This window comes from Sander lucioperca, chromosome 17 (genome assembly GCF_008315115.2).
Source record: "Sander lucioperca isolate FBNREF2018 chromosome 17, SLUC_FBN_1.2, whole genome shotgun sequence".
Classification (NCBI taxonomy): Eukaryota; Metazoa; Chordata; class Actinopteri; order Perciformes; family Percidae; genus Sander; species Sander lucioperca.
Genome location: NC_050189.1, coordinates 25,402,949 through 25,516,643, shown reverse-complemented (window position 1 = coordinate 25,516,643; position 113,695 = coordinate 25,402,949). Strand labels below are relative to the sequence as shown.

Here is a 113,695-nt window from a genome sequence, read left to right as displayed (position 1 = left end):
TTCTCTCTTAATGAGGCCTCTGGTGGCTTCCTCGTGGTCAAAGCAATAATTTACGTTTCAGTTGAATATTTATTTATAGTAGTCTGTGACCATGGCGCTAGAGATATAAAGTACGTCATATTGAGAGACAATCAGATTGTCACTTGATATGTGGGACAAAACTTCAAAGTAAGTGACATTCACTTAAAATCTTAAAAAGTAACAAACTGGATTTGGCTTTCAAAACGAGGCTAAACTATTGTATAGCTGTTAAGGTACCTTTTGGAACTGTCATTGTAAATAAACTGTTTTGTATAATTCAACGTTCAAACATTTCCACATGGTGACTAATGATGCGGGGGGGTCTGGGGGTCCTCCCGCCAGAAAATTTTGAGCATTAAACAGTTCATTTCCTGCATTCTGGTGAATTTGTATGCACCTATTTCTACCTTTTTCTGAATCAATTTATGCTGGAAATATCTTTATGTAAAGGGAAACATAGATTATAATCCAAATATAAAAACATAATGGAATATATTGCAATAAGACTCTCAGGCATTCTGTATTGCTTTCAACTATTTATTTTCCTGTAGATTGGCTTTTCTAATTATATCTGAGTCACCACGTATGTAGCCTAGGCATCATTTACTCCTCCCTCCTCTTTTGCATTTGAATTATTATTATTACATTAATTATTAATTAATTAATGTATCATTGAGGTGACAATTATTCACCTCAATGATACATTAATTCATTTTAATTTATTAATAAACCCCTGGACTGTAATATGGTTAAGTTTGAGCAAGATTTCTGCTCATGTTCAAAACTTTGTGCACATTCAAAATATATCTGTGTTCTCTGAGATTTGGAGTCGTCGTGATATTTTGAGAAAAATAAAGTTATAATAGTCACTATATTTCAGAAAGTAATCTACCTGCACCATAGTCTGCTGTGCGTTACGTGATTGCTCAGCTGATACGGTAGATCTCAGACCGAATGACAGACACAGAGCCCCGTTTGGGTCTCTGGTCTCTGAATGAGCGAACGTTTAGGGAAGTGTCTGTACGCTGCTCTATGCTTTTTTTTCATTGGTTGTTGCGTTAAATCTTACCCAGATACAATAGTGCTATTTTCTGATTGGCTATTGTGTAGGCGCTTTCTTTTTTTTGATTGGCTGATAAGTGGCAGGCTCAACAAAGAACTCCAGCGGAGACGCGCTTGATTCCTGCCGGTTCCATAGTGAGAGCGGCGCGCCAGAGAAATTTGGGGCGCTGCGGCATGTTAAATATATTATAAATAGTTTTTCCGCGTGAGAAATACAATGTGTGGCGGGAGTGCGTGACAAAAGACCGAAATGAGTGACTGTCACGCTCAATGCGTGACACTTGAGAGCCCTGCATGAGTCGGATTTTCATTGTTTTCATTAGCTTTAGCCAGGTTAGCCATTGCTACCAATACCAGTTGATAACAGCGCATTACGCAGTTTTTTTGTGCATACTGTCGGTACACGATCCGTTCTGCCTGCACGATCCGTTCTGCACATGCGCAAAATGTTCGCGCATGCGCGGTTGTACGAGGATTTACGACACTGCACGATCTGTTCCACGCTTCCGGTCGACAGCCAAGCTAACGTTAGTTTAGCTAACAGCTAATTCGGCTAACTGCTAGCTGAGACAGCATGTAATAACTTTAAAAGACCCTCAAAATAAAACTTGAAAATAAACGTTGACATATATAACAGCTGTTACGTCAGTTCTACTTTACTTGTGCTCATTTAAAATACAATCACTCAATACTTGTCTTTACTGTTATTACTGTGAAGTCTTAATTTAGCTGTAGCCTGCTTTTCCCATTACGTTTGAGTTAACGTTATTTTAGACTGAATTTAGCTGTCAGCTAGCGGTTAGCCGAATTAGCTGTTAGCTAAACTAACGTTAGCTTCCCGGTGGAGGCTAGCCATAGGCTAGCGTGGAACAGATCGTGCAGGTCGTATGGATACGTAAAACAGTATTATCTTGCGCATGTGCAGAACGGATCGTGCAGGCAGAACGGATTGTGTACCGACACATACAAATAGCGTAACATCTGTCCAGAAGATGGACAGCACTGTGTGTACGACCACAAATGCACGGAGCAGCCATGTTGGATTTTTAGCTCGGGGCACTCTGTGGTTGTCAGAGTTCCGAGCTTGGAAATCCGAGGTCAGGGGGCGTGTTTCTGACTTCGACCTCGGAAAATCCGACTTTCGGGTACAAATGGAACGCACTATAAGCCCTCTCAAACGAGTTGAATGTATTTTCAACCTTGAAAAAAAGGTCTGCAACTAACAGTAAAATGCAGGCTATGTAATAATAAAAATTATTCATCACAATTTCTTATAGCCTTAGTGACATCTTTAAATTGACAATCCAGAATCCATAGTGCTCAATTCAGGTTGCAACTAATGATAAATTATCAACTAATTTGGAGATTATTTTCTTCATCAATCAATTATTTATTTGATCTAAAGGCAACAGTCCAAAGTCTAAAGTTCAGTAGTGCACTTTCACATAAAACAACACGTTTAACTATTGACAAACTGGAACTAGAGGTTGTCTGGCTTGAAAAATAACTCAAACAACAGAAATCTGAAAAATGTTGATTGCCAATGCCAATTAACTGATTTATCTATTTTTAAATTGAGTTCAGAGAAAAGCAATACCATTTGAGAAGATAGAGAATTTTGGCCCTTAAAATTATAAATGACTTAAACAAATCAACAACTTTGATAATTGAAGTTATTCGCTGTCAAAGTGACGTCGAAATGAATGGCAGTCAATGGAATGCTAACGGGGGGTGATTAGCATCAAAATGGCGCCATAGGAGGTTCGGGTTGTGAGGAGACACTTACCCCCTTGGTAAACACAGACGTTTGATGACATTGGGAAGTTGCATGGAATTATGGCAGTTTTTATTGCTAAACACTATCGTCGATTAGAATGCATCTGTTCACGGACGAGTTTACCCATTCAAGTTTAGGCTATTCACGTTACGTTTAGTAACGTTTATTCATTTCATGGTAATAAAATAGCTGCAGTTTCCCCAACATAATTACGTTTTTCTTGATTCAATCTGTATTGGTAGCTAGCTGACCAGTCAGCTAGTGAGCCAACAAGCTAACATTAGCGGCTAACGTTAGCAGGTTTTAGCTAAAACCACACTATCACACCCACCTTTTGTCGGGTTAATTTAGCTAGCTAACTGTAAAGACAGCTAAACGCGAAGGGGGGAGAAATTCGGCAGGGAGGAGATTTTCGGTACAAACACCGGTAACTAACATTATGGATGGCCGATGTGACTAGGATGCCTGGGTCTGCTATTCTCTGTTTCCCGACACTTCATTAAACTGCCGTTAGCGTCGTAAGCACCTGGCACCGGCTGGGGCTAACGGTAACTAGCTATTGCTACCTGTCCCGGCTGTGTTGTCAGCTATCATCCCGACTGAAGTCTCTTTGTGCCAGGGGAGTGAGGCAGGCAGAGCGGGGTGTGCTAGCTGGCTAAATTAGCATTAGATTAATCGTCTATCTAGCTATACAGCTAACGTTAACGTTACTAGTGAACTTATTCGTGGGTTAGCGCAGTGCTGCTTTTATCCATGGTCAAAACAATCATACTACTAATAACTTTGTTGAACGATGTTGTAACCCTATGTTATCCACCAAGCATTAGCTAGCATTAACGTTAGCTACTTGTCAACCAGCACATACATTGTAGTAACATTAAGATGGATTAATATTGATATTTATCAATAAATAAGGTTTCTGCTGCATTACTGTATTACTGTGTTGCAAAGTGGCATGTAATTAATCACAAAATGATGCCTTTGGGCAGAAAAAGCAGTGTTACCAGTATTTTTTTCTGTGACATTGTATGATTTACAATTACTCTCGAACGTAGCATCTGGGTGCCTGTGTTTTGACGGAAGTTACGAGTAACTAGATGGTGAAAGGTTATATGACGTGTCTGAAAATAAAATAACAGATTTCTCTGGGTTTGCCATTTGGTGGAAACATTTGGGATAGTGTAACTACACAACTCAAAAAAATATATAACATAGGTATGGTCGTTTTTAGACATTTTAATGCAAAAAAGTTACATATTGTACCTTTAAACATTTAACCAATTAGTAACTGATTCACCATATCAGTGTGACTTGAAATATTTGCAGAGGCTTTTTTTTTTTTTTTTTTTTTAAATGGAGCACTGCTACCTTTTATAGCACATCACCTTGCCTTTTAATAACATTGCTGTCTGCAGGTGACAGAAATGGAGACAATAATTAACATCCATGACTCATGTTATATCAAAGCTAAAGCTAGTGTGAGCTTCAGATTATTGAGCTACATTAAAAGTCAACAGCTGCTCAGATAAATAGCTACAGTGTTTTGTGTCAAACATTTGGACATTTGGCCACTGCCAGATAAAACCATGACTTCTATGTAGCTTTTGCCTCCTTCAACTGACACTGTGTCTCGACAAAATGGGTCAAGGACCTGCTTTGATGGAATCTCAACATCACAAGAGAAGCAAACGTTTTCATTTCCCTGGGTCCTGAGGTCACAGACCAAATTTTTCATTTGGATCCCAGACTGAAACTGTTTAATAACTCCTTCCTCTAATCCATACATGAGTGCCAGAGTTCAAATCCCCTTTGTGGCTTTCTCTTTGCTCATCCCTTTGTCCGCTTTGCCACTGTCCAAATGAACAGTAAATACCCACTGGGGAGAGCCGGGAAGTCTTGGCAACTTGGCGTGTCAAACACCTACTGAAGAAGCTATGTGGAATACTGGCGGAGCCGTGTGGCAGCAGCTGGCCGAGGAGCCAACTTTTTATAACCCGTGCATGAGTCTCTTACATGGGCCACAGGGGTCTGCTGCTCTGTTGAGGTGCAACTTTCCCCTCTAATCCCTTTGCTGCTGTTTGATAATCCCTTCACTGCTAGCTTTGCTGCTTTCTTTGCTGTAATCTTCCTGCCTGAATAAAGAGAGAATAGACGAGGAGGTGGGGCTACATAGTGTCCCAGACAGACAGGATGGACGGCTCTGTCATTCTCTAAGCTTCCCATCAATCAGCACAACCAGGATCTGATCCATCCAGACACAGGCTCTGCCAATTCACTGCTTTTTTTCTGGACTCTCCACAAAAAAAGATTGAGATATCAAACTGAATTATTCTAATCGCTGAAAATAAGCCAGAGATGTGAAATGGATGCTAAATAATGCTGAGCAAATCCAATACTCAGATGTTTTAAAAGCACAGATAAATGCTGAAAATAATGGTGTAAAAGCAAGAATAAATTGAAATGCTACAATGTCAAAAACACCCAGTGAATCAGCAGCACGACATCAGACACACATCACTTTCAAATGAGGGATTTTGAGCACTCGCTCAGCAGGTGCAGTCCACTGCCGTCTCCATTCCTTTTCCATTACTCCCTGTTCAAAGATTGCTTGCGGGGACAATTTTCCACTTGTCTAAGAATCTGGGGCCAGGGGCTTGCAGGGCAGCAAATCCTCCCACCCTGCATGTCCACACAGAAACGTCCCTGACGGCACATCTCATGTAATGCCGGAATTTGGCTCTGCTCAGTTTCTTGATGTGATGATCTCATAACTCGCAGGGGCGTATGCCTCAGAACGTTTGGGATGTTGGCATGCTTAAATGACAAGAAGTGAGAAAGAGGAAACTATCTGCCTGTACTTCCCTTTCCCAGGCTCAACGTCATCATTAAACACTTTTGGCAGCACGGCAGCGCATCACAAAGCCAATGGGCAACCTTACGAGTGATGAGTTAACAATTCACACATCAATTAACCAGACAGATCAATGCTGTGTGCTGACTATACTGACAAATTAAATTTCATTCAATCTGATGAATGCATCAAATGATGGCCAAGAGCTAGTTAGGACATGGATCATTTCCGATCGCCCCTCCAGAGTCAATTTCAAGCCCTTTTGATGCTACAGCTACCGACAATCTGTGTTGATGCAAGCGTGTGTATGTGTATGTCAGTGTGTGAGAGGAAGACTGGAAAGGAAGAGATAGAGTGTTTATATCTCATGTGTGTATGTGATGAGACATCTCATTAAGTACTGAAACTGCTCCACAGAACTGGTTAAGCCCCGGGTGTCAGAAAGGGCAAAAAAAACACACACGTACACACACTGATGCACTTTCTACTTTAACACACAGAGGCTTTAAAGTGTGTGCTCCTTTGTGCTCGAGTGCAAGTGTGTGCATGTGCGTGTGTGCCTGCAGTGTTGGGGAGTAACTAGTTACATGCAACAGCGTTATGTAATTTAATTACAAAATAAAGTTAACTGTAATCAGTTACTGTTACTTGGAAAAAATGTGTACTTAAATTACAGTTATCAATGAAAATGTTCATGATTACATTGGGGGTTACGTCTGAATATTTTCTGTAAAAAGCTAGGCTATATGTTGAATAATATTAATTTTGTTGCTTTGCATGTTTTTCCTGTGCATTCCATCCATGTGCCATTTCCAGCCACAGCCGTTTAGTAAAGTTTGATGCTATTCTGATGCTTTCGATTGGTTCTCCTGTTTGAATTTGCAGCACCACTCGTCTGCCAGTGAAACTGCCTCTCAAGCTGTATGAGAGTTGCCACTATGGCTACGGCTAAAAATGCGTTCCAGTGCTGGAAATATAAAAAAAAATGTCATACAAAAATCGAACATAACTATTAGAGTGCGGATCGGGCCGCATTTTTCTGTCCGAGCCCGGCCCGCATCCAACAGAGCAGTAACCGAACCCGGCCCGAGCCCGACAGGCATTAAGATATTTATGTCCAAGCCCGACCCAAGCCCGACAGTTAAAATCTCGATTTTTTCTCAACTGTAGGAAGGCATTCGGAAATGTCAACAGATGAGTGCATCAGCACATACAGGGAAACAAGGGCACGTTAACACAGGCACGCACCTACATAATAAGCTTTTTTAAATGTAATATGTAATATATATAATGTTCAATGCCTTATCGCGCTGATGTGACAGAGCACGACCCGAACCCAAACATCATTTCTAAATATCTGTCCTCTAATAACTATGCATATGAGTAGATGCAAAGCTAATTAAGACTATCAGCGCCACAAAACTCTCTCTGTAATTTCTCAGTATGGCTATGTTTACAAAATGGTGTAGTCCCGCGACAGTCGTGCGCAGAAGCTCGAGTAAATGCGTTTTACGTCACCGCTGAGAAAGAGCAACAGCAACGGTCAGCTTGGAGACGAAGAGGACATAAAAACTACAAGATAATTAGTCCATCATGTTTTTTAATCCACCGTTTCCTCCTTGGCTACTAGCAACTGGGGGGAGGGGTGGGGGTGGTAGACGACTACTGGAATGTTGCGTCATGTTGACAGTCTTGTTGTCATGACTTAGAATTCCTCATGGGGGCCACAGAAACTATGCACTATAGCTTTTAATAAAGTAGGGAAGACATGCCTAACTTCTGTGTGATACATCAGGATTCTGATATGTAATGAAGACGTATTTTAGCACCATATTTTGCTTAGTGCTTATCCAGTAGTTTATAAGAAGTTAGCTATGCTAGCTAGCTAGCTAAAGACCTCTTTTGCACTGCCAAGCCACACTTCCACTTCTGAACCCGTTTACAAAATGTACAGCTAACGTTAATATTGGTATGTGAGATGATAGCACACACACGCACGCACGCACACGATGATATTTTTTGTTTTATTACAATTATAAACCTGTGACCACAGAATGATCTCAAATTGAAAAGAGCTGCTAAAGTCTGACTTTATGGTGGTTATTTTTGAAAAGTAAATGATTATAATCTTAATTCATGTGATAAAGGATTTTAAAAGGTGTTTGACAGAAGTCAGGGTTGAGTACTGCTGTAAGGTTAACACTGACTGATTTAAACATTTGTAATTGGTTAACAGTTGAAGACATTCAATAGAAATTTAGAAAAGTATTTAAAAAGTAATTAAGGGTAACTTGTAATTGGTAACCTCTTACATTTCCAAAGTAACCTTTCCCAACACTGCGTGTCTGAAAGTGTGACCTCTCTTTGCCACTGTGGGCTTATAGCGTTCCAGCTGGAATCAAAGCACTGCAGCAAATATAAGAGGGAAGCTGAAGAGCAGAAACAGAGACACACACACAGTCAGACAGGGACGATTCAATGCGACAGAGGCAGAGCGAGCTAACAGAGGGGAGAGGAGAGCGGCTCAGACTGCGGCACACAGCCGAGACAGGAATTAAGGAATTAGAAAGCGAAGAGAGAGGATCACTCATTTTTTTATTCATGTGCGTCAGAGACACAGTGCCGATCATCAGATGTGTGTTTGTGCATATGCATTCTCTACCTTGGTGTCAGAATATTCCACCCGCTTGTTACCGTGGCAACAAGCGGGTTCAGGACAAAAAGCACGTTGTTCCAAAAGAACAAGCAGTCCGAGCAGACTCTTTATAACTCTCAGCTTCTCTCTTACGCACAAACACGTCAATGCACCTTCTGTCCGGCAAGTGACAGGGGAAAATAGGAATATGTCCAGGGTTGAAACTTGCATATGTGAGCACATAGTCGAGCACAGACATTAAAAGGACAGCAGCTTTGAGTTACATCTGGTAATTCAGGCTGAGCATGTGAGAAGTCACACTTGTGCTGGCAGCCTGAGAGCTCCACCTGTGGCAAGTATCAGCTTACAATCGCAGCACTACAAGATCAGACTTAAAGGCCTGGGAGCTATACCTGAAAACACTATTCCACTGTCATCACTAAACTGGAATTTTTAACAGCCAAAAGATGGTGCTTTTTGAATTTATGGTGCCTCGGGGTAGCTCAGGCAGGCATGGAGAACATTTCATACTCAAATGTTAAATATACCAGTTCATAAATTTGGTGCTCATTCTGTCATAAACAACAGTGAGTTCTACATCCTCACTGCGACTCCACTGCATGCTTTAACCAATTTAGCTCCCTCTACCTATCCAGCTCTGTCCTGTGCAAGCATTTAGCTATATGTGAATTCATCTTTATCTTAAATTACATATTCATTCATTGTTTAGCTGCAATTAAATCACTGCTTTATGCGTTTGCAATTATCTGACGATACAAACAAAACTATGAGAACTCAATTGTGAATTCAGCTATAGTGATAGTAAATATGGAGAGCAGGTGGTGACAGAACAGAGGTGTAAACTGCTGACATTAAGATTTCGTAACCAGTCTTAGCCTGTCACAATTCGTAAGATGGTAGCTGTAATTAGAGACGAAACATTTAAGTTATCAACAAACAAACAAAGAATTAATTGTGAAAATGTTTACCACTTAATTCCTTTTCTGTTATATATTTTCAAGCAAAAATGTTGTGTTTTCATATGAATTGTATGAGTACTGAATATATTTGGACTGTTGGTTGTATAAAACAAAAATGTTCAGTTAGTAATCAGTTACAGTGCCTCCCTTCCACCTGGTCCTGCATCTGAGGACTAACACCCAATATTTGTTGGTAGTGATGCCAAAACAGAGAGGAGGTTGAGACGGTAGTAATAATGACAAACCTATTGTATTGTATTTTGAATGTGACCTTTGAAAACATGGTTATGTTCAGAGCACTCTCTTAAAAGCATAATGTGAAGGAAAAATAAAACTAAACTGTCACTATAAAATAATACATCTGTGGTTTACTGTCCTCCCATTGACAGCATGACATGTCCACATCAGAACATTTTTCTTCTTTTCTATGTTATTCTTTTTATATGCAGAACAACAATGAGGAGCTTTAGTACGAGTTATGAATGCTGCAACTAGAAAACTAGAAAAAAACTAAAGTTAGACCGGAAAAAATCTTGAGCTATCACTGTACTATTCATCCACAGCTGGATTCAAGAGGTTCACAGTTCTCCGAGAGATGTCAGAAGTCATCCTGGCAAATCAACAACTTAAGTAGAAGCAGGTGAGGCTCAAGTGGATCCAGAAATAGCTGTAAATAACAACACCTCATCACAAAATAAGTCCAAGAAGGCATCACAGATTGATGATATACAACACTTCACTGAAAGAACTCACTGGGAAAATGTTTCAGAAAAGCAATAATGGAAAGTAATTGTTGGTCATTATTGCTATTAAATACAATTTCTTGGCTCCAGCCATACTGCTCCCTTATAAAAGGACTGGGGATGAAACAATTCACTATTACTCTATTCAGACAACCTTAATTTTAATTGGGAGTTTCATCTAAACGGCAGCCTGGCCCATTATTGTCTGACCGAAACACATTTCCTTTTATGGGACATTACAGTAAATATTAAACCATCTGCTCTTCACATGTGGTTTTATGATTGCATTCTGCTCTGTGGAGCGGGGTATTTTAATTGAGTTTACACTGACCTCATGTTAATGGTATTGTTGACATAGCATAAACATTGCTGCATACTGTACCTATGGTTAGGTATGTAAAGTATGGTTGGTTTCGAAGACTGGGTGATATGATCTAAAATCATAGTCATGATGAATTTTCACATATCTTGATGCCAATAAAGGGGTACATCAGTACATTACATTTCCTTTCTCCTGCTGGCTTACGTTTTATATGTTTGTCTAGGTTAATTACAGTTACATTTTCTGGACTGGATTTTGGGGCTGATGGTTGGTTCAACTAACAAATCACATAATGGTGCATTGGTTATTGTAGACAGTCTCAGTTTATGTGATATTTATATGTATTTATTTTCTTCAAAACTGTGATGTGAGTAAATTTAGGTCAGAAGACATTCATAATATCTTGGGTTTATTGTCCAATCCCAATAGGTGCATGACCTTTTAACCCTTAATGACAGTATGGTTCTTCTCAATGTGTCGGCTAAATGATAGTAATGTAATAAGAATTACTACTTTGAAGCAATATCCAAGGCAAACAGGCAAAATATTATTAAATTTGAAGTTTTGCATTATATGAGAAGTCTGATTTGTGACTTAATGTCCCAGTTCCTTTGTATTTCATTGGATTATAGTCAAATCTAACAGAAGAGATTCGAACAGTTCTGATTGTCTAACCTGATCAGGGAGAAATGAAGTCTTTCAGGTACAGTGACTCACACAATGCAAATGACTGTAGTATCTTTTATCAGTTACTGGTGTCTGCTATGATTATTCAGAATATCAACATTATATCTCAAGCTTCTGTATGCACAGTATCAATATTTGAAGATGAACACACTATATGCATGTGACATGCATAATGTAGGGACACATGCAGGGAACTGTGATATATAGCCTATATCAAACAATACCAATCAATGAAGCATATTGATTCACCCCCCTATTCTGCATAAAATTGTTATTGTTTCCCTCATAGTGGTGCAGTGGTAAAGAATAGGGCTGCCACCTCTTAGTCGACTAATCGGTCGTTTTCGTCTTAGTCGACTAAGATTTCTTTAGTTGATGAGTCATTTTTTATGCTTATTCATGCTTAATTACTCATTTCCAAGAAACTTATGAGCACATTTCTGGTAAACACAAGATTTAAAGTGGTGCTTTTGCAGGAGTAATTGTGGAGAAAGTCAGTTTTACAGATGGTTAATTAACTACATTTATATTGTGCTTTTCTAGTCTTAACCACCTCTCAAAGAGCACAGCTCTGTCGATTACATCAACTAATCGATTAATCGACAAAATCATATAAGTGTTAGTCGACTAAGAATTTCTTTAGTCGAGGACAGCCCTAGTAAAGAATACTGTGACCGCTTGTGAGTCATTTCTCCCCGACACAGGCTCCTAGTAGCAGCTACAACATGCTAATGCCTACACTGCAGGGACTGTACAGAGACACTAAAAATACATAAAATTACATTAACAGAAGAAGTCTGACACATACACACATGCTCCTATTGTGTAAGTGTTGAACAAAATCCACAAATGATCTCCTTTTGAAAAGCTTTAGGTGTGATAAAATACCTGTTCAACCTCAAATTATAAAACATTTCAAGATGTAACACCTTGTTATTAATCCAGATCTGTACAAATTCCGCCAGCCATGGTATTCAATCCAAACTCCACATCTCAATAAAAATATAATAAAATAACACACATACAGCCATTTGAGCTGCACACTTATCGAGAGCTTTCAGATGATTGGATCGATTGGAGGTCTATCGATTGGATTTCTAAATTATCTTTTTGACTGGGAAATTATACATTTACCAATGATATAAAAGGATTCAGTGTGGCGATAATGTATTAGATGCAACCCACTGATTAGGTAGAGAGGAACACCTTTGGAAAGACTGAATAAGAAATCTATCTCTTAGAAGCACCGGGCTTTACAGAGAGTTAGAGAACCAAGTGAATTAATGTTTCTAGCCTCAACTACAGGTTGTTCCAAACACAGTTCATTGACTCAAATGGGTCTCCTTTGGTATGCAGTCATGACTGTGAATCAGACAGAAGGGCTCTGCCCAAAGACTTCAGGGAACTGTCTGGCTTGAAGGTGGTTAAGGTGTTAGAAATGTACCTAGGGGCCAAACTCTAGTACCCTCAGAATAACAGTGAGGCCAAATGTGACACCAGATACACATGTCAGGTTGCATACTTAACAAGGACATAGCTTTTGAGTAAGACAGGGGCATACAAATGGTTTAAATTTTTAAACCGTTGTAATCTTTAGACAGCATGACTGCACAACCTTTTAAACCTGAGAGTCAAGACTTCTAGTGTTGGAACACATAGAATGCTCCAGGCCACAGTGTGAACAACTTATTTAGACAGTTTGGCTACAGCCTCAATGTCAAAGATTAAACCAAGACATTTACCAGGCAGTGTTGGTATATTTAACCCATTTCATTTTTTGTTTTATTTGACACTTAAGGAAACAATGGTTTAGATGTAGGGTTTTGTTTAGTTTTTTTTTTTTTTTTTTTAAAAAAAAGGTGCACAGCATTAATGCCAAGACTTTTGAGCCAATTCCTCTGTATTTTGTTAAGGAACATGCAGTGTAGACTGCTTCGAGGTAGGAGAACCAAGTTGAGTAATGAAATAATTGAAAGAAGAAAGGAAAGAAACCTCAATACAAACCTGTATCTCCAAATCTTTCTACCTGACAGATTCTCCCTCCTGTTTAAAAATAGATGGCCATGGTGGTCAAGTATTTTGTGTGAAACTGAAAAGAAGAAGCCTTTTGCCTTTACCTTGGCATAATTTAGACCCGCTTTCATAGGCTAGTCTCTGGTGAAATGTGGAGAGCCAGATCCGATTATTTTTTTTGCCAGCTGAATGTGGAAAAGCCATCGGGTCAGGGTCAATATTAAAAATCTGATTTTCGATCATTGCTTTCCTGCATAAGCTCAAGATAACTCGAGGGGACTGAATGCCAACAAATGCCAATCCCTTGTGCTTGCACTTACTCCACATTCCACACACACATGCCTGCACACACATTACCTGAAACAGCACATATAGACATGAATGGTTGCAGGCTAGTATCAACTCTGGTAAATTAAACACCCAAGTTAAGATAGCCTCATGACCCAGCTAATAAAGGTGTAGGGTGCAGGCCATTAAGGTATATGTTAGGGATGGGTATTGTATGTTTTTTGTTTCCGAAACCAGTGCTAAAGGGATACTTTTAAATGGTGCCGGTGCCTGAACTGAAAAAAAAGAAGTGCACAAAATGACAGTTTAGAATTATAGACATTAAAGAATGGCTTGTTTGTTGCTCAGGTCATATGGTCAAATATAAATTATTTATTTAAAATGTAATAATAACTTATTTCACCAGTTAACTGCTGTTAAACAACAACAAAAAAGAACCAATAGATGGCAAAAGGGTACTTCACAACAACAGCTTGCCATGCATGCCTCCATCATGAGCTTACGATTTTCAATTAAACACACTATTAAGTCCCGTCAATGTTGTTTCTCCTACACCTCAGACTCCAGCAGTGGACATAGTGTCTAGTTAAGTGGTGGACCTAGGCTACTCTGTGTCTTTAGCTGCAGACTGTTGCACGTCCACGTGTTGGAATCCTTTTCAGTGAAATACAGCCACACGCTAGATCATTCAGCTTTCAGCATTGTAACCTTGTTTAAGCCAGCTAATAGCTAACAAAAACGTTACCTGCTGCCGAGTGTTATGTCAACTAGCCTCACATGCAGTGATGCTTCTGTTGCCGGTCCATTTCGGAGCACCAGACGACAGGGCAGGCATTTAAGTGGCATCGAAATGAGGACCGGAATCTGTGTTAACATACGGTCCGGTAGATACCGGTCGTCTAGGAACCGGTGCGAATATGGCACCAGGTTTTGGTACCCAACCCTAAGGTATGTGTGTGTGTATGTGTGTGTGCGTGCATGCATGTCTGTTCATGTAACGGTCTGGTGTTACTCCCACGAGATAAAAGATAATTTCTTACAAAAACTCAAATGAGTAGCTGACTGCTTCAAAACTGTTTGTATTGTATGCAAAAAAAAATATATTAATGTATAAAATGGCTTTGTGTAATATAAAAGGATCACTTGTGTTAAACCACTGATACTTAACATTCTACTCAAATGTAGCGGTGAGCTATACGCAGCTTTAAGCCACATTTAGCCCATTGTTTTGTATTTCTGGCTGGCATATAGACCATATGGTTGAGCCCTCACCAACTCTGTAGCTAAAATCATTAACAGACATTTTCAGTACGAAAATGTCATAACAACTGAACAGAATTTGTTTCCTTTGCAGTCTTTGTTGCCACCCATGCTGTCAGAAATTGCTTAACGCTTCTAAAAGCACATTATTTACAAGGTAACAGTTACTTCTGTTGACATTTGTTATACAATAGCACTGTAAACTCATGCATAGTTTATAACTACCCTTGAAATGACAAACGGAAACATTTTCTGATCTATAACAACCACACACTATTTCCTCCTTTGCTCCCGAAGAGCCACATTTTGTACAGCGACTAGAGGGCTTTGCCACATGAACATAAATATATTGTTTTGGGGCATTTGCTGAAACAACCGATACTGTCAGTGTCCTTGACAGGACAGCCTCAAAAGGTAAATGACTGTGACTTATAGGTTTTTGATGATTGACGCAGAAACAGTCCTCTTCTGATCGAATGACTATTCGTCACTGTGCCGGATAAAAACGGTAAAAAGCCTCAATCTGCTGCTGTGCCACAAACAATATAACTACTTTATTTATTTTTAAAAAGCCCAAGAAAGTTGAAGTGAAAGAACAAATACTTTTATTTGTCCACTTACTTTCACTGTACATCTTAATCTATGTGTGTTCAATGTTTTTGTGCCAATGTCCCACTGTGCCTGACCTTTTCCTACACTCCTACTCAGAAAAATCTCTGAGTGCACACATTGATGACACATTGAGCAAATATAAGTATAATGTCTCTGGATTTTTGGCTCAAAAGACCATGTGCATATGCACGGTAGTGCTGAAAAAAGTCATGGTACTTTAAAAATACTGCCTACATTTGTTCAACACGACAACAATATCAGAGCACGCCAAAATCATCTGTGTGTCTGAAAATACCCTCAGACCAGGGGCGGAGCGACGAGGTGGCTTCTAGGACTCCAGCCCCGAATGTTTTCTCAAAAGTCCCAAATCATTTTTAGGGTTTTAAAATACCTTAAACTTTGTGTCCTTTCCCCTCAGTCTCTCTGACTGGAGCGTCAAATCAGTGGAGCAAACTTTCTATTACTGGGGAAATATCCCTATTCATTCTGTGAATTCTACTCTGTGAATACAACAAAAATAGATTATGTAGCCTAACTAAAAAATAGTAACATCAGACAATGATTGCCTCTTTCCAAGTGGCAGGAGTGAAAAGCAGTCATTCTCAACATTCGTTGTGTGTTGGTTTCAGAATGATGAAGACAGTTGGCGAACAATTACAAATCAGAATGTAGGCTCTACACCTCAGACCTCAGAGGGTTAAAAGAACTCTTAAGCTGTCTAATTTTCACTCGTGGGAGGATTGACAGGTATTGTTTATTGGAAATGATCGACCAATCAAAACATTAAGTCAACATGGCTCTCTGGGTTCATGGACTCCTCTTGAACCAAAGACTCATCTTAAGAGCTCATGAAAGAAAGAGAATCCATTTGTTTAATGCACCGACTGTCAAAACAAGACAATTGCAGTGCAGGAGGCCACCAAACTGAGTCATAAAAAACCAAAGAAAAGAATTCAAAAGCATAGAGCTTAGAGTGGCACTCGAGCCAACTAGCTTAGTCTAACACTTAAGGGAAATAACTGCTCTGAACGGGAGTCAACAGAAAGAAATGCCACCACAGGAAAAAGAAAATAATGACTGATTAACTGCGGAAGAAAAGAAAAAAAATACAGAAACCTCCACCCACGAACAAACACCCTCCCGTTGGGTCTGGGGGTTGTCCCAGAAGGGTGAAGGACCAGCAGGTAGAAACCTCCATCAGCTAGCTTCTTCCCCTGGGTCTGGGAGCAGCTGAGGGAGGTCAACCCCTGCACCAAAGATGTTTTTGTAATATTTTTAGTAATGCTTGTAATCATTTTAGAGGATTGCTTTTAAATGTTGTTGCTATTGAATCAAGAATGCCTGTAGCAAACAGCATCTATATTGAAGCAGTGTTGCATTTCCATGTTCATATTTTGTTGCAAGTGTACCTCAGGCGCTGAGACTTAGCCCAAACCAAACATACCCTGCTAATGTCTAACAAATTATTAAAGTGTTCTTTCTGTCTCACAAGCACTCAGTATTTTCTCTTTCTCTCTGGAATTGAGTATAAATTAAGTTATCATCGCTGCTACAAACAGAGACCTCTTAATGCCAGGGTCCATAATCTTTCTGACTTTCAATACATAGTTGTACTCAATATGTTAACAAAAATAGATCCCCGAACAAGAACAATTTATTTAAATGAAAATAGGCTTGATCTTTGTTATTAGTTATCTCTACATCACTACTGAAATCAAACATTGGTTTTTTATGGTCTTTTATGGTCTTTTTTTAAATCTGCTGTTCATGTGTGTGTATTGGATAACGCTCTCAACTCCTTTTGCCAGACAACAAAAGACAGATAGGCGTGAGAGCCAGTAGTTTCATACTGTTTTTATGAAACTACTGGCAGAAGAGAGCTGGGGCTGGATGAGGGAAATGTGAGAGGGAGAGAAAGAGACTACAATGTGAGGAAAACAGAGTGAGGGGTGAAGCATGTGATGGATGAGTGGTGGGAAGAGGAGAGGTGATGAGGCTGTGTGTGTGTGTGTGTGTGTGTGTGTGTGTGTGTGTGTGTGTGTGTGTGTGTGTGTGAAGTAACCGGCTCCCCCGGTGGTGAGGCTGTCCTGTATATGTTCTCACCTTTCTCACACTAATACGCAACATTATGTTACTATTTTACCTTAAAACCACAGCTTCAAAATCATTGTTATGCTACACTGACTTACAATAGGGAGAATCGTGCCTCTCCAATGACAGAGGCAGCATTGCACGCCCCAAACACCTGTTCTCGCACTGTGACTTTTCCGCAGAGCTTTTCTGCACTACCACTGATTTCAGTGAAACTGGATCATATTTTATGGAGAAAATGTTTTTTAGTTTTCCCTCTGATGTCCTCTGGCTGTTCTGCCTCTAATCTCAGTGATTTAAGGATTTTAAGTTTAAGTTTCCTGGTGGACAGAAATCTTTACATGATGCTAAAGTAGGGTGACCAGGCGTCCCGGTTTGACCGGGACAGTCCCGATTTTGAATTGCATGTCCAGAGTCCGGACAAAAGCCTGTCGGGACGCTAAAATGTCCCGGTTTACACCAACCACTATGATATTGTCCCGGTTGTCAGCGATTACATAGCTGACGTGGTCTTATTATAGCCCGATCATTAACTAAACACATGTAGAAAGACTAATAAAGCGTCTGATTTTAACAATGTGTGTGTGTCAGTCAATCGTAGCGGTCTGCGTCTGCATAATCTGTGCCGCCAGCGTTACAATGTATATTTGTAAACATTGTTGCAATGCCTCTTCTTATCTGTCTTGTTGTAACCAGTCCCTCCAGGATTCCACAGCCTTTTTTTGAGATTGTTGCAGCCCAAAATGCCTGATTTTGCAGAAGCTTTTGAAAAAAATTGAGATAAAAGTTGCGATGTCTTTTGTATGTTTGTGGACTGACGAGAGGTACCGCATGACCATTCCCACCTTAAAGGCGCTACTCCTCACACGGGCCAATTTTGCTGACACCTGTGCACAATTTCCCAGTAGGCTTTCAACCAACAAATTGATTCTTGAGCAAATTCACTCCTCTAACAACTATACAGAATGAATGTTTCCAATAGGGAAGCTATCTGCTCTATCAAATGAGATTACATTTGTGTGTGTGTGTGTGTGTGTGTGTGTGTTTGTGTGTGTGTTGTTGGTTAGAATAACACTGGTAACACTTTACGGTAAAACATGAATTATCATGAATTCATGCATGAATTAATTGATGTATGTATTAGTATGCATTATGTAATTGATGATTTATGTATTACTGCATCCCTTAATATCCCTGAATCATCAGGAATTGACATGCATTGTCTGTCATTTGTGACCTCATACATGAACAACACAACTAAAAGCATTAGGTAAGGTGGGTACATTATTATGAATTAAGCATGACCATGATTATTTTTCTGTAAAAAAAATGTGGTCATCACTGCAAATTCTGATTTGAACACAACTTGTGCTTAATGATGTAGCCACCTTACCTAATGCTTTAGTTGATGTGTTGTTCATGCATGAGGTCATGAATGAGAGGCTATGAACTCATGTCAATTCCTGATGATTCATAAGATATAAAGGAATGAAGTAATGCACAAATCATGAATTCATAATTCATGTACCTTTACCGTAAAGTGTTACCATAACTTTAGTTCAAGCCTGTGGCAGCAGTTGCAAATAATTCGTTTAGTGCCATGCAATGAAAAATACCTTTTCACAAAGTTTTTCACAAGTTCAGTGGATGGATTTTCCAAAAGAATGCTTTAATTCTGAAAAATAAAGTTGATCTTTGAATTGATGTCTTTTAATATTATTTCTTAGATATGTAGGCTACATACCAAGAACATTCATGAATATAAACTGATATACCCCATTATGTTGGCCTCTGTGTGCTGTTGGCAAAATTGTGTCTAATCTGTCTGTGTCTATGTCTGACCTGGGCTGGCACATGTTCACATTAAAAAGCGTGTGCGTGCACAAGCACTACTATCGCAAACCAGTGCAGAAGGCATCAATAAATTGTTGGGGAGGGTCATCCCTCTTTTCCATATCATTTTGGAGGGTCATCCAAAATGTATTGCTGGTGAAGGGAGGGTCAGGTCTATTTTGATTAAAAGATCCCAAAATCCTCCGGTGGCCCCTGAAATAAATAATGAACAGTACCTAAAGCTAATGGCTAACTGTAGCTACCGTCAGCTAGTTAGCTCAGTGCCGTACATCAGGGGAGTGTTGATATTTACACCGCTAGCACAGGAGTTTTGGACCGCTGGGAGGAGGAAGTTTTTAGGTTTGGGGCAGGGGGGAAATGCTGGCGGGTAGCAGCGCGCGTGCCAGAACACCCAGGCAAGTGGGCAATGGAAGCAGGTTTTACGGACATCATGGCAAAGGTGAAGAGACTTTAGAGGACACAGAGGAAGATAAGAAGAGAAAAGGAGAGAGTGACCGAGCAAGTAAAATAAATAAAATAAATACCTTTTAATGACCAGCTGTTCTTTTGTAACTAGCAAGGCCACTGCTAGCACATTGCACCCACGCCTCCACCTACCAGCCCTGTCTCAAACACAAACACTTTCTCTCTCCACTGTCCTGAAATGCTTTAGCCAGATGCTAATTCCCATATAACACAACCACCAAGGGCCTCAAAAGCACTATGTGGAAAGAAATAGATGTGTGTTTGTTTGAGAGAGAAAGCATTCCAAAGAATAATTTAAGGATATGGGTTGTTACAGAATAATGATAATAATAATACAATTATTCATGAATATCATAAAGCTGGTAGCTCTGTGCTTTATACCCGAGACATAATTCTGCAATGGCAATATTTAATTTAATTTTCACTTTAACTCATGGCTAACATGGATTTTTTCACACCTGCCATATAATATTAATAACAGCAGACATAAAGCAGTGCAGCCGTATGTCAACTCCTCAGCAGAAAACCTTAATTTGACTAAAAACTACAAATAAGAAGGCACTGTACTGTAGAATTAGCTGTTTTCCAATATTTAACGCTCTAGCTCATTACTTTCTTGTCAGAAGTGGTTGGCAGAAGTGATTGGTCAGGCCGATTAAGCTTATCTAACACATATCTCATATTTTAATCTACTAACCCAAAAACATACACTCTGCCTTGTGTTACATTGCTTTGGAAATACTTTTCTTCATTTTTACTGGATTTACTCCAAAACTGGGACTAATCTTACTCTGCCACTTTTCTCTGGTCTGTACCCAAACTTTGAAAACTTCTTCTCTGAGATCAGCTCCAGCCACTGTTAAGGTTTGCCTGCCAGAAGTGCCACACGAGAGGGGTTATCCCGGCTTCCCAGTGCCAGGGAATATCAGCAGAGCGCAGATAAGTACTATCGATGTTGAATTACACCCAGCTGGAAGACAAACATAACACGAGTCCCTTTTCAACCACAGAGCAAGGAGGAGAAGAGCAGAGAGGATGTGAGATAAATCTCCTGAAATCCAGGCTGGAACCATGCAACAGCCATATTATATGTATCTCAATGAAGGCAATCCACTGATGCAGAATACATCCAGTTGGAACTGAAGCAGGCATGAAGCCCTGGTCAGCCACTTGGGGGGAAGTGATAGTAAAGCTACTATTAAAGCCTCAGTCTGGGATTTTTTCTTGACATGGGTACTTAAATGTTTTAAGCCCATGACCCAGATTCTTCAACCAGCAACCTGGAAAGTCTCCTGGCCTGCAGTGGGTCTCAGATTCATTGAACCATACAGCTATTGGCCAGTTAGTTTTTTAGTGTTAATAATCACGGTTTAAAAACCACAAGATGTGGTGTAAATAGATTCATTTTGTTTGCAGATCTGTCTTTGTCAGTATTGATTACAATTTATTTCAGGAAGGAAAGTGCCTTATCTCGACAGTCCTAAATGCCATGCTTTAGCTCAAGGTTGTACTATGGATCGGGTAACTGATTATACCATAGAAATATTTATTTATGCCTGTCACCGTTTTTGAAAAGAAAAAAAAAAAAAAAAAAAAAAAAAAAAAAGAGTACCTTTCATCACATGTTATCCTTTGTATCAGGGCCTGTTTGAACAGCTTGTCCTGATGTGCAGGTCTAGTGCAGCCAGGTGCATTGAAAACTGGTGGATGCATAAAAACAAATCATCCCCATGACAACGTAAGGATGAAAATACATAGAGTAGGAATGAAAAGAGCATTTTATGGAACCTGAGTAGTAGTCCAGTAGTAGTTATGTAATCCAGCATCTAATCATTTTCTCAAATCCCTGTTGGTCTTGTTGACCTGCAAAAACACTCCAGTCATTTGCAGTTGTTGTTTAACGTTTGAATGTTTCTCTTCCTTTACAAATTATCTTTAGATGAATACAGACACTGGCTTGCAGAGAGCAGAGTAACCAGAAAGCCGTAAGGAATCAATGCTGTCTCAAGTGATATGTTTGTGTGTTTTCTCTATTGCTCTTTGTTTATAAAAAAAAGAGCGAGGAGATAAGAGATTTCTTAATGTCAAACTTCGGGAATCCTGACATTTTGCCAAACAGGAAAAGGATCTAAAATATAATCTGCTATTGGACCCCAACACTATAGAATTCATAGGGACCACCTGACGTCACAGTGCTTTGTCGCTGCCATTATTGTGTCAGGTCACATAGCAACCCATAAGACTGATACGTGATACACACGAGAAGAGTGGCGAAACACACTAGTACAATATGCCTGTCATATGTTGTGCATTTGGCTGTAGTAACAGTCATATAAGAAACCCCGGACAACATTTTTTATTCCATCCCAAAGGAGAAAGTTTGTCTGCCAACTTTAAGCAACAGAGACAATTTCTGGTTCATGTTTAGTCAGCAAGCCAACTCAAGCTAACGTTAGCTTCGTAGAGCTCGTAGTATTGCATATTGTATCTAAACTGAATAAATACCACCCATATAAACACAAAACTGCTTTGCTAGCTCAATAGTGTTGTAACTCTGCGAACTTCAAGCAACAGAGAAGATTTCCTGTCCCTGTCCTGATTTATTTTCACAAAGGTTTCAAAAATAGTTTTGATTCAACTCTGTACTTTTAACCAGCTGTTAGCCCTTTAACTAGCAACTCGCTAAGGACTAGCATGATCAATCTAGACTTAACCACCACCAAAATAACAGGGTTGATGTCCTGTTATCACAAATATATATCTTTTTTTTTTTTTTGCCATATCTTGCCGTTGTTCACCCATCCTGCAACAGCGTATTGACATGCATCTGTACTCTTGAAAGCCTTCAGGCTTTCTCCGGTGTATGGTGATGATTATGTAACGTTAACAAGGTAAATGGCGGGAAAGGTAACTTGGGGCAGACGCTTCATAGATTTTAAGGGAGAAAATAGAGTTGGAGATAATAAATATGGATCACAACTAATATCCAATGTCTTTCTGTCTCATTTAGATCTGTATCTAAAAACGTACGTATCTGTAGCCTAGCTCTATGTAGCTCTTTTACTGTGTCAGACACAAATATGGCGGCGGGCATATTGGAAGTGAATAGAGGTGTTAAGCACATGTATGAAAGAATCTTAGCACTGAATGTTTAAACTGACCTCCCCTCACTGGCGGCTGAGAGCACAGTTGTCAGCTCAGTCATAGTACGCATTACTTCCTCATTAAAAACGTAATAAAAACTGAAAGAATCATGATGTGATGACTCAGTCGCAAATGTGTGGCCACTGAGCTGTTAACCTAATAAACAGTGCCATTATAGGCCTAGTTAGATTTGTACTAAACCTAACTAAATGCCTCTAAAATGCAGGCATGGACTCTAAAAGTCTGTGGTACTCTCCCATCTTGCAAAAGACACGCGTCAAACTATTTAAAGACCCCTTGTGCCCTGTGTTGATGCATGTGGATTTGTTATATTTCTCCATTCATTTATTCAGGTTGTTACCTTAATTTGTCACCTGTCTGTATGTTGCACATTTAGTATAGCCTCACCCTCCTGTTGGACCTGGCATTTTTCAATCTGAGCCTTAAGGGGAGTCACTCTAACCTTTCAAAAATAAGATGCAGGGGGGGGATTTAAGGCTGCCTTAGCTCCACTGACAGCCTGCTTGTTACAGTTGTCAGCCAGCTGAGGTAGTTTGACACCTGTAATCTCGGTAGGTACGGTTTTTAGCCAATTTCCGTTGGCTGGGCTCATACTGCCCAGCCAAGCATAAGGGGAAAAGTGACAACTGACTTGACCATTGAGTTGTATAAAAGTGGTATCATCAACTTAATACACACCCTGAAGGAGTTTCACCTTATCGAGAAAAACACACCTGACATCAAGACAACATAACTTGCATCAGTTATTAGTGATTTTACTTTTTTTGTTTTGTTAGTTTGTATAAGCTAAATCATGAGTTAAAAAACTTGTCACGTGGGGCGGCCTCTAGCTCACCCAGTAAGAGCGTTCGCACAGGGTTAAGGTTAGGGGGTTAGGGTTAGTTAAAATTAAAAGATTGACGGCTCAAAATTACAGGAAACTAATGTGACTTTACCATAGACAGTATATAATGGACCAACAGATCCCGTTGCTCTGGACGGAGACCAGTGAAGGACGTTAGAAGCACTTTTCCGGTGAGCGCTGAGCATTACTGCGCAGCCTCCAACTGAGAGAGACGACATAAATGTGACGTGAGCAACGTGTCTGAAAGTTGTAAGTCTTCTGGTAGCTGTGCCAAGAGAAATCTCAATCATTCCCAATCTTGCAGAGACGGAGAGCGTAGGTATATGTAAGGAGATAACATGGACACAGGCTAATTATTGATCACTAAAATGCTAGTTAACATTAGTAATTAAACTTAAACAGCTAATGTAAGTCGAAACTGCCTGCGAGCTTCTCCTGTACTATACGGTAATTCCTCTACTGTGCGACAGAAAGTCGCGTGGTTATGACACAATCGTTATTTTTATAAAAACGTCTGCTACAGAGCCATAACGTGAGGTACAATGGAGCCTTTTATATGTTGTTGTGTTTCTTTAGAAATAAACAATGGACAAATAAAGTCTTTAAACGCTTCAGATGTAAAGTTATTCGCTTTCAAAGTGACGTCAAAATGAATGGCAGTCAATGGGATGCTAACGGCAGGTGAGTGCTTGTTAGCATCAAAATGGCGACATAGGAGCTACGCGTTGTGAGGAGAAGCTTACCCCCTTGGACTTTACTCAGTTGTCTTTGATTAACCAACTACATTTTCATATATTGCATCCTCTGTATTCAGGACATTCTCAAAGACAAACAACCCTTGTGTGTCACGCCTGCTGTGTGAGAGCTGCTTTAGCTTGTGGTTAGGTACCAGACTGTGCCTTTAGTTTAGACTCAGCAGTGCATGCAGTGTGTATCGTTTGTTGAGGCCCTAGCCAGGCAGTGAAGTGCACTTAATGCTATTAAGTTGAACCCAGTAGTGCGTGTCATGCAGTATGTTGAATGTCTAACATACTGGAGGAGGAGCTCCCAGTTTAATATGGCCAGGCAATTATAGAGCAAGTTGATATTCATGCTTGAGATGGAGCATCACTCTTTCGTCTGTGTTTTCATTTCTGTGTGTGTGTGTGTGTGTGTGTGTGTGTGTGTATCCAATGATCTATTCTCTTCCTCTGCAAGTAACCATGGCTGTGTGTCTTTGTATGCGTGCCTAAACATATAGGTTGTTCCTGCCATTTTAGCTCTGTGTGTTTGTGTGTGTGTGTGTGTGTGTGTGTGTGTGTGTGTGTGTGTGTGTGTGTGTGTGCACGCTCATATGTGCATGCGGCATTAATAAGCTCTGTAATGAAAGGGGACAGTTTTCTGTTGCCGTGGTAATGAAGCAGTGGAGCGTTGCCATGCACGACGACAGAGATGGAACATAACTGTATTAGGGCATCGTCTTGGAAACACAAACATCAGACAGGGATGTGTTTGGATCGAGGCAGACAGAGACGGATGGATGGACAGATAGATGGACAGACAGGGAAAAAAGACAGAAGTACATGATGCAAAAGACAGATACAAGAGACAAGTGGACAGACGCAGTGCAGAACACCTTTGTATGTCAAAATAGAGGTCTGTGAATGTGTTTGAGAGACAAAGAGAAAGGCTGATGGATGGTCTTGTCTATACAGCTAGAGGTGTACAAGGAGGAGGAGGAGGAGAGAGCGAGATAGCGAGATCTGTGTGTTGCGAGGGGGACACGGATGGGGTGATGTGATCGATTTGACTGGGCCAATGTCCCCCGAAGAGAGAGAGATTCAGATAGATGGCTAGAAACAGAGATGCAGCAGAGGAAGGGTCGTCTTGACAGATAGATAGATCAAGAGAGTGGAATGTAGAGAGGCGACAGCCGACAGACGGATAGAGTGAGACGACAAGGGGCGATTGGAGAGAGCCAGATTAATACAGAGGTGGATGGCGAAATAATTTCAGTGAGGAGAGGTCGGGCTGGGTCGATGAAGAAAGATGTACCCAGAGCTTCTCGGTTCAACGTTTAGGCTTTTGTGAAGAAAAAGACACAGATGATTTTCTGACCTTGAAGCAGTGTGGTTTGGATGTAGTTATGAGCGAGTCTCTCCAATAAGCCAGAAACAATTTAGAGAGTCTGCTCTCGAGCATGTGATGCTGTGCAGAGCCATCCACTGGCAGTGAAAGACGGAGGGTCACATTTCATGGTTCAGATGTTTCTGCACTACAAGAAGAGGAGAGATCATTTGGGTGTAAACACTCAAACGAAAAAAGGACAGAGAAGAGTAGCTTCAGTAACATCTTTCTTTCTGACATGCACCATAACATAATGCTTATTTGTTGTTGGCTTCCAGTCCTTCTAATTTCTGTCAGTATGTTTTTTATTCATGCAGGTCTCATATTTCTCTGCTTGAGTATTGGTCATTTGTCTTCACCTGGGGCCTGTTTCACAAAACTAAAATAAGGGATTAAGCCGGGATTTATCAGTTATCCTGGATGATTTAAGCCTTGACTCGGTTTCACGAAAGTGGAGGCACATAAATCACCATGGAGATTTATTCTGTGCAGCTAGCCTGCTCCCGACCAGGCTAACAGCCAGGATTTATTTAATCCTGGAACCTTTTCTGATCACCCAGCAGTGGTTTTACCCTATTGTTATCAGCCTCCATTAAAACACAACAGGTGCATATTGCTGTTCATTTAAGTACTGTTATTATTTAAAGTTTTAAATTATAATTATTCATGTGACAGTCATTGTTACTGTTATATTGCTGTATGAAGACTGCTGTTCATATTGTTGTTAGAAGTATGATTAATATATTATGGCAGTTGTTGAGATAATTAGAAAAGGCTGATACAATTTCAAATGTGTTTTAAATGAAGTCTGTTACTAAGGGCAATACATACAACGCTGTACATTTCTATAGTTGACCAATGCACCTCGAATTATTTTAGTTGATTAATTTTTTTTTTAATTCTTTAACAATAAGGATCATGTTTGTTCCTCTTCCATGCGCATTGTATTTGGCATTCTTAGCACACAAATTGTATTGTCCAGTAAACTGGGACTATAATTTGGGAGGATTGTACAATTTGAAGAACATATCCTAATTGTACAATCCTCCCAAATTATAGTCTTAGTTCACTGGACCAGTAACTATCTAGTGATGTAGGCTACTGTACATTCATGTAACAACAGGGAGAGGACACCCCAATGGTTTTTGACCTTATGTTTTGCTGGGGGGGGATAACTGATGAATATACTCTGTTCCATTCATGTTTACAGTGTGCATGGAATGTATCATTTAATTATCTTTAGTTAGATTTTAGAGTCCAATTTCTTCAGTGTCTTTATTTTCTAAATCCATATATACAAGGGTGCAAGGAATATAATATGTAGAGAAGGAAACTCGTCCTCTATAAAAAATAAAAAAAACGCGAGAAAAAGCGTGGCAGATAATAGCGGACCGACTGAATCATATATCTAAAAATATACATTAATGAACTACTGCTCTTAACTGAAACCATTCAATGAGTCACTTGTCATTTGCAAAAACGAACAGTTGTACACTTTGCATTAAAAGCGAGCAGTGGAAGTTAATATGACTTAGGAAATGTATATTTTAGCCCATTAAAGAGAGAGGGCGAAACAGAGTGAAAGAGATATTTACGCATCATACTCTAGCGTTGTAGAAAATTGATCTTCATGGTAAATTTCCTGAGTAACATTATCTTCTGCTTACTTGCTATTATTACATTATTATTACTTTTATTATGACGTTTTCAATTCAGAGCAGTGGTCAGTTAATGTATATATTTAGGCTGCTTACACATTCAGGCGGTCCGTGATCGTCTGCTACGCTTTCTCTCGCTGTTTCATTACAGCGGCCGTGTTTCTTTTCTTTTTATACAAATAATGTGTTTCACGTCATCATACTTCCACAAGAAGCTGCTGCTCACTCTGTATAAAGTATGTACAATGCGTATTCTCCATTTTAGCATCAGTAAATCTGTGATCGACCTCGTGGTCTTTTGAGGAAAGCCGTGGACGCGCATCTATCTGAATTACTTCAGCCTGGCTCGACCTAGTCGCTCCTCCTCAGCCTGGCTTGGCCTTCGTGAAACGCAGCAAGCCAGGATGCACAGATGAGACTAAGTCAAGCCTCGCTTTATCAGTTATCCTGGATTTATATATTCTGCTTTTGTGAAACAGGCCCCTGGTCTTTTTTTTATTTATTTATTTATTTATTTTTTAAGATTTTGGGGGCATTTCAGCCTTTAATGGAAAGAACAGCTAGATATGAAAGGGGAGAGAGAGGGGGATGACTTGCAAGAAAATCGTCACAGGTCGGACTCGAACCCTGGATCTTCTGCGTCGAGGCATACACCTCTATATATGTGCGCCTGCTCTACCTTCTGAGCTAACCCGGCCACTCACCTCGTCTACTAACTATCACTTACATCCTATTAACCTATAACAAAGTTTCCATGTATAGAATTTTTCATCAACAAGACATTGCCATGTTTATTCTAAGAAATGTATAATGAGGTGCTGAAATAATTACTTAATTCATGGATTTAGTCGACAGAAACGTAACAATTCCGAAAATCCGTTAACTGTTCAAGTCATTTATTGAGAAAAAATACTCACGGTTTTCAGCTTTTGAATTGCTCACATTTGCTGCTTTACTCTGTTTCATATTATTGTAAATTAAATGTCAGAACTGGACAAAAGAAGCAATTACAAAATGTCATCTTGGCCCTTGGGAACTTGTGATGGGCATTTGTCACTAACCTGACATTTTATGGACTAAATTAATCAATTAATCCAAGAAAGAGATTGACAGATTGATCAATAATGAAAATAATTATTAGTTGCAGCCCTAACTGCTACCAATACAAACATTAGAAGAAGAAATGACCTGTCATTACCCAAACTGTGACTTATTTGACATATTCAAATAAGTTACTAGTTACTTCAGCTCAGTCTGTTTCCTGGTACTGTCCCAGCATCTATTCGCCAGACAAGGTACAACGTCTACTAAGTACTAAGTTCTTCTGCTTTAACAGCCAAGGTGATGAGACGCAATTCTCATTGTTACAGACAAAAATGGGATTTATGAGAAATTAGGTTTTATTTATAAAAGGCCCTTGCTGCTGCGCCTGTTGGTGATTAAATCCACACTACATACATACTGCACATCTCCTAAGACAGTTAGCCTAAATACAAGTATACCTGTAGCTACTCTATGAAATATTCAACATTCATCTTGCTGTGCAGCACAAGCTAACATGGCACGGATCACACAGAATTCAAGGGGGCCTTCCTTCTGAGGAATAAAGTCTTGAGATGAATTTTCAAAAATGTGCACGAATAACTACTCAATATGTTTGAGCTACCGGGTCAAATCAAAGTGAACTAGAAGGCCTCTTTTCACCCTACCATGAAAAGTGTGTGTTTTAAACTCTGGTCGATTTATGAGGACTATGATCTCTGCAGGGTAAATCCAGACAGCTAGCTAGACTATCTGTCCAATCTGAGTTTTCTGTTGCACGACTAAAACAACTTTTGAACGTACACATGTTCCACCAAAACAAGTTCCTTCCCGAGGCTATTTTGCAGCGGCACTGTGGAACACCCAAGACGATTGTGATTGGTTTAAAAAAAAAAAAAAATGGCAATAAACAAGAGCACGTTTTTCTCCCATCCCGGAATGCTGTTTGGACTAGCCAGACTCTCCTCCGCAGCGCTGTGGAGGAAGGTCTGGCAAAGCGAGACTATATAAGCCTCATCTAGCACTTGGAACTGCCTCACACACACACAAAGGAAGATTATTTCTATACGCACTTATCAGGTGTCAGATTTCAAAGCAAAAAATAACATAAGATGAATCTACAGTAAAATTCAGTTACAAAAAAATCACTATAAGTTCACACTTTACCGACTCTACTACAACTGGATGCCTGATTCAACCACTCAGCAAGCCAACTGCTTCACAAGAATGAAAAAATAGAGACAAAAATTACAGTGAGTCATTTACTTGAAGCAGACAAACCGACTGGTGGTCTGTTTGCGTTTCCTGCAACACTTTGCTATTAGCTCAGTCACTCACACGCTGGTTGGAAATCAGAAAAGAAAATAACAGAATATTGTGCAAAGTCACACATCCGCCAGCTTGGTCATAGTCAAGTTTACTTACTTACTTGCTCTGAATTGTCGCGCTGATGGAGTGTCTACTCCTACTAGACTGGTGATCACTTGCTAACAAGGCCAAATCTAAACACAATCTGAAAGCAGGTGCTGCCTGCCTGGAAGGCTCAGCTCAAGCTCCAAGTCCTAAATCCTTTCATCAAGCTAGCTGTCAGGTTGACCTGACTGTAGTCTATGGGTTGACCACAGTACCTTTCTGGGTTTTTAGCCCTTTTTTAGAGACGTAGTTGCATTAAAGTACTGCAAACTAACTTATACAGTATATTAGGGTAGGCATTTAGTTATCATTTTTGCCTATTTTTCAAAGGTTTTGTACCTACTGTATTGTAGTTCATGTTGTTACAAAATAAAATAAACCTAAGCATAGAATTATTTAATGCATCGTCTGTGTTTGATTGACATTAATTTCTTCTTCTAGTGTTCTTAAGGACAACAAACGTGTGATTAAACTATGATTAATTACATTTATTACATATTTCATTACAATTATTTAACCATCTATTAAAAATAAAACTGGTTAATTGATGTCACTTGTAAAATATATTGATTGGAAATCTATAGCTTAACAAGCTTATGCAAATCTTGTTTAGGATTGTTACTAGTCTGACTAATGGCAGACATACATGTTATCACTGCATCATCATTTACAAATGTCCCAGTTAATCATACAACTTCACAAATAGATCTGCTAGCCATCCAAACAGTAGCTGAAACCAAGGTTATAATCGTTAATGAAAACGAACGAAATAACGAAAACTAGGTGGGAAAAAACATTGTCGTTAACTGAAATAAAAATAAAAATGAGGTATTACAAAAAAACGATAACTAAACTAAAACTGTAATGTCTGTTTGCAAAACTAACTAAAATAAAATTAAATTATCGAGTAAATGTCCTTAGTTTTTGTCTTTGTCGATCTTTCATAGAGCAAATAACGTATCTCTCCGACCATGACATTTCCCGTAGACATGTATAGTTTCCGACTGGGAATCCAGAAATACCGACATTCCACGTCAAATTGAACACAACATGTCCGTGGCTCATACACATTTTGCACTTATACTGCAGAGTCTTGTGTAGACTGTTTACATATTTATGACCATATGTAGGCTACATTTTATTTACTGGTGTTATTGTTGAATACATTGTGAATACATATTTCTAAAATTGTATGATGTTTTTGTTGAGTTATTATTACACAATACTTTTTCTGACCTTTTTGAATCCCCCGACAAATAACCCATATTACAAAAAAAGACTAAAACTAATAAAAACTAAAACTAAGCATTTTCAAAAAATAAAAACTAAACTAGCAAACCCGCTATAAAAACTAATTAAAACTAAACTGAATTTGAAAACAAAAAGTCAAAACGAAATAAAAAAATGAAATGAAAAATGCAAAACTATAATAACCTTGGCTGAAACACACACACACACACACACACACACACACACACACACACACACACACGACAGCAGCATATTCACACAGGAGAGAACAGGTGGTTGTAATTGTCTGAACCATGAACCCATTTCCCACACTATCCTGGCACACCTGGCAATACAATATATTAGCATTTGCAAACTCTGTTTCATGAACTGACATAAACATCTGCAAGAATTTGCTCTCTCAAATCTGCAATAACTGATTTATTCGGCCACCTGTGTGGTCATTTGATACATGGTTAGTGTAAAATATCAGTTATAGTCCCTTTAAAAGAACATGCTTTAAAAAAAGTCCATCTCCAGCCTCCAGTCCATAATATCCCCTCATTTAGCACCCGACACTCCATTACACCACTATCAATAACACTTATTCCTTATTTCACACCCTTTCAACAATTTAGGAGATCAACTTTAAAAAGTTAGTATTGAAACATGTAAGAGAGCATGAGTGAGGGTTTGTTTTAGAATAATAAGCTTGATTATTGCTTCCGTCTCCTTTACGTTTACCGAGCAAAACCTGATAATTTCTGGAAAGTGTTGGAACTATTTATTCTTCACACCTAATCTAGACCTCACTGCCTCTACAAACCAATAGGATTTAGAAGAGAGTGGAGAGAATGATACGGAAGCGTATTACATTCACCATAGAAAACAAAATGTAGACACCTTATCTCATAATATTGAGAAAATACCTCATAATTTTGAGAAGAGATATAATTATGAGTTCCACAGATCTCGTAATTATGAGTTTGTATCTCGTAATTCTGAGAAAAGATCTCGTAATGAAATGAATGCATTTTCACAACAACAGAAAAGAGCTCTTGTGTGAAGCTTTCAGGCTAGCTGATGCCATGGAGGCAAATAGGCCTACGTCTCACCTGTTTAGTTTAATCCATTTTTATTTTGGTTTGGGTTTGAGACATTGGGAGATGCTAATGTCTTTAAGTACTATAGTACTTAAAGACAGGATTGTTATCAGTTTGTCGACAAATTTAATGTTACCTCTCGGTGGCACAGTTGATCACTGAGCCGTGGCCTACTGACAACTAGATATGCCACCTTCCAGGTGTTTAAAATTATCTCAAAATTACGAGATCAGGATCTCGTAATTACGAGATCTTTGCTCAAAATTATGAGTTATTTTCTCAATATTACGAGATAAGGTGCCTACATTTTTTTTTCTATGGTGAATGTAATACGCTTCCGTAGAATGATATGTGCCAATAGACATCTTTTATTTAGTCAATGTCTATGTTTAAAAATCCCAAATGATCACACTCATTTAGTGCTCCCCCAGCATTGAATTCTTGCCAGAGTGGATCCAGACAATCAGGACACTAACATTCTCCAATAAAAAAATAAATCTGAGCTTACCAAAAACTAAGACATTTTCAACTTTACAAGGTACTGACGACCACTTGAGTGCACCATTTCTGTACTTCACTTCCATAGCATCACTGTTTGTTATTTCCATACCTGTGGAAAGGCACAAAGTGATTTTGGCTACACCAGTGGCCATGTGAACACACCTTTAGAGTCATGATAGCTGTAGCGGCGTGTCTACACAAAAAAGTATTTCAGCTGCGTTATTCTGTCGTCCATCTAACACATGCCTGACGGAACAGATACGCTGCTTTTTTATTTCAATCCAGCGGTCTACACAGACTATGTAACAGCACGCATTTTAAAACGCAACCAAAGGCCTACTTTTACACTTCAAGAGTATTTCACTCCATTTTACATGCGTGCATGCACTGCAAAAACACAGGTGACCTACATTTCAATACTGTGCCTGAACGCATCGAAGCTGCTGCTCTGCTAACATGCTGCTCACACTACGCCTCCTGTGTAGACACGGTGTAACAGAAAGGTGAAGTCATTTCCTCCTTTTCATTGTTACACCATGTTGCACCATCACGACTGAATATTGCTGCAAGGTCAATTATTCATTAAGGGCTCGTTATGTGCTGGACCTCAATTCCACAAAGTAAGCTTATTCTCAAATGTATCAGCAACAAGGATTAATAAGAGTAAAAAAGCTCAGCATTCATGTCTGTAGCTGCATGCTGCAAACTGGAGCACAGAAGCATACTGTGGGCCAATCCCAATGCACCCCTTGTACCTACCACTAAGCGCAACCCCTCCGTTTTGTACATTCACGTGAAGGGGTAGAAGTGCCCTAAATCTTGTTGGGATAGAGGGGTAGGGCCAAGTGGATGTGCTATATGCCCCTCAAAACAGAGGTTTTTCAGGCACACTCAAAAGCAAGTGTTATTAGAAATCCTTGCGAATCATCGGCAGGATGCCGGCTAATGCTGCACGACCAAATGAAGAAAACCACACGTGTAAGTATTTTCTTCATTAATAAAGATTTAAAATTTATTATAACCATCATATCATGTCATTTCACTGTATTATAGACGTTTTTGTAGATGTAAGAACCACTGGCCGGGTCAGACAGGCGGCTGTCAGTCATGTCATACACAGAGATTTTGAGCCAGGCTAAAAGCTGTTTATATGTCACTTTATCAAGTTTTTTTTAATATTTATTCAGGCAAGATAGTAACCATTACCAATAAGTGGTCCGTTTATCCAAATAAATCCTGTTTGGAAATTTGTTGTGACGTTTTCGGAGATGAGATCCACCAGCCAGACCGGCCGTCACAGGTGATACTGCTGCTGAGATTCTGACAGCAAACTTGTTGCGTCGGTTTACGTAAATGCCATCAACAACTACTGATGGCGTATCAGGTACTGGAAGGGTTGTCATATTTCATAGAGGAAGATTCCAACCACAACCCCTCTGTTCCGAGGGGCAAAACAAAAGCGTGGGGCACTCGAAAAACAAGGGCTAGGGGTAAAAATAAGAAATGGGATTGCGCTTTGTGTGATAAATGGGCTGATCGAACAATCCTCTTTTCTGTGCATTTTATTATGTTGCAACTTATGCAGATACTAATTCATTATTTGTGTTATTTTGTGTAATAGTATGTTTAAAAAAAACATTTCATTATTGTGTGTATGATACAAAAGCAGTTTAATCTCAGCTGTATCAGCAGTGCAGCTCATCAAAAGGAAAGAAACAGCTGCACTATCAACACTGGCCTTTGAAGCACCATGGTGTAACCTGAATGGGTGACTGTTGGATGTACCATTAAAAAAACATGCATGTTGCATTCCAGTGCTGCTGTCTCCAGTTGAATCCGTGACAGGAAACATTAAAATTACAGCAGTGTAAGAGGAATTATTTCCATTTGACAAGTTTTTTTCTAGATCACTTAAGGTCACTTTCTAGGTCACTTAAGACAGTAATATAGTTAATTACGGTCATTTCCACTTGGTTAGTGCTCACAGAGCTCATGCAAACACACATTGTAAATGCCTAACGTAAAATAGAAAGCGTGTACGCATACTCCAAAATCACATATAAAGCTCACATTTATACACAGTTACTTGTAGTTTTGAATTTATGCTCACATATAATGAAATGTGCATTTAAAGCCACAAATAATTATAGTGAAGATATAAATGCTGCATGGTCCCATTTGGAGGAGGTGCACACACACACCAGGGGGGTTGATCGGTATCATCGGGGGGACAAATGCTATCATTGTTTTTTGGCAAGGTATACACCCCTAGTACTAGAAAAATCACGATAGCAGTGCAGGGGTGGTAGCGAAATCACTTTTTTTCAGCTCATGAAGTAACTAACCCCCTAAGATAAATTCTGTTTTTGAAATCTGGTGTATATCTGGTTTAGGCTCATGGTAGGGATATTGTCAATATTCTATAATATGGTGCTTGGTATCATTGGAAAGGGGACATTTTAGGCTTTCATTTAAGCCCAGTACTGAATCTGTCTGACAAACACAGAGGTCACATGACTTCTTTAAACCAGAAATAACACACATTTTCTCACAATTTCCGCCTAAACTGTATGCTTTCTTTTATCCCTGGGGCATGAAGGAACACCAGGGACACAAAACTCAGCCACTTCAATACTCAAGGCACTCTGATGATTCAGAAAATGTACAATATACCCATACTATTTATTTGTGAGAGCCTTAAATTAGACTTGTGCAGCCAGCACATGTCTTCAAAATGGAATGGACAAATAGAATACCCTATTAGTCCAGGGCCAAATGGCCTATTTATTCATGTACAGTTGTAATAAAAAGTGTTTCAATAGTGTTGTCAACATAACACTTGTAAGTGGTTTAACAAAATGTTTCTATCATGTATTTTGATATTCACCCACTTTCAGTTAGAATGTCAGAAAGTAGCTCATGCACGGTTTTGTCAGTTTTGTGAAAAGCTCGTTGGTTCAGTTGACTGGTCATAACAACACTACCAACTATGACATCTTCAACCAACTTCCAATGAGTTCCAGGGGTATTAAATATAAGTACAAAATACCTTTTGTCTTGTGCTTGTGAATTGATGGGGAATAGACAGAGGGAGATTATACCTATAGCTGTACCTGTAACAGTAGTTAATGTAAGCTTGGTGTTTTTGTAGGCTAGCCATCTAGCAGGCTAGATAGCTTAAACAATATAACAGTAACAGTAACTGCTACAGTGCAGGCTAGCTAGCTTATCAGTTGGACATGTTCCAACATTTCCGAGAGGATGTAAGTGACATCAGGTTAAGCTTTTGTTATGATGGGTTGGGTTTAAATAATGTCAAGTAACAAACCTTTTCTTTCTTTTTTTCAACACAATTGTTCATTAACCTATAATGTTTACATCACTACCCTTGTGATTTTCTTTTTAGTTACTGTGATGGTGGGTTCTATTTCGTATAGGCTTCGCCCTCTAAGAGCTGTCGCTATTGGGTTTATCCCTTTGCACATGCGCAGTCGTGAAGATTTCTTTCCCGCCCTTGCGTCCAGCACGGGATTTCAACTACGTCCGCAGAAACTGTATATAAACAGAGCGGACCCGTTGTTCATCTCCCACTTTTTCTTCAAGCTTTGCAGTATGAAGACCTCAAGAACCTCCATCTCCAGCAGCGTCCGCCTCTGCCCTGGCTGCCGGACCGGCTACATCCTGCCGCCGGATCTCCACCCCCGCTGTGAGACCTGCCTCGGTGCCGTTCACGCCGGCAAGGCACTCACCGTCAACTGAACCGCTTGCAAGGTCATCGGACAGGGGGACGGCAGTTGGGCAGACCGGCGAGACACCGTCGACACCCTGGATCTGCTGGAAGAGGACTTCTTCAACGGGCACGAGTCCAATGACTCGTCTCCCCCGGATGACGGTTCTCTCACCGGTTTTCCCTCCTCCTGGGAGAACTGGACCACGAGATAGGGATCGATGCCCTCCCACCGCGGCTCTCCCCATCTCCGGCCAGGGGCACTGCCTCAGCGGTCTTCCCCTCTGCCACAGGCGGCTCCACCTTCCACCACCAGGGCTCTCTTCCTGGACCTGCCGGACATCATAAAGAAGGCAGCGGACCAGAGAGGCATAGCGCTCCCGGTTGAGCTTCCAGCCCCCTCTCGCGGCCTCTTGAGTGGAGATGTCAACACCCAGGAGTCGCCGTCCAAACAGGCTCCACTCTGGCCACGCTTTACGGAGCTTCGGCCGTTCGTGGAGGAACCCAGCCCGGGAAACTGAAAGCGCCGTTCTCTTGCTACGCCCAGTTCACCCGGGTTCAAGGCGACACAGAGGCGGGCTTTCCTTCGGTCCCCCCCCTTGAACAGAGCCTGGCGTCCATCCTGCTTCCAAGGGCTACGTTTTTCGGCCACCGGAAGCCAACTCCCCCGTCCCCCCACGTCACTGACCGGTCGCACCAGTGTGCGGCCCAGGGCCTTGCGGCGCAGAACAACATCACTCTCTGCCGTCTCCGCCACAGCTACCACTCCGGGAGCTCTTCCCCCCGGAGCTAGCCACAGAGATTGGAAAAGCGATGACCGCTATCCTCACCCTCGCCACTGCGTCCACGGTGGCGTTATCGAGGATTCAGGTGTGGCAGACTGTGGCCCAGCGAAACATCTGGCACCACATGTCACAGCTACGCGAGCTTCTGTATGGCCCCATAGCTCCCGATGGACTATTTGGACCCCGCCCACAGACGGCCACATCCCACCCTCACCAGGCAGCCGAAGAGGCAGAGCGGCTGCGAAGGCTCGGCACCTGGAAGGCGGCTCCTCTGCAGCAGCGCCACCACCACGACAACCGCCAAAGAGGGAACGCTCCACAGCCTCTGCTGCAGCTGCGTCCTCCTCCCAGGCTTCGTCCTCCACTCCTCCGCCCGCCTCCCACCCTCCGCAGCGGCAGCCGGCAGGCTGACCGGCAGGCTTCACGGGGACGGAGGACCATGAAAGCGGCACCCACCCTCCTATACGCTTTTCCCCCGGTCCCTCTGATCCCTCGCCTCCTGGAACGCATCCAGGAAGAGAATCTGTCAGTCATTTTAGTGGCACCGGAGCGCATCCTGGTTCCCGACTCTGGTTCAGATGTTGGCGGGCCCTCCCTGGCAACTACCATGGCGCGAGGATGCTCTGTCACAGCTAAACAGCGCGATATTTCACCCCCCGGTGATAACCCAGCGGCTGTGGGGTTGGCTGCTGAGCGGGAATGCTTGCAGAGATTAGGCTTGCCCCCTGCCTTGGTGCGCACTATCCAGAACGCCAGAGCCCCCTCTACTACTGGGTGTTATGCAGGGCATTGGTCTGCTTTCCAGCGCTGGTGCACGGAGAAGGGTGCGGACCCCATATCATGTCCCCTGCCTCTCGTGTTAACTTATCTCCAAACATTGGTGGATAATGATTTAGCTCCGTCTACAGTCAAAGCCTACGCGGCAGCTATCTCGTCCTGCCACAAAGGCTATGGAGCGAGGACGGGTTTTTGCGCACCCTCTGGTGAAGCGATTTCTGAAAAGGGGTCAGGCGTCGGAAACCCGCCATGTGAAAGACATGACCAGTGACCTGAACCAAGAAAAGATGACCAATCTGCTGCAAAGTCCACTCTCAGCTGAGCTGATAACCCTGTAGACAGACTTTCTAGAACACCTCCATCACAACAATGTTTTTCTCCATTCTGGATGTCATACATTGACATGGTAGAGGATGTAGTACTTGGCCTTCTGCGTGCGTCTCGTGAGGGGGGACTGGGAGTTGCACCTCAACGTTATAAGAACCATGATCCCATGGTGCTTTGCATACGATAAGATGAATTATGCTAGGTACATTTCTTATGCATTTCTGTCCATCCATCCATCCATCCATCTTCGTCCGCTTATCCGGTATCGGGTCGTGGGGGGAGCAGCTCCAGCAGGGGACCCCAAACTTCCCTTTCCCGAGCCACATTAACCAGCTCCGACTGGGGGATCCCGAGGCGTTCCCAGGCCAGGTTGGAGATATAATCCCTCCACCTAGTCCTGGGTCTTCCCCGAGGCCTCCTCCCAGCTGGACGTGCCTGGAACACCTCCCTAGGGAGGCGCCCAGGGGGCATCCTTACCAGATGCCCGAACCACCTCAACTGGCTCCTTTTGACGCGAAGGAGCAGCGGCTCTACTCCGAGCTCCTCACGAATGACTGTGCTTCTCACCATATCTCTAAAGGCCCTGACACACCAACCAGACGGGCCAACCGTCGGCAGAAAAGCCAGTCGGTCTGATCAGTCGGGTCCCCGAGGTCCAAAAAGTGCCTCAGAACACACTGAGGCAACGCCGACTTGAGCGTACGCTCTGCGCGTGCGCGAAACGTAATACGTCTCCATAGCAGCAGGCGGCGCTGCTCTGTATTGTTTCCATTAACAGTCTGATTATTTACCAGAAAATGAAAACTGGCAGCTGATTGGACGAACGCGTCACATGGTTCTTTTTTTCTCCGGAAATTCCAAGGGGATAAGCTTCTCCTCAGACCGCGAACCTCCTATGGCGCCATTTTAATGCTACAAAGCCATCACCCCCCGTTAGCATCCCGTTGACTGCCATTCATTTTGACGTCACTTTGACAGCGAATAACTTTACATCTGAAGAGTTTAAAGACTCTATTTGTCCATTGTTTATTTCTAAAGAAACACGACAATGTATAAAAGGCTCCATTACCTTGTACCTCACGTTATGGCTCCGTAGCAGACGTTTTTGTAAAAATAGGCTAACGATTGTGTCATAACCACGCGACGTACTGTCGCATAGTAGAGGAATTACCGTATAGTACAGGAGAAGCGCGCAGGCAGTTTCGTCTCACATTAGCTGTTTAAGTGTAATTACTAATGTCAACTATCATTTTAGTGATCAATAATTAGCCTGTGCCTATATTATCTCCTTACATATACCTACGCTCTCCGTCTCTGCAAGATTGGGAATGATTGAGATTTCTCTTGGCACAGCTACCAGAAGACTTACAACTTTCAGACACGTTGCTCACGGCACATTTACGTCGTCTCTCTCAGTTGGAGGCTGCGCAGTAACGCTCAGCGCTCACCGGAAAAGTGCTGCTAACAGCCTTCACTGGTCTCCATCCAGAGCAACGGGATCTGTTGGTCCATTCTTATATACAGTCTATGGGAAATTCACAGCCAGACTGTCATGGCGGCTTGTTCAGAATACGATCTCATATTGTACTAAAATAGTTCACCGAAACGTGGTTCTGAAAACATTTTAAGCGAGAAATAGGCCGTGCAGTTTCTGAATCTGGCTTTCAGATTGACAAAGGTCAGTTTAAAAGATTTTCGTCAGATTTTGAGAGGCTCATCCGCTACCCATTTCCGGGTGAGTCCTGACTGCCCTGTCTCTGACTGAACATGTCAGGTCGGCCCAAATGAAGGGCGACGGCTCTTCGGACGGCCGACGGCACGGGACACACCGAACAGACTCGAGTCACCGACCTCGCCAGACTGTCCGACGGCCGATTATCGGGCTGTTGTGTCTCCTCTATAAGGGAGACGCCAGCCACCCTCCTGAGGAAACCCATTTCGGAAGAAAAGGACCCACAAGTGCCAAGCCCTGTTGGCAGAGGATGGAAGATGGAGACAGAGGAGGAAGGTGAACAGTTGGTGCTGCACTGGATGGAAGGCCAGCCAGCACCTGAAGCTGTCCTGGATCTACTCGCCTGCAACTGCACAAAAAAGTGTTCACTCCCACGATGTACGTATGTGTCTTGCAAATGGCCTCAGGTGCACAGACATGTGTAAACTGACAGAGTGTGAAAACTAGGCGACCTATGTAGAAAGTTCAGATGAAGACGAGGATATCGTCGGATGGATATCAACATACAAACCTGTCTTTGATTAAATATATTCACTTTACAACCTGTTGCTTTATTGACTTTTACAACTAATAAGGCTCCATCCATTTGTCCATTCTATTCGCTCTATTCTATTTTGAAGACGTGTGCTGGCTGCACAAGTCTAATTTAAGGCTCTCACAAATAAATAGTATGGGTATATTGTACATTTTCTGAATCATCAGAGTGCCTTGAGTATTGAAGTTGCTGAGTTTTGTGTCCCTGGTGTTCCTTCATGCCCCAGGGATAAAAGAAAGCATACAGTTTAGGCGGAAATTGTGAGAAAATGTGTGTTATTTCTGGTTTAAAGAAGTCATGTGACCTCTGTGTTTGTCAGACAGATTCAGTACTGGGCTTAAATGAAAGCCTAAAATGTCCCCTTTCCAACGATACCAAGCACCATATTATAGAATATTGACAATATCCCTACCATGAGCCTAAACCAGATATACACCAGATTTCAAAAACGGAATTTATCTTAGGGGGTTAGTAACTTCATGAGCTGAAAAAAAGTGATTTCGCTACCACCCCTGCACTGCTATCGTGATTTTTCTAGTACTAGGGGTGTATACCTTGCCAAAAAACAATGATAGCATTTGTCCCCCCGATGATACCGATCAACTCCCCTGGCTCATGGACTAAGACCTACGGTGAGTTGTTCAAAACCTTTCTTTTTAGTAAACTCTGTGTACACAAACAATGTTGTCAATGCTTTCGTTAAAGTGTAGAGCCCCTGGTGATACTTGGAGCAAAGTTTCATGTTGTGTCGAGCCTTCTTAGTGTTTTAAAAATAGTTATTTTGAGGCTAGCATAAAAGTGCCCCTAGCACTCCCATTCAAAAGGCCATTTGACCGAAAAACAAAAATACGGTAAATCTTAAAAGTGGCGATTCCGTCCTAAATATGCTTTTAAACGAAAGTTTGACTCGGGTACATTCACAAAAAGACCCTAGGTTGCATTTTGGCGAGAGTTACGCTTTAAATTGCCTCCTCGAGTCCTTCACTTGCCTCCCTTCCTTATTCTTAGTCCCTCCCACTGAGGAGGCCCGACAGAGACGGGAGGATATTACGGGAGGAGAGAGGCAACGAGCAAATGTGTTTTAGAGGGATGAGACGTCCTATCCTCTGAAGCGTCACATGAATTTGTCAGCTGTGTGGGTGGAAGGCTGCTCTCGTGTGTCCTCACCTATAGCTCCTCGATGATCCCTCCTCGATTCTCGGGGCAGGAATAAGAGCTTTGAGACGGCCTTCACTGAGAACGACAGAACAACTTCCGCTTCAGCCGAGGACCGAGGAGTCGAGGAGCTATCAAATAACGTATCTGTAGGTCTATATTGTGTTGAGAATGATGTTATGATGAATCTTTCTTTACTATTTTTAATCTTGGGGAAGAAGGGAGCAGTGAGGGTAGAAGAAGAATAAAATAATGATTGCAGCAGTGAGAAAAACTAATATTAGCAGAAGAAGCTGAGGTTGGAGGAGAGTGGCCCATGGATGATGAAATTTAAAAGAAAAAAAACATCTCCAAACACTCAGAGGGAGAGGCGGAAGACGTTACAAACAGTAAAACTGTACAGTATTTCACTATCAAAATCTCTTCAGTTAAACATATCGATTATAGTAATCTGATTACATTAATAGTGACTACTGTCTATCCCACTTGCTGTTCTATCCCTCAAATTGTTTAAAGGGCCCATTTTAAATTTCCATTTCCTCACACTCTGAAGGCAGGGTAGTTTAGCTTTCTAAAATGGAAATATTTATGTATTAGTTTACTTTAGCTGTTAAAAATGAGTAGCCATTTTAAGTAATTCATGTAAACACTCCTTGTGTGTGTGATGTTCTTGTACATCCTAAATTGTACAAACAATACAGGATGCTACATTTCCCTGGTTCACTTCAGATTTTGGATTAACGTATAAAGATCCTGCATGATGTCCACGCTGTCTTCCATAGAGTATGTGCATCTCTCTCCGCAGGGCATGGCAAGGTGTTTACAATTGCAAATAGGCTACGTTAACACCGCAAGTCTTAATGCTTAATTCGGATTTTTTGCTCAGATCCAATTTTTTGTTTGGCTGTTCACATTACCTTTTTAAAATGTGGCCTATGTCAGATTCCAGTGTGAACTGTTGGGTTGTTGTGGTTTCAAACTGACCCGCATGCGCAAAAGAACAATAACAATGACATCAGACGCAGCACACTGCTGCACTAAAGTTAGGGAGGTTATGGAGGAAGTAAGCATTTTTGCTTTTATTTCAAAATGTTTGTGTCATGGCAGCCGTAACATTAATGAGCATGTGCTGAGGAGGAGAAGAATGAAGAGAAAGAGAGCCAAATTGGCTATTTTGGCCTTTTGCGGGGTTATGGCTGCAAATTCACTACAGAGGTCTGTGTGACCGGACGACCAATTTGCACGTCAGGACCGCTACGGGCCTCCACCAGAGTTTCCTCTGGCTTCGCCCTGCCCAGGCATAGTTCACCATCTTTCAGGTCCTATCGCACGCACTCACACTCCACCTCTCCGACAGTGCGGGCGAGACGGGCTGGTGGTGTGCCCGAGGGTATTGGTCCGTGTTTCAAGACGGGTCGGGTGGGTTGCTGACATCGGCGCAGACCCCTGATGCCTTTTACGTGAGCCGATCCCCGCCCTGGCGATGCAACGCGGTTTGGGCGCACTGAGGACAGTCCGCCCTGGTTGACAGCTGCACCAGGACCCGTCCCTCCCCACGGGGAGAGAGGGCGCAGCGAGGGTTATTGATGCAAAAGTCGCATCAAATCCGCCTTGGTTGTTCACACTGCGTTCGCATTGAAAGAAAAAAACAAAAATCAGACCTGGGTCTGATTCAGGACCACATATGGAAGTGGCCTGAATCTGATTTGAAAAAAATCTGATCTGGGCTAGATTTGAGTGTTCACACTACTTCTGAAGATGTCTGACCTGGTCACTTGACCCCCCAAAATTTGGGCCACTTTTGCCTGCAGTCTGAACGTAGCCATAGATTGCGTGGGAGGGTTGGCTTTGCTTTGAAACTGCATCAAACTTGAGGACAGGAAACGAGATAGGGCGACATAAGAGGTAGGTGAGGAGCAAGAATGAGAGAAGACAAAAAAATGGGAGTGCCCTGCTAGATCAGGCCAGGGCATGTATGTAGTTTATACACAGATTCAGGGGTCCATATCTGGCTCTGGAATAGCTTTGGCTCTAATATACAAACAAAATGTCAACAGCAAATCTCTGTCTGAGAGACGAGGTTTACACACAGTGCATTTGGGTCCTCTCTGGCTATGGTGCAGTCCTCTGAATAGCTAAGGTGACACATGGTCTCTCTCGCTCTCATACACTCTGCTTTCTGTTTGTCATCCTGTCCCCTCTCTTGTGATCCATCTTTGTCTCCCTGTGCACCTCTCTGCCTTTTTTTAATCATTTCCATTTGTCTTTTTTTCCTGCTCAAAGACATGCTGCTCCAACATGTGTTGCTTTACAAAAGAACACAACAAGCACCTTGAGTTGTAATAGTGTCCAACTGAAAAAGACATTGTCAGTTGTGTACAAGGTAAGTGTTCAAGAGATGCTCCATTTCCACTTATCAAATGAGGTGGAGACATTTGACAATAAGCAACAAAGCAATATCCGTTTCCAAGACTATATTTGCCTGTACTACTTTTCCGATTCAAGGATTAATACGCAAGTCTTATGCAATGTAGGGTTTACATACATTTCAGATCAAGCAAAAACGAAAACATAAAATCCATGTGAATATGCATCGGAACAGCATCTAATTGGCCACATTAGCAAATGTAAATATGATTCATTTGCAACTGCATCTAAGACAGATTTCCATTACTCTGGCTCCAAAACACTGCCAATATTGTTTTGTCCTGACGTACGCTCGGCATGGCTGAGAATGATGCAATTGTGTTGAGCAGGGAAGACAGAATTTATAATCATTCATCTGCTCTGAGAAGTAACTTCTACACAGACATTGGACTCCAAGGATGCATTGATGCTGTTTGGTATTGTGCTCTGTTGCTGTGTTTGTACTGTTTGTTCTCTGAGGATCAAGCAGACAAAGATTGATATTCATCCTCTGCTACAGAGGGTTTCTAAACCTTCCAAAAACAGAGATTTGAGTCAGATTGGATCAAATACTCTCCCATGACTTAATATTTGTTAGCTTCCTTTACCATCAGCCACCTGAATATATAATCAAATCCGTTAATACTGCAGGCATAGCTGTTGGACTGTAACGCTGCCGGACTGAAAGCAACACCTTGATGAAGAATAAGCTGCTTTTAGCAATTATAGCCTTTTTAATGTGACAATTTGCTTTCTTTTCTCTGGTAACACGCAAGAGTGAGTATAAAGTTTGTGATGCTTATCGTTTCTCCAATTTTACTAGCAATCTTGTTATTGTTTACTTTGGTTGCTCACCATCTTTTATTATGATTTCATAGCTGCATGAATTAAACCGAGAACAGACCTAATGTGTTTCAATCAAATCTTGAAAGATTAAGAAAATGGAAATCCACATACAAAGAGCACTAGGCTCTAAAAATCAACATGATTACTTGTTGCTGACTCATTTTAAGCTGTGCTTGAATACAGCCAACAGCTGCACATTTCTGATAGATCATAATCACCATACAAGAAATAGGGCTGAGTAATGAAGATGTGGTGTCTTCGCTCTAATTAAATGTCTATAGCTGAATTTAAAGCTCACACTCGCTTTGTGCCATGTTGCTTTTGAAAGGAATATATTATAATAAATTAGGTATAATTTCTATATAATATATATATATATAAATTTGGTGTACCGACCGACGGTCTGCACCATCGATTGGTGAGGCCAGTGCATCCTTTTCTACTTGATGAGTCTCTCTTATTTGCTATGCTTGAATCAGGGACGTCAGGATTGAAAGACAGGGGGGGCTTAGCCCCCAGCTTTGCAAGACTTGCACTTTCCAAATCTTTGCACTAGCATCTTTTGTTACTGTATTAGAACTACACTTATGTCAACAACCAGTCAAGAAACCAAGATGTTAACAAGTCAAAAGTGACAGACATATTCTCTTCTTCCATTTCTCCTCTGTTGAAGAAAAGTTACTTTAATGTTAGCTTTTAGACCCATCCAAGCTGCATGGGGGGGAATTTACTTAGGCCAGACTGTTCTCCTGCTGAGTTCTTCTGTAGGCTATGACTAAAATGCTAGCCACCTGCTCTTGTAAATGTGTGATATTTACATTAGTACAGTATTACCAATTCGAATTCCTTTGCAGGTCAAAATAAGAATAATAATTTAATGTAATTACACTACTTAATGTTACTGCACTGTAGATTGGTTCAATCAGAGTGTCATGTCAACATCGAAAATATAATGTCAAGCACAAATCAGTAAAACAGACAGAGGTCAGTGTACCATGACAAATAGAAGTACAGTAGAAAGCATAAAAGAATAAATAGCCATTGTTTCATACTTTATCATGTAAGCTGTTGATAAGGATCCTATTTAAAGTAGCTACTGTCTGAATGTAATAACCTGATGGCAGAAGAAATGAAAGATTTGGAGTAACAATTACTATATGTATGTATGTATGTATGTACGTATGTATGTATGTATTATTGCTTTCATTTATTTTCCTGTCATCACCTTCCTAAAATAATGTCTTTTTTTTGACAAAAATGATTTTCTTGCCTAAATCATCTCCTCATGGTGCTGGCCACCTCTGGTAAAAGTCCCCACATTCATGCTACATGATTCTACACCTTTAGTATAATGGCCTAAGTCAAGAGACAATGTGACTTAGGCAATTTTACAAGCTTTTCAAAATGGCAGCCGCTTCAAGAAGAACAAAAATCTACCACTCATTGTTATTAGTATGTCAATAGTCATCTATTGTCATAACATTTTTGAGTGAAATTATTAATATATATTCAGTATTTGGTTCAGTTTTTTGTGTTTTCTGAAAAACCTAAAAAAAAATGACATAGGCCATTATTTTAGGAAGGTGACGATGTGTATATCTGTGGGTATATGCTCGTGTATAGCATAGCGTACATTTAAGTAACATCTACATACTTAGTCAATTTATTACAGCAAATGAATGCAGAAAGTTAAGTTGGTCAGAATATAGCATATGTATCCTTTTCTTTAGCTCAAGTAAACATAGCTAAAGTTAAGCATGTAACAAGTCATTAACAACTTACTCACTCACTGTGTGTGCAGTAACAAGTTCAGACCAACAATTCTGCAACGTTCTGAAAGCTTCCAGTTCACACCAATTAGACGAGACCAGACGGTGCATCATCTTCATAGCACCACTCTTTGTACTTTCTAACTTACTAACGGGCGCAAGTTGAGCCTCCGTCTAAAACTCTGCCATTTCCACCAGCTGACAGTTCGTGAAATAGAAATAAAACAGACACACTACACACCGATGAATGGTGAAGGAAAACTGATTTAACTTAGTGAGTGATACAGTGTGCACTGTAAAAAAATAAATAATCTCAATCTAATTATTTATTTTTCATATTATTATTTGGGGGGACTTAGGAACATTTTAGGATAGCTACAGCCCCCCTAAAATAGGCCTAACGACATCCCTGGCTTGAATAGTAATGCATTCAGTGTAAATTACAGTGTCAAAACACATCATACAAACATCTGCAAAAAGCAGAAACGCGAATGCAAACATGGTAATTACAAAAGACTAAGCATAAAAGCCGCTCCAGAGCCCGAACAATGATTAGTCGGTTATTGACTCTCTTTCAATTCTCCGTTTAATCAGTTACCACAAGGTTCCAAGAACAGCATCATCTCTTTACAACAAGCTGTACTTTCTCCGTATAATCATCAACATAGAAGGTAAGGAAGAAGGTCTCATATTCAGGCTTAGGTAGAGCGTAATAGACCCTGTAGAATTTACAGCAGACCTTCCAGCGTCCTCTAACTGGGAGCACCTGCAGATCCCCCAGGAGAAAGTGAAGAAAACTGCTTGGGTAAAGCATGTTGCTATTGTAACCTAAGAGCTAACAAAATGACAAAGGGATGTGTAGTCAGTATTTACTCTATATATTTTTATGAACTCCTATGCAGTCATGTCATAAATAAAATTGACAAGAATATTTCATCTATTTACATTTAGAGTTAAAGTTGTGATTGCAGCTATATAAATCAGCAAATAAAATATATTTTATTTTGCTCGCCTTTAGCTTCATACTCCATTTTTCTACTGTTGTATTTGTTCAAATGTTTCGACGCCACCTCAATCATGAAAGTATCCTTCCCCTCAACTGGGCCCCTGAGGTGACTTAACCCCTGCTGGTCCATTATGCCAGCAGGAAAGCTGCCGAATTCTGACAACTGACTCACAACAACACTTACACTAAATGACATGTTCATGCTTCTCCTTTAGTACTGTCAAGGCTTTGTGTTGTTTACATACAGCACATGTATTAAGTAGGGTAGATATATTCTGTGCCATAATCATTGTGAGTTAATAGATGCATAGAAATTGCAATAGATCAGATGCTGACAACAAGACATTTTGGTGGCTGTGAACCTCTGACTCAAAAATCTGTGACATTTCAGCCGACAGATTGCAATGCAAATCAGTGTAATACATGCAACTAGGGAGCAACAGTAAAGCATGTAAGTCCTAGCATTATCAGAAAATCCCTAACGTTGCCAAGATGCATGAACCTGGGGTCACCTTAAAGATACTTCAGACAGTATGTGTGAATCCACTTGAGCCCTCGCTCTTTTCTCATCTGTGCCCCATCAGGGTGTCTTTATATTGAGTTTCCACAGCCAGGGTTTTCCTGCATAGAGGAATGTTTGGCTTTTCAAACTGGCTGACTTCTATATATATATATAAAAAAAAAAAAAAAAATCTACCCTAAAAGAACACTAAAACTCCAGATTGGGACAAATGCTGAATTGAAATTAAGCTCATCAATAGAAACAGCATACTAATGCAGTGCTTGTGTAGGAATATGTAACAGTTCAACTGCATAAATGTTTAGTCTACATGTGCTGGGCCTGCGTCCTAATAAGCTCAATAGTAAGTCAGTGTTTCCCACACTAATGTGTGGCGGTGCGCCTCACTATCAACGTCGGGCACCGCACATTGCGTTTCGTTAGTAATTTGAAAAACGTTCAGCTGCATTTCCTTTCCCTGCTCTCCTCCGTCTCTCTGTCACTTGTGACACACACACACACACACACACACACACACACACACACACCTCCTCCCACCGTGCGGTGTTTGGTGTTTTTAGCCCCCAACGTCGCCTTCCAGGCAGCGCGGCAATGGTTATGTTTAGGGTCAAGGTGAGGGTTAGCTGCCTGGAAGGTGACGTTGGAGGCTTAAAACACCATCAAGCCCACCATGCACACAGCGTCTGTCTCCATAAAGGAGAGAAGACGGCTGGCGAAATTCACAAGTTCACGAAAGGTTGGCATCTATCTCGTGAACACCTTTACACAATCACACATTCACCGACCCGACTCTTAGCAGACAAGTGATTGTGCAGGCCTGCTTTAGAAAGTTAACTAGTCGCAAGTTTGCGGTAAAATGCAGTTGGGTTGTCGAGGTCAAAACACTATATGTAGCAGCTGTGAATCAAATAAACATATAATAAATAATGTTATGTCATTTTTTACTCTTACACTGAATGTTTGCTGCTTCAATCCAGATGAGTATTGAAAAGTATTTTCCGCGACTGAAAAAGGCACGTGTTGAGGATGAGGACCAGCCTGATCCGGAGGTATCAGTCTGAAACAGAGCTGAACAGTCCGACCAGTAGAATTAATTATGTTATTAATTTGTTTACAATATTTTCAGGCTTCAACCAGTGAAAGACAGGGTCAGGGAGAGAAAGAGATAGATTTGTTAGGCATTGAAGTAGGAGAGAAGGACAGCATCCAACAGCGTGATTTCTCTCCCCCCCGCCACAAATTACTTTCTAATCTGTGGGAAACACTGTAAGTGGTAGCTGCTAAAATATTGATACACTGTAAATGGACGTCCATCTGTGATCGGGCAAATGCACTCTTGAAAAAGCTAATTTTCTGTGGCATACGGACCGCATATAAATAAAACAAAATAGGGCCATCTCTTTCTTAGCAGCTTGGCCTTCAAGGCTGAACGACTGAGACTTGTCCCATGTACAACACAACTTATGTCTGTCTCTCTAACATAACAGCATGCAGGTACCATTTTAAGCCTTTCACCGGACTACTCATCCGTTACCAACATCCCAATCCCAGTAAGTATACTAACCTGTCAGCACGTTTGTTACCTTGTCCCCATAGCTCTACAGCCTAGTTCCTGTCTTTCCTCCACGTCTTAGTTTTGACGACCCTTTGCAGCTTTATTAACCGCCGCCTGTCTGTCTTTGCCCTTTGGCTGTGTTTGCTGGATCTGTCTGACATTCTGTTGCCGTCTAACCCTGATTACAAAGAAAAGACTGCTTTACCTTCAACTGCCTTGTCTGCCAAGTCTGCTACTCAGTCCACTTGCCTGTGCCTAAACTGCCTATACTGTAGCGCTACTAGTGTTACACCCAAACAGGAATATACACATCTTAATGGGCAGTGGTTAAATCACAAAAAGGGGGCAAAACCGCTTATCTTTCACTACTAATTTTGACAAATCACATCATGCAATGTTTCCTAACAAACATTAATTATTATTTTTGATGCATACACACATACAACCCCCCCCCTCATCCTTCCCATGAAAAAGTGCACTTTAATGCTGTATCTCAATGGGAAAAGTGACGGATACCTTATAACTGAATGAATTTAACTTGTGAATCGTGACTTTAGCTTGTTAAAGACTCACAAGTGCACACACAGCAGAGTGCAATTACAATTTGACCACATTACCAAACACAAATACAGCCTGCATGCAGAGCACACTAACTGATTAATGACAACCAATTAACAGCAAAAACAATAATGCAGAACAAGGTTTGAGTAAACATATCAATCATAACTGCTGAGTGCATTGCTCACATCATAATAATAAAACAATGGACATTCATGCACAAAGACACAAAGGTGTAGAGGGGAAAAGAAATGAGTTCTTCCAGATGTCTATACTCTGACCTCAGCACTCCCTGCCAGAGTAGACCAAGCACAGCACAGCAAAGATTGGAGACTGCCCATAATAACCCTTCCCTAAGGGAAACTAGATCCTGCAGGCAGATGCTCAGAGGTTACAGGCGTGGTGTTTACGCAATTTTATAAGCCCTGCAAAGATTCCAGGTAACCGGTGCAGCAGTTAGCATGATATAGAAATAAAGTGAGAAGCGCACTGAGGACTGATATATACTCCCGACTACTACAGGTAGGGCTGAACGATTCATTGTTTTCAAATTGAAATCGTGATTTAAAAGAATGCGATTAGCTAATCATGAAGACCGTGAATGTGCAATATTTAGTTAAATGTTTGGTCTAAAATTCACAAGATAAATGCTGGAATAATGTTACATATCACAGATTGTTAACAGAAATGTCCTACTTTCAGTGGATTTTTCATCATTTCTTCATTCACTCAGAAATTTCAGTTTACAGGAAAGTACTGATATTTTTTTTATTGGAATTGGTTTTTATTATTATAACTTTAGCTTTTGTGATAAATGTTCTGTGTTTGACTGTTCAATGTTCCATGCTTATTAAAAGAAAAACACTTATTGCTGGCAATTCATATCCATGTTCTCATCCTTAAACATATAGAGTAGTTTTGATGGTGTCTCATGTTATAATGCTCCATGACATGTTTTATCTGTTGCACAGTGAATATTGAACTTTTGCTAAACTTAAAAAAAAATATATATAAAATATATATATCGCAATTCGAATCGTAATCGCAATATATGGCAGAAAAATAATCAAATTTGATTTTTACCCCATATCGTTCAGCCCTAACTACAGGGTGCATTATGTTACTACAGTACATCATAAATGCATGTAGAAGTCGGTAGTAGTGCACACAAGTTGACTTCCTGAACCAGGTCAAAGTAGCTCATGCAGATCAATCATGCACACTCTCACTCCTCTCAAGGATACACCCAGGTTAGCACAGCAGAGATTGAAGACAATAATCCACTTCATTACGCAACAGAGACATCAGCTTTGCAGCAGATAATACCAACTGATAAATATCTATCTTGCAGCAAAAAAATGTCTTTATAACACAAAAACAGACGATCCATCAACACATTGATGATCTTGGACGACAACAAGTGGGGCTAAACATATAGGATCATCATAACTAGAGATAAGCATAAACACAAACACATTGCTTCACACTGAGATATTCTGTTATGTTAAGCTGTATATGAATATAGGTTATGTGATCAAAAGTCATACAGTCTGCCATTGTGTTACTTAGGGATGAAATTATAGTGAGAATAAGTATTACCCTTTTTGCTGGGGACCCCCTGGAACTTCCTCAAGGACCCCATGGGGGTCCCCAGACGCAACTTTGGGATCCATGTATAGTAGGCTAAACTACAAAGCCATCGAGTTCCCCCATTAAGCCAACTGGAAATGGCCTGTGCTAGAAATGGCATTCCTATAGCCAATATAGGACAGTAGGCTATTATGCCAAAACAACCACCAGAACAAAACAGCAACAAGACTAGAATACTGTAGGATAAAAAAAACATGCAACACACATATTTCAACACTGCATTAACATGACATGAAAACATGAAAAGCATCATGACGTAGGCTACATTCTGAACAAACTGCAAAGTTCACAATTAAATAGCAATGAAAATACTAACGTACACGTTAGCATATATGAGACATATTTGCCCTAGCACATTTGTATGACAGCAATAAAACAACCAGCACCCTCATACTGAAACAGAGCCAACACATCCACTTACTGTACACACTCAAAAATAGAAGTACCGCTGTGTACCTAAAAAAAGGTACAAATCTTGTCGCAGGAGAGGTAGCCTACCCTTTTGAAAGACAATGATGTGCCCTTCTCTTTCATTTAGTCAAGTTAGTCAAAAGGTACAGTTCTGGACTCTTAAAAAAAACAACACTGTACTCTTAAGGGAACATATTAAAAAGTCTACCTGTAAGTACTGAAATGTTCTTGTCTCGGCTACCTCCATTTTTGAGTGTGTGTGTGTGTGTGTGTGTGTGTGTGTGTGTGTGTGTGTGTGTGTGTGTGTGTGTGTGTGTATAGATACATGCGTGCTAGCGGTCCCTACCTTGCTGAAGTGAAGCAAGGTTCCACAACGGCATCTCATCGGAGAGAAAAGTCGCCTTCATTTGGGACAGCAAAAACTCCAAAAGTGAAAGCCCACACAAACATAGTCACGGGACTTCTGGGACAGCACTGGGACTGTGGCAATAACATTGTTATTTCTTCTACAAAGCCAAAGGTGTGTTATTAAGTGACACTATCAAACTTTTTAAAGACGAGCTAGCTTCTAAAATGTTACAATACGAACATATGGGCAGAGGGAGAGAGTGATTACAGTGCACGCGGTACAACTGGTACTAGCGAACAGGTGTGCGTGACGATTTAAATACACCGCCCCATTTCAAAGGGTGCGTTCGATACACGTCGCAGAGGGGAGGCTATATGGCACGTGTATCAGCATAAATAAGCTTGTAAATTGTGCTCTATTTTCTACTTGAGTCCCAAAATACTCTGTGCTACGTTTTGAACGCTGAGATAGGATAATAGATACTGGGCTAAAGGTATTGTATGTATGTATGTATGTATGTAGCATGTATGTATTCCTTTTTTAATGGATTTATTTTATGGAATTAAACGAAAATGAGATTAAATATTTCGAATCGCTAAATCAAGGTCAACTCAATTGGGCTTATCCATCCATCTAATCGACATGCATTGTAAAATAGGGGGGCTTACAATTTTTCGGGGTTAATTAAAGATTAATTTGTCTGTCAACCAAATTGAACAACCTCTAGGGTTTATTGTGCAACTTTGGAAATCCCAAGTTTATTCATTTCAAAAGTTAATTTGTGTTCATTTGGTCATCAAAATGTCAGGAGGTGATGATAAAAAAAATGCATTTTTAGTAAAGAATAATTTCATCATACATTGAGTGGCAGGCCCCAGCCTCATAGTCTCACAGTTTACCAAACAAGTACAAAAACGACCTTGACAAAATAAATCTAAATCAAAAGATGTGAGATTGGTTCACAGAGAGTGGCTTAAAGTGTGTCTTATGTTATTTCTGGGTTGCAGTCTGAGTCTGTGTCTGTCTGAGAGCCCAGCTGTCTACATGTCTGTCTAATTATGTGAAAAGGAAGACATCCAGCCTCTCTTCCCATTGTTCTGGCTCTGCTCGGTTCTTTCATCGGTGCAGTAATGAGGTTCACACGGTAACACGGAGAATTTAACCAGAAAATGTCCTTGCTTTCATCTGTGTGTGTGTGTGTGTGTGTGTGTGAGAGAAAGGCGGCTGTGGAGCTTTGGAGTAGCCGATTACAGGTTAGAGAAACAAAAAGAAGACATTTCTGCCCTGGCCTTTGGTTTAATACTTAGTCATACTGACTTCTGTGCATTTATATGTTTATATATATATATATATATATATATATATATATATATATATATATATATATATATGTGTATGTGTATGTATGTGTATATATATGTATATATATATATATATATATATATATATATATATGTATATGTGTATGTATGTATATGTGTGTGTGTGTGTATATTTCTCATTGTTGAGTGGTGCAATGACATTAACATTTTGGAAATACAAAACCAGACAGGCAAGTTAGCAAGGTAAATGTGCACACACACACAAACACACACACAAACACAAACACAAACACAAACACACACACATACACACACACACACACACACACACACAGTTTCAAGAATTCAGACATCAGCAGATACATGCATTGACACAAATACAACATAATGCAGAAATATAATGAGACAGGCTTGCAAGATTTTTTGAGAAAGAAAGAGAGACAGCAAGAACGAGGGAGGAAAATAGGGAGAAATGGCAGACAGCCTGCATAGTACACATTCCTGCAGAAAACCACAAAAGAAAGGGAGGGGGAGAGATGCACACGGAGGGGAGGTGTGTGTGTGTGTGTGTGATAGAGACCGAACGACAGAGAGAAAAGAGAGGGAAAGAGGTTCGGTGGGGAGTTGAGGACCACATACTTGCACAGCTAAAGGAAACAGCAAACAGGGAAGAGGAGAAGCAGAATCAGGATGAAAGAGTGAAAGAGGTAGACGCCAAAGAGTGGGAGGGGTGAGGAAGATGACATATGTTCACACCATATCCATACGGAAATGAGAGGAAGAGGAGGATAAGCAAGTGAAGAAATGGGGGGAAATGAAGGGAAAGGGGGTGAGATAACACCATCACAGTACAACAGCTAAGATCATATAGAAAGACAAGGGAAAGAGGAATGTGAGAAAGGGAAGTGATGGAAGGGGAGGCGAGAAAGACAACATACAGGACCAGCTGCAGGAGTGAAAAAGGGCGGGGGGGGGCAGAGAGGGGAGTGCAGAGCTGCTGCGAGCGAGACAGACCGCATACTCATAACACATTATAGCTATTATTAGACAGAGAGGAGAGGTAGACCGGGGGGGCCTGCGGGAGGAATGGAGAGAGGAGGAGGGAGGGGGAGAGGAGGGGGTGTAGTACCAATACCAAGCTTGAGGATGAGAATATTTGCTTGAATGCCTGCATGGATACTTGCAAACGTATATTCAATGGAGTGCTACATTAAAGGAGAGAATGATTTTTATGAGGTAGCTAAGGAAAGAAAAGGTAAGGAAATTAAGGAAATAAAGAAAAACGAAGAGGTAAAGAAACTGCTGGGGCAAGACAGGGATGGCAGTGAGGAAAGCAAGAGGGGGGTTGGGACAGACAGATGGGATAAAAAGGAGGGAGAGATCAGTGTGTTATTTCGAGGCGAGCCAAAGCATGTCCAGTTATGCCACTTCAGATTTGTTATGTATTCCACACTTTTTCACTCCCTCACTCCTTCCTTCCAGCTCATCCGTTACTCGACTGTCTTCAGCTCCACTCAGCAGGAGACTCCACAGAAGCTGCTGCCGCCAGTCTGTCTGTGAGTGTGAGGCTAAAAGTACGATTCTCCATCCAACACCTTTTTTCCTCTCTATTGCCTCCACTCTTTTCTCTCCTCTTTCCAAGACTGACTGCTGTTCAGTGACTCCAGACTAATTCCACTGCTACCTAATGCATTGAATGCATTTTGAATGAAAGTTCAGAGTAAAGAAAGAAGGAGAGATGTGTCTGGAAACCAGCTTGACTGTATTTTCAACATGGCATTAAATCCGGAACCCATTTGTGTCAATTACTTTTTTTTTCACCAAAGTTGAAAGTCCCCCTCTGGAAACTGAGGAACATTCCCCAAACTCCAAATGCTCAGCTTAACATTCAGCACCGACAGATTCAATGGAATTAAGTCCTGTTTTCATTAAAAGTGCTCTTAGGCTCTGTGCTATGAATTTCAGACACATATTCTGATCCCCCCCCTGAATTACATCATTCACAGAGGATATTGTAGGTAAGATTTTGACACACACACACACACACACACACACACACACACACCCTTTCCACCCTATTTACTGGGTACTGTTATGATCCAGGCCTGTAAAACAGGGCTTAATTTTAATTCTGAGCTTTATTCAAATAAACTTTTCCAAATGTCTGCTAATCTGTCTTCTCTTTTGGGTATTTCTGAGAAATCAAGAGCTGTAGCCTTGATGTGGAGCTCCGGTGGTTTTTCTTGTTTTTGATTTAAGTGTGTGTTAGGGGCTTTGTTTAAAGCGGTGGAAGTACTGTGCCACCAAGTGGTCAAAGGAGTCCAAGCTGATTGAAACAAAAGACCATTGTGCAGTTTATTCTGTAATAGTCCTGCTCACGTACAAGAAACGTATCACTATTTAAATGCTAATTACAATGTAAATTAACATTTTACAAGAGGGGACAGGCTGCTGAAAACCGGAAGGCATAAGTGAGACTTATTTAAGCTGCTGGTCCGAGAACCCATCAATCCAATGTAGCAGGAAATCTCAAAACACACACATTTTATCACTAGAACATAATTAAGGGCTTTATATGATAAAACTACTCCTCCTGACACAATTTAAGACATACAAAAGTCTTTGCTTTGAATCCTAATATATCTGATATTTGATATTCATTTGATATTTGACTGATCCACCACACAAAATCTGATAAACTACTTACAAATTCTTAAAAGCACGTCTACTCCTTCTCCCTCTTTGAAAACTCTAGACTGTATATGCAATGAATAGGCAAATGTGTTTAATTTCAAACATTTTAAATGCTAAATGCAAGGTGTTGTCTACTTAAGTGAAAAGTCCATTCTCAGTGTATTTCAAGGGGAAGTTTCAAGTTTTCCAAGTTGCACTTTGGACCACGATTGGCTTCCAAACTGGCTGCGATGTCGCAAAGTCACACTGGTATGTGCACGCTTTAAACTGAACGTGAGCACAGAGGAACTTTCCTCCTTCAGCAGAAATTTGAAAACAGACCTCTAACGTCTGCACATACATTATTCTGCACAGGTATTCTGCAAGTGACAATAAGCAAAACACATTTTTAAATGGATGGGGGACTTTAAATTCACCTGATATAGAAACAAGCAATGTGATGAAAATGCTCTGCTGCCCTCTAGTGTCTAACCTACTAGCCTGCACTGTGAGATCAGATGAAAGCACTAGTCTCCCCGCTACAGTCCTGTATAGCAGCAGGAAATTTGATGTGAAGTTTGGCTTACAGAGGATGCAGAGTCTGAAACAATACATGTCTGATGTTTATTGACCCAGGGCTCAACACCTGACTTCAATAAACATGACAGAACATTGTTTTGATTATTTCTATGAGAAAACAGAAGAACCATGAAGTGTAGCGTGTAGACGGTCCCCATGGGATGAGTAAAATCTACTAAAATGTCCTCTGACTCCTACATAACTGAGTTGACGCATGCTTTCGCTGGAATTACTTTGTTGTCAATACCTATAGAATACAAATCAGATGACAAATGCATAAACTACTAGGGGTAAACAGGTACTTTAAATGCAGCCCAATGGTGCTTTGAACTCCTCTCCCTCCTGAGTTCTTGTTCTCAGTAGTGTTAGCGATTGAGTGAAAATGATGAAACAAATACAGAGAAGCATGTGTGGGAAGACTCAATCCACCTCAGATGAGTTCTCCCTAAACACACATATGCAGGCCAAAGAGAAAAAAACACAACACATGCCTTTACAAAAGCATCAGTATATATTGTATATCACAGCCTGTCATGTTCAGCCTGTGAATGGCAGAAATTGTAATAATCTCTATGAATATTGCATGTGCAGTAAACCAACTTGATATTGATGCTTGACAATATATGAGACACTCAAAATTACCAACACAAGGACACACTGATGGCATATCCATCTATCTATCTATCTAAAGATGGTTTCCCTTCAGATGATCTATTGTGCAGCAGATGAACTTACTAGACTGAGAAAGGTCAGCTGTAGTACTGACTAATCCTGATTCATTCTCACAGCTATGTCAGGCTCCAAAAATCCTGGATCCTATATATATATATATATATATATATATATATATATATATATATATATATATATATATGTAGTGTCCTTTGTTGTTGCAATATGACATGATAAATGACTGTTAAACTAAGATATTACAGATATGCTGGCTAAATCACAAGCTGTAAATTCAACAGAGAAATATTAATTACTATATGAACATTTTAGTCACATTAGAATTTGCCTCCAATAATTTTAAGTATTTGAAGCTAACTGTCAGTTACTAAACTCTACCAGATATGTTTAAAGTCCAGACATGGATAATAATAATAAGCCTGCCTAGTAAACGCCCACATTCATTTCACTTTGTAACGGTATCCATCAAAAAATATGTAGCCACCAAGTCCAAGCTGTGGTGATATCACTCATGTCATTTTTTTCAATCTTTGGAGAGCTCCCCCCACAACAAGAGAAGACATTATACAACTGTTTTCACAGGCTGGGTAAAACAAAATGACTGGATGTCTAAAATTGGTGCAGGGCCCCTTCAAGGTCTGGAATTAACAAAAAGACCTAATATATTTAATAACCTTTAAACCTGCAATGTTTCTAACAGCAGGCATGCATTATTTTAATCTAGAGAAAATGCTCTAGCTGTCAAAAGTGTATCACCAATGAATATTTTTTAATTTTTAATTTTACCTTTATTTATTCAGGGGAGGTTCACCGAGAGGCAGCCTCTCTTTTTGCAGGAACGCCCTGATCGCATTCACACAGTTGCACACATTCATACCTGGAAGCTGCCCAGTACAACCACAGTCTGATCTGCTGGCCACTGAGCAGCTCCACTGGAGCAGTTGGGGTTAAGGGCCTTGCTCAAGGGCACCTCAGTGGTGGTAATGAGGGAGGGACAAGCGCTGCTCCTTCACTTTCCCCACCCAGATTTGATCCTGTCGGTCTGGGGATTGAACCGACGACCTCAACAACACAATTGCAGAGATTAGGAGGTGTAGGTACGGGACCCCCAAAGCACGCACCAGAAGACTGAGGAACAGCTTTTTCCCCACAGGCCATACGACTGCTATATAAAACACACACACACACACACACACACACTACTTGCTGTTTTTCTTTAATGGAGCCTCCCAGCATAAGCATTTCACACGTTTGTACTTGTATAACCAGTGACACTAAACATCTTAAATCTTGATTAAATAGCACGTTAGTTGTGTAATCAAGCTCTTTCATACATATCCTGGTTGTCTAAAAAAATATAAGATAACATAAACTGCTTCAGCAAGTAACAAATATATCACAAATGGTTAACCAAAAAGAGCTGGAGAGGTCAGACAAACAAAACAAGAATATATTTATGCCCAATAATATCTTTAAAATTGTAAAGACATCATTAGGTTGAAAAAAAAAATATCCCACAAGACCAAACCCTGGTATACCAAGCAGATTGACTTTATTTGTATCTTCCATGATAATGAATTATCATCATCATCGCCAGGACCGCATCAGTTAACAGTGTTATTGCCACCAGCTCCTTTACTTTCACTGTCATTATCCACTCAAATGAAATAATTACATTATCTTAAACAGGCCAGTGACAACAGCTATAATCTGGTGTGATATTGACAATCTCATTATCAGTTACATATTAATTAGCTTAAATACTGAGGACATTTTGCTCGACGGTGCTTGAACAGAAAGCCCATTCCTGGCTTTACACATCGCTGTGTAAGAGACAATAATGCATTGTATGTGACGTTATTGTCCCCATAGAGGCTGCATGTACATATCAACTACATTGTGGTAACAATTCCATGTGTTTGACAGCTCACAGGTAATCCAGCAGCATTAAATATTTAGCAGGAAAGAAAATGAGTATCCTGAAATGTCAATGTGACGTGATCATCTCTGGAACTGAGAGAGCTGGGGCTCTCGCTGCGTTGACAAGCCAAGTCCCACTTTGTGGACTCGAGGTTTTAACATGGATATAGCTTTTTATAGCTTTATTGTCCAATGGTGATACTCTATTAACAATCAGGCGACACAGCACATATTTAAGCAAAGGCGTTACTTGATTAGTTCCTGCGTCTCCACAATTTTTTTGTTCTTTATTTATTTTTATTTTTTTAAATCAACACCGATTCTGACCCGCATCATAAAATAAGCCTTGACCCAGACACTGAATATCAGTAGTTTTTATTATACTGACGCTAATGTATTGCCCTTAACTTAGAAGAGTTCTTTCTGACAGTCATATAGAATGCTGTGAGTTTTTACATACAGTCATCATGTCATGTTGCTCATTATTTCAGTGCAAAAACAAAGGGCGGTGGTGAGTGTATCATACAAGGCTCAGTATAGCTACAATACAGTTTTTGCACAATGGGAAACTGCTACTATGCATTATTAAAAGAGCAGCATTTAACATGTCTGTGGATAATAACAGACAGTAATATTAGCTGCTGTTTATAGTTCTGAGGGAGACTTGTTAATGCACACAAATTCATATTAAATTGTCTGAGGTCAAAGGAATACCCTGGATTCTGTTTTTGGTCAATTTCTTTTACTTATGTATAAATTAGAATAACTGTGTGAAACAGTCACTGGATCACACATTTCTATTTGTTACCTGATAGTTTGTAGTATCCACATTAGACTAACCCAAGTACTTCTGGAAATCAAAAAAAAAAAAAAAAAAAAAAATGCAGCTGGAATTCATGTGATTTCAAGTCAAACCAATTCTAAACACGTTTTTTTTTTTTTTTTTTTTTTTTTACAGTGTTTGACAAACTTGATATGACTACTCCACTCCTCCCATGACCACAAGAGAAACAGTAACAGTATTGACAACAATACATCGGTCATAATTGCTAGAGCATTTCATAAGATCGTCATGTGATGATGTTGATTAAAAGAGTGGAAAATGAGAGCAGAAGAATCAAACTGGATGTGGGCACAAGTAAACAGATGTGTATTTTAGAGTGGTCTTTTCAAGATAGAGCATGTTCATTACAAACCAAACCCTGTTCATTTCTATCAGTTTGTAGTTTGTGTCATATAGAGCAACACAGCCAGATAGTGAGTTACGCAGTGGAAATGGAGGCTCGGTCACAAAATTGCCTTAATCTAACAGTGCTGTCATTTCAGTGACTGAAGCACCCATTGTTTGTGGTTATAAGTTCAGAAAGCTGCTTAGCAACATCTACAAGTCCAGCCACAAAGCATGGATGTGGGCAATATTGCTTGGCAACACATTCAGTCACAGGTAAAGGAAAATAATAAGATCAATGAAGATAAATGCACATACACAACTGCACTGCTTTCCACAGGTTATAACTTTTGGGTTTGTCTGCCCAGACCTCTATCAGTGATGTCATAGCAGGGGCTCTTTATCAGCTGCTGAAGACAACGTACCTTGTCTGAGATAACTGACTGGGGTGTGTGCAGATGTGGAACCCACAGAGAGCAGGACAGCAGCTGTTTTCTACCCTGTTCAATTCACTGTTGGTTTACCCTCTGAATACAGTACATCACATCTGTGTTGTCACAATATATAAGGCTTTGCTGCCACCTAGTGGGCAAAAACCCAGCCTGCGAGGTTTAGCCAAACATACCACAATGTAAAAGACACATTCTGGGTGGATTTACGCGAGCCACACCTGTGCATTTTGCCGATAAAGGTCACTTGACAGGCATCTGTTATTTCTGCTCCTGAGTAAACCCACCCTTTCGTCACCTCGTGTAAATGTTTGGTGCTGGAGCAGTCCACCAGCACAGATTGTACTATTGCACATTGTGTAGACCACCTGTACCAGCTGCTATTGTCTATGTGCATGTGTGTGTAAGCTCAGGCATTTTCTCTGTGATGCTTCTTGCTTTGGCATGACGGATGTTTATGTGTGAAAGACAGCTCGTGTTGAAGCAGGAATGCAGCAAAAACTGAAATCCTGAGCAAAAAGGTTGGCAACGTCGGACACAAAGGCAACATAGCAGGACAGTTCCATGCTTTTAGTTTGTGTGTGCATGGTCATGTTAAAAATCTGCATGTGTTAGGCTATTATGGGTATTGGATGAATGTCACTCTAGTCTAAAAGAAGCTGTTTATAATGGCTGCTTTACCGCTGTGGCTAAACATGCAAGCGCGCATGAGTGAGTGTGTGTTTGTGTGTGTTTGTGTGTGTGTGTGTGTGTGTGTGTGTGTGTGTAAGACATCATGGGCACAAAGTTCTCTTGGCACACCTGAAGCGGCTGAGGACACACTTTTGACACACTCTGAGATAATAAAACACAGTATAAATATCCAGTACCAACACATATGAGTGAAATATGTTGACATATATTTAAAATAAAAAATAAATAAAATAAACTATACTTGCAAGCAAGTAGAACTGGGTCCAAGCACCCTACGCAAATCAGAACCAGAGGCTCGTCAATCAAAGCTCATTGGGAAGCCAAAATATACAAAAAAAACCAAACAGCTAAGACATGAGAAATTTCTGAAGCTTACAAAGGCATTTGAATTTTAGACATCACTTAAACAACCTGAAATAATGGCTACTCAAGTATGCAGATGATATAAAAGTAGCAAATTACAGACTGAATTGTGTTTTCTTGGTTTGTCACTTTTGGTGGCAAATCATTTACATTTTAAATTAGAGCTCACTACATGTGATTTCAAATTTAAGTGGCTGACTGGCGATATGAACAAAAAAACATACAAATAACAAAGTGAGTGATTGAAAATTTGGGAAAGCAACTCAATCAAATTAACGCAGAAGTGTGGTCAGTGCTTCTTTTTCTTATGAAGGGACATGAATGGAGACAATTTTATCCACAAGTCAAGAGACTGAGATGATAAATAGCTGTAAAAAATAATTGTCTTTTAATCTCACATTTTCTTCTTCTTTGTCATTTGTCCAGTTCTCCAGTCATATAGAAACACCTGTCCATGTTGCTGTTTATTTTCTCCGTCAGTTTTCTTCCGTTAATATTTCCGTCCATACATTTCCTTGTGCCCACTTCAGCTTGATGTCCCCCAAAGCTACAGAAGATCCGCGAGCCAGAATCGGCGTGTGTGTGTGAATGTGTGTCAGAGTGTGTGTGCGTGTGTCCTGTACACCAAACCAGGTCAGCACTCGTGCTCTACTTTATCCCTTCAGAAAGTTTCATTGAAAGAACGTTCCCTGCTGTCTCTGCTGAATCCAGGTTGGATGTTTGTAGTTACAGTATCCGTATTTGAGTGCACGCTGATTACCATGTCCATCATCTCTATCATTTATGAAGTGTTTCAAGTATCATTTTTGCTCTATGTTCAGGAAACTCCTCTTGTTTTAGATTTCTCTCCAACTTCATTATTTAAGTGTGCTTCTCAGTATTGTGTCCGAAATAAGCAGATAGAGAACGAGGGAGACCCTTCCAACATCACTGAAGTGGCTGAAGTGACCGTTCTCACTATGCAGGAAAGGCTAAGAAAGTTTTCGGCTAACTACTCAAAACTGCTTCTTGCTACTGTAGCAGGGTTTGTGTGCTTTGTAAAAATATATGCACTGATGGTTGTTGTCTCTCCCTGGACTGATCCTCCACAAAAAACATACCAACTCACAAAGTAGGACAGAGAGTCCTATGAATCCTTATGGATTCTTGTCTGTGCCCTTGCCAACGTGTGTCTAAAATGTCTAAATTTGTGTCGACTGATCACGGATCACTGCTTTTTGGCACTGCATTTTGCAATGGCAAAAATATTTGCTACCTAGCTATTAGTAGCTCCTGCACAATAGCTTTTGTTAAGTTACATGCATCTCTATGCCAGCTACCTTTTACACATTTTATAGTGAGGCGATGTTTCAGAGAGCACTGGTACTTATTTTCAGGTGATTCTTCAAGAGGAGGTAGCAGTATGGCACAATGTGGCCAGACTTGGTCTACCACAGGGCTGGGCGTTATTGATCATTGTGATCATTTTGTTGCTTTTATTTTAATATTGTAAAGCAAAAGTCAGATTTCTTCTTTATTTTTATTAGGAGAATGCCAGCTGAGCTTGACAGCTCAAGTTTTACTTCCCATGCAGTCCAATATTATGGACATAAATGAGATAAAGAGGTGATTTTTCATGCCTGAAGACATAGAGTAATGTGATAAATAGTATATTGATATTTGAGGAAGGTTTACTGGTTATTGTAATTTTTTTCCCTTCATATTGCGCTAGCCTATCTTTGGGTACAAACGTTTAAAACTAGAGCACAACTACACAGGCATAACTGGTGGAAAATAGCTAAACATTTTACTGTGTTAGCAACCTTTCAATATCGTTAAAGGTCCATTTTGTCTACATCTTTTGCTCCTCTACGCATTGGGTAAATCCACTGATCAAAGCACCCACATTATTTGCTCATTCTGTTTCTTTGACAATATACAGACATAGCGAGAGGTCATAAAACAATGAGTAGGAAATATCTGGTTCATAAAATCTGATCTTGGGAGGAGAAACCTGCGCCTAGAAGCGATGTGATATGTGGAGTGAGCGGAGATGAAATGTGATCTGAGCAGAGAGAGGCGCATCACATAACCACCACTTTAAAAAAGAGGAAAAGGGAGGAGCGGAAGAGAGAAGATGGCAGAGCAATAGAGGACGGAGAAGTTAATGATGGATGCAGTGAATCTATTTTGGTACAACAGCCTCTCACTTCACTTATAACACGTGCTAATTGCAAAAGATGTTGCACCTAACTAGTAGAGCAATAACAATTCCAAATGTTGCCGTACAATTAATTGACTCAGAAATAACTGCGATTAACAATATACGTGTCTCTCAGTCAAATTTAAATATATTTATTTAGGATTGTAAGGGGACACTGTCATGTGACCCAGATAAAATACACAGCCTAGGAAGTAAACTACGCCTCTTTATTACTATATAATAATAATATAATATAACTGTATTCCACCTTGTCATTTTTGTTGCTATGAACCTGTATATATAGGGAGGGTCATGTGCCACCAACTAACATCGCTTTAGCTCAACGGTCTGACCAATAATTAGTTATATAATTACAATTTGGCATATCTAAACAAAATCAACAATTGCCATCACAGGCTTAGCCCGTAAGACCTTAGCTAATGTTAGCAATTAATTACGGTTAAACAAAGAATGCGCGATTACGTAAAAAGATTGACAATTAGACAATTATGTCTTTATATATATATATAATATATATATAATAATATATTATATATTATAGGCCTACTAACTAGTCGTGTTTTTAAAAAGCAATAGATGTGTTGCTCAGAATTACACTTCTGCACTTGTAACTTCAGTGCAGGGAGGGGTGAGGATGGAGGAAGGAGAACAGAAGAGATACAAATTGGCGAGAGGAGCATGAGAAAAGAGGAGAGGTAGAGGAAGCAATCGCTCCTCTTATGGAGTTTTTTTCTATCAGCTCCATATCAGTAATGGATAGAGTGGTGCGTACGCTAATGTGAAGTGAGTAGTAAGACAGCATGAAGAGGAGGGAGGAAATCGATGTTTATTATACTGTTAACGGTTGCTGGCCAGATGCAGTGTGTGTAGGGTTGGGCATCGTTTTAATTCTAACAATTCTGATCCCAATGCTGATTCTTCCCTTTCGATTCTGGTTCTCACCGATTCCGATTCTTTGAGGGGTGGAGTTGAAACGGGTCACATGCTTATTTCACAGATAAGAGGAACATTTAATTTTGTTCAACTGTGATTTACCTGTTTTTTTTTCAACGTATAACAAAGCCACACTTTAGAGCGGCGCTTACTGTGCTCCATGGCTGCAACACAACCAAGCGCCTGGAAGTAAAAGAAAAAAGGGTGGGTTTATTTTATTTTTTTAACCGGTGATCGTATTCAAAACCAAATTTAGCAAGCGATTCCAAAAAAACGATCCAATGGAACTGGTTCTCGATGCCCAATCCTAAGTGTGTGTATAGTACGTTTTAAAAGACCTGAGAAATACCTCATTTGTCATTGGGACTGGTTTGAAAAAGTGACTTTGGAAAACTATTTGAATTTGATTCTCTGATTAGATTTAAGGTCAGGATTGCTGCTCAGACGGTGTTTTGTCTCTGTGATAAAATCCTGTATCTTCTTATTTTTTTCCTCCTCTTCTTTAGTCAATCTTTTTGATAACTCTGTTTTGATTTCTTTTAAAAAGGAACCTAAATGAATTCTCTGTCAAGTGGAAAACAGGATTTAGGGTAATCTGGTCTGTCATGGTCAGTTTTGTATTCTACTTCTTCCCTTTGTCTGTTGTTTCTATGCTGTGCTCTGTACACTTACACTCTCCTCCCTTGCTATTTTTCCACATTGCCAAAAGCGTGTCATTGTTTCACTCCCTCTACTTCTCTACATCGCATCTTGTAGTCCTTTGTGATCTCATCGGTTTCTTCCCACGTCTGAAATATTTAGGAGTTCCTCTTCCTGCATTTCATCTTTTTTAATGAGGCATATCTTTTAGTCCTCCACTAGGCATTTTAGATTTTAGCAAAACCAAAGCTTTTATGCCTTCAAAATACTCTTTTGCAAATCCTCCACTTCTGTTTCTTTTGAAAAAAACAAACACTACCACTCAGCTGGTGTGGAGTCTCTCCACTGCTCTCCAATCTGCTATCTTTACACTTGACACTCCTCCCACTCCTGTTCTTGCATAGATATATCTGGGAATAGTCATTCCCATGTTTTCAGTCTTTCTGTTCCTCCTAAGTATTGGATTGGTCCCCCTCTCTCTCGCAAGCTCTGTGTAGCAAGGTCTACAAGTGTGAGGATTTTCTTGCCTTCACTCATATTTTCAGACGCCATATTATTTTGCTGTTGCACTCCCTATCAGCCCTCATCTCCTTCTGAACCAGTGTGTTTCCTGGCTTTTTACGGTATGCACTCCTCGCATTTTACAGCACATTCTTTTTTTCTCTTTTGACTCCATCATACGTCTATCCAATCACCACGGCTACCCTTTCCCCCTCTTTCCTTGGTAATTCTGTCGGTCACAAAACTGTTCTTACCTCGTATGCTTTGTTCTGACTGAGTCCTCTCTTCTTTTCTGTGGTTGGTATATCATCGTTCAGGCCTATTATATCTAATTTTGACTCATCCACTTCCTCTCTGATCCACTCTGTTCTGTGTGTTCGGTGTGTTCTTTCATCTCCCTCGGCCTCTGCCCAGACGTTCTCGCTTGCAGTGCGTTTACTCTTTTGATCGTCACATGTCGTCTCCAGCGTGGCAGCTCTCCTCTCCGTGTATGATGAGGACGGGGAAGAAGAATGCGTCCTGGTAGGACGGCGGACGTTCCCTCCCTCCCCCGTCACCCTCCCTCACCTCGCCTAACCCTCCACCGTCTTGCTCTGCTTCTTCGTCCCTCTCTCTGCCTCCTCTTCCCTGTTCCCTCCTCGTCACCTCCTCCTGCTGCTGCTGCTGCTGCTGCTGCTGCTCCTCTTCCTCCTCCTCCTCCCCTTCTCCTTCTAGCACTCCTCTGGTCTCCTCGTTGTCCTGCCTTGAACCTAACCCAAGGAATCCTCCACCTCCTCCACCGCTACCTCCTCCCCCACCTCCACTTCCTCCTCCATCTTCCCTACTTCCTCCCAGCCCTCCTCCCATGCTTCTCGAATGAAACAGGCTGTTCTGGCGCACTCCTCCCAGTCTCCCCAGAGAGAATCCGCTCCGACTGAGCACCAGCCTTCCTCCTATACCCCCACCCCCCTGCCCCACTGCCCTGATCCCCGCCACGGTAGCATTCAGGAGGGCTGTGGTTCCCATGGGGGCCCTTAGCCTGGAGGGAAGACTGGAACTGGACGTGGTCCTCCGGCATCGGGGGCAGCTCTGGAGGAGGTAAGCTGAGTTGAAGACAACAGGCAAGGCTAGAGGAGGAGGGTTAGTGACCTGGCTGGGGGTGGAGCTCGTAGGCCCAGAGATGGGCGTAGACGCGGTAGGGTTTGTCCCCACGCTCATGTCCAAGTCCATAAGGAGGGCTTCAGAGTAGCTCGGGACCATCTGTTGGTTACAGCGGATGTGCCACTCCAATTCTGTCATGTCCACCGTGTTGACGCGAGAGATGGCTCTGTAACTCCCATTTAGACCAATCCCAGGGTGGATTCCATTCTCTGTCCCTCCTTCAACCCCGTCCCCTCGTCCTCCTCCGCCACCTCCGCCGCCGTCCTCGTCCTCCCCAAACAGCTTCTCCACATGGTAGTGGACGTACGCTGTGCGATATTCGGACACAACCCGCAGCGGCCATGACAGGAGGAAAGCAGAAGCCAGCCAGAAGACCCTGTGCCGAGAAAACCAGGGCTGGTGGGCAGGATCTGGGAACGCCAGGATGTGTTCACGGAAATCTACGTTCTTCAGGTGCATCCCCTCTCTGGCCTCCATGTAGTCGTCAAGCCCCTCGTTCTCTCCGAAGAAGCGCGCTCGCTTGGAATAACGGAAAGGGAATATATAAGTATTAGAACCGAAAACAATTGACAGAGCATTACCTCCAAAGCCAAGGAGCATATCTTTAACTAATTACATAAGTGTGTGGGGTTACAGTACACGTTAAGAAAGTGCCATTCCCAATTAGTACATCCATTGTGTTTTATTACCACACAGTGTGGAGGCCGGACCTGGACAGCGAGAACAATGGATCATCAGCTGGTGAGGAGCATCATTTTTTCCCTGCCATCAAGTATATTTAAAAGGAGCAGTGTGTAGGATTTAAGGGCATCTATTGGCAGAAATGTTACCTAAAGGCCAGACTTGTAAAGGGAGGGGGTATTCAGTTGGTTGCAATGTGTAACCTCACTGCTAGATGCCACTAAATCCTACACACTGGTCCTTTAAGGAGTTCTCATAAAAAAAACAAGTTGGCTGTAAACATTAAAAAAGTCAGCTGGAGACAGCGTTTTCAACAAACTCATGGGGCTGACGTTTTTATTTTTATTAGCTAGCTAGCTACAGCTCAATCTGCCAGCGACATTTGTCATCTCAGACAGTAAAATCAATGCTTAGTGGCTATAAAAAAGAAACCTTTCTCCATCTCTACCTCAAATGAAGGACTGATTGTTTCAAAAATGACTAAGAAATTTGAGTGGTAAACCTGCCATCCTTATCATTAATAACTGCATATGTGCAGTGACCAGAAAAGCTTAATTGTTTGCCCCCTTAGTTACATTGTTAATAAAAATGTAACTAAGGGGGCAAACAATCAATTGGAAGATAACACCTTGTACTCTATTTGTAGAGTATTTGTGCTCTATTGTATTCTCTGGAAACTTGGGTTGGGCATTGGTCCTTATTTTTCACATATAAAACATTCAAATGATGGCATTGATATAACAGAATTACCTATATTAAATATGTTATTTTCTTATATTACATCTTACCTGGGTGAGGTAGGCAGCTTCAGCACGTGCACTGGAGAAGCTAAAGAGCACAAATGTTAGTTAATAACTCGATTACCATCTACAATAATAATCTTCCCCAGCATGTGGTTAGTGGTGGGTGTCGAACCTGAAACACTTGGTGAAACGGAGGCGAACAGCAGGGTGCAGTTGCAGGTCCAGCAGCTCCTTCGACACGTCTTTGACACCATAGCGGGCGTAGTCAAACTCTGAACTGGAGGCATGAGTGTTCACCCGCTCATGGTAGACCTGCAGGGAGGAAGGAGCAGGGCATGGATGAGTGTGATGGAGGGGAGATGGGAGAGGAGTAAAAGAGAACAGATAGGATGTTTGAGAAAGGAAGAATCAACTTATTCGGAAGACATTTCATATAGTATGTTTCATCATCAATAAAGCATGGTTACTAAAGAGAATGATATTTTTCTAACTTGCACACAGCACCGCAATATTTCACAAGGAGAAATTAAGATTTGCATAGCAGTTATTTTAAAGTGCTCATATTATGCTCCTTTTCAGGTTCATAATTGTATTTAGAGGTTATATCAGAATAGGTTTACATGGTTTCATTTTCAATAAACCATATTTTTGTTGTACTGCACATTGCTGCAGCTCCTCTTTTCACCCTGTGTGTTGAGCTCTCTGTTTTAGCTACAGAGTGAGACATCTCACTTCTGTTCCATCTTTGTTGGGAGTCGCACATGCGCAGTAGCTAGTATCTTCGGGCCTCTGCTCTAACTAGCTTGGTTCGAGGGCGTGCCACACTAGCAGCTAGGCGAGCATTATAATGTGTGCTACAAAGTGATGCAAAATGACTCGCGTTTGTCTCTGAAGTAAAGGCTGGACTACAACAGAGCTGTTTGGAGCAGTTTGTGAACAGTGTTTTCTGTTGGAGATGGTAAGTCCCTTTGGGGTGAACTTTGGGCTTTTTCACTTTGTAAACCTATAACATGCAACAACAAAAAAAGATATATAACACAATAATGGAAAGGGAAAAAGCCAAAAAGCATAATATGAGCTCTTTAAAAGTTTAAAGTTAATTTAAAAGTTTAAAATAAATAAATAAATAAATACGTCCTACAGTGTAGCTATGAACAAAATAACGAGTGACTGTGAGAGAAAGTGTTAGTATGTATGTTAAGAAGAGCTCCCATCACCTGTGTGGTGGTATATGCATCTCCGTTGCGGTATCTTGTCACCTGTCTGGTCCTCCTCACGTAGTGATAGCTGATGGCCTTCCACCAAATGCAGGGTGTGGCCTGCTGAAGTCTCTGCACACGCTCATACACTTCCTGTGTCCAAGAATGAAGGAATAATGAAATCATTTCATCAATGTCACATTTAAATGTCAGTTTCTACACCTGACTTAGATTATTTGAAAAGATTTCCTTACAAACAAACCTGTTAAAAATGAGGGTCAGCAGTCTAAAATATCAAGATGCAACATTGCCTGAGCAGTTCTTGGTGGTACAAGCAATAAGCAATTAAGTTCCTATTATGTGCATACTGCATAGTTAAGTCTGTGCAATCTGGTGCAAGTCCGTCGCTGCCAAGGTTTGTTTATGGTGTTTTGATTTTGTTTTGTTTTTATCTCTATTTACGGCTGTCTTAATCATAGGATATGTGCCCCTGGCAGTCTGGACTAATGTAAAAACTATTTCGTTTTTGGCAGTTCTACATTCGTTAGCTAAGATGAACAGTTACCACTGTGCTTTTGGAGCAATGTGCTCATGGAATTCCTGATAATAGACAGAGCAGACCAGAATAGACAAAAGATAGACTGATGCCTCCAGGTCAGCTCATTTCCATATGAGAGGATAAGTGTTATTTTAGGAAAGAAGGAAATTAAGAGTACAACAGTGTTCTCTCCTCATGAAATGTTAATACTTCTTACTAAACTGCATGAAACTTATCTATCTATTTCTCCTGTGCAGACATTTATAACATTACTGGGGCGCCCAGATAGCTCAGTTGGTAGAGCGGGCGCCCATATATAGAGGTTTACTCCTCAATGCAGCGGGTCCAGGTTCGACTCCGACCTGCAGCCCTTTGCTGCAAGTCATTCCCAGTCTCTCTCTCCCTTTCAAGTCTTCTGCTGACCTGTCAAAATAAAGGCTGATGATGCCCAAAAATAAATATATAACATTACTGAAAATTTTATTTTCTGAACCCTTTTTATTTAAAAGCCTTTGCTGACACTATCATAATGAACAGGTTTCAATGAGTAAACAGATTCTGCTGTTTAGTCAAGGTCATACACCTATTCCTAGACTCCAATTGCAGCAGTAGACTCCACAGTCTGTTAGGTGTCGGCTTTAGGTAGGGCTTTTTTTCAAGCTATTAGACCCCCTTGCTCAATGCTAATACTGTTTTTCACACAGACCTGGAATTCAGCATGAGCCAGCATTGCCGTCTTGGAGAAGCAGTGCCAACACTCCACCAAGTAAACCACATACAGCATTGCCAGGAAGGCCAGCGGGATGTAGACGTAGCCGCTAGAGCACGGACTTTCCAGGTGCAGGATGTCATTATAGTAGGCCGCCGAGGTGGCATCGCCGTCAGCACCGCGAGGTATGGAGGAGCTGAGAACGGATACGCGACAGAGAGCGCACCAGGCGAGTGTGGCAAAGCAGCCGTACATGAGGAGGGTCAGGAGGAGGCACTTCCAATGGGACTCCCGACACAGGGAGGAGCCCAGAGACTGTTGGACTGGCCGTTGCTGTGGAGCCAAAGGGAGAGGAGAGAAAACATGTTAAGATGCTACTGACCGCACAGAGGAGGCCTTTAAGAAACATGCAACCAATGAGACATTAGATTAGAAAACCTGTAAAAAAAAGGACACGCCACCAAATGTCATTTTGTCAATGAATCTGCTATTTATCTCAGCAACCGCAGGATGGATTGCCATAACATTTGGCACTGACATTCATGGTCACTTTTCCTCAAGCCTTTGGGTTTTAGTGAAATGTCTCAACACATATTGGATGAATTGCCATTACATGCCTTACAGGATGAATCCTAATGACTTTGGTGATCCCCCTGACTTTTCACCTAGCCCCCCCGTTAGGTCAAAATATCCAAACTTTGGTTTAGGACCAAATACCTGCAAAACTAATGACATTCCCATCATCCTCAGCACTGCTTACTTAGCACTACTAGGCTTAGTACTTTGTATTGTTATGCTCATTAACCAGCGGCTGATGCAGATGCAGTGAAGCCAAAACATCTCGATCGCCCCCTGGTGGCTGGCTGCAGTATAGGTCATAAATCCTGCCCCCTACATGTTGGCGGAGGGGACATGGACAAAAATCAAAGTACGCATTAGGGGTGGGGGGAAAAATTGATGCAGCATAGTATCGCAATATTTTCCCAGGCAATACTGTATCGATACACGGCCAAGTATCGATCTTTTATTTTATAAATTGCATGAGAATTTAACCTTTTGGTACTAGAATAATAAGATCAATTGCTTTTTTAGTCCACTAGATGGAAAATTGAAGTGAGATGATGAAAATTTTTTTTTATAGACAAAAACAGATGTTGACAAAGTTTTGCTTTGGGGACATAATTTGAAGTTGGAAAAAAGTAATGAATTGCAATATATCGCAGAGTATCGCAATATGTTTAAAATCGCAATAATATTGTTATCATGAGACCTCTGGTACCCCCCCCCCCAGTACTCGTCAAATACATTTTGCCCAAAGATGGTTTCTGTCATTTTAGGTACTGTTTATCACACTGGTGTTTGTTCAAGTGCTACGTTTTAAGTAGTTATTTGATGCTACAAAAATGGGGTGAAACATAATGATTGAGAGCTGTGCTTGACTTGTGACTGATCAGGTGGGTGTATAGGCGGGGCTTTGATACCGCGGCTCCACCGCCCGATCACTACTGCGCAGTCTCTGGTTTTAAAATAACAGGATGGCAGCAGTGCCCATAGCCGGGATATTTTGGCTTCACTTCTGTACAGTGGGAGGAAGTTGAGACGCGTTGTCCATCTTTATATACACAGTCTTTGCTATTAACAAAACTAACTAACTAACCTAAACTAAGATGGTAGACATACTTGCAATACTTCTAGAATCGTAATAAATGAAAATCGCAACACAAACTGAATCAAACCCATGTATCGTGAAAGAATCAAATCAGGGCAAAAGCATATTGTCACAGCCCTAACTGTCATTGTGAGCATATTAGCATGTGGATGTTACCAATTAGCTCAAAGTATCACTGTGTCCAAGTACAGCCCCACAGAGTCGCTAGCATGGCTGTAGACCTTTATAGACATTCATCCTGTGCCCCCAACATTATGGAAGTGCAACACCAAATCACCAGAACACTCTTTTGAGCGCTAACTAGTTTGCCTCATTTGAATGATACTTGTTAGGTTACTTGGGTACAGGTTTATATTATCACTTTAAATGTTCCTTCCCATTAGAGTTCTGTTTTAAACTCTTAATGCTATGATTAAATATCTTTAACAGTCTGTCCTTACTTTTGAGCTAATTCTATAAGAGATGTGTAACATGTAGCTATTTTAACACTAAACTTGGCCACAAATGTGGTGAAACCAGTCTGAGCTGTGCCACTAGATTTGACAAATTTCTACATTCTCATGTTGACAGTCAAGATTATAATAAATAATACAGTATGCCTCACAATGTTAATATTTAATCATGTCTGACAGGTGAAAATGATTGCAGCTATGGTGGTAATAGAAAATGTTTGTTAAGGAATCGACAGAGATGTTGTATACCTAGTAACCCCAGTGAGTTTTTGATAATCATAATCATCCTGTTTGGTAAACAGTGTTGTATTTCAGTGCAAGTGTGTAAGCTGAGGTCTTGAACAAAGGAGTGCATTAAACCAGCCCTTACCCATCATAGGATAAGTGCTACACAGACACAGCCTTTGCCTCTCTCTAAGTGCACACTTTGACACAACCCAGCCTCCCTTGCACTGTGAAGAAGACATCATATTACAGTGCACTCAAACATACACATATGCATTAGATGCGCAGACATAGATGGTGTAACGTGCCCCTCTTCTCTCTCGTCATCTCGCTCTATCCACGCACACGCCACCATGCACCTTCTCAGCATTGTAATGCAGCCAGCGGCGAGTATGTGAATAATTTAGATGAGAACGATACTTCTAGACTGTTCTCTAGCTAACTCCGCTCCAACATCAGCAGCGTAACACTGCTGCTTCAATTTGTGTGTGTGAATAAGGAAGGGATGGACAGTGGGCTTGTTTGTAAAAAAAAAAAAAAAAAAAAAAAAAATCTTGTGTATTACGCATGCTGTATATCACAGAAACAGGAAAAGAGAGGGAAATACAGTTAACATACACCTGTATTGTTTTGTGTGTTAAGTAGTGTTTATTCGTGTCTACACTTGCAACAAAGCTAATGACAAAAAAATGGGATGACACCAGTGTCCTCTCCTCCTTTAGCCAAGTCTGCCTGTCCTGTCAGCACATCACCCCCCCCCCCTCCCCTTTATCTCTCACTCCTTCAATGCAGCCCCAATTTGCTTTCCACATGCATATTTGGATGGCTGCGACACACACTGCCTCTCTCTTTTCTTTTCTTTTTACTACTGTTCCTTTATGGGCAAGTAGTGAAAGGCAGTGTGAAGGGCACCTACACGCCACCAGTCCAGCATCTCTCTGCAAGAGCAAAACATCCAACTGCACACATCCAAAAATTGGATTTTTTTTTTTTGCTTTCTGTTTGCCTTTTCTCTCTCCACATCCTCCATCCTTTCCTTACGTAATCTTATTTCTCCTTCCCCGAATCTTCCCTCCCACCTCCGAAGCATTTACTCTCCAATGCCAACCTCAGTCTCCCCTTCCCTTTCGTCCTCACCCCCACGTCTCCTCGGTTACATCCTCTCTGAAAGTCTGTCTCTAAGTGGATTGATTGGGCTAAAAGTGTAGTGTAGAAAGAGAGGGGATGAGGAGCGTGAGAGAGACAGAATAACAGTCATGAACTTTTCATGAATGCAAGTATGAAAGGAAGCAAAATGAGCGAGAGAGCGAGAGAGAGACTAAAGGGAGAGCAGCAGTGACGGACTGCACCTTTCTCCAGGGAACTCCACTGCCAAAATCCATCCGGCTCATTCCTCTCCTGCCCTCCCTCTCTGTCTGTCTGTACCATTTTGTCTTGCTGGCTCCAATTCGCTCCTGTCCTTTTCCTCTTACCTTGTGCAAATAAATGTTGCCAAAAAAAAGGTTATTCTAGCAATAAAAAAAAAATAAAAACCTGCATGGTCTCGGCTGACATTTTCATCAAGACTCTGCAGCTGGTGTGTGCCTAGTGAGAAGAAATCAGCCCTAAGACAGGAGTCAAATGATTTCTACATGCACTTACGCCAATTTGTCAACACAAGCAGTTTTCTCTCCCACAGGTAAAGACCAGACTAAAATGTTCCGTCACTGAGAGATGGAGCCTTGGAGATGCTCATAAACTAGTGGGTCTACAGAGATACCACACACTACCACATACACGCCCAACGTCAACTCTAAATGATGTTGGAAGTTTACAGTAATAGGACTTTGCTAGATGATAGAGACTAACGGGCCCATTTGGTTTATTGCCTAGTAGCTAATACTGTAGAAGGTCAAGTTCCACATCCAGTAACAATGCACACATACAGTACAGCATAATCAAATGGTATAGTAAACAGCAGACTGAGCAGACTTGTTTACTCACTGGGATCATTTTTACATAAGTCCAGGGATTGCTGTTGCACTAAAAACTGAATTGGTAGCCCGCTTTGAGTGAATGAATGTAACTGAAAACGAAAGCACAGAATTCCCAATAAGGGATTGACAAATAAACTGTATTTACTGTGGATTGGTCATGTCATGGAGTAGAGTAAAGTAAAGAATGTCTTGACGATTGACGATTTGGGGGAGAATTTTTTTTTTCAATATTCACTGTGCAACAGATAAAACATGTCATGGAGCATTGTAACATGAGACACCATCAAAACTGCTCTATATTCTTATGCAAGGATGAGAACATGGATATGAACGGCCAGCGATAAGTGTTTTTCTTTTAATAAGCATGGAACATTGAACAGTCAAACACAGAACATTTATCACAAAAGCTAAAGTTATAATAATAAAAAACAATTCCAATTAAAAAAATATCAGTACTTTCCTGTAAACTGAACTTTCTGATATGCCTCAGTTTAATAGCAGCATCTACATATTGCACCTTCTACGATCATGTTAAATAAAGGAATACAAAATAAATGAAAAACCCACTGAAAATAGGAAGTTTCTGTTAACAATCTGTGATATGTAACATTATTCCAGCATTTATCTTATGAAAAAACAGTAAAAAGAGGAATAAAAAATGTTAAACCAAATGTTACACCAAACATCCAACTAAATATTGCACATTCAATTAATCACGGTCTTCACGAAAAGCTAAATCGCATTCTTTCAAATCTCGATTTCGATTTGAAAACGATTAATCGTTCAGCCCTACTGAGTTTTGAAGCATCAACAGGGGGCCACAACTGAGATTTGTGGTAGTTTATCATTATCATCACCATCTCTTGTTCAGGTTACCCTGCTAGTGTCGGTTCCTGGCTCTGGACTCCCTCATGTCTACATCAAGCTCAGCATCTGGAATAGTATGTGCCAGTCTAGCTTTGATCTGATCACAATGTCTCTTTAAGGTGTGACCACAACTAGTGACCAATGGAGATGCACTTTGAGCCGAATAAGTAGCTTCTAGTAAAGACAACTAGCCTAGAAATCTAGACGCACCCTAGCGGCAGCAAATGTAATTTGCAGGCAGGGGGTCTAGCAACTCTCCGTTGGCTTGCGAGCTGTAAAAACCAAACTCTGGCTGGGCCAATCACATTGTGTATAGAGTCGGTGGGCAGGCTTATGGCTGCTGCCGCTGGGAACAGCGGTCTTTCGAATCGGCTTTGGCCGCGACTCTGGAAGACTTGGAGTTAAGCTTTTCTTTGAGAAAAGAACAAAGAACGGCACTGAAGTCATTCTTAAAAAAGGAAGATGTGTTCGGAGTTGTAGTGCTATCCTATTGTGTGCAAAGACAATTTGAAAGACAACTGTTTATCCCGCCCTTCGGATTGCACCCTGCCAATGGTGAGTTCCCAGACCCAACATCTTGATGTGGGTCTGGCTTGTCAGGCTAAAAGACAACACCTCCTGGTGCAAAACGCTGCAGCTTATTGGTTGTCTCTTGATCATCTTTCTGTTTCAGCTGCCTCTGTTGAGCCTAGACTGCAACAGATCAAAGGCAAATCTCTCTCTCCTTGAAATCATAATGAAAAGAAATCTATATAGCCTAGCCTGGAGGGTGTCAGCTTTCATTTTTGTCATACTTAAAGCTTTCACCGCCCTTATTGCAAGCTCTTTTGGAGAGGGTTGATACAGGGTGGTACTTACATGACACATTCTTCATTAATGTTTCATTAATAACTAAAACTCTGCCTGCATTTGCATAAAACACAGCATTCAACTGACAAGATTTTGCTGGGCTGAAAATGCTTGTACTTTGACATATTGTCTCTATATTCTATACGTATATTCCTTAGCAACAACACTCACTAGAGACAACCATCTGAAGAAGAGCCCACAAAGCTGGCATGGACCACAGGTTTTGGTTTTTTTGGACATACATCACACACACACCTTTGTTTTCAAAGAGGCATTTTTAGAGCATTGCTAGGATTCTGAAGATCCTGTGCATGCTGTGGTTATTTCCTGCCGCTACTGAAACTGGGAGCTTTTTTATTAATAGGATTTGCTTCGGCATGTTAATGTCCCCAAATTCAATCATTGTTCTATAATCTGGTCTTGTAGCATTTGCTGTAATATGGTGCTGCAACGGAGCAATTCTGCCACATACTGTACTTAGTTACTGTATTTATGTGTGCACAGGTCAAATTTGATTATAAGATAAGACATAAGATAAGATAGACTTCATTAATCCCACACTGAGGAAATTCCTGTGCTACAGCAGCTCAAAAGAAAAATGTACACACATAAGAATAACACAAATACACATTAATTAGACATAGGAGAAAAAATATACATAAACTATAGGAAATGGAAAAATAGAATATAATTAGTTATAATAATAATAATAGAAATAAAAATAAATATAATAATCATTATAAAAAATATCATCATTAATAAAAATTATCTTATTTACTGTTTCACTCGACTAAGGGTCAACATATGCCTCAATAGTGGAACTAGCTAGGGCTGCATTGTGTCTACAGTACAACGTGAAACTTTTAATCCCTCCTCTACCTTTATAATAAACAGAATTACGTTGGAAATTCGACATGGTGCACAATGCAGAGATGCTTTTTCTGTAGAGAACTAAGGTGTCTTGTAGAAAACGTGTATTCCTCTCTCTCCCTCGGTCTCTGCTCATACTGATTCAGCTGGTTAGGTATGACTGGAGCAGCTATAATTAGCAATCCCAGCATGTGGGTGGCAAATGAAGTGAGGACAGGAAAATGTGCTGTTGATGACTGCAGTACATTGTTAAAATTGATCTGTCATTTCAACATGATTGGAGGGAGTCATTTAGGAAGTCATGTTTCTATTACCTACGCTGCAACAACAAATAAATCATTAGCACTTGGTGTGTTAGGAAATATAAATGTATAAATGTGTCATTATTTGGTCACTATGCTAAAAACAGCATTCCTCTATTACAAAAAAATAGTTTTAGAGTGTGTTCAGTTAAGACTAATTATCCACCAACACCAGTTATCAGCAGGTAAGATATTGCATTAATTTATAAATTATATAAAATTATATAAATGTCATGGCACAATCTTTTTCCTATTGGCTGTTTGGCCTACTGCCAGGCTGATGTGGGTGAGGCTTACCTGTGTCAGAGCTTACAAAGCGGAAGTAAAGAAGGCTGAGGGGGACAGGCGGTTTTGAAAGAGACACGTGTTTCTGAATCTGATGAGGAAGATTTTCCTTTCTTTTTTCCCATCAAGTTGTGTTTATGTTTTGTCCGCGTCTAAAATGTCTATAAATGAACTGTCAACGGAGCACTGACTAATAGGGCTAGGTATCGTTCAAAAATGTTCAATACCGGTACTGATACCAATACCATAACTTCGATACCGGTTCCTAAACTATACTTTTTTGATACCAATTTTATAATAAAAAAAAAGAAATTACAACATTATGGCAAAAATCTTTTTTATTTATTTTTCAGCTCCTACTACGTGAGCCCCGTCTCTGTGCGTAATGTGGTGTTTTTCCTGCTTGCCTCTGCGACGTATAATGTTAGACAGCCAATCACAAACATTATAAGATCTTGGTAGCAGCATGCTGATTGGCTGATAAGATTTCCTCCTTAGGTATTGAAAATGGGTATTGAATGACGAGGCATTTTTCGATACTCAATACTTAAATGGAGGCAATTCGGTCGGTACCTAAAAAGTATTGAATTCGGTACCAAACCTTACAGAGTAACGAGTGCCGAAGCACTAAAATGCACGGACAGCCAGACTTTGGAAGCCTAGACACGTAACGATAATATCGAGTTTTCCCAGAATTGTGGTTATGCCCTGACAGATATCATTGAAAGCAGCAGTCAGCCTACATGTCAGCTTGAATCTGTTCTCCAATTACACTTGTGTATTTGGAATGACTTATTTAAAGAGACCTTTTGCTGTGTTTTGGCTTTGAATATCATTTAAACATATTCTCCTTAGGAAACCAGTACTTTACAGAACACGTCTGTTCCGTAATGTTCTATGTCTCGTATTACCTTCTCCTCCGTTATTTATCTCATGAAACACAAATTATTTATTAGTAACCCTAATGGCTGTTCTACACATTGTTGGCCTTCTTCATGATGGTAGCCAGGCTGTTATGCACTGTTATCATTTTTTATTGCAGCCTGCCTCCATGCTGGATTTGATAGCCAAGCCCCATTAGCAGTGAATATGACAATTAGGTTTTCACAATCAGAAATTGGCTCCTTCTTTTCTGCCAATGATTGTTGCGAAAAGCATTTTTTTGTCCAGTGTGTTGAGGCGCTGTAATAGGACTCCTAGATGTTTGTGTGGCCGAGTGGCAGGGATTATTTGGTTCGTAGATATATTTGTCATATTGCATTTTGTTCTTATTTTATACAGTTGATGATGAATTTCTGTCAGAATGGAGATTTGATACATTTATTTCCTCTTCCATCACCAGATGTTTTTTTTCTTGATTCTGATTTTGTTCTGGTTAATCTTTGAAACTTGCATAATGTCTCGCTCACACAGATTCAAATCTGGATTACTTGCTCTGATGCAACAGACCTCTCTGCTAATGGAAATACGTGCATGGAGGTCGGTATGAATAAAAAATGCAATTTTAATATTAATCAAGTGGCTCTACTTTATTTGTGATAATGCTTGTGTGAGTGTGCATGCCTACCCATGTGGGCCAGAGAGCGAATAAAGTTAAGTGAGACATGAGTGTGCAAATGTTTGAGAGAGAGAGAGAGAGAGAGAGAGAGAGAGAGAGAGAGAGAGAGAGAGAGAGAGAGAGAGAGGGAGAGAGAGAGAGAGAGAGAGAGAGAGGGAGAGAGAGAGCTGTATACTCCATGGCAGGCAGATCTAAAAAGGAGACCAAGAGGGCAAGATGAGCGAGAGTAATGGAAGCAGAGAACAGATGACTCAATTCATTGCATTACATTGCATTGTCTGCACTGCAGGCATGGATAAAAAGACAGATGAGAGAGGTGGAATAAAGTGAACTCTACATATTATGTGCCCAGGTCTTTAAATTACCACTAGCCAATTGCTTAATTCTGTCAGTTTTAAACCAGTCGCATACGTTATAAAAAATAAAAAAAAAAAGGTAGTTGGGCAATAAAGACATAAAACTCTCCTCAACACTTTCACTGAGTTGAATAAAATTGTGATGGGCATTGCTCACCATTTTCTGACATTTCCTAGACAAGAAATTCATCAAAAATAAAAAAAAATGGATTGAAAAGTTAGTTGCAGCCCTAAAGCTCACATTTAGCAGATGTTAAGGTGTGACCAAGTCTCTATCCTACAGAACAGGTACCTAGTGTGACACCAACCAATCACCACTGGTTCTTGCGTCATCAAACTAACGGAGTAAATTACACCTGTATAGATATTGTTCACTTCCTCATTAGCGGTATAGCCCGGTCCTTATATACCATTACACCACATGAACACACAACTCTGCTCTTTCTCTAGGGGGTATGGACTGTTATCATGTTAAGTGACATAAATGGAAATGGTGGTGAGAATAGTTATCCATGGTTATTTTTTCCTGGCAACCGACTCAAGTACTGTTTTGTCATGCAAACCTCTACTCTATTTTTCTTGTTTTTTTCACGATATAGATGATGTGTTCAAAAAAATGATGCTGCTGGGTACATGAGTCTCCCCTTTACAGATATGCCCACATCATGATAATCCCATGCAGCATGGGGCAAAAACCATGCAGTTTTCCCCAATTTAATATAAGTGTGTTATTTTCACCTATTCTAAAATGGTGTTTTTGAATATTTCTGCAGACTGGGATCCCTAAAGAGTCTTGGAACTCTATAAATTGGGTGGGTGACTGGAAAGGTGAGACTCTTGTGGATTCAATAAGCTCAATTGTATTCATGTGTGAGGATGTTAGTCCCCATAGTAGCCATTTCATTGTAGTGAATTTTCCAATTTGTGAAAGTTGATGTCACTGTATAAAATGACCTGTTTATAATCACAGCTTCATTACATTTTACAACCACAAGAACTAGGGCATTCAGAGGATGTACGGATTTCCTAAGTGTATCAGATTATTATGGGATGGATTCAAATTAGCAAAATAGCAAATTTCTCAACATTCATTCTGTGAACTCTACTCCAGCATAGTATAACAAATAGGTTTGAAGATTAGTAATGCCGTTTACGCCAAGTATAGTAACATCAAGTTTTGCCTCTCTTTAGATGGCAGAAATAAAAAATGAGTCATTCTCAACATTTGTGTGTTGGTTTCAGAATGATGAAGACAGTTGGAGAACAATTAGATACAAAATCAGATGTATGCTCTTCATGGTGATTCTTTTCCTTGGCAGCTATTATGTTTATTTCCAAATGATGTACAGATTATAGGCATTGTATTATAAAAAAAAAAAATCTTGAATAATAATGCAAATAGCTGCCGTAAAAAAAAATCTCCCTGGGGGAGCATGCCGTCGGACTGCCCTGGGTTTGGGCTAAGCCCCGAAACATCTGGTTCCGCCCCAGATAGAGGAAGTGGTGAATTGAGAGGTTACATGCTAAAGATGTGTGCGAGTGTGGCGGCTGGGGTGGGGAAGCAACGTTTAAAACAAAGTCAGATTCATGGCATCATACTGTAGCCTATGTGTAAACAAGATGCACTTTCACTGTGTAAGGTTCTTCATTATATTGGTTCAGGAAACAGAGAAGGACTTCTGATGAGTTATAGTAGATGTACTGTTGGGGAGATGTGTATAAGGACAGGTCATATCATAGGTCATATCTGCTAAGGAGATGGGTAGCCTATATTATCAAGGAGTTTGCCACATTAAAAAAACCACACTGCTAAGTGGGTATATCCTATTATTATTATAACTAGTAAATCCCTGTAAAACATTGTTTGTTGAAAATAAACAAACTTACTGTCCGGAGGTGTTATACTGTGATCTCAGCATTCACTTGTGTCAGCGTAATTTTGGCTGAAAGGTGGGTGTGTGGCTAAACTGTGATGTCACCCTCTAGTGTATTTCCGTGGTGTCAGCTGGTAAATGAACATACTCTACTATACTGAAAAAGACTAACCATTTCTCCCATGAGAAACACACCACAGCGTTGAGAGACGTATCACATCTGTGGCTCTCTTTTCTAGACAGGGATTTAGGGTTCCCTCGCCTCTGTTTACCCAAAATACAGCCTCATCTCCATTCATATTAAAGCCAAGGTCCTGTCCCGTGTCCTTGCTCTTGTACAAAGCATTAACAACAGACATTTTTTTGTCAATGAAAGAGGAGCCAACATAGTCTACAGAATGGCATACATGATGTAGAAGTCACGGGTTGTTTGGGAACGACCAGCAATGACATAAAAATAGAGGCAGGTTCTTGTAGGGGCAAAATGACGATATGCGCAACTTCACGCCAACTGAACTCTTTCTATCCACGCATAAACAACCTTGTATACTCGTAAAGGGAGACAGAAAAAAAATGTCCTTCCTTACCTGGTCTCGTCCTGACCCTTCGTCCAAAATGGGCTCTTCTGCGGTAGCCGTCTCCTCCTCCGTCTGCATTTTCCCTCTTGCCAACCCTTCCTTCCTTAGAACCGGGCACAGGCAGCTCCCACCCCGGTAACGTCCGAAGGCAGGGACCTCCCCGGCGGAGCAGCAAGCTCGGTCACCCCATCCGCCGCAAGTCGGTATCCAATTTCACGATGGCGGGGCCTGCGGCAAATAAGCATCGTCTACTCCGGATTTAGCGGCACCCCCTGCTTTCTTCCGTATCTTCTCCCGCTGACCCGCTCAGTGTTTCTCTTCTACCCGCTCCATCCCTCGCCTCTCAGGGAAAGGCAAGATGTGACTAAGCATCCAAAGTCGAAGCCCGTCGCCCTCCCCTCCAAACCGTTTTCGCTGCCGCTGCTTCTCCCTCTATGATGCTCTGCTACGAGTGTGCGTATGTGCACGTGTGCGCGCGTCGCCGACAGCGCAGGAGAGCCAACCAAGGATTTCACATTCTGCAGCTACACAAATGAAGGGAGACGCTCGTGAGCACAAACCTAATAAGCGTGGTATTAGGTTTGTGTGAGAAACGTCGATAACAAATACAAGGCATCGAAAAACAACGACAGCGAGGTTGACTGTCATTATTCAACTTTGTTTTGGCCATTGTTGCACCTTGCATTGGGTCTCCGTTGACGTCATTTACCAACACCCCCACCCCCTTGTATACACCTGAGCACAGCACACGCACGAGTCCCCCTTGTGGAGAGACACGCGCACACACTCTCAGGCACGTTTCTTAAAAACTCTTTTAAAACTGTTTTTTTATTTTTTATAAAGATTATTTTTGGGGGCATTTTAGGCCTTTAATTCCACAGGACAGATGCAGACATGAAAGGGGAGAGAGAAAAGGAAATGACATGCAGCAAAGGGCCACAGGTCGGAGTCGAAACCGCGGCCACTGCGTCGAGGAGTAAACCTCTATGTATGTGAGCCTGCTCTACCAACTGAACCAACCCGGCCACGCACAACTTGCATTTTTAAAGATATCTGGTGTGATGTCTTTAGCGCGCGCGCGCGCGCACACACACACACACACACACACACACACACACACACACACACACACACACACACACACACACACAAAATATTTATTCACTAAAGCCTTACATTCACTCGCTAATTATAATTTCAGTGTTGATAAAGATTTTATTTGGAACAGAGGCGAATATAAAAATCCATTAAAATATTGAATGTTTGTGGAATAAAAGAGAGGAGTGTGGTAGGATGAGGATGATTCCACACAGAAGAGTGGTACGTTTAGGGTGTCCTGAAATTTAAAAACAAATAGTGGTTCAGATATTGTGACTGCCTTCTATCCAAATGTGAAATTGATGTTTATGAGTAGTATGAGAACGAGATACCGACCCATGTTTGCTGAAGGACTGGTCAAGAGTGTTCCGAGTCGTCTGTGTGGCTGTACAGCGCCCCCGTCCAACTGGTAGGCTGGAAGACAGTTGACTGACCCTGGAGTCTTTCTTCTTGTGTGTACTGGTGTGGTCCTTGTGCCAAATGTCATATAACCTCTCAGGAAGGATGGGTGAATTTATTTAAGGACAAACATTACTGTACGTTTCCTCTAAACAGACCTGAGTTAGCCACTCAGACCTAATACATCTTACAACAACTTCACTTTGTCTTCAGTTACACATTATTAATTCACGGTTTCCTTCCCCTGAGGAGATATCATCATCTCTATTATGTCACCAGTTGTTAACCTGCCTAAATCTTTACCCACATTTATTTTCTGAAAATTTGAAAACCAGGCTGGAAAATGAGCCAGACTACATGAAGGTATGCTGACATTTGATTTCATAAAGTATTTGAACCTCAATATTTAGCAAAGGCAATGCAAACAGGCTAATTACTAGCTCATTTGAGTTGGATCGAAAGAAGTGATGATTAAGAATACTTGCTTCTAAAAACTAAGGCTATAAAGCAAAATGTTTCTTCAAAAGTGAAACCCTTCTTGAGGTGTTGAAAGGATATTAGCAGTGACAGGCAGGTAGAGGATGTCCGTCTCAGTGTGGATGATGATATCCTGGGACTGGTACTTCTTTGGCTCTACCTCTCCTGCTTGGACTTCACACATGGCAAACAGCTGAACCTGCAGTTTAACATGCAAACCTGCAGCCACCTAGACACACATACAGTACACTACATATAGTTTCTTAACAACTAAGGGGGAGATGATAACTTATCCAAACAGGGTTAACATACTGTATATACACTACCGGTCAAAAGTTTGGGGTCACTTTTAAATTTCCATTCCACTCCATTCCAGACAGAATGCCAGCTGAGATCAGTTGCATTGTTTTTTTAATCAGGGCAGCAGTTTTCAGATTACATCATGTGTTTACATAATTGCAAAAGGGTTCTTGACTGTTGTAGACAGAAGTGGCTGAAAAAACGCTTGAAATTCCATGCTTTTTGGTCTAAACGTCATACCCAAATTAAAAGTGGTACAGCTCCCATATACTTTGACACTCAGGGGTGTGCCTGATATCATTGGAAAGGTGATTGATGTGGGTGTGCTTGTGTATTTGAGAAGTGTTGTATTTTGTAGTTTTTTGGCTTTTTTCTTTGGACTTTTCAAATGGAAATAAAAAAACGCACAGACTTATCTGTAGAAAAAAAATCATATAAAATACATTTTTGAGTCTTTTGGCTTAATTTTTTCTGTAGTAAGCTGAGACATGTGGCTAATGCCCTGTGTTGTCTGTCACCTGTCAGATGTGTTTACAGCAGTGTATTGTAATCATTTTACAGATGTATGACTTGGACGGAAATAAAAAAACCTCCATTCTAGCCTCTGTAACTCTGTGTCAGTAAGGCCTAGAATCACCCTGACACTTGTAACAAAAACTTGAGAGCGTTACCTTTCCAGTGATATCAGGCACACCCCAGAGTATCAAAGTATATGGGAGCTGTACCACTTTTAATTTGGGTATGACGTTTAGACCAAAAAGCATGGAATTTCAAGCGTTTCTTCAGCCACTTCTTTCTACAACAGTCGAGAACCCTTTTGCAGTTATGTAAGCACATAATGTAATCTGAAAACTGCTGCCCTGATTAAAAAAACAATGCAACTGAAATGGAGAGGAATGGACATTTCTAAGTGACCCCAAACTGTTGACCGGTAGTGTATCTTTAGAAATATCAATTGTATACCCAATATACAGTAGGTTACTTGTAAAAAAAAAAAAAAAGGTAATTTAAATATTAACATCATTACATCTAGCTGGGAACTTACAGGCCCAGGATTGTAGATGACACGGAGGCCTGTAGCAGGAGGAGGCTGTTTCACATGGAACCTTGCAGAGAGACAGATTGAAACAAACCACACATAGTTTCAGGTCAAAGTTTTCCCTTTGGACTTGAAGGTGACCCACATATCACCTGCACCTATCCAAAGCACTATTTTCTCATTTCTTTCCGACATATTAAAGGACATTTGAAAGCAGTTGTTAAGCTGCAACTAAACTATTCATTATTTTCATTATTTCCTGGTTTTGAAGCCTACATTTGCCTGTGCATCTATTTATTCACGCCTCCATCTATCCATATTCTGGTGTCTTACCTGCAGGTGTCAACACCCACGTTCTTCATCACCACAGTAATGGCTGAGGAGGTGCCCTCCTGCAGTGTGCCAAAGTCAACACTGGAGGGTAGGAGCTGGAATCCCCTCACTATGACATTTGGATCAGTCTGAGAAATTGTTCGACACTTCCTCCTCACTGGCTCTTCCACTGACAGGTACTGGAATAGGTGCCACAGACAGAGTGATGTGAGAACAGTATGTGTGCGGCAGAGAGAAGCATGTGTATAGGTAGCTGTCCGTATGTGGAACAGGAACCCATTTGTTTTTTTGTTTTTTTTAAATTGCATGATTACAGGATATTCAGGGCAAAATAGGTCACATCACTGATAATGGGCTGAACAGCAGAAATACAATGAAGTCACTGAATTCTTCCAACATGTTCTAAAGTGGCATAACACTACCTCTAGAATTGACTTAGGATACTTTTTTAATATATAACATGTTTTAATAGATAACATGTCAAACCTAGGAACATTTCAACAGTATACAGCACAACATTTTACATAGATAAAGCAAAACACATAATTTAATTTAATTACATTATGTTTAATGTAAATAACGTTTCCTTTCATTGACCAGGTACACTTTAAATGCATATTGTGGATTAAAAGAGGCTTTGGGGTTAGGAAGTTATTTCTATGATAACCACACTACTCATTGGTAAATACTGTATATGCTAAATTATTTGACATTTTAAATAGATTAGTAAGAAATTAGAATCAAATTAATCCACTGCATTTTCTCAAACACAGGTTTTTCATAAGCAATCTCGTTTTTTGTTAGACAAGTTTTTACACGCAATGATATATTGCAGAATAATTTTGTAATGTGAATGATCGGGTACCTGTTGATTTGGTATGCTGCGAGGCTTAGAGCTGAGGATAGAGGTTGGTAGTTTGACTTTAGTCCTCCTGAGCTTTCCAGTCACATCCACCTGGACTGACTTACATTGCCCAGATGAATCCCTAAGACTGCTTTCACCTGGCACAGACACACACACACACACACACACACACACACACACACACACACACACACACACACACACACACACACACACACACACACACACACACACACACAAAATGGTCATTTATCCATTCGTTCATTAAAAAAGTGCTCAATCTCCCTAACCTGAATATCAGCCAGATTGGAAATTATCTGGAAATCAATGACAGTGAATCATATACATTCTTTGAGATCATGATCAACACCCTCAAATGGACCAGAAAAGTAGGTTTTGCTAGTACTGTAGGTTTTTGTACCATGCCACCAAGAAATGGGACATGTTAACTTACTCTATTGCCTGATGATGCTTTAAATAGAACGTCCCTATTTAAATGTCCCTGTAATATTCAGATGGAGTTCCTGATTGATTATGCTGTTCCCTGTGCTTCTTGCTAATCTCAAAAAATTGTGTTTTGAGTTCATTCTGCCCCTTACATTATTGTTGAGGTCACTGATGAGGGAATTCATTTTAATATAAAACAGAGGAAGGTGGGGAACAAACCAGCAGTCTGAGGCGTGGGGTTGGTGGGCCTTTTCTTAAGCATCCTGTCACTTCCTCCTGCATGACTGAGAGCAAAAACACCAAAAGAGGTCAAGCTGTGTTCCAACAGCCAATGTAAACATAATTTAGACAACAAATGTATGTTCACAGATGTTTTGTGATTCATCACAACTAAGTTAAGAGCAGAATCAAACACAGGGAAAAGCAGGTCATAGCATCCTCTTCGTTACCTTGCAGACTGAGAGGGTGTTGGGTTTAAGGGCCGTGGGGCTGCAGTTACAAACACAAATACGGCATATTATACAGAATGCATGTTACTGAATCCACAGTCAATGGTTTTTATGCACCTCTACAGTTACTAAGTTAAGACATTTTGACTTTTGTTTTGGAAAAATAGAGGTAGAACCAATTTTGTTAAAGATGGCTCGGTTTCAGTGAGACTTCACAGTGAGCTAGCACCTGAATGAAATGCAGTCGGGTTTTTTAAACCTTAATTTAACCAGGAAGTCCATTGAGATCAAAATCTCATTATCGAAAGAGACTTGGCAATGTCATCAATTACACCTCTGCTTTTCCTACTATGACAAGCCAAAATGTCTGCTGTAGAAACATGTCTATTAAGCCTCAGTTTCTCTGTATGGATTCCCAACAGGAGACCCTTTAAAATGAGCTTCATCTTAGTAGCTCCTAGTTAATACTGACAGTATGCTAACTTACTGTTCTCCTGTGGGGCATCTTTCAAGAAGGCCTCAGCACTGTCTGACTTGGGGATCGGAGGGAGATCCATGGATAGACTCCTCATGTCTGGTGTTTGGTGCTGTAGCAGATTCTGGAAAACAAGCAACAGTGCTGTGTCTCTTGCTGTACATTGTGTATTTTTCTATGTAAAGTCAGAAATGGTGACTCCATGTGAGTTTAAAAGTCTTTTTTTCCCCATAATAATACTGTCTCAAAAATGTAAGAACATTTATTTAAATACATGTATAGTACATTGAAGTGAACACATACAGTACCTGGTATAATAGAATATTTTCTGGGTGGAAAAAAGGAACAATGTTGTTCTTCCTCAGAGCTTCTCTAAAAGCCTGCTCCTCACACATCTCCTGTCTGTCATACACATGCACACAGAGAAAATGACTGATGACTTGATGGCTATCAGTGCAAATGTGATGTACTGTACTTGTGGTCATCATTTCCCACTTTTTGCAAGGCAAGGCAATTTAGTTATATAGCACAGTTCATACACAAAGGCAATTCAAAGTGCATGATATAAGCATACACATACAAAGCAAATACAACATGAAACTTTTGTCCTTTATCTATCCTACACCCTTCTTTTAATCTTGCTGCAGTAAATACTGTAGTTTCATTCCAAATAATTCCCTTCACAAGGAGAAGCACTGCAGCAGCCATACAGAAAATGACGGGTTAAAAGCCATTTCCACAATCAACACACACCAATGTGACGGGCAAGCGTGCGGTGTAACTAATAAGTATAACTCATAAAACACTTAGTTTAAATGTTATCCCGGTGGAATGAAGAGAATCAGTACACTTTTCAAGGTAGTCGTTAGTTCTTCACACAGAATCACCTGTACTGTGCAAGTCTTTCAGTCCATTTTGACTCCTTTCCCTTAGTAAAACTGGATAGGGGAATGAAAAAAAATATTATTAATACATACTTATTTAAATACGTGGAACAGTCACTTTAGAGAGTGTTACATTATCTATTCATGCATGCCATTTTCATCTCTCCAACCTGTCACTAGCTACTGTGGCTGTGTCTTCTGAAATGTCTGACTGGTCAATTAGGGCTCCAACTCCTTGGCTGTACTGATTGGCTATGTCCACTGTGGATACACACAGAAGGAAGAAGTTTACATTCAACCCCCTAACAACAAACCCAAACTAAAATACATGTTTTAAATACACTTAACTTTAACTACTAAATATTTTACTTGAAACATTAATAATAATAATAAAAAAATAATAATTGTATGTTAGTTGAGTAAAGCATCTGATACATGCTTTTTCAAACAATAATAATAACCTCATCCAGATCAGATTCATACAAAAAGTGACATGAAACATTCCCACAAACTGAGTAAATTTTATTTTGACAAAATAATTAAAATTAAATGTATGCTTAATCAGTTCAAATGGAATAAAGGAAAACAGGGAACTGCAAATGGAACTTTTATTTCAGTGGACTTGTAAGGTAATACAAACACAGCCTACACAACTGGAAAAAAGCAGTCACCGACCTGAAGTCCTCTTGTCAAAGGTGTGACCTGCATCCTCTTCTTCTGCAAAAGACTTTAAAAAAACCATTAATAATTTACATTAATATTGTAACATTATTGTTACTGTATTATTTGTTGAAGTTTCTATTCCAGTGTGCAGTGGGTAAAGATCCTTCAAGAACATCTTCTTGGTGTGTGTGTGTGTGTGTGTGTGTGTGTGTGTGTGTGTGTGTGTGCTGACCAGGACCAGATTGAGCAGATCACTGGCATTAACACTCTCCTCCTCCGTGCGCGGGTCTTTGACTTTCATCTCCTCTGATCGCTGCTCCCTCTCCATCAAACTCTGGATGTATTCCTGCAGTCAAAGCCACATGCCAACATTTGTCGGGATCATTCAGAAATGTAATGTTACGCACAAAGCAGAGTACCTGTTGACACAGTATCGACCTTTCAAAGCAGAGGCATCGCAGCAAGATGTTTACGATGCCTTGCTTCACCATGCCCAAAATCAAATAACCGCCACAATGAGGCCTTATTACGTCGCACTCGTTTCAGAGAGGTGTTGATGCTTGGTTTTGAATACGAGATGTCAATCTGTCTACGTTTTTACAAGCAGAGCTGAAGAGCTTTATTGAAAAAAAAAATGCAATAAAAAACACCTGCATTCTAGCCTGGGAAAACCCTGACGAACTTCCGGCAAATTTGAAATTTGCTCTGCAAGTCAGTCTGGCCAAGAGCCCATTCAAGCCCATTTCCAATTTTTCCAAATCGAGGCACCAATCACAACCGTTGAGGCTGGCTTTACACCAATCACAACTGTTGAGGCGGGCTTTACATGATGACGACAACGCAGCGACGGCGACCAGCTTTTTGTTTACATTCAGCATGATGGCTACCGAAGCGCAGCAACCCTGTTGATGCCGCTGTCGCTGCTACATCACCTGGATCGTTGGTCTGATTGGTTGAAGGACTATCCAATGCCCCCAGAGGCATTTTAAGCTTCGAAACAGTGAACCCTTTTCAACTCCATTGCTTCATAGTGATTCAGTGATTCAGAAAGCTTCATTTCCCCTATTACCATTTACAGTATAAGAGATAACAGTGCCACTGTATGATTTTTACGTACCTATTTTAGCAAAACATTGACTGTACGACCCATATAACCACAGACGTGGGTTTGTTTTACCTTCAGTCGTGTGTCTACAGTATTTTTGAGTGGTGTGGTGAATTGTCGGTGTTGGTACAGTTCCCTCATCTCCACGACTTTAGGGCAGCTCTTGACAGGTTGACGCTGTGCTTCAGAACCACCAGACCTCTCTCTCAGACTCAAACCTCGTCCAATATCAGTACCAAACGGAGGACCTGGGCTCTTTTTCTGGAATAGAGGGAAAGGCAGAGGGAGGGAAACGTCAGTGTTTGGCCCTGAGTGGGTTGTTTATGTGTGTATATGTGCACACCTGTACCTCTAGTCTAGGGAAGTCATGCCAGCTGCGGTTTCTGAGGTTGGGAGGGGTAATGTCAGGCTTCTGTTTCCCTAGCAACCACTGGGACGACACACTCTGGTGGCTGGGCTTTAGGATGGTAATGCCAAACTTATCTGAAACAGTCACAAACTTTATATTTTTTTTGTAGATTCAGATGGCTGATTCAGATTCTCTACCTCATTCAAAATAGAATGAGGAAAGTGTGCTCAAGAGTCAGTTAATTAACTACATATAATGGAGAAATATGTTATGCTTTTAACTAAGATGTGGCTAGATCAAATAATTAAATGGTTATATTCAGGGTGCGATTTGTGAAAAAAGCAGAGGGGGGGGGATGTTTTTTGATCATGCACAACAAAACAAAACATGCAAGAATGAAATCCCCCTTGCAATACCATGGATATAGTGCCACTCGGCCAGGCATGCCAAACACTTAAATATGCACTTCAATATTCAATGGAAAATACAGCGCTTTCAAGCCGGAGTTCACTTTGCGGGAAGGAAACGCTTGTTCACTCCTCTGGAATCTCTTAATAAACTTAACTAGTCGTTTTGTTGCCTAAACTTAACTGTCATCGCCGCATGACGCAAACTTTTTCTGGCTTAACTCCACTACCACGGCCCCTGAAAGGACCGTCATCTGGTGGTGCCTGTAGCCGGCTCACAGTCACCTATTGGCGGCTAAACAACTGCCGCTGGTAGCCGGCGTCCCGTAGCTCTGTAGTGGCTAAATACAAATATCCCAGTTTACATTCGTTATAGCGCTTTACTTAGTTTAACATACTAGGGGGGGGGGGGGTGTACATTTTGTCCCCACCAGGGATAAAAATAATTCAGCAGAGGCAGGGATTGGTAGACCAGAAAGGAGGAAATCCCATGCATCCCCCCGGTAAATCGCACCCTGGTTGTATTTGAGTCAGCCCCTCTAAAATTATATTTAATGAGTATTATGTTTCTTGATTTAGAAGATATTCAACAGGGTACCTTGTGCGTCTGGCAGTGGTTCCTTCAGCACTGCTATGGTAGGGTCAGAATACGCCTGGTAGAGCACTTCCTCTACAGTTTGAGAGCTCAGTAGTTCAGTACCTGAGCCGTTCTCATGCACCAGAAACAGCCTGGAACACAAGATGATGCTTCCAGAGTTTCTGTGATGTGGCCATCCACGACAGCAGTTAATGTTTAAATGTCTCAATACTACTGACTCTGTATTCATGCAGAGCAAATATTATTTTGTACATACATCAACATTTGACAATACAGCTCAAAGAAATTTTCAGTTTCCTGTATTAAACAATAACAAATAAAGAGTGCAGTACTGTAAATGTGGAAATAGGCTCACCTGGGACAATGTTCTCTGTGTTTTACATTAATCCTGGCCATTTCTCTATCCTCCTCCTCCTCTGGCTCCTCCTCGTCCTGTTTAAGTGTGCTTGGAGCAGGGCTACAGTTGAAAACTGATAACTGCCCATCTTCCATCACCTGTAACACACACAGACACAAAGTTCAGAGACTATTTAAGGATTTCATTTGATCTATTTATCACCAGAAAACCTGACACTGATGTTTTATCGGGACGTTTTATTTTTTACATAACGGTAAACTGTGTCAACATCTCCCTGTGCCCTTGCTTCTTTGAGACTATGGACTGTCTCTTATAAATTCTCAGCCTCTCATAGCCCTCCACGAAAACTTTCATGATAACACTAACCCATCTTCTTATAATCCTAACCTGGAAGTGGTTCCCATCAGGGTCTGTAATGTCACAGGCCACTGTGTCTGTATGACTCATGGTGTAGCTTCCTGGTTGGTTTGTAGGAGTGCCACCCTTTGGACTGGGGGTTACAAGTGGGTCGGAAGAGTACACACATTTCCCATCACTTTGGATCTGTAGGAGACCCACACTGGATGGGAACACCTTGGAAGACACATACACACAGGCACACACAGGCGCACACACAGGTGCACACACAGGCACACACAGGCACGCACGCGCACACACACACACACACACACACACACACACACACACACTTAAATAAACAAATGTGTATCTAGAGTCTTTGGTGCCACCTGTGTTTGCTGCCACCTTCATATCAAGACTGACACTGTGGTAGACCACTCAGATGATTGAGCAGATGAAAACACCAGCAGACAAATTTCAAAGATACTGTAATCACATACAAACCCTACACATAACTTAAAACACAGATGTGATATTTGCTGTTACCACCCACCTGATAGGCTCCTTGGTTGTTTCCAGTGATGACAGTTCCATCTGCTAAAAAGACGTGAGCCGTGTGTCGCTCTGGGTACATCACCACTGTGGCGCAGCCCTCCTTCTCCACCAACACCACCCGCTCCTTGGTAAGCACACTCCCCTTATCGCTCTCATATCCACTCCTCTTACCATTCTCAGCCACCGTGTCTTCGGCAAACACGCTCTCCTCGCCATTCTTATACACACTAGTTTCTCTTTCATGCTCACACTCACTCGACACTGTACGAGCATGTCCAGCACCCTCCTTGTCGCATGCACTGTCCCCGTTTATCTCTTCTCCATTGTAACAAGTATCCTGGATGTGCACGTTTTCATTAAAGCTGTCCGCACAGCGCGTGACACACACACACTCAGTGCAGCCGCATGCACATTCAGGAGTTGATTTAAGGGTCACACTCTCAGACTGATCCCCTGGAAAGATAACAGACACAGGAACTCAGGTAAGATAACAAAAAAAAAATAATTCAAAGATGAAGTGCATGTGTATATGCTTGTGTGTTGTCCAAGGCTATGCCAGAACATGTGCAGATTTAACTGTCTGGTTGCCGTGTGTGCATGTGAGCCAAGTATTTACCACAACATGTATGCACTGTATGCTGCTCACCTGTGTGCAGCAGTATGTGTTGCTGTGTGCTTGCTGGTCTGTCTTGGTACAGACTGGTGATCCTGGTTCCGTCTGCATGTTCTACACTTATAGATCTGTCTGGGTTCTGGACAGAAACCACCAGATCCTCCCGGCTCAGCATCACCTGATGCAGCAACATACGCCAAACTTAGGAGGTTACGGCCAGCAATAACAAGCATTTTTAAAATGGGACCAATTCACTCATTTTTGAGACTCTATCACAAACTTTGAGATGCTCAGACAATGACAATATATTGAAAATGTTAACATCAAAATATAATTGTCAAATTAATCGTGAAACCTAAATAACTCTATAGTGGAGACAACAGGTAACCTGTGTACAGTCAGGAGTAATACGGCACTCTTACCTCATGGGTGATGGGGTCTGTAGCCTTGAAGGCCAGAAGAGGCGTGGTGGGTATGTGTTTGTGTGTGGTCCCCACAGTGTAGATGCGTGCTCCAGATGGAGTCGTGGTTAACCAACAGCCTCTCTGAGCATCAGCTTCCTTCTCTGAGCTCTGCTCTGTAAATAGACACACACACACGTTGACACTGTGCGTCAATGAAAGTGATACTTAATGGTCTTCACAGCATGGGGCACATCGTGTTCATTAAAACAGTTATTCATAGAGTTGGGCAAATTATATTGAAGCTCCGGAGCTTGTTTCACTCTGGTGAAGCGCACTGTTTCAATATGTTGTGTCATGCTTGTATCAAATGAGGAAAACCACGTGACTGGTGACGTCCGAAAAAACTCACTGCGGCTTCGGAAATCACTTTATTCAGTTTGACTGTTTTTAAAGTTGTGCTGCTAAACTATGTTACTATGCTAAATAGTATAACCAACCAATAGGTCGATGTACTCTAAAGACATAATCATAAGTATGAGAACATCTCCCCCTGATACCAAGTAAAAAGGTAATACAATCAATAAGCTAATGTACTGAATAGCATTCTCAAATCACATCACATTCATATGAAATGTTACATAAATATCCACCCTGAAGTCAAAACACGTGAGCCCACAGTGATACTGAGCCTAAACTACGCCAATAAGGTATACCATTAAGGTTTGTTTCAGCAAAAAAGTGTAGGATTTTTGGATAGTGCATTAATTAATTAAGTACTGTAACATATTGCACAATACTTTCTACAATTAATGCAGCACTTCTAATCAAAAGTATTACAGATTTAATAATACATGCAGGCTAGGGCTGGGCGATATGGAGAAAATCAAATATCACGATATTTATGACCAAATACCTCGATATCGATACCGCAACGATATTGTAGTGTTGACTATTGGTGCTTTCACAAAATATTTACACAATGAGATTTTTGATAAATAATCATCAGTAATGTGGATATAATGACTAAGTGGGTGAAGGCAAATAATAGAACAGTTACAACAGTCTGGTAAGTTCAGAAAACGACATAACTTTACTGTAATGCAGCCTTTAAAACCAGGAAAAGACAACACTTATGTCATATTACGATATCCAAAATCTAAGCCGATATCTAGTCTCATCTCACGATATCGATATAATATCGATATATTACCCAGCTCTAATGCAGGCTTGTTGAACTTTAATTGCACACACATGAGACTAAAACTATTCAAATCAGAGAGGTGTTGTAGTGCTTCGGCCCATCTTGAAGGGCTGCTTCACTGTCACTGTTTTTGCTGGAGTTTAAAGCCTCAAAGCATCGAATTTTTTTCGCCACAAAAAGAAAAAAAGCTCCAAAGCTTAATGCTTTATTCACCCATCACAAGTGACTCTCAAAGTGGGGCCAGGGGCTCCGTCAAAAGTGGTCAGATTCATTCATTTAAAATATAAATCTATAATAGTTCATAGATTATGTTCTAATACCTAACACATCTATAACTCTTAGAATCTGAAAATATGTTTAAGACATGTCTAATATAATTTCTTATACATTTCTCTATGGTGTTGTTTCACATAATGGAGACTATGTGAGGTGTAAAAATAGGCTATGTAAAATCATTCCAAAGGAACATACATGATGGGGTCCCCGGTATATTCCCTATCTTGTAAGGGGTCCTTGGATAAAAAAGATTGAGAATTTGCATCAGAAGGTGTTCTGTATTCAGTGGTGCTACACTCTAACCTTTCTTGTTGTCCTCAGTTTCTTGAGAGGTGTTTTCCTCCTCAATCTCAGAGTCAGGAACCCACACCGGACCAGAATCCTGGCTGAAACTGACTGAGCCATCTGCAAACAGAACCTGCAGTGCACATGGGATTTGTGTGTCTTTAGAGTTTGAGTCTCCATTTTCGAGTAAGAAGTCATGAATTTGCTGGTATGCATGTCCCTCTATATGAACATGCGTGTACGGAATGTTCACCTCTGTGGACCCGTCTCTCATGTATCGGATCACAGTTCCCTGGCTGGTGACAATGCGGGACAGTTCTTTGGAGAGGGAAGGGTCCTGAAGCTGCTCTACAACTCCCCTGCCATGAAGAGGAAAGCCCTGTTTCACCAACATGCCCTGCTCTTCTGAGGACACTCCTGGACACAAACACAAAAAACATTTGCAAATTTCAAAGAGGGTACATTCATTTCTTCCTGCCTGCAGCTAGATCCTAAACAAAGTGGCAAGATCCTCTTCTGCCTAAGTGTGTGAGTAGCTAAATTTGAGTGTATGATGTACAGATGAGTGTCAAAGGTCATCAGTTGATTGTTATTCTCACTTCAAAGCACACATATGCAGTTTTGTTAAACTGCACTTGTGCATGAGCATGTTTGTACATTCCCAAGAAAGTGCATCATCACTAACCTTGTGTATCCTCTCTCAGAAATTGCAGCAGCAGGCCATTAGGAACAGACAGGTTCAGACTGTTGAATGGACTTGATAGCAATGCTGGCCGGCCTTCACACACCTTAGACTACAAACAATCATACACAAAATGAACATTCTGTATGTATGAGCAATACACTAATAACAGTAATATCAACATCACAATAAACACCATAACCTTAAAACTACATGTACTTTTGGCCCCAGAAGGTTTTTGCTATTTCATATTGAGGTTTAAAGGACAATTCCGGCACAAAACGAACCTAGGGGTTAATAACAAATGTGTACCCACTCGATTGTTCTCTGGGATCTGTTTTCATGCTAATCGAATGTGTTTGTAGCTTGAAACAAGCTAGCCCGGACTGCTGATTAGCTTACAACGCTAGTATTCGGGGCACAGGGAAAGTAAAAACAAATTGCTTATTATACCACTAAAAAGGCTCAAAATATCACCAAACTTCAACGGTAGCATAATGAGGGTCCCTAAATGTTAACCGAAGCATTGAGAACTTGTGTGTACAGACAGTTTATTAAAAAGATAGTTTAGAAAGACAGTAGTTCCCAAGACGGCGGCCGCATGTTAACATGAACACGAATGTCTTTATAATCTATCTTTTTAATAAACTGTCTGTACACTTACAATGTTTTCAATGCTTCGGTTAACATTTAGGGACCCTCATTATGCTACCGTTGAAGTGTGGTGCTATTTTGAGCCTTTTTAGTGGTATAATAAGCAATTTGTTTTTACTTTCCCCATGCCCCGAATACTAGCGTTGTAAGCTAATCAGCGATCCGCGCTAGCTTGTGTCAAGGTACGAACACATTCAATTAGCATGAAAACATCTGTTATTAACCCCTAGGTACATTTATTATTATATTTCCAATTCAGTTATTCACATGCAATTTAGACCAGACAATGGTATTAACTCAATAAAACTACACAGAAAAATACATTCCAATCCATAAAAAAAAGTTATGCGCAATAAAGGAATGACACGCTGACTGAAATGTATTTAGTACTTAATGGAGAAGCCTTTGTTTGAGTACTTACTTCCCCCACTGTATGCTTTTGTGCATCCATGTGTATATGTGGAACCTGGGACTCTGGAGGTCTGGTGTGGCCGGCTGAGCTGTGTGTCTTGGAGGGAATTGACACCAGGTCTGTCCCCTTGGATTGGTGGGTAGAGGAGGAGGAGAGAGGGATGGGGGCAAAGGTGGAGGTCTCTGGGGTCCCTTGCTCTGTTTCCTGGGGACTCACTAGAACATCACCAAACAGAAACACAGTTAAAACTGCCTGCACTTTGAAGACATTTGTACCTTGTTTAATCCAGACAAAATAATAAGAATAGCCAAAGCACTGAGATCGGTCAGTCTATAAGCACAATCAACCCGTTTTCAAATTTAAGTAAAGATTGGAATATTTAAATAGAAATTAAAACTTCACAAAGGCTGAAAGTCTTTTAAGTGCAACACCTCTGTATTCTCCTGTGGGACCATAGAAACTGTATGAGAGGTGGATTCCATTGTCTAACACTGCTGAGAGGGATCCATGTTTCACTATTTTCATCTCCACAGGCTCTGACACTGAAAAGGACACACACACACACACACACACACACACACACACACACACACACACATCAGTGTTATCCATTAAAAATTGAGCAAGGATGGATAAAAAAAATCCTAAAATTACAAAACAGGCCCTCTGTCCAGATTTTAGGATTTATGCTTAATGTCTGTGGTATGATCAGCATATTTACTTTTAAAATCTTCTTTTCTGCCATTGGTTTCTTTGTCTTGGGGCTGAGGGAGAGGTTTTGCTGGATCAACAACAATTTGGTCGACGTATGTGTTGAAATGATGCCCATCCTTCTTCACAGCCAGTTTCATTAGGCTGGAACCTGGAGCAAAAACAGTACTAAATGCATGCTTTTTCATGAACATGACTTACAAGGACTGACTTTCCCACTTATGCAGCACGGCAAATAAATGTTGTCATTTTCTACAACCTCAACTTTGTCTCAATACCTTCAATGTAGCTGACATTCTCCACAGTGATGCGTCCTCCATCTGAAGGGAAAAGGTACTGGCAACGACCTGACACATGGATCAACTTTCCATCCATACTGTAGCCTGTGAAACCCTACAAATCACACACACAGACACACAACAAGGATTCTTTTTCAGCATCCCTCTTTGATTGGATGTGCAGGTATTAATGGACTTATGTTAGACCTCCTACACTGGCCTCTACACTGGCTAACTGGCGGTATTGGAAACATGGCAAAATACTGTCTGACAGAACTGATCCTACTATCTATGTTTTGCAGGTCATTTTCTAATGCAAACATAAACTCAGTTTATTCATGGTTTTGTGTGCGTGCCCTCACATTGAAGAGCTCCTCTGTCGAATGCAGTTCTTTGTTTTCCTCCACAGGGGACACTGTGGTAGTAATGGACTCTGAGGGAGTCTTGGCTGAGCTGCCTGCTGTCTCTGCTCTGCTCTTCTTCAAAGTTTTCTTGATGTCCTTCGACAAAGCCTCCTCCTTTGGCTGCTTGCCTTTCGGTATATTGTCTTGCTTTGATTTCTTGGCCGTGTCTTCCTCCATTAGCTGCTCCTGCTCCAACTTCCAGGCCTGTAACATCATGCACACATTACTATACACCAGAGTCATTGCTGTACCATTGCTGACCTGTTGTCCAATGTCAGCTGGAATAGGCTCCAGCCACACGCGACCCTCTAAGGATAAGCAGTTATAGATAATGGATGGATGCATTCAGTGGTTTGCTCTATAAATTATGTTTGGGTATGTGATTCTGTAACTACTGACAATACAACATCTCCACAGCTCTGTGAGGAAATCAAATCACCAGGTAAGGAGGGACCAGGTTTATTATAGTTTTACAGATTTCTGTAAAGGATCCAAAGAGTTACTGCAATACTGCTGAAAGGCCAGAACAGAGCCGACTGTGAAAGTGAATGTTCATGTTTTAGATGTTACTAACTTTAAGGGAGCCTTTTCTGATAACCGGTTCCAGAGCATTCTTCTCCTCTGCAGAATTTGTAGCCTTTTCATCTAGTCCAGGAACAAAACAAACATTGTATTTGTATGGTGGTAAATACACTCACAATGCCAGAGCTTTATGTTGACAAACCACATTACCTGTTGGAGACTCAGCAGGGCTGAGATTTCTGAGTTGCATTGCCTCTCTCTTTAATTCTTCCTCTTTTGTCCAATCTGAAATGCTATCTGCCACATGCTCCAGGTACGTCCTATCAGAAGGAAATAATGACAAATAAAGCCTGTGCAACACTCATATATATATATATATTCTTTTACTTTCTCACATAGGAAAAAAAAAACATATTACTATTCATATCGTGTGGAAAGGAAACGCCTAAGAATGTGAGCTTGCATTCTGACCTGAACTTGACATCAGTGTGAAGGGCTACATCCCAGAAGTCCTTGCACTGGCGATAAGAGCTCATTGGATTGTGACAAAATATGTACAGGATGTTGTTATGACTTCCTCTGAAGGTGTCCAAGCAGCGGTATTCTTCTGAGGCTAACTGGAGTACCTACACATTTAAGGGGGAGGAAACAAAAAGTGTACAAATGTGTATGTGTAAAATTTAAAGAACATAAAATATATGAGGGGTTTCAATATAACAATTCATATATTTTAGCTAAAAAAGAATCGTCATGATGTTTTAACCTTAAAAGACAAGATTAGTCAGTTCACCTGTGGGAAGATAGAGGCATTGTGGTGTTCGGCATAGTGCCAGTCAAACAGAGATCTCAGCCTACAACTCTGAATGTCAGATAAGTCCAGCTGGCAACACACTCTCCCACTGATCTGCTGGAGAAAAAAACAACATGCAACGTTATTGGGAGGAAAATAAGAACAAATGGTCATGCTTCTTTTATTATAGCATACAAAAATGTGAGTAGCTACAGTATGAACATAGAAACAATACCTCTGTGTTACCAGGATCTTCAGTAAGAAATGTCGGATCTAAAGTTGAAATAAATGATGAAGTATGGCACTTAAGTTGAGTAAATTGTACAACATGAGCCGCTTTCCGACCGGAGGGATTTTTGCAGTTCCTAGAACATAACGTTCCTAGAACTCTTTTTTTCTCGTGTTCCGACTGGACCAATTTGGGGATTATTAAGTTCCTCTGGCCACAGTTCCTGTAACTCTTTCAGCTCCTACTTCAGGGCAGGGTCTTTTCCCTTTTCCATTTTCCCTTTTCCGCATAGTGGTGGTTAGATGGCTGTGTTATAATAACAAAAGGTCAGTTCCTATGGCCACTTGGCCAGTGTGAACGCAAATGGAAAAACCGGTTTTGGGGGAGAGTAGTTAGTAGAACTGTTTAGAAGTGGACTGTTCCTATAATTACGTTCCTTTAACTACTTGGTCGGAAAGAGGCTACACTGTTGTAAGTCATTTGTATCGTGTAATATACTTTATGTAAGCACACAACATCACAGTAATGTAATTAACCAACGTATTAACAGACCTTTAGTCCGTAGGTTATTAAGCTGCTGTTTAGCGTAGGATAGTGGGTTGTCCCAGGGGATGATTGTGGGTGTCTGTTGCTCTGCTGGTTCCAGTGTTCCCAGTTGTCCAGGAGCATTCAGTAGTACACCCTTTTGGTCCAGCCTGGTCAGTGGCATACTCTCAAACACGCTCTGATGAATTAATCTCTCCACCTCCAGCCATGACACAACATCTGTGGGATATCATAGCATCATAATATCGTCTTAATGCTGATAAATCAAGAGCTTTTTCCCAAGAAACATAGACTGACCAACCGCCCACAATAAGTAATTCCCCATTCCAATCAATACAGTCATAAAACATGACAACAAGCTGCCACAAACTCTGAGGTAGCGCAGAAGTTAATTAACAACAGCCATGTATACAGTGGTGGAAGAAGTATTCAGATCCTCAACTTAAGTAAAAGGACTAATACCACACTGTAAAAATACTCAGTTACACGTAAAAGTCCTGCATTAAAAATGTTACTTCATCAGGAAAATGTACTTAAAGTATTAAAAGTAAAAGTACTCCATGGAGAAAAATCCTCGCATTTTAGAAACTGGAAACGAGCCAAACTGTTCTGTCAATCAACTAAGTGTTTAACCGTCTAATCATTTCAGCTGGACTTGTAGGCCTATATAATGTTGGGTAGTTTCAGCATCATATTTTATACACTACATGTGTTTTGTGTGCAAAAATCTTAATTTGTAAAGTAACTAGTAACTAGAGCTGTCAGATTAATGTAGTGGAGTAAAAAGTACAATATTTCTCTCTGAAATCAAGTGGAGTGGAAGTAAAAGACAAAATACAAGTACAGTACTTGAGTAAATGTACTTAGTTACATTCCACCACTGCGTGTATATATTGAGCTAAGGTGTGTGCCTCCAAAAGGCCGCTGGTTTCTGACCATCTGTGCAGTAGTGTTGGAGCTGCTGTTTAGTTGCCATCCAGCAGGAGTTGCTGTTCCTCCGCTGAGCTACAGAGTGGATCAGCTCCCACACTGGAGACCGCCTCATCATCGACAACTCCACCTCGGCTGGATCAAAACCCTGAACCGCCTAAGAGAGACACATGTACACACACAAATAAACAGCATATAAACACATTTCAGAAAAAAAGAAAAAATAGGTCAGAATGGGGCCAAGATTAGAAAAACTATACTTGACAGAAATGGCACATGGCTAAATTCGACATAGACAATGAAAAATAATCAATTATACACAACTGTAAAAAAAACAAAAATCTACTTGCATTGATATCCCTCAAGCGCAGTGCCATCTCATCATGGCATCTGATGACTAGAGGGTGCTCAGACTTCTTCTGCATCTCCTCTGCTCCAAACTTCTCCACTAGCCTCTGACACAAAAGAGAACAAAACAGAGACAAATGAGTGAATAATTCATTTTGTGAAGAGTGTGTCCGAACACTCTGGAGTCACAGGGTGCACACACATACACACCATACCTGGGTTTGGAGACTCAGAGGGTTTCAGTACTGTAAATGTCATAATCCATTGGTCATCACAGGAAATTACATATTTAGGAACTCCCATTCAGTGATTCACATGTTCACATGTCAATTTATTTTTAACATTTTGTAGGCCTTTACTGTACAGTATTTTAGCTACTCTCCTGTGATTATAGCACCATCTGCTGGACTTATATTGTGGCCCAGCTTTGCTTTATTCCAGGGGTCTAGGTCTGTAACAATTATTGCATACTTCTACGTCTAATTGTACATTATTTTTACAAAATCGCGGTTTCTTTGTTTAACCACAATTAATTGCTAACATTAGCTCAGGTCTTAAGGTGTATGACTGGTAATTGTTGATTTTGTTTAGATATGCCATATAGTAATTATATAACTGATTATTAGTGGGACTATATATTTTTATTATTATTTCAATTGTTAGTTGTTGGTACTTAAGCCTATACACGTTCATAGCGACAAAAATGACAAGGGGGAATACAGTTATAATATCAGTTTTATGATAATAAAGAGACGTAGTTTACTTCATAGGCTGTGTATTTGTGTTATTACATTATATGGGTCCCATAACAGTGGAATAACCAAAAGATGTATCTTGAAATTAATTTAAAACTTTAATTTATTTAAACAAAAGAATACATAAATACATATTTTTTAATTTGACTGAAAGAGACAATTATATTGTTAATCGCAATTATTTCTGAGACAATTGTACAGCAACATTTGGAATTGTTACAGCTACATAGTATTTGTAGGTAATGTGGTAGTATGCAATAATATCATACTGCATTTCTCTTCACAATAACGCTACAAACCAAAAAAGTGGGAAACAAGGATTTCATGATGAGATTTTTTTTTGTTTCTGATTGTCTCTCCTGTCACATCCGTGGTGTCAGATCCCTTTCTAAATACATTTACGAAGAGACACTAGTCTGTCCTTGTAATGTACATTACTCGCCACACTGGTCCGCCAACTTTACCTGCACTTGGTGAGGGATTACCTGTGGACCTTTGCAGCTCATGATTTGTTTTACAATTTGTTTTTTTTTGCCAAAAAATTGATTGAATGTTCTCATCTCCAACTACTTCTGTAATATCAGTTGTGCAATATTCATATGTTGAATACTGGTTAGTCTCTGTCCTTACAAATGTTTAGACTATCTCTCTTGAAACATTGTCTTGAAATATTCTTCTAAACCAACTACTTGCCTCTGCAACCCCCTACCAGCTAAACATTTCTGAGACCTCCAATGCGGATAATAATTAATTTATCACGTACGACTGGCACCAACACCACTAGCTTTAAGACTGCTGTGGTTAAACCTCTACTCAAGAAACCATACCTAGATCCAGGGGCTGTAAATAATGACTGACCAGTCTCTAAAGTTCCATTCTTTTCAAGAGGACTAGGAAGAGTTGTGTCTCAGCAACTTTCGGCCCACATAGTAAACACAACAGTAATGTTTTTTAACCTTTTTGATCTGCTTCCAGGGCCTGTCACTCCACTGAAACTGCACTCACTAAAGTGGCGAATGATCTTCCGCTTACTACAGATTCAGAGTCCACTTCTGTGCTTCTATTACTGGACCTCAGTGCGGCTTTTGATACAACTGATCATTTGCGTTGCATCTCTCTAACCCCCCTCTGCTAATATGCTTTGTGTCCCACAAGCATATTAGCGTCCAAGCTGTGTGCCTATCTCTCTCTCTCTTCTCCCTCTCTTTTTTATTTCTCCTCCTTGTTCTCTCTTTTCACTCAGGCTTCTCTGTGCTGAACTAACTTAATCAGGAACTTCATCACTAAAATATACAGCATGTCTAATGTTTAAAGATCGTGCTCTTTATGGTGGAAAACAGTCATTGAGGTTGTATGATGAAATATAAAAAAACAGCAAACGAAAGGAAAGACCCATCTCCTCTTACAACATTCTTTCTCTGCGCTCATGAAAGAAAATATTACACCCTCCCCCGGCCACGTCACATCTAAGCCCATCCTCCAGTCTGTGTGTTAGCGCTCTCTCAGCGTGACAGCGGAGCAGGCAGGGATTGGCTCTTGTGCTCAAAGCGACTGGCCCTGCCTGCTGAAATACAAGCCACTTCTTTCACCCCCTCTTGCCTAAAAGAGCGTGCTGCATTGGCCGGGAATCGAACCCGGGCCTCCCGCGTGGCAGGCGAGAATTCTACCACTGAACCACCAATGCTGCATATATGTACCCCTACACCGTCTACATTTTTGTAAGTGAGTCCTGGAAAACAGTAAGTGTTTCAATGTTGTCTTCTGTTGGCTATCATACACACAGCACATGCTAAATGGTACATTTCTCAAGGTGTGTGTGTGTGTGTGTGTGTGTTTTGGTGTATGGCCACTATACCTTCTTGTCTTCTTCATTCTGTGCAATGGTCAGCAGGCTCTTTAACATGTGGCTTCTCTCTTCTTGTGTGTATACCAGAGGCAGGAAGCTCTGGAGCATGAAGCTGACCAGCTCATAGTCTAACCCAGCACCATTATGAGGTTTGGGCTCCTCAGCCACATGGGACGGTGCGGACAAAGACTGCTCTGTTGAAATCACCACCTAAAGAAGACAAACGCACATGTGACAAAAGTGTTGGCCCACCCAAGCAAGGCCATACCACACAGGGTTTTTTATGTAAAAATGTACCCATCTTCTCAGCCTGACCACGCACTACTTATTCACACTCTCAATGCGCACACAGACCTGTTCCAGCATACAGTGCATGATTAGAGGCACAGAGCAGGCTTCAGGGGGAACCAGGTCAAGTAGGTTGCTATAGTAACGCATGTCCACATCTGTAGAGAGAGAAGGCTGCTCGGCTTCTGTCCAAAAAGTAGAGAAAACAGAAAGGATAGGAGGTTAGGTTTGTCATCCTAGTCTTGAGTTTGCATTTCAAACAAACACACACACACACACACACACACACACACACACACACACACACACACACAAGCATGTCCCAAAAATACATGATAAAAGAAAAAAAGGTTTTACCTTGGTCTGGTGGGCTTTCCTCCCGCACTGATTTCTTCTTGGAGCCTGGAGTCATGGAGAGAGGCATCGGCAAAACCTGGCACAAGAAACATACACACATTTTTAAGATATTTCATTTACATGCCCAAAAGAGTGAGGTAACGGGCACTCTAAATGTGCCACTTCTGTTTTGGTCCAATAGGAGTCACTGTTGGGCTTTCCAACGCTTGGTAAGTTCTAACTATTCTTTGGTTTATGATATTCCATGCTGTATGAAAATGAATACACTTGGTTATAATTTCCTTTCCTTTACCTCTGCAGGCTGTGGATCCAACTCGACAACAGTGGGTACACAGATGAGTCTGATGTTGTCCAGGTAGTGCTGATGTTGCCTGCGCCAGCTCAGACATTCATAGATGATATTGGCCACACCCTTAAAGATTCTGCTTCCCATCTCCAGCTGGACACACAGTACACCCACACACAGATTAGGATTCAAATTCAAAATCCAGTCACAGAAATGTGAAACTTAGTGATTAGCAAACATTACTAGGCAGAGACAGTGAGAAAGACAGACAGAGAAGGACCTAAAGAATGATCGAAAAGCAGATAGCAAAAAGGAGAGACAAAATGTTCAAACAGACAAAATAACAATACACCAGAAAATCCACAATGAGATAATAAGGGCCAAATTTCAAACCTTCTAAATCATTTGTCCGACCACACATTACACGCCCACGCTCACAACACGCACACAGACCGGTTCCGGCAAACAGTGCAAGATCAGAGGCACAGAGCAGGCTTCAATGAGAATAGATCTACGAAACCAATCTGTCAGGCCCAACTCGCCTCAGCCTCAGGGTACTGTGTGTGGAACGGAGGCCGGAGATCTGGGACAGTGTAGCTGAGCTGAACCACATCATGAAGCTTAGAGTGTGATGACCCGCTGTCCAAAACCGGTCTCAGACCTGACCAGAATAGATCCAACTTCCTGGCGTGCGCAGCCAGCTCTACACTACCATGAACCTCTGCTTCTGGCACAAACAAAAAAATGATGTAATGTTAATAACAACACATAATACATATAAAAAAATAAGGGTATACTGATGAGATTAAATCTATGTAAAAGCTATTATTAAGTTTTGATTTGCCTCATTAAGTGCATGCTGTATACTGAAGGCCTGTTACCTGCATCCAAAACAGGAGAAGCTTTCAGATTCTGCTCATTGCCCTCACAGGGGTGTTGTTCCTGCTGTCCCTCAGGCGTTTGTGTGCGCTCCGAACACAATTTAATGACGTTGGCAACATGTACCCCTATGGCATCGAGGGCCCCAATCAGGTGGGGCTGGTAGAAGCCCAGCAGCAGGATGTAGTGTTGAGGACCGTCCTGCGGTTCGTCATCTATGCGCAGACACGTAACACAAAACACACAGAGTGAATTAATCTAATGCAATGTCTAACTTGTGAAGAAAAGGTAGCGCATCTCAGGTTCCCAAGTTAAGGAGGACAAAATACTGTCATTGCACTTTTTTGAATTAGGCACACATCACAATAAATCAACGCTGACGCGTTTCGGCACAAACGCTCTGAAGAAGGCTTTGATTTTTTGTCCTCTTTAACTTGGGAACCTGATATGTGCTACTTTTTCTTCACTTTTTTTGGAACATGCCTATTGAATTTGGGGTTTAAGCACTCCACGAAGAATCTCCATTGTTGAAAAGCAACATCCTTTTTTTAACAATTTCTAACTTCTCTCTCTCTCATACTCAAACCCAGACACACTACCATTCTATACATGCCCTGTAGAAGTAGGTGGTAGCCAAAGACGGTGTGTGCATTAACAGCGTTTCTCACTATTTTAACTTTTTAAACTCCGTAGCCCACACACAGAGTTGGCTTTAATTTGAGTTTTTACCTATGAACTTTGGTGGCTCAACATCATCCCTGCGTTGGAGCTTGGTCTTCTTCTCCTTGGAAGGTGCCCCAGGTGGGGGTGGACTCTTTCCTTTTTTGTCAGAGACCTTGGCCCCTCCTTTGTCCTTGCTGGCAGAGGGAGGACCGCCCTTTGCCTTCTCCTCCTCAGCCTTTAAAACAGACAAAAATGACAATATTGAACAAAAAGAATCCTTAGAAAAGTCCCATTAACTCTCCCTACTCATTATTCCATTAACTTTTCTAGTTACTAGTTCAATTCAATGCAAAACATGTCATTATACTGCAACTGAAACCCGAGTGAAAATCCACTCTAGTTCAACACGGTTCCTAAATTCTAATCATTCACACAAAGAATCAGATATATGAAGAAATACTCACCTCAGCTTCCCTCCTCTGCTGATCATTGGCTTTGATCTGTAGCAGCTGGAACTTCAGTATTTTAGCCATCAGGTCACAAGAAATCTCCTCTCCTGCATCCAGCAGAACCTTAGCAGACTCTGTAACCTAGAGGAGACACAAACACAGAGAACAAAGCCAGCTCAGAGACACAACGCATACACAGGAAGAAGAAAGCACAAAGACATTTAGAAGAAACTGATAGACTGACATATAAAATATCACAAAAAAAAAAAAAAACTCATTCCCAAGCCTACCTCATAATACATGGGGACGTCATCAGGTCTTTTTGCTTTTGGGTTCCCCAGTTCATGGATCTGTAATGAGGTCGGACAGGAGAACATTTTCATTTGACAAAATACAAGGTATTAGAGTGGCACTGACACTATTTTCGGTAGTTCGTTCAGTAGATCAGTTTATGACAACTCCCGATGACTCCCTGATGAAGGCTCGTATGCCGAAACGCATCGGAGTTTTTTAAAGGTTTAAGATGACCGAGCCATAACAATAATGGCTTTTTAATTTTTCTAAAAAAAAGTGCCTTGGAGTTTCCTGAGTTTTGCTATATATGATTGTCCCATCCAAGGAGCACCTCAAGCGAACAATGAGTCCTGGAAGAGCTCCTCTACAGACATTTTGTAAATAATACAGAGTATTTATAAATTAGCCATTCATGCTATCGTCAATACAGTGAGAAGGGCAACCAAAGATGGGAATTATCTCATAAAATCTGAGATCTAGGAGAAAAAGATTACAAGAATACGTGGAGATTAAAAGGAATACGTGGAGATATTTAGATTGTGACTAAAATTTGTTTCCAATTTTGGAACTAATGCTTTTATAAGCATGTACAAGATTGTACACCCTTTCTGTTTATTCAATATTTTAAAGACGTGAAAGCTACATAGATAAACAGTAGAGTGATTACAACTTTAACAGTGCCAAGTTCAGTTCATTTCATATGAACTAGTACATTTTTTTTACAGTTTAGCTAATGTATGATTGTAATAAGAGCTCTACAAAAAATAAAGGAAACCCTATTAATAAAAAAAAAAACTTAAACCAAACTAAGAATACCTTGGCAATGGTGCTTTCCCAGGTCAACAAGTTAAAAAGTTTGCGACGTGGTTTCTGTACAGCCAAAGACAAAACCTGGGTCAGTTCCTCATCCTCCGGACTACTTCCAACCACCAAAGACACACAGACTTGCCATGACTCCTGCAAAAGGCATGAAAATACAGGATAATATACTAGTACACGTACATAATCCAAGTCGACAACCACAGGTTTCACATCACGCTTCTCACTTTTTCCATTACAGTTCATTCATTGACAGGTGAATTTATGCGGACTAAAAAAAAGCTTCAGGAAACCTGTACACATCACATCATATCTAGCTACTGAAAGAAGAAAACTAAACGTTACGATCAGAAATACTGTTAACTAGGGCTGGGCGATATGGAGAAAATCAAATATCACGATATTTTTGACCAAATACCTCGATATCGATACCGCAACAATATTGTAGTGTTGACTATTGGTGCTTTCAGAAAATATTTACACAATGTGATTTTTGATCAATAATCATCAGTAATGTGGATATAATGACTAAGTGGGTAAAGTCATATAATAATAAAGTCAAATAATAGAACAGTTACAACAGTCTGGTAAGTTCAGAAAAGTACATCACTTTACTGTAATGCAGCCTTTAAAACCAGGAAAAGACAACACTTACGCCATATCACGATATTACGATATCCAAAATGATATCTAGTCTCATATCACGATATATTGCCCAGCTCTACCACGTGTTGCAATGTAAGAAAGCTGCAACGTCACAGTACAATCTATCAAGTTTTACTTGGAGCGGTGCCATCAACAATTAACTACGACTTCCGGTTTGGACGTCTTACCTTCAAAATAAATGTTAACTTTTTTAATGCAATTTTTTTAGCTAGCTAGCGTTACATGTCTAAAAAATGATGGTGACACATGACGTCGGAAGTACGTTTGGCAACACATTTTCACCAAATAACCTAGCTAGTGACCTTGTTAACGTAACTGGAATTGCCTTAATGAGCAGTTTGGAGGATAACAGCCAATTTTAAATCTTTTTTTTTTTTTTTTTAACGTTAAGCCGTTTACGTTACCTGAAATGAAGATTTAAACACTGTAACGTTAGCTAGCTAGCTAGCTACTGGCAACATTTAGCTAGAAGTTGGCTCTACCGTGTGTAGCCAGGCAATAAGACCTCTTCAAGTGTAACTTTGTGTGATGAAAGAAAGTGTTTTGAACACACGAATAAAGTTAAAGCGAAGAAAGACGTCAGTAAGATAACAAACCTCTTCAAACTGTGCCCTGGTGAGACCAGCCTCCCAGTTCTTGTTGACAGCTGCGGCTCCAGTTTTGGCTGAGCCCTTTTTAGCTGCTTTTGGTGGCATTTCCACTTAGTGACAATTATCTACATTAAAAAAAACATATAACACTGAAAATAGTCAGTGTAAATAGAACAATAAACATCCGTAATAATCTTATTAAGCTAACGTTAGTTAAAAACTGCGAGTTAATCGTCGGCCACAGCGTCGCCTTGAGCTTGTGTTGCCCCTAGCAACCGCAACTACACCAGCGTCAAGTTTCCCAAAGTGATAAATTACTCTTCCTGTTTACTTTCAGAACAAAAGCATTTCGGTTTCCAAATTGTTTGACAAAAAATAAAACACATTTGAATTATCTGTAGTAAAATTTGTTCTCTTTTTTTAGTACCCTTATCAACAATTAAATAATTTAGTTTAAATGGAAACTGTTTTTGTAGATAACATGTCAAGTATTCCTTTTCTCCACTAGATGTCAGTGGTATCTCTGGGCTGTGAGACTCCAAAACTCCTACCCTGGAAATCCAGAGTTCTCCCGAGAGCACAATTTGAATTTGCTCAGCGAGCCAAAGAGAAGTATAGAAGTAACTGAGTTACTTCTATACTTCTCTTTGAGCGAGCCTTAATCCTTTGGATTTGGGTCTAGCTACTAAACCTCCTGGGCCAAAACATTAATACCCAAATAACGATGAAAGTTTAAACATTACTTCACATAAATTGTAATTAATAATGCTAAACTGTGCAGCCATTCCACAAGGTTGCAATCCATAAATTGCAGCCATCTGGTTTTTCAAAAATTAACCAGTTGTGCTCGGTCCAGTCATTAAATGAAGGACTTGAGCCACAACACTGTGATTGAAATTATAAAAGACATATGGTTTGATTTTAGTGCCATAATCAGTGAAAAAAGTATCCAGAGCATCCTAAGAATGGAAATTTGGAACACATTCAGTGTCATTTCTTCTGTATAATGATAGAACGTGGGAGATTTTGAGTGAGTGAAGAGTGTTAAAAGGGGTCGTGGCCACTTCACCACTCAGGCAACAATTAAATGAGCTATAACATATCTTCATAATGATAATTTATATTCTTTTTTTAATGGGTCTGCAATTACAATTTAGTCATCTTGAGTTATCCAGTGCTGCTGATGCTGTTTCAAGTTAAGTGGTGGAATAAGCATTGTAACTTCATCTTCTAACTGTAAACATAACAAAATGTGTCTCTTCCTTTTGTGCCCTGTTTGTATTCAATTTGTCAGAAAATTTCACAGTTTCCACAGACCTGTTATCATGCTTTACAGGGGAAGACAAGACAGTTGACTGTCTTTGTCTGTATTTTGACGTGTCACTGGAAAATAATGTGCAAAAAAACATGGTCAGTCATCCTAAAGCACTTCCTGTTTTACTTCCTGAGTTTCTGTGCAACCCAGCTGAAATTAACAGCAAGATTGTCACCAGAGATCTGCTTTAACATCAAGAGTCAAACCGGCTGCTTATTTTATATTTTCC

General features: G+C 40.7%; 2 protein-coding genes, 1 long non-coding RNA gene and 1 other non-coding gene across 8 annotated transcripts; all 4 read right to left on the bottom strand.

Moving 5' to 3' along the window:
• Positions 1 to 42,682: 42,682 nt before the first annotated feature.
• Positions 42,683 to 45,681, bottom strand: LOC116039934. Its single transcript, XR_004102535.2, has 3 exons — positions 45,598 to 45,681; positions 44,474 to 44,478; positions 42,683 to 42,693 (listed from the first exon to the last, which is right to left on the bottom strand). It is a non-coding gene; the product is annotated as an uncharacterized LOC116039934 (long non-coding RNA).
• Positions 45,682 to 66,094: 20,413 nt separating this feature from the next.
• LOC116039941 (transmembrane protein 151B) lies at positions 66,095 to 84,513 on the bottom strand. Of its 2 annotated transcripts, XM_031285146.2 has the most exons (7): positions 83,844 to 84,513; positions 75,669 to 75,791; positions 71,971 to 72,306; positions 70,745 to 70,879; positions 69,700 to 69,839; positions 69,573 to 69,612; positions 66,095 to 68,622 (listed from the first exon to the last, which is right to left on the bottom strand). In XM_031285146.2, the coding sequence occupies exons 1-7, from the start codon at positions 83,910 to 83,912 to the stop codon at positions 67,414 to 67,416; spliced, it is 2,052 nt and encodes a 683-aa protein (XP_031141006.1). In that variant the 5' UTR covers positions 83,913 to 84,513; the 3' UTR covers positions 66,095 to 67,413. The 2 variants fall into 2 exon arrangements, with proteins under 2 accessions (XP_031141006.1, XP_031141007.1); XM_031285147.2 differs by lacking the exon at positions 75,669 to 75,791 and having other exon boundaries at positions 83,844 to 84,509.
• A 516-nt stretch (positions 84,514 to 85,029) lies between these two features.
• spag17 (sperm associated antigen 17) lies at positions 85,030 to 112,424 on the bottom strand. 4 transcript variants are annotated; one of them, XM_031285132.2, is made up of 49 exons: positions 112,158 to 112,424; positions 110,893 to 111,033; positions 110,073 to 110,132; positions 109,798 to 109,923; positions 109,400 to 109,568; positions 108,673 to 108,885; positions 108,334 to 108,518; positions 107,798 to 107,944; positions 107,506 to 107,581; positions 107,215 to 107,333; positions 106,870 to 107,070; positions 104,262 to 104,366; positions 103,918 to 104,068; positions 102,984 to 103,200; positions 102,442 to 102,475; positions 102,207 to 102,323; positions 101,888 to 102,042; positions 101,627 to 101,736; positions 101,469 to 101,539; positions 100,853 to 101,098; positions 100,491 to 100,605; positions 100,223 to 100,363; positions 99,933 to 100,043; positions 99,511 to 99,716; positions 98,439 to 98,547; positions 98,007 to 98,170; positions 97,772 to 97,886; positions 96,010 to 96,164; positions 95,621 to 95,765; positions 94,973 to 95,427; positions 94,468 to 94,653; positions 94,078 to 94,217; positions 93,723 to 93,853; positions 92,712 to 92,851; positions 92,441 to 92,629; positions 91,496 to 91,609; positions 91,276 to 91,327; positions 90,771 to 90,861; positions 90,604 to 90,654; positions 90,025 to 90,118; positions 89,729 to 89,840; positions 89,242 to 89,281; positions 89,012 to 89,076; positions 88,346 to 88,482; positions 87,481 to 87,659; positions 87,154 to 87,214; positions 85,890 to 86,037; positions 85,269 to 85,440; positions 85,030 to 85,170 (listed from the first exon to the last, which is right to left on the bottom strand). In XM_031285132.2, the coding sequence occupies exons 1-49, from the start codon at positions 112,254 to 112,256 to the stop codon at positions 85,161 to 85,163; spliced, it is 6,570 nt and encodes a 2,189-aa protein (XP_031140992.1). In that variant the 5' UTR covers positions 112,257 to 112,424; the 3' UTR covers positions 85,030 to 85,160. The 4 variants fall into 4 exon arrangements, with proteins under 4 accessions (XP_031140992.1, XP_031140996.1, XP_031140995.1 ...); XM_031285136.2 differs by having other exon boundaries at positions 98,439 to 98,541; positions 112,158 to 112,256; XM_031285135.2 differs by having other exon boundaries at positions 102,207 to 102,320; positions 112,158 to 112,256.
• trnag-gcc lies at positions 106,628 to 106,698 on the bottom strand. The gene has a single exon. It is a non-coding gene; the product is annotated as a tRNA-Gly (tRNA).
• Positions 112,425 to 113,695: the final 1,271 nt, after the last annotated feature.

Bases quoted from the DNA above. Each gene is read 5' to 3' on its own strand.
- spag17 (XM_031285132.2), bottom strand. From the start codon at position 112,256: ATGCCACCAAAAGCAGCTAAAAAGGGCTCAGCCAAAACTGGAGCCGCA. The intron at 108,519-108,672 runs GTAACAGGCCTT...TGTTTGTGCCAG, and splicing joins TTCTCCTGTTTTGGATGCAG to AAGCAGAGGTTCATGGTAGT. The intron at 89,282-89,728 runs GTAAGTTAGCAT...TTGTAACTGCAG, and splicing joins AGATGCCCCACAGGAGAACA to CCCCACGGCCCTTAAACCCA.
- LOC116039941 (XM_031285146.2), bottom strand. From the start codon at position 83,912: ATGCAGACGGAGGAGGAGACGGCTACCGCAGAAGAGCCCATTTTGGAC. The intron at 75,792-83,843 runs GTAAGGAAGGAC...TATTTGCACAAG, and splicing joins AAGGGTCAGGACGAGACCAG to GTAAGAGGAAAAGGACAGGA. The intron at 69,840-70,744 runs GTGATGGGAGCT...TCCTCCCTGCAG, and splicing joins ATGCATATACCACCACACAG to GTCTACCATGAGCGGGTGAA.